The following is a 134,925-nucleotide window of genomic DNA, read 5'->3' as shown; positions in this document are numbered from 1 at the left end:
TCAATGGACTCTTCAGACTTCAGAGGTTTTCCATGCGTAAACGACGAACCAATGTGTTGATACAAATTAAAAACATGCATTTTTAGCAGCCAAAAACAAATAGTCTGTCCCCATCTGTTGTTTGATCTATAAAATATAAAAAAGATAACAGTGAAATAATTTTAGCGCACATTTTTTTGAAAGACCTATAAAAACATTGATCTTTTGGGCCAAAGTTTTTGGCCCAAAAGGCCAAAAACAGAGGGAATCCAAAGAGTCACGAGGCTGTGGAACCGCAGGCTTAAGGCTGCAGGTTCCATAAAATACATTGAAAGATGTGGTTGTAAAATGAAACTGTGTAAACCCTGTGTGTCTGCAGGATTTAGGCACCACAGTAAACAATGAATATCTAGAATCCACAAATACTTTAGACCCCCTCTAAAAATTCTAATAACTGCCTATTTTAATAACTCAAACTCAGAGCTATACCTTAATAAATATGAGTAGGCACAATGGAAATCAACTTGGCATTAGCACAGAAACTAATACTCTTTTTTTTTTAAAGCTCTCTCCTATGAACAGCCAATAGCATGTCAAGTAACATTGGACCAAAGTATTTCAGCTCCCAAAGCTGCTTTCTTTTTATATATATATGTATATATATATATTTTGGACATACTCTGCAGAAAAAAAGTGCAAAGAGTCAATTTTCCACATTTAATTTGGAGTTACGTTCTACAGAAAAATCCACCAATAATTGAATCCGTGAATACAGTTTGCAGAAAGGACCATCAAGTCTGATCTTACACAGGTTTAGGAACAGGGTGATTTAAATCTTTGCAGACTCCACACGTCCTGGACACAAACTGTTTAGTTTAGTTTTACCTTCAGGTCGGCACTACAGAGCCCTATGTGCAGAACAAATAGAATCCCATAAATATTTGCTAAATTCTATCTGGTCTTTCTCAAAACAGATACAATTGTTTGCTTTTTATTTTCCCGTTTTTATATGTATTTAAACCTTTGAACTAAAATCTAATTCCTTGCTTGTATGCACAAACTTGTCAAGCAATGCTTCAAACACAGTTGAAGACTTGCTTCATTTTAAACATCTCACATCTGAATAGAAAGGTTTCTATTCTTCAAAGATCTACAACATAATTGTATTTTTTTTGTGGGGAGAACAACCATCAGTGTCTGTCCGATTTCTCCTATTTCTATCCTCATCAGACCAGTCAGTGATCCCTGGTTCCTAATGGCTGCGGACCAAACGCTTCGATAATCCCTCAATCACTCTGAAAAGGTCAAAGGTTCACAGCTTCCTCCTTTTAATTTGCCACCCATCTGTACATATAGCTGGACATACACACGAGCGGTATTGATCCTGTCATGCTCAGAGTAATCCCACTGAAAATCCTTGTCCGTGGAGCAGCTGTTGTTTTGGCAACTTTTGGAGGATTACAGGACAAATACCGGTCAGCGTGCGAGTCGGAGTGCGAGGTTCCTGACTGATCGTTAAATGGTCAGGGTGCAGGTCAGTGGGCATGTCTCCTGTGGCAGGAAATGCCACTTGGATTACGGGGTATGGCCGATTGACAGCAGATGTGCCTAACAAGTAGCAGGCCGTGAAGGGTCCTGGAAACGATGAGGGAGTAATGATGGGAAGAAAGATGGATGGCATTGGGTTTGCACAAAGGCAGAAAATAAAAACTGGACGTAGAGGAATTCCTGGGAGGGGAATTTAGTGTTGATAAAACCTTTTCTGAGTATCTCATCTTGCCCTGCAGCTTTGTGTTACAGTGTGACCCCAATAAAGTCTACCTCCTGCTCTAATAAAAGAGGTAAATAACTACCCCTCCCTCGCTGTTTATTACCCCCTGAGGCAGTAAAAGACAGCTGTCTGGCCCACTTCAAAACGCCCAGCCTCAACTAGGCCCCTGTGAAAGAAAACTCACACATTCACATGAACGACTTTAAAAAAATTACACTGTACATGCAGCTCATAAAACATCATTGCGTCTCACCCAAAAGGCATGCAGCCAAACTGCCTCAAGAACAAAAAAAAAGCTGCAAAAACACCTCAAAGACACAAGGATTTATTCCAAAAAAGTAATGAGAAGCAGAAAACATCTTTGAAAGATTCATATTAGATTACCCTAAAGTCAAAATTGAATGGCGCACTTCATTCCTCAATGTTAAGTGGAAATTCAACACCGTTTCAGCATGTCTAACAAGGTAACTTTAGGATATCTAAGAAACCCAACACTAATGCATGGGATGTTTGTGGTAGAGCAGGTTCATTTAGGTGCCCAGGGGCCACAGGCTGACTCACGCCGCTCTGTGCCCAATGACTTATGAGCAGAGAGGAGGCTGGGATGTGTGTGCCTTTCTGCATACTTGGCTTTTCTTGAGTGTGTGTCACAAAAGTCAAGGCAGGTGATTTGCGATCTGTTTGAAGCGACTATCGGGTTAAGGGTCAAGTGAATTCTGGCTTGGACTGTGAAGAAATGAGAGGCCTCCTGAGAGGAGAAAGATTGATGGATGGAGAGGCGGCACATTCCCACCACATATTCACAGCCAAGCCTTTTGTGCAAACCTTCAAACAGCATACCGTCTCTCGTGGAGGGGATTCATTCATAAATACACACACAACCGTTCAAACGGAAACGCAACACCGGCAGACGGAAAGTACTCCAGTCTCCAATGGCGAAGACAATCAGACCACCCAGGAAACCCTTTGGCTTCTTGTAAAACATCTGTTTGTACAAGATGATGGCAACATCATACAGCGCCTTGATAAAGGCATGCGCAGATTATACATGTCATGCAATAGTATAATTACAATCTTAGTAAACCTTGTACTGAGTACAGTGAGATTTACCTCAAGAATTTGGAACCACTGGCATCATAATTTATTTATGACTCAATATTTTTTTATCTTATCTTGCTATTTTGTTTGTTTTTTATCTTTCTACTACAGACCTTCTTATGTGTCTGAAACAAAGACATGATTGATTGATTGAATATATTTAAACTCCCTTTTAATATCCTTCTCACGTTACAGACATGATACACAAACACAAATTAAAGCTATTTCCACAAAGGGACATAAAAAAATGTGAAGTGCATATGTATTCACCCCCCTGATTTAAGAGTGTAAAGAATCATGTTTCACTGTAGTTACAAGCTTTTTTGGGTATGAATCTGTACAGTTTCTGTTCATTTTTTATTTGCAAAATAACAGTTTCGAGTTTTATTACATATTTGTGATTAGATTAAGGTCTGAGTTTGGACTAATACAAAATATTCTTCAATATAAACCCAAAAATGACTCTCAAACTTTTCAAATACAAGCAACACCCACGTAATTCAAGTAATACCATCTTTATTTGACTTTATTTGGAGTACAACAGCACTTTGGACTTGTATTATTGTGGTTATACATTAAATTATTCCTAAAGTATGTCCAGTTTAGGTAATAGGTATTCTATTGGTTGTTAGAAACCAACCCTAACTTCTAAACCAACATGGATGCCTTCCATTCAAACCAATGGGGAAAAAACTAAATAAACTCAACATTTTTTGCCATTCTGGTGTTTTTTATTGGAGTGAATCCGTTGCATAGGTCTGTTGATTCAGAGTTTTTAAAAAGTCTCTTAAAATCCCAGTAAAATGCATTACTGCTGTGGTTGTAATGTGACAGAATGGGAAGAAGTTCAACGAGTCCAACACATTTAAATAATTTGTGCTGCTACTCATGCTTCAAAGACAGGAAAATGGGGGAAGAAAAGCCATTACCAAATGTTGTTCTGGTCCATCTGAAACTTGCAAGCTTGCATTTAGATGCAACAATTAATATTTTATTTGAGCCACAGTATTCTCAGAGTTTCCATTTGTACTGTTTCTCTGCTAATGGGCCACAGGAAAGACATGAGAGAGTGTGGAAGGCATGCAGAAAAGGTCTTGAAAAGATATCTGGAAATCACGAGGTTGGGCACCTTGTTTCCCTGTGTCCGTTTCATCGCTTTAACATCTGTGCAAAGAAACGTTTGACAAGTGGAAAATAAAAATAAAAGTGGAACAGAGATGAGAGCAAAAGAGAGATTAATTTGTAGCCCAAAAGAGGAGTGAGTTATTGACCCTATTAGACTCTACTGTCTGTAATGAAAGATAAATCTCTCAATCAGGCACAAAGGAGGCTAAGTTTCATTCAAACATGTTGCCTTTGTGAGCTCCTCTGTGGGGAATCTCCAAACTGATATCAGCAGTTTAGCAGAAGCACACACATCCCTCTTCTCCTGCACAGACAGCCAACCCTCAGTTTACAGGCCGAGCCGATTGAATGAGCTCTTTGTAAAAGTTAAGAGGTAATAACAAATCTGATTACAGACTCTGAACATTAAACTCTGGGCAAGCTGAGGACAGCAGCAGAGTTGGAGGACAGTGTTTGAAGTCAGAAGGGTTGAGGGAAAGACACACAGAAAGCGTGGGCGAAACTGAAAAGGGAGCGTGAACGGGCAATTCATCAAGCTTAGATAGTCAAACTACTATTAACTTCTTTATGTTTTGCTTTCAAGGAACATCTGGCACATTATTATTTCTTGGGCATTTGATTAGATTCAACACTTTCCCTCCAAAGTAAGAGCTGATTACTTTAGCTCCCTCCACAGATGCTCCATCAGACTCGGGTCAGGATTTTGGCTGAGCTGCAGCCAAACTTTAATGTTACTTCCAGTCAGAAGAAACACAAGAACGACACTGTGTGCACAGCTATTAAACAAGGATTATTTTTTATTACTCAAGAAATATTGTGCTCTCAATTTATACAAAATTGTAATTAACCTCAAATAAGATTTATTAAGAAAGCAAAAGTGAGGTTTTTGCTTTCTAAACTGAATATATGTGGACAATTATTGGGCACCCATCATTGTGCAGAATTATTATGCAACTAAATGAAAAACATTTCCTGATCTAACTTTTTTTTATATTCATTTGTTCAAATAAGAATTGTAAACAACTCCAAAGTTTCCAATAAAGGTTTCTGACATAAAAAGAAAAAATAAAATCTGTGAATAACTCAGCCTGCCTTCTTTTCAATAACAGTGATCACCAGTCCATTCGTGGGCAGTTTCTTGATCCGTTGTTGATCAACGTTTTGTCCAGCAGGACAAAACTTGGATGCATGTGATGAAGGAATGTCCCAGATGAAAATCATTATCCTTTTGAATGATGCAGACTTCTTCCTGTACCGCTGCTTGAGGAAAGTGTCTCCTAAAAACTGGTTTGTTAGTTGATTTCAAGCCCACCTTCAGCCTGACCTTGAGATCAACAGGTCAAACTTGTTCATTATTTACTCGCTATAATCTTTGATGTTGACAGAAATCTGACATTTTTTCATCAAATCAAGTTAACCAACACTTTTTTCACAGTATAAAAATGGTGTGTAATATGTTTACACAGTATATAAATTGGGTGCCATCGATTGGATGTGGAGTGTTGGGAAGTTTTGTTTTGAGAAGTGTTACATGTGAAACTGTCTCATTTTCTTGGTTTTGGAAACAACTTCTTGCAAAATCTCTGTCAGGAACCACAAAACCACACTTTGGATAAAGGAAGTCAATAAATAATTGAAAAGATTGAAAGTCTATAGAGGGCAAGAACTGACAAGCAACCAAAAAAGACGCAGTTTTATTTGTGAATTTTATGGTGCTGAATAAGATGAAAAGGATGTCAGGGAAAAAATGTGTTCTGTGAATAAATTAATTTATTTTTAAAGATTATTAGGTAATAAGACTTGCTTTAATTTCCATCATTCGGCATTTGAAGCAAGACATGCAACAGCTTGTGAACACTTTGTTAGCTCCCCTGTGGCAAGAATCACAAATTATAAAAGCTTTTCATTGCAGCCAAGAGTCTTTTTGCCCATTTGTCTGCCAGCTAGGTGAAATTCGTGGAATGTTGTTTCAAAAAGGGCGAATAATTAGGCTCTTCATGTGCATTGAAATGAAAGCCCAGCATTTGATGAATCCACTACGGTGCTTAACAGCAGGAATTTAACTTGGAAATCTTTTTCCTTAAGCACTCCCTGTTAATTTGGGGACATGAAGGACCATTCAGGTGAGTAAAGAGTCTTCCTGAAGGTTTTCTACATTTGAACAGAGGCTTTGTTTTAACTCATTATCAAGTCAAAGAGCATGAGTCTTAGCATGTCCTAAATCTCGACTCCTTACCAGCTATTGCTGATAAATGCCTTTTTGGAAATTACACAATGTGCTTTGAGCAACCTAAACACAAAACCCGAGCTCTGCCAAAAGTTTTCCACATTTCTCTTTTACTTTAAGAGTATTATTGTTTTTTTTTATCTGTAAAGACTAGTTAGCTGCTAACAAAGGAACTGATTGTTAGGATTGAAAGGATTCAGTTTTCATCATGCAGCCTTTATACGAAAAATAACTAGAGCCATAACAAACAAACTAAGCCTCAGTATCATTCAGCTTAGATATCTTGATGAAGACCCACATTTTATGTGCTTGTTTCTTGCATTGCATCCTTTCCCCGCAATAAATAAGTCCTGTACCACCACAGCTGTGGAAATAAATTTTAATGAATTAATTATGACATTCCTAATATTTTCATTCAGCTCAATGTATTTTGAATTAGTACATCAAGTAAATTTTTGGATGTGATCAGTATCTTAAATGCAAGTCAGTTTGAGTGATTTAGAAAAATAAAATGAAGAAATGCCAATTATTACAAAGAGGCTGCATTTAAGAGCTAATTTCCATGTGTAAGACAATTCAAACCTAAAGTATTTTTATTGCCGTTTAAGCATGCACAGAGGTTTTGGTCTGCACCATCGTCGCATAAAAGTAAGATTCAGCTTTTAAAACACTGACGAACAAAAGCCGCCATAGGAAAATACTGAAAAACTAAAAAGTCTTAAAAGACGTGGCTGCACAAAGTTTATGAACGAAAAAAATCCCATCAAGCTGCCATCACTTTTAAATTTAGCTAAGCATTCCTGTTCTGTATGTTAATATAATTTTTTTTTTTTAAAAAGAACAGTACAATTTTAACAGTTTTGTCTGTTCAGATTAAGTTTTAAGCTATCCAGACTGGGAATACTTCATAAACGTCAGTGGAGCTTGTTCCATCATAAACTCTCTTCTGTGTGCTAAACTATCTGAAGCAAATGTGGCTTGGGTTAGATAAATACACTTTGAGCCATGTCCAAGTCCTATCTTGTTTTATGGAATATAAGATCAAATTAATCAGATTTATACATATTCAACCAAATCAACAAAAAAAGATTAAGTTACTTGCACATTTACTCCCAACAACAATGCAATTACATTTAAATAACCATATAATCGCAACGAGTAAAGAGGTTTTCTATCCATGGTAGCACAGCTGATTGCTTTGAGCTGTTCCCTGTACAGAAATCCCTCATCTTCACTAAGCATGTGACAGTGGAGAGGAAATATTCCCTTTTAACTGGAAGAAACCTCCAGCAGAATCAGAATCAGTATGATTTACTGTGACAGAACTCATACGCAGAAAAACCCCTGAACCACAGGTCCGGGAACACTTTGTTCAGGAAGGAAAAACTGATTATATAGAGTTGATGGCAGCATTGTCACCGTTAGAAGCTTTAGGGAATTCAAATCCAAAAATACTTTGTGGATCCCAAAGAGAAATTAAATCAACTTCATAAATCAGATACACAATAAAGTCTTTATTTATTAAATGTATTTAAATAAGAGATGCACGATCTGTTTGACTTCTCCAAGAAACTTTATCCCCGATTCTGTAAAGATTCTGTCTGATGCAGGTAAGATGATTACAACTCATACCTAGTCTGAAAAACCTCACTTTGCACAATCTGAACTTTGCGTTTAATAGACTAAGTCATGCTGTGTTCTGGTGTCACTTGACTGGTTGCAGAGGTCTGAGATTTGGGAATGAGAGGAGGAAGAATCCCACAGAGCTAACACCTAAATGCTTGCACACATGACTAACTATAAAGCATGTGAGTACATGCAAATTTCCAAAGCTGCTGCACAGAGACTGGCAAAAACAAGAGCTTGTATTTTCTCAAGAAAGTTCATAAACCTTCATAGGAAAAGAAAAACAGGTTAAACGCACTGTTGAGAAAACAAATATTCATTATAACACTAAGAGGTGTAAGATGCTGGCATAGTTCCTGTAAAAACTCTCCTGTGTGACTGACAGCTCAGAATCACTTCATGGAAAAAAAAAAAGGAAAACAGGCTTTTCTTCTTACACCTTACATACCTGCACATCACAGCTGCTCTACTGAACAGATACAACAAGACACACTCCTCTACTACATCCCCTCCACACATTTACAGATATAATTTATGCCTTATGTTGATTTATTGATTATTTCACCAGTAAAATACACTACAGATATGCAAACCAATACAAGTGCATTCAGCAGACATTTCAGACTAGAATCATAATACCTAATTTCATCTTATTAACCTCGTTATGGTTTGTAAAAGCTGTTAAGGTTATCAAGTCTGAACTGATGCAAGCTGTTGTATTACATCGGTGCAACTCTGCAAAAGCTTATTTCATACATGACCTAAAAGGGGCCCTTGTTGTGCCACTAAATGCTGTGTTACACAGAGTGTGTGTGTGGTTGTGCCTCAGTGCAGAGACCTATGAGTGTGTATTTACAGTGAGTGTTTTTGGTTGCGTGTGAGCATGCCAACATGCAGAGCAGCAGTTGTGCCAAAAATGCTAAGGTGTGTCCCTGAAAAAATAAAACCCTTTTTGTGCCACTTGAAGATTTAAGTCTTTATGTTGGGAATACACTAAACACCATGAAGAGGAGCAGGAGCAGAGCAAGGATGTAGACACAAGAAGACGAGAAAGGCAAAACTGACAAGGATGCTGATGAAGAGCAATGTCGATTAAAACACTTAACGTTGGAGGGATGATGGTGAGACGGAGGTCAGTTTCCCAATAATAATCATCTTTTCTCCTGCTGGACTCATAAATTCAATGTCCCTGTCACTTCACAAATCTGCTCTGCTGACCCCGTCTCACTCTCCGTCCGGCTGCTGGCGGACATCCATCCACACGAGTCTAAGAGAGGTTCAACGGCAAGATAGGGAGAGAAGAAAAGAACCCATTTATTAATAATTGTCTGAATGTGAAAGAAATTCAGCAGTTCGTGAATCCAAGACCAGCTGACCATCATGAGTCGCTGCACCGACATGCAGAAGATTAATTAGCTTTGGATGATCTGTGAAATCTTCAATAAGGGAACATCCCAGCAGGTTAATAAAGAAGTCATGCTTCTTACTCCTGCATTAGGAAATACATTAGTTACAACACAGCGCCATCAAGTGGTTATGAGCTGAAATGTTTTGCAGAGATTTGCTTTTTATTCCTTTGCTTTAAGAAAGTCCTTTAAAAAAAACAAAACTTTAACACTGAATGAACTTTTCTAAAAATGTCTCACCCAACAAAATTTTTGTTCAGATGTTGAACCTATCAAACACCTTTAAGTGAACAATTATATACAATATATATTATATACAAAATATTGTGAGAAATTGCAAGGTAAAAACTGAATGTATTTAATTAAAATGAACAGATCAATAACTATTTCATCAATATTCAAAAGAACTGTGTGTTGCAGCAAAAAACAATAATTAGTAAGCAGATTCAGCTGATGGCAACATGTAAAACAAATTGATTACCAAAAAACATCTGAAGAAATATGAATAAAACCCAACTGCATTATCTGGTTCTTAAAACCAGTCACTCTGTCTCACCATCTTCAAAGTTGCCTGCAAGTTAAGCTGGAACAAATTCTGAAATGACCAGAGATAATCTATTCTCAAAAGATAAATTATAATCCTAGAGTCTCATCTCAATTCTTTATTTCATATAACTTTTGTTCAACCACATAACATTGTTTCCACACCGGGGCACCTGTTTGCACATCATACTTTTGTATTAACTGTGATTGAGAGACTGGAGATCATAAGTGGAAAAATGTCAGGAAAAAAAGTTGTGCTTTGGGGTTTCTATTAAGCAGAGAAGCTTGTTGAGTTTATTGTAGGATCTACAGTAAACCCATAAGCGTAACACAGAAAAAGATTGCAGATGTTTGCTCAGCATAACACAATGACAACAATCCTAAAGGGTTTCAACACTAATGACAGCTTTCATTTTTTGGAAGAAACCACACACATTTACCACATTACTTGATCAATTAAGAAATTATAAATAACCTACTTAAAACTACATATATTCTATAACCAGTCCTGGTTAGATGTCTTTTGAGAAAACATAATTTTTGTATAAAAATAAAATAAAATCCTTGCAATAACTGTTTTAGTTCTACTTCTGAAATGCATGCAGCATGGTCTTTATCATACTTATACTGAGACAGAGGGTCACAGGTTAAAAAAAAAATAAAAATCCTTGTTCAGTTTATACTTCTAAGGTTTGGATACAATTTACAATCTGAGAGGAGAAAATTAATTCGACCATTTGTAATCAGAGTCAGAGAGCATTTAGGAGATTTTGTTTTGGAGCTACATTAGACTATTTAAAGTCAATATGTGTTTCCATCACAGCGACACATCATAAAGACAACCCATGAGGTGAGTCAGTGGTTTGTACAAACTTAAACTTAAAGAATTTATATACATTCCAAAAAGGCTTAAAATTAAAAGTGATGCACAATACGCAATTCAAAGGAAACCAATATTATTGTAATAAAGAGCAGAAACTGCTTCATACCCTTTCAACAGCAGTTTGTAAACGGCGCAACACTGACCTCTGCTGTTTAAACGTTTCATGCACGCTGACAAACTTTCACGTTGCATTGGAAAAGACTTTTAAGACTCTTACAGTTCCTTCATTCATGACTTCCTAAGGAAAATTGTTTTTGCAGACTCAACCATGTTAGTCAGGATGGTTAGCTGATTAAAAATATCTGATGCAGACGCTTCATAAAATCCGTAATTTTATTTAAAGGAAGCTTTATTTCTGAAAAGAGAAAACTGAAGGAGTTACATTAGTATATGAATCCATAACAGTCAAATTTCATGAAAGGTTTATAATGCATTTAATTTTATCAACATAAAACTTCAAGTTTAATAGTCAATACTGTAAAAAAAATTTACATTCAGGGGAAGATACATTTATAGTTCTCCCAATTCCATTAAGTGTTAAAGTTAGTTAAAGTTGTGCGCACATCTTAACTTTTCACGGTGTTTACTTTTTATTAAACTATTCAATGCAGTTTCTTACCCTGTAGATGGCGCTGTAACACAGAACTACAGGAAAACATACGCTCTACAGGAGCAGCAAAACAACAGTATACAATACTCACGGGAGCCGTCAGAAATGTCAGGACACTTTGTCACATGAATGGCCTATAATAAATGTTTATCAGTTCCTTGAGAATTAAATATCCATCCTGTGTTAGAAGCTTTTAAACACATTTGGATTTAAATGGAGCCTCAAGTTAAGCTGTGGCTCTGAGGGGAAATGTTTGCCAGAAAAAGGAGGAATGAGCTCAAAGTGAGCCACCTTTGGTCTGTCGTCCTGGAAAATCCCACAGTAACATAAAATGACTTATGTGGCCTGAAATTGTCTGTTGTCTCATCACTTTCTCAGAAACATTCACCCATTCTCTCACTCAGCTCGGCTGATGAGGAAGATCTTAACCAAGCTGTCACTTTAACCCAAAGGTCAACTTTGACCAGCTGTCTTTTCTGGCACTGGGTTTTGAAAGCTGTGGCTACAGTGTTTCCCAACCCTGGTCCCCAGTTTTAGGCGTTTCCCTTCTTCAGCACACCTGATTTTAATTCATGGCTAATTAACAGGCTTCTGCTGAAGTGCAATCATGTGAATCAGGTGTGTTAAAGAAGAAAAACGTCTGAACATGCAGGGCAGAGTGCCATGAGGACCAAGGAAACACTGTCAGATTCATCCTTTGGATCAATCTGGAACCAAAATGTCAATGCAATAAAAACGGATCCAGCTGTTAAATCTGCCACCAAGAGAGTGATGAAAGCAAACGAAGATGGCCAAGCTTATGCAAGCAGAAAAACATGAGTTTTAGAAAGCAAATGGCCAGATGCTATGGTGACTATATGGTTGTCACAGTTCAGACCTGAAGGGCCAGCGTAATCTCCTGACTTTTAAACTATAAGATGAGACCATGTATTAAAGGCAGATGGAAATCAAAGTACGTCATTTCATTATGACTGCATATAAAACCATTAAAAACACTAAAATCTTCCAGGAAATCATTTATTTGACTCTGTAGTCAAACCAAAGACACTAATAAACTATACTACATAAGCATATCAGACTTTCAGAGTGGGAGCCCTAAATGTGTATGCTCATGCTCCTGTGCCTTTACTGTATATATGCTATAAAGCCACATATTCAGTTTGTATTTATTGTTTTTTAATAAAAGCGACAAGAACCTCATTTAACTTCCATGAATCTAGTTTGTTGTCATTCTTCTGCAGGAAACGGACTGCTAGAGGTAACAACATTCATATAGTTCTGCTGATCATAAAAAATGTTGCTTTCAAGTGAGAATAAAAAAAGTTCCTGCATTCATTCCCACTCTGTCGCTTTTTATTTCTTTAAGACAACAAGAAACGGAATAAAACTTTCTTTGAGTTGGTAAAATATCATGTGTTTTTCACTATCAAGCCTCTATAAACTTTATATGGGCAGGAACTTGATTTTTGCGCAAATGTCGTGCCTTTAACAAAAAAATCAAAGCAAACAGAACCAATTAATCAGAGGAATAAGTTGAGCTCTCGAAAACAGCGAGTGGAAAAGAGGGAGAGAGAGAGAGAGAGAGAGAGAGAGAGAGAGAGAGAGAGAGAGAGAGAGAGAGAGAGAGAGAGAGAGATGTGCAGGCTGAAAGTTTGTCAGTAGGAACCAGAACCAGGCGCTCAGAGAGGAGTGGATGTATGAGGACGGATGGAGCGACGGGAGGTGTGAGAATAAATGCGCTCTTTCTTCTCCAGCACAGAAACCCAAAGGCACACATTCATGCGGACTCCGGCCCCGCGGGACTGAACAGCGAGAGTGGATCATGGATAGGAAGTCATCGGGAGAAGCAGAAGCATCGGTTCTGCTCCAAGTTTGAGCTGGAACAGTTCGGTCTTCAAAGACGCGCTGCGGGGTCCGGAGGGATGACACTCATCGCCGCTGATTGATCGATGAAGGTGTTGCTCATTTGTTAAGGCTCACTGACTCTGAACCGTGAACTTTAGTCGGACGGGACAGGTGCACTCGCTCAATCTTTCTTCCCCCCCCCCCCCCCCCCCCCCCCCCCCCCCCCACTTACATGAAGACTTGAAATATTACAACTAAGACAAACTCACAAACAAGAAAATCCTCATAGTATTTATATCTTTAACAACCCGATAATTAGTCTGCAAATGAACCTGCGTCGACATTTGGCGCTAACATGCAGAACATTGTGAGTGGATTTAACGCATCTCCAGTGGAAAGAGAAAGCTGAGTATGTGGTGGATACAGAAGCGCTCGGGGGAGACCGCTTTGTAAACAGAAGAGGAAAAAGAGGAGGGAAAAGTAGAAAAAAAACGGACTAAAGGGACTGCTTTCATTCGGGCTTATAAATGGAGCTGCGTAAAAACCTGTTGTGCCTGGAGTTTATTCTCCTTCTGAAAGGTAAGATTTTCTCTCTGGGGTTTTGTGACAATAACAATTTTTATATTTTTAAAGAATTTACTTGAGGATGTACAACTAAAGGATTATTTATTTAAGCTGCCAGCGCGTTTTAGTAAATTAGAGTATCATTTAAATATATATTTCAGTAATTTATTCAAAGAATCATGGCACATAGTGAAATATTTCTTAACCTCCAGGTGGGTAAACCACAAAATGTAAATGATGAAGGTGCTGACTATTAGAGAATTATATAAATTGAAGGTTGAGTGGAAGGAAAAAGTCGTTTTGAAAATCTTAGGGTAGATGTTACGTATGGACTTGCAGCGGAAGTCAAACTCTATAAGCCACCACACATCTTTTGGGGTCCAACTTATATTTCACTCCTGAATCAGAGCTGATGTAAGAAGTGTTTTACAGAGGAGGAAAAGGAGCGGTCGTTTGCTCAGTGGTCCAAAACTCCTCTTTTCGGCTGTAAATACATTTGGATTCCATCTGGATATAAAGGTCACAGATTCTAGAGGAAGAGTGGCGAGGCACAAAATCAGAGCTGCTGGACGTCCAGCAGGAAGTTTCCACTCAAGTCCAAAGTCAGAGCAGCTGTTTGCTGGGGCTTTTTATGTCACTTTATGAATCCCTCTGCTGTAAAGCTGAGATTGTGACTGCATTTTCCAGCAAGATTTTGTTCTTGTCACACTCTCAAAAGTACTACTGTCTGCATTAAAGCCTATGACATTATTGTGCTTGGCCCACCTGACCAGAACCCCCAAGAGGATCTATGGAATATTTGTCAAGAGTAAGACGGGAGACACCAGATTGGTTTATAACCAGCAATAACCATGACTTTCATAACCAGATTGCTTCGTAACCTTTAGCTCAGTCTTTCTCAAACTGTGGTACCCGGACCACTGGTGGTCCGGAGGTTTCTGCATGTAAACAAACGTTTACTTGCTGTGATGTGAGCTCAATGTGCGACGCTACATCTAGCTTACCAAAGGATTGTGTTAAAAATAATGATGGAAAACTGACTTAAAACCAAGTCACTGAAGACAAAAAAGCTGCAAGGTAAAAACTGTCTTTGGAAAGAAGAAAACTCCAGAACTTCTTATATGATCAGAGGAAGCCCAGTTACAGCTGCTACTGAGTGTTGATGTGTCAGACACTCAGTGTCACTCAGTATCTGACACATCAACACTCAGCAGCAGCTATAGTTGAGCTTCTTCTGATCAGCTTCCTCTGATCTCTAGTGGATTCCAATCGCTAGATATCCACCCGTCCTTTGAACGGCTCTATGCAGTGAGCGGTAGAACTCGACTCAGTTAGTGAGAACTGTTCTTTGTTTTTTTATTAATTTGCTTGCCTATGATGCTCTGCGTACACGTCTACAGCAATTGTTATTTTTATTTAATTAAAAATGATTAAATAAAATTAATTAAATACAAGCGATAGAAATGGGTGGATTATTTTTATATTTAATGATGCTGAAAATGATTTTTTGTTTCTGTTAAAGCAACACAAGTCTATTTGTTCTTTAATTGTGCTTTGAAATCACAAATAGCCCTAAATGTTATTAATGCTCGGTAGTAAAGAACAATTTCTTTTATTTTTATGTGTTTGACATCATTGGAAAGCTTAGACACTTTCAGTATCTGAGAGTAACTCAAAATACCCAAGTTGACCTGTTCATGGCTTTGTTGTGGCCAGTCAAGTCACATTTCCCAAACAGCACCACTCTTCTCATTAGGATGAACAAAGAAAACAACAATATGTGAGTTAAGAGACTATTATTTTCATTTCTGGTTGCATTATATATAAAGATATATTACGATAATACATCTCAAATGTAGTTAAGTGGTCCTCAGCCTGAAAATGTTTGAGAAACACTGCTTTAGCTCAATGCAGATGAGCTAAAGGTTATGAAGCAACCTGAATACAATTCAGTTTTCTTCAGTAATGCATGAATTATTGCAAAAAGGAGTACTGTCTTATGCAAAATCATAATTTCCTGAAAAGTTAAATCCCTACTTTTTAAAATCCTGCATAATCATAATTTTATAATAATTGTTAAATTACCAAATCTCTATTGTTGTTTGCAGTCACAAACAATAAAATTTGGAGCCTCTTCAGTGACTCTGCTGTGTCTGTGTTGAAAGCCTAAACATTAGCCTCCACCACCACATGAACAAGTCAGATAAATGACAGTTACTTTATAAGACACTTTATTGCTGTTTGAAGAACAGCTAGTTAACAAAAGTCACAAATTACTTGATGGCGACAAAATTCTTCATGTTTAATGAAAAGTGCAAGAGTCGTGAATCATTTAAAGAGTTGTTGGTGGCGCTACAATGGCTGAATTGGGTCATCAAATCAATTTCTGCTGAGTGCTTCATAAAATCTGGAACTCAAGTTTGTAAAGAGAAGATAAGAGGCTGACCGTACTGATGGCCATTAACCTGATTAACAGACAACCCCTGCCAATATCAGTGTCACACATGCCTCCCAGAGATCCTCTGATCTTTCTTTTCTGTACCAGTGAACCACCAAGCAGACATTCCTCACATGGTTGTGCATGGAAGAGAGCAGGCATGTACAGAAAAACACCTGGACACACTCCATGTGTCCGATAGATCAAACATGCAAGAAAGTGAACACCAGCCATCAAATAGTTTCTGGTTCAGAGTTTAATCTTTGGGACATAATTTATTTCGCCCTGCAACTTTGAGATGTGTCCTTGGTCCAACACTGAATCAAATGGCCGAATCACCTCCTCAGGATTCAGTCAGGTTCTCCACAGTCCTGCTAATTTCCTGATTATTTGATTCAGGTGTGTTGAAACAGAGACACATCTAAAAGTTGCAGGACACTGGCCCTTTGAGACATTATAGCTGCAAGGATTTATGTTTGTCCAAAATGTTGCAGTTTCATCTCCTCTTACAACTGACTGACCCGAGCCGCTGCGAGACACAACCTCTCCGGTCATATCAGAAGCTCCCATCTCTGAGACCTGAAGTCTGAAGTAATGAGGGTCTTGTGGCGTGTTCGTTTTCACAGTGAAGCATAAACATCAGTCACCCTCCGCTGCTCATGATTGCTGCAGCAGGGCAGTCTAACACACCTCATTGAAGTGTTCCTGCTCAGCAGAAAGAACGTGAAGAAAAAGCCCATTGTTGTCTGCCTAGAGAAGTGTGTGATTGTGATTCTGATAAGTGGTGGGTGAGCTGCTGTGTTACAGCACGCTTCCATGAAGCAGAATAAGATCAACAGGCTGATTTTCCTTTGTTTTTGTTAACTTTGCAAAGAGCTAATCCTCTCAATACAGCAAGTGCTGAGCGTTTTGTGATGTTAACCTGTAAGATTAAAACGTTGGCATTTGCAGGAAGCTGTTGAGTAATTATAGCTGCATGCTGTGGGCATGGAAATACCCAAAAAAGATTACCGAAACAATTGCATATTTTAAGAAAAACACCAGTAGTCAAATTTAACTGATCTCATTTAGCTACGTTAGCTGTTTAAATCCAGCATGAACAAGCCAAAACGTTTTCATGGCTTTGAACATTTGCTTCGACCTCTACAGTAGCTCGTGTAGCTGCAGTGATGGTGTTCCTGCCTCTGTGTGTCATTCTGGAGCATGTAGGTGACTGAGTATGTGTGTAACGTTAATGGTTTTAGCAGAGCAGCTCCTGATGTGGACAGCAGGACTCCCATGTCTGTTATGCTTTACTGAGATGTCAAACACAGGTGTGTGTGCGTGCACGTAGGGGTGGTGTGTGTGTGTGTGTGTGTGTGTGTGTGTGCTTCTCCTGCTATCTTCTTGTTATTTTGCTGACTTTCATTCCCGCTCCCCACTCATCATCCACCCCCGGCTCCCCAGGAGAATATGACAGAGATGGGAACAAAACACGATCAACATAATGGAGAGAAAATCTGGTGAAGAGAAGTGGACAGGAAAATATAATGAGTCAGGTGAAGAGAACTGAGACATTCACAAAGACACGTCACTGCAGGGTGTTTTCTAAACTAGGTTTGCAGGATAATTAAGTGGAAAATGGGGACTGGGAGTCTTGTACAAAATTATGCAAATCTTTTAACCAGCTATACCTCCTGCAATGAGCCAGGCCAGATTTTCTTGTAACCTTATGAAGTGGTTTGGTCATTTTATTCTCTAGGATTTATGAAGGTTTTTCACAGTTCTTGTTTGGACTTTGACCGCTTTTGTCTAATTTTGGCCCATGTCTTGTTCTTGATAATGACAGTATGTTTCACAAGGTGAAAAGCAGATACAAGAAGATGTTAAATGTGTGAGACCTACATCACAAGAACAAGTTCTGGTACGGTTGTCCTGATCTGAATGTCTCTGTCCCTGACAGCAATTCAGTCCACCCAAAGACTTTCACAATGCTGCAACCTCAGTCTTTCCCAGCAGTGACAAATATTTTGTCCCAAGAAGACTTTGGGAGAAGACTTTGTAAGATGGTATGTAAACCGTCTTACACACATAAGACGGTTTACATAATTTCCCGTCTTATATAAGCTAATTTTTTCCTCTAATTAGAGATTTTGTTTATTTGGAGCAGTTTGCTGCATAGTTAGGCTTGCATTAGCATGTTTATTCTCTGATTTTATGTCACGCGTTGCTAACTGGGTGCATGGTATATTTCAGTTACTTGTAAGCAGCCAAAACATTGTTGTACATTGTTGTCCTGTTTCATAAATTTCCTCTCTGCTTTGAGCATTGTAAAATTTAATGACTGATGTTTTAGCTGCTCTCTGCGTAACTATCTTTCTAAGTGCAGATGAGGCTCTATGACAGACTCAGGACTGCTACATGCAGTGCAGTCTGTCTTTCTGTGCGAATGTCCCAATAAAAAGGCTAAAAACACTTGAATTGTTAGAAAAACACAGATCTTTTTGACTGGTAGAATTCTGCACCCAGAATAATGCAGATTTGCAAGCTTATACACATAAACATTAGTTTTTGTTTAAAAAAAAAACACCTTCCATGCAGCTCACTAGGGGTTTACAACTGACATTAAGATGCAGACAGTAAACAAACAACAAGTATGAGAAGTCAAGTTTAGTCAGGAGCTCCAGTCCTTTAAAAACACCTTGATCTGGATCCAGGTATTCATCCAAGAATCTGGAAATCATTTCTTTATGAAATAGGATCAAATCTAGCAAAGGGCCAGAGAGATTCGTCGCCCTTCAGTTGGTCATCCACTTTGCTTTCTTTGAAAATCCCCATGTTGGTGCTAAATACAGCTCTACATCTGCTTTACCTACATTATCTATGATATCTCCCAAATATTTAACTGAATAAAAGAAACCTGTAACAAACTGCCTAAAGACACATTAATGGTTGTGTTTTATGTGCACACCCCAAAAAATAATATCAATTCTGGACTGAAAATGAGTTTAAATAATCCTTTAGGCTAAAGAAAAACTTTGAAAGCCCTTCAGGATGTCTGAAAATGTTTAACTTTTGGGAAGCAACATTTGGCATGGTTTAAATTGCATCTTTGTGTTGGTACCGTAGAATAAAGAAGACTACCGCATCAGATTCAGTTCTTTCCCATTCTTTCCAGTGACAACTGTTCACATCCAGCAGCAGTAGCACCCACAGCTGAGTTTGTGGTTCAGGAAATCTGGACTTGGTTTTGGTTGACGTATGTTTGCCACCAGTTGTCATGACAATTAGTGGCCAAAAAGCTGCTGGCATGGTGTCATGTATAAAGCCAATGTAAATGGCTTATACACAGAAGAAAGGACAGAGCAAGACAAACAACAGAGCTGCTCTGTAAATGCTCCAGGCTGTGAGAACAAGGGTAGAACGTCATAGGACGCTTGTATATCCTTATGTGCCTGTTGTAAAAGTGTGTGGAAAACTAAGAGCAACTTTTTATAGCTTATATGGGCGAATTAATGAATCGAAAGATAAAAGACAAAATTGTCAAAAACGGCTAGTGGAGACCAAATTTAAAACAACGGTTTGTGTGATGTAATGAAACCCAGAAGAGTTTCACAGCGATCTTAGTGATATGGTTAAGTACAGATGGTGGGTGAGCAAATAATTTCTAAGAAGCTTGGATTTTCAGCCTGTCTGCATAGGAGAAAGAACACATAGAGTGAAGGACATACAGTATATAAGACAATCAGACAATTCATAAATCTTATCTGATGCTGAATGTCTTGTAGTTGACACATCACTGCAAGGGAAAGACTAAATGTCTTTCTAAGTGAACTGGTCACAGATGCTGCCAAATGTTAAACACACATGTTCAGAAGTGACTTAACGCAACCTCTAGCTAGAGAGAACACACTGTCACAAAGAACACGTTTCTGGTTTCACAGTTTGCTGGAGATTGACAGCGGCTCTGCAAGGACATAATACTTTTGGTATCAGTGTGAAAACCAACAGAGCTCCACCCACTTCAGGTATCACGTAGTGTGTGTGTTAAACAACTGGCCACAAGGTGTTTACAGAAATCTGCAATAATCTGTTGGAGTTAGCTTAATAGGCAGTACAATTGAAGAGGAATGGGTAAGTTTTTCCAATTGCGTGTTGCTGCAAAGTCAAAGGAGTTCAGGCTAGAACGATGAAGAGTAAGATACGTGTAGTGATATAACCTTATACAATAGTCATCATAGCCTAAAAATATAGGATTTCCTTATAGAGAAGGTAAAAACAGTGATGGAGTCTCTGGGTTTGAAGGGACCACCAGCCTATTAATGTGGGGTGATTTTAAAGTGAAGAGCATTTAACTAAATATGGTTTGAAGACAATTATTATAGCTTTATTAATGAATATTTCAGATTGCTTTTGCTGCAGTAAGAATAATGCAGTTACTTTACCAATTACATCATCCTATCTTTATTTGTTTTAAATTATTGTTTAGTTATTGAGGAAGTGTTGTGACTACAGGAATCTCCTACTGACTTAATCTTAATTTTACATCAGCAATGCAACAAGAAGACACAAGAAGCAACCCCAGAACAACAAAAAAAAAACTAATTAAAAAGTTATTAAAAAACATAAGTATTTCCAACATTCTTACCCTAAATTTAAGCTTACCTGTGCTTTTTTTTTTTTTATCACATTTTGCACTCAAATTACCCAAAAAACTCAAAACATAAGTCTCAATTACCTTCATTTAAAGCAACAAAAGTAAAATCCCCACAGATTTTGTTTTTCTCAAAGTTTAAAGCTGAACAACAGACATACTTGGTCACATCTTGAACTGTGTTTTTTGTTTAGCTGAACATACATATGTTTCTAGCTATGAGTCCCTGGTGAGCAAATCTGAACACGAGACAGAGAAGAAAATTTCACACTCAATGAGGATACCAGAAAGTACATCTGCAAGTACGAAGTAGGTGGAAGAAACTGGATTCTGTGAGAAAAGCAGGAGCAGAGATGGATGAGAAACACTGAACGTATCCAGTTTCCCCCTCTAAACCAAGTGGAATCCCCCTCTGATTGGCCTGGACGAGGTAAATGTGTGTTTTAGTGGGAAAGTGCAGGAGGACCTGGAGCACAATCACTGCTCCAGTGATCCAGTCATGTCCAAATCACAGGGTGAGACTGAGGAAGTCTCTGCAGATGAACCAGGAGCTTGCAAAATTGCACACAAGGTCAAATGTATCTTTATTTTCTTACACATTTAACATCTTACCATTCAGGGCTACAATTAACACAGCTTTAGCTGGCTAATTATCAACTGTCAAGACTGGAGGAGAGTTTTATTGTCAGGTTGAGCTAAAGATAATGTTCTCCAAAACACTTAAATTTATGAGAAAATGTGTAGGAAGAAATGTGGCAATGTGCATAAAGTGCAAGTAAGATGAGCAAGTGTGTTTTCTGGAACAGGATGTTTCAAACACACTCCCTGTGAAGCTTCCTTCTAATTATATTTGACGCTACTTTTGACTGAAAATGATGTTGTTCATCATAAAACCACATGGAAATGTTTTAATATGTAGATGATTTAGTGATGTTGAGAAAACACAAAGTTAAGCAGGTTGATCAATGTTAGAGGTTTTACTCAGCTTTGTGTTAAAAATGGCTAAAATATTAATAGCACTGCTAAAAATATTCACACCTCTTGAAACATTCTTTATTTTATCACATTACACATTACTGCTAGAAATATTTATACTCTGTATGTTGGGGTTTTGAAGAGGTGGGTGGTAATGATTTACATTTACTCTGATACATTTATTTGAGTAACCCTTTGAATAAAATGTACTTGTTTTGCATTAACTTATTGTGCAATTATGTTATTTGTTCAAATTAATTTCTAAGTGATGCATAAGTGGAAAGAAAATTTAAAATGCTTTTTTAATCTTTTACAAAAAGAAATCTGTAAAGTGTCTTGTATTTTTTGTATTCAGACACTCATTCTTCTTCCCTTCGTCCGCACATTCTGGAAAACTGTTCAAACTAAAGAAGTTAATTTGCAGAGCAGCTGTGAACATTAACTATGAGATACTTACTACAAATTCTCAGATGCATTTAGATCTGGACTTTGACTGGGCCAATCATTCCTTGATTGTATTCAATTGTGATCAGGGTTAGACAGATGGAGCCAAATATAATCATTACTTAATGTATTCCAGTGCAAACTGCAAAAAAAACCCCTCTCTGTCATGGAATGGTGCGGTGTAGGTGGTGAGGCAGACGCAGATGACCCAGGTGAGATGAATAATGGTTGTTTTAATAATAAATAAACGTCAAAAACAGTCCAAAAACACAGGCAGCACGACTGAGCGGAAGCCAGGGCTCAACGCCGGTAGCAACTGGTTTTTCCAATGGACACACGAAGGACTCGGAACACATTAGACGAGGACCCGACAGAGACACAGGTGACACTAAATACACACGGGGTAATTAGGGAACGAGAAACACCTGGGAGTAATCGAGGGGAGAACAGGACAACACAGAGACACAGAAAACTCGAAATAAACACACAGAAAAACACGGAACATGACACTCTGGCTGGTTTGCTGGCTAATATTAGAATGACTGATATTAATCAGTTTGTTATAAATGTCTACAGAGGCATTTCTGCTAACAACTTAAAGTTAGGACCACTGCTGTGATCATACAGTTGCAGTTACTTTAAAAGGCAAATACATAATTGACTAGTAGAAACACATGGCAGGGAGAGTCATTGAATAAAAAAAAAAATTCTCAAGCTTTTGGAATCAGACCTTCATTTACTATTCATGTGATTAACTTGTGAACATGTGAAAACCAGGAACTTGTGTAATTTAAATGAGTGTGCTTTGATTTCATCTCAGCAGCTTGGTGATCTGCCTCCCATTTTGCTGCTTTCTGTCCTCCGTGTGTCTTTCTCCGCTCTCCTACCAACTATGAAGGGCAGGCTTGTATGTCAAAACAGGGAGCTTACTATGCTTCAAGGTTTTTCTAACCCACACCCTTCTCTGCTTTGCTTCACCCCTCCTCTCTCCTATCCCCCTTTCCTCTGTCACTTTTCATCACAAAATCTCCTTTTCCCTTTATCTTTTCCTCTTTTCAGAGGAACCACTGTAAAATAATTTTAAAAAAACCCTCCATGCTACACAATATTTCCAGCCAGGTTTTGCACATTTTGCACTGATTTGTATGGTTTATTTTAAAGCAAAGAACATGTTGGCAAACACACTCAGAAGTGTGGCGATCCACAGACCATTATCTTGTCAACGTCTTCTTGGTCCCGATTAGTTCTTCTGTATTTGGAAATAGAGAGAAAAACACAACACTGCATAGATTTATAGAGCATGCAAAGTTAGTGCATAATCTCTACTGAAATAGATGGTTGAATGGATGCTGCCTCTTCTCCACTGTGACAGTATTTTATGTTTCCTTCTCTTTATTTCTGTAACTTTTAATTCTTGAACATCTTTGTTGTTTCTTCCAGGGTTGTGTCAATGTTTCAACATAGATGTGAAACATCCTCGCGTCTTCACCGGCCCAGAGGACGCCCAATTTGGCTTCTCTGTCCTACAGCATGAAGCAGATGGAGAGAAATCGTAAGTATTTGTGTTGGCGGAGGTGAATATGAAATAAGAAATATTTACATGATGCTGTGTTAACATTTGGGTGGCTCTGCTGAAGGATGCTGGTTGGAGCCCCGTGGGATGGGCCGCCCAACAACAGGAAAGGAGACGTGTATAAATGTGTTGTTGGGGAGGAGAAAAACTCAAACTGTAGTAAAGTAAACCTTGGTGAGAGACAAAAAATAAAAATAAAAGTAAAATGTCAGTACTAAAGCTATATATCCAGATGTTAAGTAGATCTTTTTTATTTGTGTACTTCAGGTGAAACTGCTCTACGTAATGTTTCTAAAAATCTGAGGAACTCTCACCTGGGAATGACCCTCACACCGGACTCACCTGATGGATTTTTGGTATGTTGGTTCTCTAATTTCTTTTTTAAGTTCATATGCCCAAGGAAAACATCAATTAATGACGGCACTTTAGATCAAACGAGTGGGTCAAAATTAGAGATCCAATGGCTGAGGTAAATAATACCTGAGGTTATATGAACATATTTATATGGATAGATGGATTTTCTGACATTATTAGGTGGATTTTCTGTATGAAACGGCAGAGTAACACTTTATTTGAAGGGGTGTGCATAAGGCTGACACAAGACTGTCATAAACATGACGTAGCACATGTCATGAACATGAATGATTTTTTATAAATGTGTACGGCGAAGTCTCTTTTGGTAAATAATGACATTTTAAATGCAAAGGTGCCCTAAAAGTTGCACTAAAAGTTCATTAAAAGCATCAACTTTGTATTATTCAGTAAGTAATGACACATTTAATGCAAAGTGCCATTACAGCTGGCATTAAAGTCGACTTTGCATTAAAAGTGTCTTTATTTACCGAATGGCACTTCATGACAACAGTCATAAGCATTCATAAAGACTCCTTCATACTCATTACAGGTGTTATGTTTATGACACTGTCATGAAGTGTTACCAACAGCAGCTACAAAAATCAGTTCTCAATGATTCATTTTGCATTACAGAAAATTTGACAATAATAAGTAATGAAAATTGTTGCTGATTTTTTATTATTGTTATTATTATTAGATAGAAGTTGTAGCAAATCTTGAAATTTGTCCAATTCTTAGTTTGTCTAATTTATTAGTTTAATTTAAGTTAAACTGTTCTAACTTGAACTACTACGTAGGAAAAGCAACTAGACTGGTCACATAACTTGTTTTCTTATGGATATTTATATAGTAAACCAACACAAAGTAGTGCATTATTATGAAATGGAAGAAATGCAATCAGATATTTTTTTGCCAAGAGGTCTGTGGTAAGACTAGAGCTCAAATAACAAAATCATTCAACATTTGCTCACTACACAGATCTGACCTTGCTAAAAAAAAAAAAAAATCCGCATCGGAAACAGGAGGCAGCATTATGCTGTGGGGATGGTTTTCTTCAGCAGGGAGAGAGAAGCTGGTCAGATTTAGGGAAAAGATACATGGAGCTACATATGGGACAGTCCTGCACAAAAAACCTGAGGAATTGTAAAAGATTTGAGACTTGGCCAAAGGTTCATCTTCCAGCAGGAGAATGATTTTTCCAGAAATTTCAGCAAATTAATGTAAACAATCATGAAACGTCAGACTTTTACTTCCAAGTATGTACCACTTTGATCTGATCTAACACATAAAATCCCAGTAAAATACATCGAAGAAGTGATTTTAATGGGATAAAATATGAAAATGTTCAAGAAAGTATAGCTTAAATAGTAGATAGTTTGAGTTTTAGTTAATAAACACTCAGATTGAAGAGCAGATTATCACTAACTGTTTAGTTTCCATTGCATTCACTGATGGTCAGGGTTTCTTCTAAAAAAACAAGTCTCTCTCCAGTTTGGGCCTGGCTCTGCAGCTCTGATAATAAAATTTTATTGTTGCTCTCTTGGCCTAATTTCTCCAGTCAAACACACTTCGCCCTTAGCCAGGAGGCAGTCGTGTGTGCTTGTGTTTTCTGCCAGGATTCTTGCTCTACTCCGGGTGTGGAGTCGTGTACAGTTCACAAATGGCTGCCAGCTCAGGCAGCTTTAATGTGAGCATATGTTTAACTGTGAGTGTGTGTGTGAGTGTGTGTCTGGGAGTTTTTATGTTAACCCCAGTGGTCAGGTCTATAACAGGACTGGAATGCGTCTCCGGCCCTTCTGTAATGACAGACCTACCAAAAGCCATAGCACCTCTTTCGCTTCGCTCCATCCTCTCCCTCCGTGGTTTCCTCCCATGATTCTCTCCATCTCGTCCCTGCTGCTTGTCTGTGTGCCTGAGGAGAAACCCATCCTTAATGACAGGGGAAGAAAAACCAGGATGTTTCTCTTTCTCTCGTTCTACCCCCTTTTTATCCCATTTTCACCCCTCCCTCCTTTTGTCTCTTTGTAGCTGATTTTCCCTTTTAAGTCCTCGTTCTTCCTTCGTTCCCCCCGCCCCCCCCCCCCCCCCCCCCCAAGTATGAAAACCAACAAAACGGCGTTTGAAGACAGAAATATTTTTATAGGATGTCCCCTGCCCCACTCAGCCGCCCCACATTAAGCACAATCAGTTTTAAATTGCTGTGTTTCTCTCGGTTTCCAGCTCTGTTAAACCGCTCATGACAACAGTGACTGCCAGCATGTCAACAATGGTCTCCCTCCCTCTGTCTCCGCCACATTTTCTGTCCACAAAACCACACCATTGTACTTTTTTTTCCATGACTTATTCCCCTTTATGACTTGTTTTCTTTTATTCCTACTGTTTTCTTCTTGAATATTTTTAAATGTGTGGCACAGACTTATTTGTCTAAATTCTTTGAAGGCAACAAAATTACCACATCTTCTTCAGGGCAGAACGCAGATAAAGATATGAGGTCCTCAAACTGTCTGCCAGTGGCTCTGAATTCCCCTCAACTGTGTCACGCATGTAGATTCATGTGTTTGTTTAAGACCCCGAGTGAGTGTGTGCCTCTGTTCGGCAGGCGTGTGCCCCTCTGTGGTCGCAGGAGTGTGGGACGTCGATGTTCAGCACTGGCATCTGCGCCTCTGTTGGCGATGACCTGGAACCGAGAGGCACCATCGCGCCAACAGAGCAAAGTAATCACACATCTGTAGAAACACAGAGATAATAAAGACTCATGCTGAGTAGGGTTGGGAAGTTTTTAAGCTTGGTAAATGTAAATGTTTCGTATGTTAATAAATCTTTTTGCATTCTGTGTTTATATGAAGGTATCATGCTTTTCTAATATTACGTTTTGATGTTATGAAAGCTGGCATTCTTATACTTTTGTGTAATATTTTAATCAAACTTAATTTTTATGTAACAGTACAAACAAATCTACCGAGCAGAACTATAATAGTAATTTATTATTTCATTACATTTTATGTTTCTCTAATTTGCAGCCAGATGCAGCTTCGTTTAGGGAGGTCAGTGATATTTTTGGGGTTTTTGTTACACGCTCTCCTGATTTTAAATAATGCTATTTTGCCATATCTTCACACATGATTGGCCACAAGGCTGCCGTGCTACCAATCAAGAGCCACTGAGAGTGAGAGCTGAGCAGCGATTCTTTGATTCACTAAAAAGAATATTCTCTTAGGGCCGAGGCTTTTGGTTATGGCCCATCACTAATATTAAGATCTAAAATAGTACCTTGCAATGATATCTTCAACTTTGTAACTTAATCTAATTTTGTCACGTTTCAACAACAAACTTCAACGTATTTTTCTATGATGATATGTGAACGATTAACAGAAAGCAGTAGATAGTTTCAAAGTGAAAGAGAAAGCAAGTACAGCCAACAGTTTTCAGGAATGAGAAAGAATAAACTCGGGATTAACAAGACCATTAAGAAGGCGAGATGTGAAGCATTTGTTCAGCCAACAACAGGTTTTCTACATTGAGTTCATCAACATTTTCTTTGTTTAGGGTTTTATGGAGAGGCTTTAAACAAATTTTATGCATAGTTAAAAAGTCGTAACAACTCTTGTTGTCCCACGCTTTACGCCTAATTTCTCCAGTCAAACTTAGTTCTGCCTTAGTCAGGAGGCAGTCATGATTTCTGCCAGGAAAACACAAGAACACACAAATTTGTACGTCAACAGCTGTGTGGGACATCGCTATCTCCAGTTGCGATCCACAAATGACGAGAGGGAGCTTAGAGGCAAGTTTATGTTAGAAACCTTTATGAAATAGACTCAAGAAGAGCTTGGACTGGACAACGATCTGAATTATCTACCATATAGACAAAAACTCAATAAATCAGAAACATAGGGTGAGGCCAAACCGCTAAGAGCTTTAAAAACCAAGCAATAAGAGTCAGTTTAAGAGGGGACGTTACTCTATTCTAAAACAGATTGGCACCCAGTGGAGGATGGACAATTTTGCAATGTGACAGAACAGGGAAAATTTTCAAAGTGAATCAGGAAACTCTCTTGTGTGGCAGAGTGTCAGACCTTCATGGACATCGTGATCGTTGTGGACGGCTCGAACAGCATCTATCCCTGGTATGAAGTCCAGAACTTCCTCAGCAACATTCTCAGCAAGTTCCACATCAGCTCGGACCAGATGCAGGTACAAACTGCTCTCCACAACGTACCAATAGCAACCGCCTGAAATTATTACACACATTTGTAATGGAAACTTGTGGGTTTGAGTTTAAGTCAAATAACACATCTCATAGACCCCTCTGCTGTTGCCAGGAGAAGGAACATTCTCGTCTCTTGAGTGAAAACATTCACCAAGTGAAATTACAGGCAAGTTTGGCAAATATGACCAGAATGAACTCCTGCAATAACGTCACAAGACAAGAACCTTGGAGGTTTCTTTAGAAGAACAGAAATCAGAGGGGAGGGTGTGGGGACGTTACTCTGACACGCATAACAAGAAGAGTGAGAGGGGGTTTGAGTTATGAAAAGGGAGGGTGGGGGGTATTGGGTAGCAGGCAGCATGAGGTGAAGAGGAAATACCTCTGGTTTTTGAATGAATTCAAAAATTCCCCAAGTGTGCTGTTTGCTTTAAGAACAGGGTTCGTACTTAAAGAGATAGTTCACTCTGGAAAACATGAGCTTTAGACGATGTTTTGACCAACTGTGTGCCAGCTCAGCTATGAATATGTGGCATTGCTGAAATGCTTGTGTGTTTGCATGTTTTATTCAGGTTGGTATACTGCAGTATGCAGAGGTAGCAGTCCATGAGTGGTCTCTGAAAGACTACCAGACCACACAGGAGGTGGTGGAGGCCGCCAAGAACATCAGCCGACAGGAGGGACGAGAGACACGCACTGCATATGCCATCCAAATGGCCTGGTAGGCTTATTAGTTATTTTCCCTAGATGATTCTTCTACAACATGGGAAAGATTTAGCAGGAAACTATCTGCTTTTTTGGATTTTGATGCAACATTCTCTGAGGTTTCTCTATAAAAATAACACACTGTGTAGTTTGTTCTTGTAATAATATTTAAGTTGCTAGAACTGTTTGCCTACTCTCTTGGTTCTCCAAGGTACTATTGATTAGATGATAAGCAAACCATAAAATGGTTCGTCCTGCTTTACTGCATCCTATTAGAATCTGTAAAGTGAATGTAGACAGTGACTGCTATCAGACATAAGCATAAAGTGTGACCCTTTTTAAGGGAAAATTAGTCTGTCTAGGGTCAAATTCTGTTGAAATTCCAGTAGACACTTTGAATGATTTGTTTAAAAAAGAAAAATATAATATTGTAATAGCAGAAAGTTGAGGGTGAGGAAGGAAAACTCAGCTTTTTTGATGGGGGGTTTTGTCTTTAGTTTGAGTTGGAGCACAAAAAACAGAATGGAAAAATAACTGGGCAAGCAGGCATGACTCAAGGATCCAAGTTCATGAATACATTTTATAGAGCTGTTATCAGTTAACATGGCACAGATGTGATTTTGTCTCTTAAAAATGCCAGTCATTTGGTTTCTTACAAAACACGCTAAAAAACATTTACATTAATTCAGAGAATTACAATGATGGTTTTCACACCACAAGAGATGTAAAATCTCCTATAAGACTTCAAGCCAGTCACTTTTACCATAACAAAGTTGTAAGACATGAGACATTTCATTCAAATCTTTCTTTATTTCTGACCATCTTTCTTTATATATCATATGAGCTAAATGGAATGCATCCAAGTTAATAGTCCTCAATGCAGCAGGATTGAGGACTGCAAGTTACATTTAACTTTAATTAAAGTTAAATTTAACTTTAATTACATTTAATTACAGTAAATGTAATTAAAGTGGAAAAATAGTACAAATTTTTGTGGTGATAAAATATTGTTAACTGGAAATAGCTTTATTTGGCATTTTTATGTTTTTAAAGATACAGCTCTGGAAACAAAAATTAAGAGCCCACTGCAGTGAACCCCATTGAAAACCTCCTGGTTATTCCACCAAATATTGATTTCTGAACTCTTCCTAAGTTAAAACATTAGTGTTGTTGTTACTAAATGAATATGAACTTGTTTTCTTGAAATTATTTGAGGTCTGAAAGCACTGCATCTTTTTTGTTATTTTGACCATTTCTTATTTTCTGCAAATAAAAACAACATTTTTGCTTGTAATTTCAGAGACATGTTGTCAGTAGTTCATAGGATAAAAAACAATGTTCGTTTTACTCAAACATATAACTATAAAAAGTAAAATCAGAGAAACTGAAGTGGTCTCTTAATTTTTTCCAGAGTTGTAATTAAACATGATTCTAAATTTAAACATAATCCAATCTACAGAGAGCAGATTGGATTACAAAAAATATCCAATGAGCAGCAGTTGTGGACCAAAATGTGTTGTTGATGTCAAAGGTCAGAGGAGAATGGGTGGAATGACTCAATATGATAGAAAGGATAAGGCGGCTCAAATAACCTCTAGCTATGTCCAAGGTCTGCATAATACCGTCTCCTAATGTACATGTACAACAGCAACAGATAACCACATGAAGTGCCACAATTATAAGATAATGATAAAAGAAAGAAGAACAGGATCAAGAAGGAAAACAACAGATTGAAAAAATATTGATGAGTCTTGATGTCAGGTGTGATATTCAAACAATAGGACCAGAATTTGATGTAAACAATTTGAAAGCATAGGTGTGTCTTCCTTGTGTTAGCTTAGACTGGTTGTTGTGATAGTCATAGCACACTGATAGTACAAACTAACCTTTATTTAAAGACAACAGCCTTCCTGAGTATTGTTGCTGACCATATCAATCCTTCATGACCACAGCGAACCCATCTTCCAGCAGGATAATGCACCATGTCTCCAAGCTCAAATAATCTCAAGCAGATTTTCTGAATCAGACAATGAGTTCACTGTATTGCAGTGGCCTCCACAGTCACCAGACTGTTTCTTTATGTGTTAGAAGTCCAGAGACTGGTGAATAGCCTTAAAGTATCTAATTCCTTTCAAAAATAAAATTCCTGCTTCTTTCAACTAGCTTAACCCACATGGTGCACCACACCCAGACGTGATCTGTGGCCATAGCTACCATTTTGGGATGTGAGTCTTGGAACGGCGTTCACTTTCTGTACACACAGACACACATACACAGCCACCAAATACGCAACCACACAACCACTCAGGTAATTGGAGGGTTCCTGTTTTCTGCTACATTTAAAAGGGGAAAAGTTTTGGAAACTAAACCATTAAAACAATGAACAGTAAAAAGATAATATATGAGCTTAATGTTGCTGCTAGGTAAGAGAACTCACACTTTGGTTGAATTTACATAAAAACATCCTCACCTAATCACACATACTTTCTCACAGATGGACAGATAGAATAGTTGGCACAGAGAAACATGACGGGGTCGAAGAGCAGCTGAGCTGGGCAAACCGGCAGCTGGGTCAGCACCACTAAGGGCGTGGCATGGCCTGGTCAGCCAAGTAGCACTCCTGCAGCTGTGAAAATACACTCAGGAACATTTACAGAGACATAGTTACATTTTCACTTTGGGGTTACAAAACTAATTTAATCAAATTTAGAGTATTACCAATTAAACCTTCTCTTAACAGGAAGCATTCATAGGATTCGTACACTGACCTCAGCTTTAACCTCTTAAACTCCATGCTTGGCTTTTAACCTCTTTCTCTGACTTTGTGCTTGTTGTAACCTTAACCATGAACCCAAACAACAAAAATAGATTCTGACAGGCAGGAAAAGTGTTTGGCTTTTGATAATCAGATTGTTGTTAGACTTACAGAAATTAGTTGTTACAAGGGGAAAGCATACGTAGAAAGTCAATATTTATGTAAAATTGCTGCATCCTAACAAACAGTGAAAGTTTATCATCTATTAAAATGCATAATTCTGCATTAAATAGATTCTTTTCATGCTTAAAGCATTTAAGACATTTATCTGAAGGGAAAATTACATTACTTTCTTATAATCAAACTATGTAATGTTCTGGGATATCACATAATAAATAAATCTATTATTTAATGTATTATTTCAGACTCTTGTTGAATGTTAAACAAAGCTAAAGTTGTGTCAATGGGCCACAACTCATTTGAACAGATACAGACTCAGAGATGTTTTGTCATAATGAACACCGATTTGCTTAGCAAAGCCAAAAGCAGTATAGCAGCATCCATCGCCAGCTAGAGAACACGGTGTTGGACGGGTGATGATCTGGGCTTGTTTTGCTTCTACAGAGGATATTACGGTAAAGAAGTCAAACCCAACCAAAGTACTGCACAGTTGAATCAAATCTGAAGTCAAATTGTGCTGTGCTGCATCAAAACTTCACAGGAAAAAACTAAAATTTCAGTATTTCAGTCAAAATCCAGATTTCTTTTGAACTTGAATATTCTGGTGGAACATTAAAAGAACTGTTCAGAGGAGAATGCACACAGACAACAATGAACTGAAGGGACATTGCAAAAAGGAGTGGGTCAAAACTCCCCCAGAATGATGTGAGAGAGAGATAAGTTTATACAGAGGACAACTGAAGGATCTCAGCATAACAAACACTATTAACATAAAGCCCTGAAACAAAAGTGTGTGTGTGTGCGTGTGTGTGTGTGTGGGGGGGAGGGGGGGGGGGGGGGGGAATGTTACTTCAGATGAACACAACATGATATCAAAGTAACTAAATTATTGAACCTTAACCTTATTTTGACCACCATTGGTAGAAAACTTTAACAGAGTCAACATTTTGTCTTCCTACAGACTTTTAGAGAGGCAACACTATATACTGTCAAATTAATTTTAAATTTTATCTTCCGACAGATGTCTGCCGCATTTCCTGTCAGAATTGAACTTGCATGGTTGGCTGAAAAATACCTAAAAACCAAGAAAGATGAAAAAAATTAAAAGGCTACTCTTAAAGAAGAAAGCTGTCCTTGTCTGTTGTCTCTTCTGAGAGCTCCCGATTATGGTTAATAACTCTATCTGGGTGATTTTATTCAGATAAAGTAATAATTGATTTGCTCTTACATTTGCTAGTTTACATGTGTCACTTCCAAATGAAGCTGTTGTGTGTAACACCAACATCCCTTCATTCCTGGTTTGCTATAAATGCCATTTCTTAAATCCCAGAACTGAAATATTTTTAAAAATAACAGAGCAAAGTACGTATTGATAACAGCAAAAAATATTTCCAAATCTCTAATAGCTGCCTTCAGATTCTGCTTCACTCAATGTTGAGCTTGTTTTTTTTCTCTATTACATGTTTATTATGCACATTCTGTAAAGTGCAGAGCATAAAATAAATGCTGATCGCTTCATAAAGAAGAAATAACATCTTACAAGTGGATAAACCGCTGACGTCTCTGTAGCTCCACCCGTCTCTCAGTCACCCACAAACAAAAGCGTGCCGCTGTGCTGTGTCATTACCACTCTGCTGAGACTCAATAAACTGACTTGTAAATCCAGCCTGGGCTCCCAATTAGCTCTACTTACTTTCTCCACTCTTTTATCAGCCTTTTAAGTTCTGTCTTTATTCTCTGACTTATTTGCTTAGTAAGCATGTTTGATATATAATCCTTTTTTTCAGTCTTCGAGTTTTTCTTCTCATAAATCAGATTGCTTTCTGGTCACTTTGTGCACCTTTTGTGTAGGTATTTGTCACCCCTGCTTCACTTCTCGTTTCTGTTTTTCCTCTTTCTTTTCATCCTCTGTTATTTGCAGGCTGCTGAGGGGAAATGGTTGTTTTCAACTCTAAATTTCTTGTGGCTGACCACAATGTTATATTTAGGCAAGGGCTACAGTTAGACTTGGAAATGACTGAGATCACCAGGGGTGACTAGGCACTGCGTGTGCATATGTTTGTGTGTGCTGGTCTGAGGCTTACCAACCCTATTCAACCGTTGAACCAGGTCCCAGAGAGAACAGGTTTCCTGCAGACAAACAGGGTGCGGCATGAGACCGTCAGTGCATTTGTCATTTGGGTTTCTCCTTCTGGGTTACAGCTACAAGGGAATTCACAAATGTGGTCGCTGTGTGTAGTGACACATGCGAGCTGCATGCAGTGATCAATGTGTGTAAACTGGCAGCTGGGGTATGCGTTTCAAGTGTTGTTAATGAACATCTGAAAGGCTCCAGATGAATCCTGTGCAGGGAGTGAACTCAAATCCAGAGTTTCAATGTTTTATTAGCTGGTTATTCTCCTCAGAGAAACCCTTGATACTGTATATTATCACACAGAGGAAGTTTATTTTGACGTTGCAAGAACCCAAGTGACTGGATACCTTTTGGGTTTCCTCCCTTTCACACGTTTCACAACCGCATTTTTTCTCTCTCCCTCCTTGAGTCTGTTTCAAATTCAGCTCAGTTTGCCATAATCACCAGCTTTACCAGTACTGTTTTCTATCTTTTTTTTTTTTTTTTTTTTTTTTTTTAGCACAGAGGCGTTCAGCGCTGAGCGTGGAGCCAGGGAAGGCGCCACCAAGGTGATGATTGTGGTCACAGACGGGGAGTCGCACGACGGGGACGAGCTGCCAGACGCTCTGGAGGAATGCGAAAGCAGAAACATCACCAGATACGCCATCGCTGTGAGTGATATCTGGCTCTCAATGGTGCAGCGCATTCATTATTACACTGATTTCCACCGCTTTCAGATATCTTTTTACCTTTTATAGTACTGAAATTGTGAAAAGCACAGCAAACAACTAATATGCACTCTCCTCGGAGGGTGCAGAGCAGCTCTGACATTCCTCCCATATTGTGCAAATGTGGCATGGCCTCTGTAAACACCCAGAAGCAACCGCACAACATCACCACAACTCTCCCAAAATAACTGCCTAATTACCAAATGAACCCTTTGGGCCCACTGAAATATCCAGCTGGGAACAAAAAAACTCTTCCTTGTCCGGCTCCACCCGACCCCTCCATTCTGCACACAACGGTCCAATGAAAGTATCCGCAGGTCAGGCAGAGACCAGTGGTTGAACCCCTCCTCATAAAGCAGGAGAAGCACAAGAATAAATGAGCTTGCATGACAAGGAAAAGCAAATTAAACAAACAATTTTAGGTTAAAGGGCTTATTTATAGCACAGCCATTTCAGTGTTTTGCCATTTCTTTTTTATCTTTTTCCAAGATCCCGGAAAGAATCTGGGTCATCGTAAAGAGTCAAGTAGGGATTAGAGTCGATGCTGTTTTGTGTTCATCAGTCTGCCAGACCAACATGTGTGCTGGTTGGAAGACACAGACGAAAACTGAGTCATCCAGGAAAAAAATTAAGCCTGTTTCATTGCTATGTGATGAGCCTGATGAGGGTCCGGTACACCAGGTACCTTCCCAGACATCCAGGAGCTGCTGTGGCGAGGCACAGGCGATGGGGAGCAGAGGAGATTGAAACAAAACTAAACACTGCATTCAAAATGCAACAATAAAAATAGAAGTACAATTTTTCAATAAATTGTCCAATTTACTGCAAAATGGTGTTTGACCTCAAACAGGTAACCTGCGCAGCGTGTTGAGTAACCTCAGCTCTTCTGTTGATCACTTGAAAAAGTTGCTCAGACGCCCATGACATCAGTGTTTCCAGTGAGGTTGTGTGAAATCTGCTTTACAAAAATGTAGACGTGGCTTTATGCAGGGCATCGTCTGCAACTGGATCACAAAACACAGAGCAGTTGGATGCCCTGTAGAACCTGAAGATTCATTTTTTGATTGAAGAAAAAAGCTCAGCAATCCTGACAAAATAATCAGGTTAACAAAATATGTTCACTGTCAAAAAGCACAAAATGCAAATGTAAATTTTTTGACAATCTTATGATTTTATTTAAGATTGTACCACAATTGCTGTGGGCATACCTCCAAACTCTGACTAGGCTGCTTGACGAAAGCTGCCTAGTCCTAATTTTTCCTAATTAAAAAATGACTGGACCTAATTTTTCGGGTTCCACTTAAGGGGAGAAATGATTGCTTCACAGTCTACTCCCTACTGGATATGCCAAGTCTACTTAGTCCTTTTCAAAATGGATTTCAGTTTAACTCTTACAGAGTTATTTCATCAAACGTTTGAGTAGCTATAACAATTTCAAATGTTAAAATTACTCAATCTCTTGTTGAAATAACTCTGAAAGAATAAAATTCTGATTAGGACCAAATACACTCGGCACAGGGTTGATTTAACTCTGCAGAGTTTGCTGCGTTGGCAATGAGGTCAGGGAGGAAATTGAGCAAGTAACTAATAGTTTTTAGAATAAAGATTTGCAATCACTACAAAACATTTAATACAACTTCAGTCTTGCTGTTATTTTCTCACAGTAATCAGTAAAAAAAAACTGATTTTGTATTTTGTGTGACTGATTCCCTCTCAATATACCTCCACAGAGTATAGCTTAGTAATCAGGATTGCACAGTCTGGAGTTTTAAGAAAATCCTTAACTTTTGTCCTGACTAAAATACTACTGGTGCTTGCCTCTCCAAAGTCAAAACTGGTTTTGGACATGCAGAAACTTTATGTATGTAGGGAAATTCCACAAAATATAAGAAAGTATTTTAGCTCATATGGTTCAGTGCTGGAAAACCAATGAAAACCTGGTTGGGGAGTAGGAGCAGACTGCAAGATCAGGCTTGCCTCTATGTAGAGTTTCATTTTCCACATTTGTTGCTACTTAACCACATTCAGATGGTCAGGGAGGTCGTGTAGATTGCGAGGTGGTCTTAATGCTAAAGCATCAAAAAAATAAACACCAAGCATAGTGTGGCCATCTTATGCAGATATAAAAGGGGGCTTTGGACTCAGATGGTAAAAAGTCAGGTGATGACAGTTAACTGTTTCCTATAACAGCAGGTATGTTATGATTTAGTATTTTCTGCACTGCATGCACATTTTGACAGTGCACAGGAAAGTATCTCATGGTAGAGGTCAGACCTCTTCAAAGTACAACGCAGGAACAGCAGATTGTTTTATACATCAGTGTCATGCAGATATTAAAAAAACATCTGTTGCTTGAGTAGTTTATGGAGCACATTGCATGGATGCTTTTCTATTTAAATACTTGCCAAATGATGCATATTTGGGAAATACCGTTCCCTCTTTTCTATTTTTCTCTTTAATATCACTTATAAACTTTCAAAATCCACCATGACATGGAAGCTTGAGGATTTTTCTTTCTTTCTTCTATAGGATCGTAATGTACATATTTATTAGTATTATATGACACAGTACACCCTATTACACCCTCCTCTACCCTTTAAAAACAGAGGATTTCCTTTGCTTGGCAGCCGAGTTTCAGGGAAATATTCATGGATTGGTTTCTCTTATGGATTTTTTATATGTTCTTGAAATGGATTTTATTTTCAGTTTCCTCCAGCTTTGTGTTTTACATTTAATGTGTTTCCATGTAACAAAACTTGAGGATTGATGAAACTCCTAATTACATCCACAAAATGTGTTTTTCTATTTTACTTCAACATGGAGAATCATTGAAATGCAAGGAATCATTTGCCTTGAGAAGTCAATTTTGTCTGTTTTTGTATGAACCCATTGTTGGTTTTGTATCATCTACCATTTTGTTTTTCATAGAATCTCATGTTTATGTGTCTTCTTTTCTGCCATTCAGGTTCTGGGGTATTATATCCGCAAACAGCAGGATCCAGAGACCTTCATTAATGAGATCAAATACATCGCCAGCGACCCAGATGACGAGTACTTTTTCAACGTGACCGATGAAGCTGCGCTGAATGACATTGTGGACGCTCTCGGAGATCGGATTTTCACTCTTGAAGGTGAGGGTGTTATCAAAGTTAGTGTAAATGATCCCTGGGGTGAGGTGCAGGAAATCATGGGATATGTAGCCCAGTCTTCTTATTCTACGCTCCCCTTCTGACTGCAATTGTTTATAAGAGCAATAAAAAAAATTGTTCAGAGCACAACTGACAGATAAGTTAAGAAAATTTATCTTGCCTTTCTAGTGCCACCCTGAGCAACTGCCTATGTCACTTGTATTACAGGAGACATGCCGGACAGAAGCGGCCGTGACAGGATTTTGTATGATTAAGTCAGAAAATAACGCTAAGCTTGAACAATTTGTTTTACTCTCATCATCAGCAAATAAACGTGGCTTTAATTTTCATAGTTCAGCACATCATAACACTAGCAACACCTCCTTAATTGCCAGAGGGATTTTTATCCTGGTTGAAAATATCAATTAACAGCAGTGATGTCCAAAGCCAGTCCTTATGGGCCAGTTTCCTGCATGTTTCCCTGAATCATATTTATTGAATTAAATTCAGGTGAGTACGTAATTCATTAGTTGGCTCCTCCAGAACTTGACTTAGTTGTTTCAGTCATGCTATGTTGGAGAAGGGACACATCTAAAACATGGAGGACAACGGCCTCTGGACACTCCTGATTAATTGAAAGCAATGCCATTAGTAATGTTCAAACTGATTTATAAAGTAGTGCTTAAAATCTCAACACAATGACAGTCCAATAACTGCATGAAATGGTTATATTGTATTGTTGTAACCTTTGAAAACACTTTTCTAATTTCCTGCAGCTATCTGGTATGTAGAGAGAAACAGTGGCTCTAAAAAAAAAGACAAAATAACTCCAGATTCAGTGTCATCTGTCTTAGTTTTATTTTATAGATAACATATGTAAAGTTTTTACCATAGGAATTTATCCATTGGTTTATATGTATAAGTTATAATATTTGCCATGTGACTGAGAAATAAAAATGTAATCCTGCACCAAAACAAAAGAAAAAACTAGAAACAAAAACAAAGAAAGTACAGCTGGTGCCAGATACTGCAGTAGTTGCAGAAACGTGGGAGGAAGGCTTTTGAAACTGATGCCACCTTTAAATGTTCAGGAAAATCAAAGAGGAAGGGACAGGAGGAAAGGAAATGTCTGTCACCATCAGCGTTTGAGGGCGCTAAAGATCAGATCCTATGAGACATAACAAGGAAAGGGAAGGGAGGAGAATACGAACAAAGAAAGGAGAGAAATGAGAGATGCTGACATGCTGTCCTCCTTTAGGTACCTTGGGCTACAATCAAAGCACGTTCCACATGGAGATGTCTCAGATCGGTTTCTCAACGCACACACTGGATGTAAGTCTTACTTGTGTTAATTTTTAACTATGTGGTAAATATAAACTGACTTGTCCATTATTTAATCCAAACTAATTTCTTCAGGATGGCATTCTGTTTGGGATTGTGGGCGCCTACGACTGGGATGGAGGGGTCCTGAAGGAAGGGACCAACGGAGTAATTATCCCCCCCAGAGAAGCCTTTGAAAGTGAATTTCCATTGGAGCTCAAAAATCATGCTGCTTATTTAGGTACAAAGATTTCACAAGCAACCTTTTTGTGTTTATTAGCTTTCATGTAAAAGGAGATTAAAATGTTATGGAGTGTAGTATTATTCTTCATTGTTTTTTAAAGTAGAACCCTCATCGTGTGAAAAACGTTATTTGTTTTAATAATCAGATCTTTGCTTTCGGGTCTTCTCTCTGTATAACTGCCTCTGATCCTGCTGAATGCTTTAAATGCCCTGTGATTGTTGTGCAATCTGAGACAGCAGCCCTTTCCTCCATAACAAAAATTACAATTACAAGCAATTACAGCCCCATAACTGTCACCTGGACAACAAAGAAGCAAACATTCCTGGTTGTGGTGTAACTCAGGATTTCATTTGAGGTCCCATCGTTTTCATTTAGCTGAATTTTCATTGTTCAGAAAATACACCATCTCTCTGCTTTGCTAATGAAATGCACATTTTCTGGAGTTAAGCCAATAATTCAACTTCAGTTCAATACAGACATGTCTTAAAAACATACAATCTTGAATGGAAATAACATTTTTTTCAGGTTAAACAAAAATAAGAAAAAAAAGAAGTTGTTGCAATCTCAGTCCCACTCTGGGATGACTTTGAGAGTATTATTAGTTCTCTATTTTTTTTTCTTTTTTGCCAGAAACTTGGGTTTTATTTTTATTAATCACTTTAAAATTCAGATTTGCTGCTGTTTGGACTGTTTATTTCAGCAAGGGTTGTTAAAAGAATCAACAGTCCAAAAGTATTTCACTACTTTTTAAAATGGATTATTGTAAGTTTTTGTACAGGAATCTTCTTTGTATGCAAATCTCCATATTGGAGCTAACTGGTATGACTGACTATATTATCCAGGTTTAGCTTCCTGGTACTAGTTTCCATTTTTATAAAATTACTTGTATAATTCTATATTGCTTTTTTTAAGAGTCTTCATGGGCTAATAGTTTCCTCTATATCTTAGAGATATTTTGAGCATTTGCACATTTTTCCAGAGTTTTAAGATTGTCAAAACCAAATCCTTTTCCAAGATCAGGCTGAATGCAGGAAGTCAGACTCTTTTCAATCACAACCACAACGCTCTTATTTCAAGTTTGATCTGCCCAGGGCTATTAATGCGTCTCAAACATTTGTCTTTTGACAAACTTTATTCTCTGGTTTATTAGAGACACTGGGTTGGTTTAGCTCTGCTTTATAAATTAGTAAAATAAAAATGTCCTTTGTTCTAGACAGTAAACTTAGCTGAAAGCAGTGGCATTAATAAATGAAATGATGAAAGAGAACTTGACAAAGAGATGCAATGAGAATGAAAAACATTTAATCCACCGCTAACTTTTTATGAATCAACAGCTGGTGTTTATTTTAGAGTCTAAATTTGGCTCCTTATAAACACAAAAATATTCCAACCCTTCTAAATGAATTATCTAATTTTTGCTCCTCTTTTCGATCTTGTTGTTGGGGTATCGCCAATGCTCTTTACTCTGCCTTTAAAAATCTGTGGTTGTGTCATCTTTGTTTATTTAGTCAGCCGTGCTTCATGAGAATCAGAATAAGTATGTCTGAGGTTTACTAAGAGGGGAAAGGTGAAGCTGAACATTTATCGAAAGCTTTTATCACACTTAAAGTGGCTAAAACCCTCTGTACAAATGGTAGTAACATGTACCCTGGCTAAAGGAGTTATGATAAGTCAGTTCTAAGTACTGTCGCAGAAGCAATTCACTTTACAACACTTATAAGATTTTTTTTTGTGTAAAACCTCATTTTTTATTGCATCAAAATAAAGCAAAACTGAACAGGAGCACAAAATTAACACACAATTGGTTTAACTCAGCAATGTTGTCAGTGTTCAGTCAAAAACATGCAGCTTGGCCAGTTTTATGTCCCCTTGAGGGTCATTTGTAGGCAGCCGCTGCCAGGTCTGATTTGTATTTGTGTGTGTTTGCAGGGTACACTGTGTCATCTGTGGTTGTTGGTGACTGGAGGAGGCTGTATGTGGCTGGGGCTCCTCGATTTAAACACAAAGGCAAAGTCATTCTATTTGAACTCCATGAAAACGGCTATGTTGACATCGTGCAGGCTTTGAATGGAGAACAGGTGAACTTCTGTTGCTGAATGTTCCTCCAACATCATCAATTATTGCAAATAGCATAGCAAGGGCTCCACCTACTGGGATTAAGATGAATTTACATCCTTCTGTGTTTAGATTGGATCTTACTATGGCAGTGAACTGTGCGGGCTGGATATCGATAAAGATGGCATCACTGACGTCCTTTTGGTCGCTGCTCCCATGTATCTTGGCTCAGGAAACAAGGAAGCTGGAAAAGTCTACATCTACACTCTCAATGGGGTAACAAAGCAGTGGCATCTTAAACATGCAGTAACAACTATTTTTAATAACTTGGTGATCATTCTTCTTTCCCTTGTCTCTTTGTTTTTACAGGAGGGAAAATTTATATCTAATGGGACTCTGAAATCCGACAATAAGTCTCAGGATGCCAGGTTTGGTTATGCACTGGCGGCTGCTCCTGATCTGAACCATGATGGCTTCACTGACCTGGTGGTGGGAGCGCCGCTGGAGGATGAGCACAGAGGGGCCATCTATGTTTACCATGGATATGATATTTACATCATCCATGACTGCAAACAGGTAGTTATGTTAGGTATACTGCAGTGCAAAAGTAAACCACTTTTTAAAAATACTGAATCAGATCAGTAGTTTCCCAGGACTTAGAAAAGTCTTTAGCTGTAATTTCACTTCATGTTCAGTCCAAGCATCTGAAAATATTGTATGAGTGGATGAACGAGGAAGAAATGTGTACATCTGCAGCTGGTATAAGCGGAATTAAGTTAATAGCTCTTTGGTAATTAACTTGCAGATACTAAGAAACTATTTATGTGTTAAACCGTGTTATTGTTTTCATAGATTCCTCCACAGATACAGGCACAAATAATATTCTTTTGACTACCTGCTATTAATAAAATAACAAGGATTTTTCCTTAGTTTTGTGGCATATGTAGACACAAACATCACCTGAAATAAAGAATATTTTCTCATGTCTGATTGTTTAACAGTACAGATTTAAGTTGCTTAACAATCATTAAAATGGTGTATAAAAAAATGGTCCGATTTTCTGTTTTATGAAAACATGCTTTTTTGCAACTTCATTCTGCGTCTCAGAATTAAGTCACTAATATCTGCTTCTCTCCTCCTCCCAGCATATATTAGGGTCGTCCCTCTCCCCCTCTCTGCAGTATTTTGGCCGCAGTGTAAGTGCACGGTTGGACTTGGACGGTGATGAGCTGATAGATTTGGCAGTGGGAGCTCAGGGCAGAGCCGTGCTGCTCAGGTAAGCAGGGATAATCGCAACCACAGCAGATTATATTGCATAGGGTGCCTGTAATGTGACACAGAAAGACACTTTACAAGCAGCTAGGACCTTTTGTAAGATAATTGCTTCTCATTCCTGCTCTTATAGCTCCAGAAGCATCGTCCAGATCAATGTGAGTTTGTCCTTCCAGCCGCACTCCATTAACGTCATTCAGAAGACGTGTCAGAGGGGCGGCAGAGAGTCGGCATGCCTCAACGCCACAGCCTGCTTCACGGCCGTTTCACGCTCACCTGGACCACACAGCAATGCTTTTGGTATTTTTTTTTATTTTCATTTATTTATTTGTTTATTTTACTTAAAGACCTTAAAAAATATGCTGAACAAATCTATTTTTTTAGTCAGATGAAGCAACACAACAACATAAATAAATAGTTATTTTTGCTCACATGTTGTGGAAAAAACTATTTTACCAAGCTCTGTCAGATGAAATCACTCAATCAGGTTTACTCATATATTGTGCACAATACAGAGAGCCTGTAGAACAATCAATAATGTAGCAGGTCTGGGTGAAAAGCTCTGCCAAGCAGAGACAACACACGAGTTTTATACCAACAATAAGGAATTCAAAACAAGGGGCGAGGCAGTCTGGTTCTGATGCAGCTGTAGAAAGCAACTTCCAACCTTGTATATGTAACCCAAATAGTTGTTTTGGTGAGAGTTCACAAAACATTTAATATAACATGATCAGCAGATGTTAACTTGTAGTAATTTTTCACCACAGAGAAAATGAGGTTATTCTGAAAAGAGTTAAAGAACCAGTTCCTGAAAGTTAAATTGCTCTGTTAGGGAAAACGTGACTCATGTGAAAAAGCTTTTAAAAAGCAATTCAAGTTCGAATATAAAAACAATCATTTCAAAGCTGAACATTTTTCTGCTGTCCTTACGCTTTCTGGGAATAGTTTTGCCCATAAACAAACCAAATGTGACCAGTTTCAAATCAAACCAGATTAATCCAAAAAAAATAAATTGTTTATTTTCCAGCTCACATCTTTTTGATTCATGCTTCTTCCTTAGATCTTTGGGTGTCAGCCATGTTGGATGACAGGAAGTTTTCAGCGCGAGCTCTGTTCGATGAAAGCTCCCACAGACAGATGCAGCTTCCAGTGCGAGTGCAAACAAGAAAAACTCTCTGCTACAAGCTGCCTTTCCATGTATACGTGAGTATCTGAGCAACCACGTAATCAACACCAGTGATGAAAGAATCTAGACTGGACCACTAAGTGGTCTCCGACGTTTGCATTGTTCTCAATGTTTCCTTTCTGCTTAGGGCCAATTGAATTTTTTTCCGATGAAATAGTGTTCTTAAAATTGATGAGTCTGGTTTGAGGTCTCTGAATATTATAGGATTTGTGGTGTTGAGGTTCAACATTGCACTGGCTAAACATTCATGGGCTCATGCAGTCCTTGTTCTCTCAGATTTAACAACTCTCTTAAGCACAGTTGATCATAAATTTTAATCTGCAGCATTGTGGGGACATGTGTGGTACAGATGAGCCCCGGCTGGTCGAAGTTTGCCAGTGGTGGAAAACAGAAAATAATTCCTGTTTTTTTTAATGTACTTCATTTATAAATGGCGTCCCACAGGGTGGGATGCTTGAGTTTCTGGTATTTTCTTGACATCTGCTGTTCCTCAGCTTTCTTCTTAGATACCAGACAATTGCCTTTCTCTCAAACAAAAAGCCAACAATCAAACTTCTTTTTTTAAGATGAGCTTTTTTTTGTTTAAACAATTAGCAAAATTTAAACAAATTTGACACTACACCACTTAGAAACAGAAATTCATTCCTACATTACAACTGGTATATTGGTTGGATGTTGGTGGTTGTTGGTTTTCAGCTTGTGCAAAATGCTGCATATTACTCTCTTTTTATCCTCACTGCACTTAATTTTGGACATATTCCTTATATACATTTGACACAAATTAGGTGTTTGTTTTATTTAAACTTTATTCTTTATGTAGTCTTTATGTTGCTTATTTTAGGTAATTTTTTACTTCTATTGTATTTGGTTTCAAATATTCTGTCCAGTCTAATTGGCTGTTTTTAAAGTACTTAGTAAACAAATGTGGCTGAAGCCTCTCTATCTGCCACACAGGATACAGCAGATTATATTCGCCCAATCAGCTTCTCACTGCGGTTTAAGATCAACGACACAGAGACGGGTCCGGTGTTGGATGAAGGCTGGCCAACAAGCGTCAAGAAATTTGTAAGCAGCACAAAGCTAACTCCACTCCATTTTTATTTTCATGAATAACCTTTCTCGTCCTTCTGTCCAGATACCATTTTTCAAAGACTGTGGCGAAGATGACGTTTGCACAACAGATCTGGTCTTGCAGGCACACCTGGACATCTCTGGTACAAGGTACAGATCTGCTTTAGCTTTCTCTCCTGAAGCCAGTTAAAGTAAAACGTCTTCTGGTTGCTAGATCTGAGTGAGTCATGTTTTCTCGCACAGGCAGAAACCTTATGTGATTCGCAGCCCTCGTAGGCGTCTGTCGGTGGAAGTGCAGCTCCAGAACAGGCTGGAAAATGCCTACAACACTAGCCTGAAGCTGCACTACTCACGCAACCTCCACTTCTCCAGCATCAGCATCAAAGTAAACTCTGCTTTAATTATCCTACACATGCAGCGTGGTTTGAGTGCAATATTTATTGCTATTATTTTCCCTTTAATTTTAACAAAGGAGAATGCCAACTTCAAGATAGAGTGTACCGCTCTAGGCTCAAACAGCCACTCGTGTAACGTCAGCTACCCAGTGTTTCGCTCTCATTCAAAGGTAACCTGCTGCTGAGGAGGCTGATCTCTTCACACCTCTCTGCCCTTCAAGTAGTGGGAGGCATCACTTCAGCAGTCTCTGTTGCTCTTTGTTTCCAGGTGAATTTTATGTTGGAGTTTGAATTCAGCTGCACCTCTTTGCACAATCGGTTACAAATGAAGCTCAATGCTACCAGGTAAGATTGTCCAAACATTGCAAATCCCAAAGAACAAACAGAAAAGGACAATATTTTTAGTGATATCCATCTTTTTCTGTCTTACAGTGACAGCAGTGAGAGAGAGGGAACTCTGGGGGACAACAGTGTTCAGCTGCAGACTTTCGTACAATATGAGCCAGATCTCTTTGTTAGCAGGTTTGAGCATAGAATTAATTTAATTTACAAACTTTATTTACTTTTTTGTCATCATTATTGATATGGGGCTCTTTTGTTTGGGTGTTCTTTGTTTAGTGAGTCTAACCTGAACCGCTACGAGGTCCATCCCACACGGACAGCATCAGAAGCCATGGGTCCAGAGTTCTACACGTACATCAGGGTAAGTTTCTCATTTTTTCTCCTTCAACCATCTGTCTGAAAGGTTAGTAAAAAAACTGTCATGTTCAGCAGAGGAACTGAAAGTGACAAATCTTCAGTGTTAAAGCCAGCTGTAGCAACATTTTTAACCTCATTTAATAATAGAAATCTTGAGCTGAGAACATTGCTTCCACCTGCAGAGGTGGAAAGCACACATTTTTTTAGATTTCTGCAAAGGTTTTTTGAAAACCATGTGTAATTTTTCTTCCATTTTGTAATTATCCACAGTTTTGTGTTGGTCTGTCACATAAATCCTAATAACATACAAGTGTTTTGGCTGTAAGGTGACAAAAAGTGGAAAACATTGTGGGCTTGAATACTTTTCCGAGAGCAGAGCAAACCAATCCTTTCGAATAATACCACCGAAAACAAAATAATTCCGTACCTGCGTGACTTCACTGCTCAGATTAGCAGATTTGACAAATTAAAGAGACATTTATTTCAAAATGATCAGGTACTGAAATGAAAATGAACTAAAATTCACCCTTAAAAAGACTGGAGACCCATAGATCTTAACTACAGTCATTCTGGGTGAATTTGCACCGAGCTGTTTAGATGTCAATACTGTACAGGTTGAAGTAAAATGTGTTTGTTTTTTGTTTTTTTGTCTGTTTTTGTAGCTACTGAATATCGGCTGTTACTCTGTGAGTAATCTGGAGCTGCGTGTGCTTTTGCCCTCTGTGGCAGCAGAAGACGCCGTCTTCATGACTGTAACGGATGTCTTCACATACAACGTGAGTGGGCCTCCGTGATTTGCTTTTATGTGCATTGAATTTGAACAATGTGACATTTTTAAGCTTCCCCTCAGGCCACAGGAATGAAGTGCGGAGTGCTGAGTGATGTAACCCAGTTGAAGTCCAGACAGAAAGACGTTCGTCCCCTTCATCCTGAGGACATGATGCATGATGAAATACTGGTGAGGCTTTTTGATTCAGGAATAAACACCAAGAAGTCATTTTACAGGCTGTAACGTGCCATATTTTATGTCCAGAACTGCAGCCGGTCGTGGTGCACAGAGGTTGTCTGTGAGGTGCGACAGCTCGGTCAGCAGGCGGTTATTCGAATCAGCCGCAGAGTTCATGATGACTTTTTCAGAAAAGTGAGTTAACAGAGCGTCACGTGGAAGATAAGAGTCTTTCCAAATGATGTAAAGATGGCTCATCCTTTGTGTGTGACTTTGTAGGTCAAATATAAGTCAGTGAGGATAATTAGCGCCTACAGTCTCTCAGCTCAGGAGAATAACCTCATCACTCTGGGAGCAGGAACAGTCCAGGGGGAGGTAAGACTGCAGAATACTTCCACTCAGCAAAGGGAGGAGATATTTGAGTGTTTAAAACGTTTTCAGACTATTTGAAGCTTTCAGCATTTCACCATGCTCCGGCTACAAACCTCAAAGTATTTCATTGTATTTTTTATGGGATAGAACAGCACAAAGTAGTGGTGATGTAGAGAGAAAATTATACCATTTTTTTTTCTCCCCTCTAGGGGGTCTTTTGTGGGCTCTAGTGTCCCTTATATGAAAGTAGGCTGACAGGAAAGGGGGAAGGAGAGGGGAGAAGACATGCGGTAAATGTCGCCGGGTCCGGGAATCGAACCCGCAACAGCTGTGTCGAGGACTCAAGGCCTCCAAACATTGGTCACGCTATCCACAGCACGCCCGAAAATTATACAATTTTTAAGAATCACTCTTTGCCATAATTACAGCTGCAAGTTTTTTGTAGTATTTTCCTACCAGCTTTTCACACCCGAAGACTGTTGGTCTTTGCAAAAATAGCTCAGTTATTTTTAGGTATTTAAATAGATAACCAGTTATCTTTAATTCTGAGTTTTGACTTGTCCGTTCTTGCATGAACATGCTTTTATCTAAACTGTTCCATTATTGGTCAGGTTGTAGCTTTAGAGTCATTGTCTTTCAGGAAGGTGAATTTTTTTTCTGGTCTTAAGTCTTTTGTCAGCTTTAACAGGTTTTCTTTCAAATTGCCTAGTCAAAGTCTAACATTTAATTTGTGAGATGTGAACATTAAACAAGCCATTTATGCTTGAAAACCTTGTAAAAAAAAAAAAAAAAATCGGTCAAAAACTCAACTGTTTGCCAGTGACTGCAAAAACAAATTGAACCAACTTTATTCATGTTATCGGTCAGAAATTAAAGTTTGTTTTATGTTATGAAATATATAAATGCGTCAAAAAAGCAGCAACAGCTGGTTGACACGTAAAGGAAACTTGTTGCACTATAATTTATTTAGGAGTATCATGGTAAAGGGGAATGAACTCACATCATCACCCTCCTAAGATAACTGCCTATGGCAAGTGATTTTGGCAAAACAAAATTTTTGACAAAAGGAAATGAGCTAGGTCATTATTTTAGGAAGGTGACAATATACAAACCACATTTTTCTGATTTTACTGGGGGAAAAAAGTGACAATAATGTACCATTTCCTGTCTGTGTATAGAACAAAACACTAATGAGGCTTGTAGTTGTAAGAAGATAAAAGCTAGTTGTGAACACTTCTGCAAAACGCTGCAATTTCCTGAGTGTTTTCTCTTTCCAGACTGTCCTAGAAGTGCTGAAGGGCCGAGCTATTCCTATCTCCCTCTGGATTTTGATCGGCAGCATCATAGGCGGTTTGCTGCTATTAGCACTGATTATATTCATACTGTGGAAGGTAACCGAATAAATCTCTTATTGGAAGTTCAGAAAACATAAGTTTGTAACAGGCCAGATATTGATCTCAGCTGTCCTGTTGTTCTCAAAGCTTGGATTCTTCGCACGGAAACATAGAGAGGATGAAAACCACGAGGACTGAGACAGAGTTTACAAAGCAGACGACCAGACCAGTTGCCTTCGAACAGGCAACATGATGAAGTTCAACTTGAAGTGTTCAACATGAATCTCCAGGACCAAAGTCAGTGTCACCAGGGTCCGACAGAAATGCACTGCCCAAGATTTTCAGGGTCAGTAGGGGCAATTATGTAAATTTTCTTTTTTTTTTTTAAGCAAAATGTATCAAACTACAGTTATTTTATTTAACTTGCAGACTTTTTCCACAATTTCATATTTTAAACGGTCAGAACAGGTTTTGTTTGGGGTTTTTTTGTGTGTGTGTTGTTTGTTTTCTAATGGAATAAAAACAGGTCAGGGGAAGAAAAAAAAAAGGTGTTTTGATATTTATTCAGTCGCGATCCACACAATAAAAACAAGAAAAATAAACATATTCAGTCAAAGTTAACAGAAACACTAAAGAAATCATTTTTAAAAATGATGACATTTTGGAATCAATTTTAACCATTACGACTCAAGAAGTAGACGTGGAGCTGACGTAGGATTCTAAGATAAAGATGGTTTCATCTACTTGGTTCTCTGCTGAATCTAACCTGGAAAAGGACAAGAAACAAAAACATAAAGAGACTATTGAGGAAACTGAAAAAGACAGTTTCAGTTTGGTCTTCTTACTTGTTAACATGAAGCTTCAAGACGTCCAGCTGCTGCTTCTCGGGAGCAGAGATCATCTCCTCGACTTCGCTCAGCTGTTCGGGCTCTGCCCCGCTGGCCTGCAGAGACGCCAGAATGGCTTCGATTCGCTGAGATTTCTCCAAGAGGCGCCTGAAAACCGACATGAAAGCAATCAGCCACAATGAGACGGGAACTTAAACCATCAAACCAAATCTTTAGAGTAGGACCCACTTGTTTTCTTTGGTCTCAAACAGGCGTCGCTCTATGAGGTTGGCCACGGTCTGCAGGAAAAATATGTTAGAAAAGGCAGAAGCAGCAAAAAAAGGAAAATATGCACCCGGATCCTACACATTTCCATGTGACATCTGCATACTTTCCCAAATTTAGTTATGGAGGATATATCGACAGTGGCTTCAAATATGGAAAAACTAAAACAAACAGACAGAAAGAAGCAAGAAAGGAAGAAAGAAAACGTCCAGTCAGATCTTAAGGTCCAACCTTGTAGCAGTTCTGCAGCAGCATCCTGGCGGTTGGGAGCTGGTTGACGGTGTAAAGATAAAAAGTGCGAGACGGAGCAAAATCTGGGGTTTTGGGGATTTCCTAAAGCAGAGAAAGTTTGTCAGACTGGAAAACATTTTTGTCAAACAAGATAAAATTGTGGCCTTTTAATTTACCAGAATGAAAAGTGATAAAATTGGACCATTAAATCTGCTTAATTCAAGGTTTATGTAAAAGTGACACAAAAGGTTCCTATAAGTTTTTTATACAGTTTTCCTGAATTTTCTAAATTTCTTGGCATTTTTTTAAACAAAACCTTCACCCTATTGGATTTCAGCTTTTAGGCACATTGATATTAAATAGTGATTTATTTTTTAATGTTATTTTCAGTAATAAACAATGTGACAATAACCTCACTCTACTGTGAATTTGGCATTTTTAAGTGTTGAACCAAAAAACATGATTTAATTTAGTTTTAACTAGTGTGAAATGAACTTATTATTCCTGTTGGAATAACACAGCACAGGTACAAAAAGTAAAGTTTCTGTAAAGCAAAGATATGACATCTTTTGCACAATACATCAAATTACAATTGTTAACTTTTATAACTCTGACTGTATTCAAAAGACAATTCCGAAATAAAACAACCCAAAAGGGACATTTTAAAAGCATCTTATCAATTAAACTATTGTGGTTCACCTGGAGCTGCACCAGGTTGTGGGACAGCAGCGTGTACAGCATGTCTTTAGCCTCCTTTGCTGGAATCATGGCAAAGTCCTCCACCTGCTTCTGCTCCAGGTGTCTCTTCCGTAGCAACAGACGGAAGATACGAGCCGACCGGGAGCCAAATCTGATCAGCAGATGAAAATGAGAACTGATTGATAAGTCAGTTCACATGAAAGTTACACGTATGTCCCGTAAAAACCCTAACGGACTCACCTCTCCTGCACGATGGACTCAACCGTGGCTCGAGCCAGGTTTGCAAGAGCTCTGTGCAGATCTAAGAGATGAGTTCAGGAATACAGCCGATTTATAAACCAGACTGGATAATTCAGTATTTCAGCTTTGGATCTAACTGCACAAAAAGATACTGACAACAAACATTCCTCCTCCACTTTCTCCAGTCTTCCCAACGAACTCCATCTGGGAAATAAAGAAGCAGTCGATGGTAAAAGAGATTCATGTGGATAGGAAGTGAAATTGCCCAGCAGGCGGCGTCCGTACCGGGTCGTCCACCAGCAGAGTCAGATACTGATCCAAAATGTGTCTGGGGATGTTGTAGCTGGCAGGGAGGGACCTGAAGACCTCATTGGCTGAGAGTGGCTTAGTGCAGGCAGCGGTGGCCGAAGTGGTCACCTCACTCATCCTCAGGATGGTCCTCACTATTTCACTGCTGGTCTGAGACGTTAGAACATGAACAATCCTAAAATAACTTAATGGATGATGCTTTTTCCCTTTGTAATCTAATTTTATAATATAATTATGTATTCTTTAATAAAATAATTTGGGGTGTTTAAATACACAAAAATCCAAAGTAGACATTTTAACTGTCAGAAAACTTAATATGCAAAGCTATGCTGTTAAATACACAGCAAGTCAGTTTTAATTTAAAAACACTGTACTATTCTCACTAACATTTTTTCACTTTTTGTTCAGGTAGAGCCACAATTTTTTATGTATTTGTGGATTTACGTGGAAGAAAAAAAATTACACATGGTGTTAAAGCCTGAAAATCTTTCCTCCCATCTTCACACATCTACAGATTGAAAAATCTGGATTTTGACTGGTACACTAACACAATAACATGACTTCATCCAAATCATGCCTTCTTAGCTCTGGGTGTTTGTTTAAAGATAAACCTCAGCACCAGCCTCAAGGATTCTGCATCTTTTCCCAGCATGCAGCTCCATCTATCTTCCCATCAACTCTGACCGTGTTGAAGAAAAGCATCTCCACTCCATGATGCTGCCACCACGCTGTATCACAGTGGGAATATTACGCTCAGGATGATGCGTTTAGTGATTAAGGGTCGTGCAGCATTTTTAATCAAAAGTTCAAAACTATTGTTTTCTGTTAGGTTCACAAATACGCACAATGCTTTGTTGGTCTATCACATAAAATCCCACTGAACTCTTTTTAATATGACTAAGTGTGAAAAACTTCATGGGTATCAATACGTTTGCAAGGAAAAGTGAATTAAATTACTGAAATAATTTATTTTAAGCTCATCCTTTAATAGTTTGGTTGTATTTTCAGCAATTCGGTGGAAACCTGACCTGATCCAACTTATTGGCCACAGCACTGATGATCGCCTGGTCTCTGAAGTGTTGATGGAAACGCTCAAAATTCACCTGCCAGTAAATTCCTTCATCACCATGTGTCTGATCAAACAAAATAAAACATCCACAGCATTAAAAAAACACAGGTAGGCCAGTGACTTTGGAGCTTATTGATAGAACCAAATATTCACTGACCTCTGTGTCCATCTTAGCCCTTTTTGCATTCCTCTGGTCCTCTCCGTTCTCGGGGACAAGCTGCCGTTTGCCTCGTCCAATGAGCGAAACATGTGGTACGCTGTAGCACTCAGGAAAGCTCTCTGGAGTCGGCGGGGCAACGCTTACAGCGGCTGCAGGAGTTGCAGCAGCTGCAGGAGCCGCAGCAGGAGCGGTAGTGCCTGAAGTTCCTGCTCCTCCCACTGGAGGGCAGCGCTGGAGGAAATGGGTCTCCACCAGTTTGGAGAAAGCGGAAGACACTTCTCTGTAATCCATGCTGTGGCCTTCTATAATGGAAAAAACACACAATTTCAACTAGGAGTCAGAATTTATCCTATTGTTTATTATTTATTGTAATAAATTCTTATCATATAAGAATTTGAAATGTCTTTTTCACAATAAATTCCAGATTGCAATGCCTAAACCCCCCGCCAAAATTGTTGCCATATTATTGCTATTTTCACTATTTTCTCCACTGTTTGTTTAAAGAGAATATCAACAAATACCAAAACATTTGAACATATGATTAAATGCAGTTAATGTGTGGAGTTTGGTGAGACAAATCACATTTCTATAAGTGACTCATGGCCTAAGGAAAAGTATTACAAATGGGTATGTTTCTGAAGAGCAGTATGTTTCTGAAGAACACAAACACTGAAGAGCAGTGTTTGTGTTTGGGTGGCCATGCAGTCACAGCTGCACATTTACTTAAAAACAAGTAATAAACTGTTCTAATTGATATTTTTATTGCTATCACAATAGTACTGAAAAGAGGAGCATGCCAGAGAATTACTAGTTGAATTAGTCAAGCGGAGTATTCTTGTTAATTTACACTGACAGTTTTGCCTGTTTTTTATTTTGTTTGAGACCAATGATTCATACTTTTTAAGGGCTATTTTGTTTACAGACAATCCACAATTCAATACATATTGTTTCAGTTATGTGCAGGTTTTTATTTCAATTTCACTCATTGTTTTAGGTTATTTTGGATTTTTAAAATCTCTACCAGCCCTAGCAGTATTGTTGTTTAGAAATTACAGTTTTATTAATATTTGAGAATATTATTAAATGGTCTAAAAATCTACATTTATCACAATAATTTCAGGGACAATTAGTCGTCAAGTAAAATTTGTCATTGTGATAACCCTAACATTAAATTCAAAAGGCTTTTGAAACAAGAAAACTGCAGTTAAAGAGTTCTGGTGGACATAAAAACCGACCCTCCATGTTCTGCGTGAGTCGGTCTGCGACCGTCTTCACCGTGCCGCTCATCGTCATGTGGCCACGCTGCAGCAGCTCCTCTATGATGAGCTCGCCCGTGTCGCCGTACAGCGTTTTGGCCGTGTAGATGTAACGCGGGTAGCGCAGAACTCTCAGGATCCGATCGGAGCAGGCCCGGTACTCTGTGGGGCTGCCCGGTCCTTTACGGCCAGAGGTGAAACAACAAGCCCCATGTTGCACAAGCACGCACAGACACTTCTTTACCTTTAATGAAAAAGAAATATTAAAATACACCCATCATTCCTGAGTTTCTTCTACATTTTGAGAGAGAACATTGATATGAATGGTGATGAATGATGTAATAATGCAGTAACATCAAAGTCTTTTGAATTTATTTTATGCAAGTTGAATATTATCCACCATCCTTTACAAACTAAAAAAATAATAATAGTAGCTAATAAGTTGAGAAAAAAATAACCGGCTTGAATACATCACCACAAGCCGTTGGTGGCAAAATTTAAATGATAATTATAATTATAGGCAGAAAATGTTGGATAGCCGCACCAAATTCACCGAGAGGTTGGTTTCTTGGACGATGGTCCTCAAGTTCTGTGCTCCCCTTTGGAGAAGGTGAGTTCCCACTTTCTCCACCACCTCTCCGAAATGCTCCTGCAGCAGGAGGCCACACAGACGGATCTCCTGGGCCGTCATCTGCATAAAGGCAAGAATAAATACACACAACAAACATGTGGAAGAAGGTGCTTTAGTGAGATGAGATAAAAATTTAACTTTCAGTCCTATATTCAAAGTGCCGTGTGTGGTGGCTAATACACATATTACCCTTAAAGGGCTGCAAATGTCTTCACCTTGCAGGAGGACAAAGACTGTAAACATACAGTCTGAGCTACAAGCACAGGGTTTTAATCAAAGCCAAATTATGATCCAGTCAAAGCCCAGACCTAATATCAATTGAGAATTTGTGCCATATTTGGGGGACCCTAATTTAAAGCAGCGAGGAAAAAAAAAGTTTAGCAACATAACTCGACAGATTTGTAGCTGCAATTGTGGCAAAAGAAGATGTTGCACAATACACGGCTTGTGAAAGAATTTTAAAAAAATATCACAATTTTTGCAAGGAACTGCAATGTAAACAATTTCTTAAGTTAATTCGTTGGGTTTGTATGCGGCAAAACGAGGTAGAATGAGTATACGACTGCAGCTGTTTCAATAAGATGAACTGGCAACAGATTATTGTTATTTAAGGCATAAAAGAAATACATAAATACATCCAAGAAAACCCAAACTCTCTAGACTGCAAAGTTACACTGACGTCTCTTGTAACGTAAGTCTGTTTGTCAACTACGGCTAAAGACTACAACCTTAAAACCTGCTCCTTATGATGCCCGGTGGGTCAGTGAATGTACAACTTCAGCGTGTTATTAGCACTAACCTTGCACACGGTTAACTGTCAGGACAGGAGAAACTTTCGCCTCTATGCATCCCAAAGACCGCAGACTTCGCACACATGCGACTCGTCGATGACAACACAGGAGCACTTCCGCTATCCAGGTTTGCTCATCCGTGTCTCGCTGTGATGGCGCGCCGCTTGTCGGCCTGGAGGAGTATGGTAGACCAAGTTATCACATAATACAATGATTATGCAGCCAAGTTCATCTGTGTTAACGTTAGTTGCAGGCTTTAGACTTTAGAGCAGTGGTCCCCAAACTACGGCCCGCGGGCCAGATGCGGCCCGCCTCCACATTTGGTCCGGCCCCCTGAACAATACCAGAGTATTTTCATATATGTGCATTTTTATTTGATAAGTTGGACTTTTGCAATAAAATAAATGTTAGTAATGAACTTTATTATTAACTACTAGTTAGTAACTATTTTATACATGCATATAATTGACCCTAACCCTTTTTTTTATGTGGAGAACCCAGTGTTATTTGGTTATTATTTATTTCATAAATAGTGTTATTTCCTAACTTTTGTTCTCTGAAGAATCCAGAAAAGGTTTTTTGATTGTGCTTTCTGAAAAACAATACATTTTTATGTTTAGCACTCTTACAATCGTCACACTTTTTCTGTTACAAACTGACCCCGGCCCCCCATCAGAGAAGGGACAAGTTATGTGGCCCTCACAGGAGAAAGTTTGGGGACCCCTGCTTTAGAGCAATGTTTCTCAAACGGCATTGGGATTTTTTTTATAATCCAATGTCCCAGTTCTTTTCCATGTCTTTACCAATTTGCTGGGATTCATTTAGTGTACTTGATGTTCTTACTTTAAATGTTGTTTTCACAAGTAATGTTGTTTCCATTAGAGCAAAAATGTTTCAATGTTGGTAGATGTATTAAATTATCTGAGAATTACAGTTGTAAACTGTGTGATTGTGAGCGTGAGTGGGAATAAAAATAGCAATAGGTATTTTGTTCCATATAACACAGCAGGAGTGTAACAGGTAAATCTTTTATGGATGCAAACTCCACTAAAAACCCACCTGTTTAGGATTGTATTTGAAACGTAATCAATTGCAAATTTATTGATGGAACCTGACTGAATGTCGTGTTTTGATTGTTGATTCTACGTTGCATTGTGTTTCTGTGTTTGATATGATGTAAAGCACTTTGAAATGCCTTGCTGCTGAAATGTGCTATACAAATAAAATTTGATTGATTGATTGATTGTAGGTGTGTCACACTTCCTAAAACGCGTGACCTACATTGTTGGATCGCAATTTCCTAAAAATAACACAACATGTAGATTTCTGAACATTTGCTATTTGAGTAGTCCTAATATAAAGTCCTAATAGTTTCTGCACAACTCAGATTTTAGGGAAGTTTGTTCCAAAGCTAAGGGTATTATTCCACCCTTTTCGTTGGTTGAGCTCTGTTCTGTAAAGCAGCGACGTGATTTCACCAGGAGACGTTCTGTTTTGTTTTTCTGACCAGTAACTCAAAACTCCTGACTTTTAAGTGCAAAAAAAAAACCCACTCCACATGAATGAAATTTTAAAAAGTAATAACAATAAAATGTATTTATGTGTGGATAGTCCGTGACAATTTTCTTACTAATATGAATAATATTGTAGATATTTTTAATTTCAAATCTTACATGCACCTCTATTGTGGTCTACAGAGTGAAGTAGTAAGAGAATGTGATTTGATTATATGCTACAACTACCTGCCATACACGGCCGACAGCTGTCTTCGGTTGGCGGAGGACCGACGTCAGTGTTTGTGCTTCTTTGGGGAAGATGGCGGAGGCTGCGGCTGTTCCCCCGCATCGGTTTTTCTGTCACTGTTGTAAGGGAGAGGTAAACCCCAAACTCCCGGTAGGTCAGATGACTTTAGTTTGTGTGCCGTGTTATTTTGTGGAGTACCGGGGCTGACAGCGCTGCCTGCCGGAGAATGTCTGATTCTTTCGCCTGCTTGCTAAAGCTAAACCCTGCTAGCCTGGTAGCGCTTGTTAGCCCCGTTTGTTGTTGTTGTAAACTCACGAAATAAACTCCTGTGAAGATTTTATTTTTTGCAAAGAAACAGACTTTAAAAGCAAACACTGTCTACTTTCGACAGGTTTAAACGTCTAACAGGTTTATGCCTAAACTCTCTGCTTACAGATTTGCTTGAGATACTTCAGATAATGTTGTTCGCGATATTTCTACTAGTCAACAGCAACAACCGAGGGAGAGCTCTTAACTAACTGATCATCGACAACGTATTTAAAATTAGCTGACAGAAAGTCGACAGTTACCGTTTCTGATTTTAAAAAACAAAAACAAAAAACGTATTATTGACAGGACGAGTTGGGGAATTTTCCAGAGTGTACACTTAAAAGTGTTTAGTTTCAGTTTTGCTATCAAAAGTAGGAGTGAACTGACCACAAGTGAACTATTTACAGTTAGCATTACGATACTTCTTAGAATATATATTTTATGTCCGCTCATGTAGGGGTCACTACTCAGCGGAGTAGTGACCCCTTGTATTTTTCTCCATACTTATCAGGTCAAACCACATAGTGCAATACGGTATCACTGGTCAATCTATCTGCCAAATTCTTATATTTTTTTTGTGTTGTATTTATATTTACTTATATTCTTATTCCTTGTTTCTTGCATAATTTAAGGTTTTTCTTGCATAATTTAAGGTTTTGGTTACTCACATTTGGTGTGTACCTTAGTATTTAATTTGTATTTTGTATTCTTTTGCACTTTTGCTTACTGTGTGTTATCTTTGTTTTTTGCCTGGGAGCTGCTGGTAACTTCAATTTCCTGAGGGAGTCTTCCCAAAGGATCAATAAAGTACAAGTCTTAAGTATTTTTGAAAGATTTGTAGTAAATCCAAGCTTTAACAAGTACTGAAGGAACTTCTATTATATCATATCTGTAAGATCTTTGATTAGTCTTGTATGACCATTAATGGGCTTTTGGAGACAACTTTGTGTTACATTAAATACATTTATGAATTTAAAAGCTAATCTAAGAAATGTGGTCACACTTGTCTCTTTGTTCCACATTTCAATCAAGTAGCTGATTTTATATGTGTATATTAAACTTGCTGATTCAAATTGTCTTTGAGAACTATAAAATAACATGGTAGAAGACCATTCAATATTTTTCTCTATTCTCGCTGCCCTGGGTTGTCATTAGTTATATTATCAAGAGCTGATGGCATGCCATTTGTCAGAGTGTTCTAATAGTTTTCATATGCTGTATGACAAGCAGCACCTCTGTAAATACCAAGTTTACCCCAGTACCTTCTTGACATTTTTAAACTCTTGCCTTATCTCAGAGAATTTGAAAATGCTGCCAACATTTCCAGATCTCACATTTTCCATGACAGCCAGAGGTTTAAAGTTGAAGCAGCCTGGATGAGTAGCTGACACACTTGTGTACAAAGTAGTTTTCTTTTTAAACAGCTACTTGCACTTTTAATTTTCATCAGACTTGATTAAAATAGCCAACTTTGAGTCTTCCTGCATCAGTAATCACTCCCATTATAAAATGACCAGATGTTGCACCAGTGGGTCTCTTGACTTCTCAGTCATATTTGTAAGTCTCTGTTTTTTGGTGCATCTCTAAATAATTTTGAGTTGTCAACATCAAATCAGATGTATTTAATTATTTTAATGTATATATCGCCCTTTCACATGTTGATACACATCATTTTATCTCAGGGCAACACTCACCTAATGTCTGACCAACTGTAGTTGAAATTGTTTTCCTTATTGTTTTATTTTGACTGACTTTTTCAATAAGTTATAACAAAGTGAAGCTTCTAAAAAATTGTTGGATTTGTTGCATAAGCGTTATAGCCAAGGATAAGCTAATACTTGGCTATAGTCAGTCAGGTAAGCTAGTCATTGTTTCATAAAATCACATTTGTATTGTGTGTACTTACAACACTTCTAATTAGAGGTTTATATCCCGAGCTTCATTTGAATCTTTATTTTTATCTATTGCATATTATTTATTTTTCTACGCCGTCACTCACTCAAAATAGGTTTGCTACTTTAAAGGTTACTAACATGTCAGTCAGCCAGATGACTACAACACCCATGTATCACAGCACACTACCTCGGAACTTCCCAAGTATCATTTTTCATTCATCTAGGATCATGTGCGCATGTATAAAACAGAAAGGATCAACTGGGCAAGTGTCACACGACTGGCACAATCTGGTTTTGCCAATTGTGCACTTTCAGATCCTAATGTTTGTCAGATCAGACTAATGAAATGTAACTCCTGGAATAATGTCATGCATGTATGGAGAAATTTATATCATTTTTCCAAAAGCACTTTCCAAATAAAGTCCATCATTAGCTAAACACCTTTAAATACAGTTTCTTATGCAGGCGACGTAAATCTGATCATCTCCTCGTTGTCTGTATGTTCTGAATCTTTGCTCGGCCCTGTTTTCATGGCTGGAAGGCCCTGGCTTTCATTAGGAAAAGAACATCTGAGCGACGGTGGTGTTTTCCTCATTCTGTCTCACTGTTTTCTAACACTCAAGGCGTGGTCGGCCAGACCAGCTCTACCTCCTGGGTTACATTCAGAAAACACTGGCTGTCATTCAAAAAAAGGGTCTGATATCATCTGCCAATGTCCTGTTGTTAATTTAGTCATCAAGTAAAAATACGTTGAAATGTTTTTACACTGGAATCTGGAAAGTGCTTTCAGATAACATGTCAAAAAATGGAACTGGTGTCTTTTACTTTTTATTTTTTTTGCTGTACTTATAGAGGTATGTGATACAAAGATATTAGATTACGACATAAAACATTGAGAATAACATACATTTAAAGCAAAGTTTATTTGCATGCTTCTTCATGTTTTGTCAGCAAACTTAAGTGGAGCCAGAAAGAAAACATTCACAAGCTAAATTGTCTAATTATCTAAGACTTTGTAGTCTTAGATACATCTGAAGTTTTTAATTTGCTACATATGAAATACAAGTGTTTTACCGTTTATTTTCTTCTAAAAACAATTGGCAGATTGGGATTTACACATTAATAAATTAGTCTCGTTAAATGTCAGTACATTTTTTGTTATTTTTAAGTTTTGAACGGCTCCACATTGACCATCCAGTTGAAAGAATGTGTTTATTGTATAAAATATGCAATTTAATATATAAAAGAGGAAAATCTGAATTTGGAAACAGCAGATTTTAAAGGCTTTTTTATGAGGATCATTTTGTTCAGTCCTGATCTGTGTTTTCACACGTCTTTAATTTTTCTGCTTTGCCTTTGGCTTTATTAAATCAATTTTATATAAATAGCATGCATGTTATCTGAGTGGTGTCGATTTGCTTTCAAATTAAAGTACAATTTTGGAGACCAGCTAAGTAGTCTGGTACTGAGTGCTCTGGAAGTATTTAGGTATTAAATGTCAGCTGTCCAAGGCACAACTTTGCAAAATAAAAGCGACCAGTGTATAATTGTTTTCCTGTTTCCCATAGTAATTTTTCCCTCTCAATGTTAGTTGAAATCTTTTTCAAATAAATATGAATTCACTTTGAAATATGCAGCCGCATACTTTTTTCTAAACCTAATGAATGTCAGTGTAAGAATAACAAATATTTATTGGTTCAGTCTTCTTCCACCAAAAACAATGCCTCTTTATTTGTTCCTCTTTTTTTTGTCCTATTTTCTAACATCTAATTCACTCGTTTAGCCAAATCATAACACCTAAACCTGGATTACTCAAACCTAGTTCTTGAGATTTACCATCCTGCAACTTTTAGATGCATCTTCTCTCCAACACACCTAAGTTAAATGACTGAATTCCCGCATCAGCTCCGCAGAGCCGTAGTAACGACTCATTAATGTGTTTAAGCTGTGTTGGAGAAGAAATGCACCTAAAAGTTGCTGGACTGGACTTGGCCATCTGTGACCTACACAAACATCTTCAGTTTCTGGTTATCTGCATGAAAATGTTTGACTCAGACTTTGTTTTGCCTCCTTCCAGGAATACATTTGTCCAAGATGTGATTCAGGTTTCATAGAGGAAGTAACAGAGGACTCCAGGTACGAGGCTTTTCTCCCTCTGCTTTAATTGTCCGTATAAGTAATCGTGTCAATGTTGAAGTGATCGGACTGTAGACTGAAGTTCTGTTTAAGCTGCTCGTCATGCAGTCTCGTTCCAAGATGGCACTACAATTGTTCAGAAATGAGGGGTTGAGTGTATGTTCATAATAATGTGTCTTTTGTCCCCTTGTGCGCTGCTTCCCTCAGTCTCCTAGAGGGCGGCGCTAATGGGCTAGATGACACAGCCACACAATTTGCAGAGGTACAAGTTTTTGGGGGGTCGTTGAAGGAATACAAACAAACTAACATCAATGATGTTTCAGTTTGTCGTCTTCTCTTCTTTTGACCCTTATTTCTTATTGTTTTCTACGTATAATTTCTCATACTAACCCCTCTCTGTTGTCGACATCTTTGTAGCTATGGCATCTTTTGTTACTGGAGCGGCCATTTACAACAGACAGAGACAGTCCTGATTCCGAGCACCGGCTCCCTGGAGGACGCCTGATGGGCTTCGGTGATCTGGGAGGGCTGGGAGGCGGATCGATCGGGGGATCTGTCCCCACAGGTTTGGGAGGATCCATGGGGGGTCTGCTAGGATCCGGGGACTCCTGGGGGCAAGGGCGTCCGCCTCGTTTAGGCAGCCAGAGGAGATACAGGTCCAGAGGCAGCAGCAGGCCAGATCGCTCACCAGCGGTTGAGGGGTAAGTTGTTTCTACCGCCCGGCTCGGTTGTCTCCCTCCATGCTTCCCGTTAGTTTTGCTCACGAGCCTCGTTTCCAACAAACGGCGGCGGTTGAGACATGTTGCAGCTCCAGTGCGGTCACTGGAGTCGCTCACAGCTGACGTACAAAATGATTTGCTGCAACTTGTTGGATGTTTCAGGGGCAGCCCTGCAGTTCTCTTTGCTGTGTGTGCAGTGACTAAATACAAGATGACTTTCACAGCAAAAAGTCACATGCAGATTCCCAGATCACACATAACTTGCTGCATAAGGCTAGAAATCAACTGATCAAATAAAATGAACTAGAAAAAACGAATGTTTTTTGTTTGTTTGTCTCCAAAGACACTGATCTTGATCCTCAGACAATCAGTTAAATTTTTTTAATTGATTTTGGCTGCTTATTTTACTCAACTAACGAAACAAAAATCTGAATTTAGCAATATAACTGGAGCCAATTGTGTCTTTGTCTTCTCATACCAAAGTTCTTGAATATACAATTTAAAATGGATTCTTTGCTAGGTTGTGTAGACAGGTTCATCGTTTTAGGAGACAGTCATGGAAATGATGCTTCTTATTAGACTTGCAGAAAATTGAACTCACCGAAAAGAGACGTCTCTTTCTGCTTCTAAATGTCCTTTTACCCAATATCTGTCGGCAGTACTCAAAATATATGCTTCATTAATCATGGAGGGTGATTTCTTTACACATGTAGTAAAATAACAAGGCACAAAATATAATGAAAAGATGGGAGTAAATGAAGACAACTTACATAGAAAATATATTTGTGAAAGCAAACAAAAAAGCTTTCTGGAGTGTCTGCTTTGCTCAGCAGTTTCAGTGAGAAGGTTTAAATGTTTCTTGAACCGCAGATCCCTCCTGTTATTTAAAAACTTTTTTTTTTTTTTTTTACATGATTCAGACATTTACCAAAAAATTATCCCCATAAGGAACCTATTTATTTTACATTGGAGTTAACGTTTGTTGACTCCAAAAATGTTAACAAATGTTGCAATAACAATATGACTTGCAATAAATAAGCATCTAAACATTGTTTATGATTTTGTTGCAAAAGCTACTTCTAGACAACATCTGCTGTTTTTGTTACTGAAACAAGTTAGTTGTAGTTTCATAATGATTTTATCTTCTTTAACATGCTCATTGAACTGCTTAGACTGATTTTTACAGTTTAAGCAGTTCTTCACAATATGCATATTGCATACAGTGATATTGCAATGATGATAAATTTGCAATATATTGCACATTCCATGTCTGAGTCATTCATAGGTCAGAGAATTTCTCTAAGACTGCTTGAGCATTAAAGTATGAATGAGTGGAAAAAGCAGCCAAAGTCCAAAGAAAATCTTTGATTGGTTACCAGAAATATTAATGCAATTTCTGACATGTACTTTAATTTAAAATGAAAATCAAATAATTGTCCCCCAGCTATAATGGGTCTTGCATTTGGTTCTAACTTTAGTTGCTGCTGTGTGTTTTTTCTTACAGGATCGTACAGCAGTTTCTAGCTGGACTCTTTGCCAACTCTGGAGTTCCCGGCTCACCTCCTCTGTCATGGTAAACCTAAGCAGCGTCGCTGGAGTGTCAGCGTTGCTTTTCTGAAACTGTTCATCTCCAGCTTGGCTGCTCCTCTGTCTTTTATAGGACAGGGATGCTGCACTCTAACCCGGGCGATTACGCATGGGGACAGGGAGGGTTAGACGCTGTCATAACGCAGGTGAACTAATTTTCTTACCACACTTTCACCTGTTTTTACCCTCGAGTTTACCTGTGTGTGTGTGTGGTTAGTTACTAGGTCAACTGGAGAACACAGGCCCTCCTCCAGCGGAGAAAGAGAAGATTTCTTCCCTCCCGACTGTCAGTATAACTCAGGAACAAGCAGGTCTGTCATATTTTCTGCCTCTTAGTTTCTGACCAGGTTACATTTGTCCTTAAAGTTAACTATAGCTGCGCTTGAGTTGTCAGTTTTACCCCTTTCCATGAACAGCGGTTACTTTATTAGGGCTGTTTGGTCATGGCTGCTAAGTTTTTAAACTAGTTATAAAATCTAAAGGCTCTACTCTATATGTTTTAGTGCTGTTCACATACAGAGTCACTTTAATGCATTACTATGGGGTTATATCCTTTTATTGAGAAAATATATATTTCATTAATATTTGCTTATATGTATATTTTAGATTCAGAATGAAATGACTCTGGTCAGCTTTCTATAGTTTTAAATTTTGGGAAAATATGTAATTTATTCTTTGGAGTGTTTTAGGTTTTGACAGGTAGTTCAAATGAAAATGAAGTAAAAATGTTTCCTATTTCTATATTTATTTATTCCCTCTTTTTTTCAATTGACATCAACATCCAAAAATGATGAATTCAGCTAATTTTTGTATTTAGATAAACAGACATTTAACATGGGCAAATATATTTAATATTTATTGTCTTTACAGTCTCATAAAAGTACAACTTTATTCCTTGAATAAAAATGTGTGTATATTATTGTATTTAAATGTCAAAATGGGCCAACAATTGATTGAGAAATCCAGTTAATTGTATGATTTTTAAATGAAAAGACTATGGCTAATAAAAAACTGTTTAGGGTAAAATATCCATTAACCTAGAAGAGATTAACAGTTTATCCCATTAACTAATTGCAGGGTACCCTTTGTAACTTTGTCTTTATAGAGTTTAACTCGCACTAACTCCTTATCTTTGTATTGTAAGAATAGGAAGCTCATAAGTGAATAACAAAAGAGAAGTGTTTTTTTATCAGTGAAAACTGAAGCATGTTTTCCACTTCTCTCCTGCAGACTGCTGTATGGAATGCCCAGTGTGCAAAGAGGACTTTGCAGTAGGAGAACCAGTCAGACAGCTACCCTGTAACCACTTCTTTCACTCAGAGTGTATAGTACCATGGCTGGAAATGGTGAGTCACGATACAGAACAGCAAGCATATGATTCATTTGCTGTTCTTTTGGGGGGGGGGGGAATCCAGATGTAAAACCACATTCAAACTAGCTTTCCAGGATAGAGCAAAAACCTTTATAATTATAACAAATTTCCATGTGCAAGATTAGTATCAGAAAGGAATGATTAGTTTGCAGTTTGCAATTGTACAGTACTTTTAAAGACTATTCTTAACCCTTAAAACTTTTCATATTTTGCCAATTTCATTAGGATTTGATATACTGGAAAGACACAGATAAGCATGTAATCATATATTAGTGCATTTCTAAGTTCTAAGTTTCCCACAAATCAGGTTGTGGGAAACCGATTTCCTGTGGAGGAAGGCGATCTGGTCAAATGAGAGAAAAAACTAAAGCTACGCGTCACCCTGAACACATCATCCCCATGCAGAAATATGGTTGTGGAATGGCACAGTCAAAGTCCCGATCTGAATACTGCTGAGAATCTGGGTTTCAGCAGATTCTCAGCAGATAAAATGCTGTTTAGAGAAGTTCTCTATCCAGTCTCAACTGAGCTAGAGCTAATTTGCAAAAAGATTAAAACATCCCTCTAGATATGCAAAGGTGAGTGAGACAGAAAGTGGTTCCTATAAAGTGTTCACTCCAGAGACAGAATGAATGAATTCATACCTATGGGATTTTTAGCATTGTCCTTCTGCTTTACATATATGTTTTAAAATCCATTAAAGTTGGAGGTTTAACATGACAAAATCAGAAAAAGTTAAAGAGGATGGCTAACTTGCTGAAAGTTGACATCCATTGAAATTAGTTTGATTTGATTAAAGCTCAGCTTGTAAGTCGAGTTAATGTGTAGGTGGGAACATGCTGCCCTGTTTTGTTTTTTAGTTTAGTTTGACAGTAGTAGCACCATATTTTGGAACAAAAAAAACTGCTGCAAGCTGATGTCTGCCTACTTTTCCCATGGTTTTGCAGCACGACACGTGTCCAGTGTGTCGGATGGGTTTGAACGGAGAAGACAGCAGCAGCCAGCCCTCAGAGTCCCCCTCGCTCTCCACGGACCCCCGCACACAGGAGAGATGGTCTTTTTGAGACACCCCAGCTGTCTCATCCTCAGCTTTCCATCACATACATCCAGGAAAAAAAAAAACAACAAACGCTTCTCTTTTTTCCCTATTTTCTCTCTGTTCCTGTCATCATATTTTCAGCCACTTTGTATATTTATTTTCTATTTTTAATGCCTTCTTCTTCAATCATGTATCCTCTTAAAAACGTCTTAATTTGTTGTGGTTTACTTATTCTATTTTATTTGTCGGGATAGAGCAGCCTAGATTGACCCTCATCTCGCCCCGTTCTTTTCCCGTTTCCGCTTCTCGAGCAAAACTTCGCCGCACTTTTCTCTCGGCGCGTTGCTGAAATTCTCAGACGGAGGGAAAAAATAAGAAATTTTTTTCCTCTTTACCGTTTCAAAGACACAGAACCCTGTAGCTGAGCCCTGTGAAGGCACGAGGAATATTCTTAATAGCAATTCTGCTCAGTTATCTTACAGTGATTGTCGTCAGGAAAATGTTGACATTTTAAATTGAATAGGAATCTGGTTAAAAGAGCCGCAAATAGAAGCTGTAACTTCAGATAAGAGGAAGCATTTTTTTTAAGTCGTCCCAACTCTGAAACCGTACATGAAATGAGGAAATTACATTTTTTAGCGTTTCACCCTCGTGTTTTATGCTTTAGATGTCATAAACTCCTCCTGGTGTATATATTAAATACAAATGACATCCCTCTCTCATTTTAGTCCTCTGTTTATGGCAGTCTTCTTTTGATTTGCATTTTCATCACTTATTTTGATGTAAATAATTTTAGTCCTACTTAAGGTTTGCAAAGGAAAAGAAGACATTGAGAATGGCAACACAAATGTGAAATACATGGTTTATGAAAACTGTATATTATAAATATAAAATGTTTATGATGTATCAATAAATTGACAAAAAATGTTGCTTGCTTACAGTGCGTTTAATATTGATTAAGAAACATTTTGAACAGTGCGCTTTATACACAATATAAAACTAAAAGAAGGCATTTATGAGCTTTGTTGATCAGGAAGATCATTAGTAGCACGCTGAGGCACCAGCAGTGCTTGTGAATAAATCACTTTCATTTATTGCTGTTGCTTAAAAAAAAATGATAAAAAAAAAAAATAGCTTCACAAACTCGATTAAAATGTGCTGAGGTTCTTTGGAGTTATTTAAATAACTAGCGACAGTAATTGTGCGAAACAGAAATGTGTTCATATTAAAACCGACATCGGATCTGCTCCTTTTCCAGCCGACTGGTGAAATGTAGGGAAAGCCAGTGGGGACATTATGCCAGAGTAAACCCGTCGATGCTGAATACCTTCACATTCGTAGTGCAAAACAAATGAGCACATTAGTGATAGCAATGAATTAGCTTGTAATTGATATGTTTCCAGGTCCATATTCAACTCAGAATTTGGGCTACGAACTGTTCAAGTGGACAATTACCTTAAGCAACGATTTATGACAAGAAAAGTCAAAATCATCCAAGTTGTTTGATGTTCATACTTTGCCATTTGATTTGTGAACCCATCTTGGAGTTTTTACAAACCTTAACCCATATGAAAGCTGTGTTTGCTGGACTGCAGTTATTTGTAGATTTATTATTAGGACTTATGAGTCCTAATAACTATTAGTAATAAATAGTTACTTAGTTACTTATAGTCCTAATTAATAGTTATTAGTTATAATAACTATTATAACTAATAAGTTATTATTAATAATAACTTAAGTTAAGCTATTATTAACTTAATAATTAGTCCTACTAGTCTAGTTATTAGGACTAGTAACTAATATTAGTTATTAGGACTAATAATAACTATTATTAGAGAGAGACATTTAATCTCTACATGTATTAGTCCTAATAACTATTAGGACTTATAATTGATGTCCAATTTAAAGATAAGCTTATAGCCTATTAGCTTGGGTTTAAAACTGACACCTTTTATGTGGATCGTCCCCAATCACCTCACTGCCTGGGTTGCTTCACCAAACAGCCAAGGTGAAGTAAACAGTCTTGCTGAATGAGATCCACTTGGCGAAACACAGCCTTTATCAGCAAAACTGACAAAGGGGTCAGATGTACGTATGTCTTAACTGGAAAAAGAAATCCAGTTCAACAGATGCAACACATCTAAAACTCAAACTGCTCCCATTTTAAACCCTGAGTGGCCCCGTATCAAATCTTCAAAAGCAATTAATCTCTGCATGTAAACATTGGCTGGGCGGGTGAGTAGTGGCCTCTACTCATAGCGTTGCAACATCTCAAGTTAGCAGGATTGTGAGAATAAACAAATGAAAATATGACGACATGAAGCCGTGACGAAATTAGATCTTTTCCAGTGCCGTTTTCCTATTTCTTTAGGAAATACTCAAAATGAAAACTAGACCAAATCATTTGCATACATACTGTCTGGAGATTTTGTCACAAACAGATTCGGCATATTCTTAAATTATATTATCCAACATGAAAAGCGGAACCCTTTTCTTAAGCTAAGTGTGCCGGCATGTAAGTGGTGCAGACCCTAATGAAGACATAACAGTTTGATGAGATTTATAAATGGTTGGTTTTGTGTCTGCAGTGCTCAGAGAAACTTTAAAGTGCGTCATTGTTAAATCTCAGTGTGTGTTCCAAGCCACCGTGAGCAGAGAATGGGCCTGCGCAGTGCAGGGAATATAACCCACAGCCGGATCCCACACCTCAAACTGAATGGCTGATGGTGACCTGAACACAAACACACACAGCAGGTTAGTATTTACCACTAAACTGCACTAATTAGGATCTATTTCTTTATTAGTACCTGTTGAGAACGATGAGAACCACAGAGCCGTCTGGTCTGACGAAGGCGGAGAACTCAAGCTGTGTCTTTCCACTAGCAGACACTCCCACTCTCTGGGACCCCTCCCACAGGAAAGCACTGTATACAAAGACTAAAAATAAGGATCTCATTGTAAAAGTCAAAAGGAAACATGCGAAAAAAAACGTCACCTAAAGTGGGCCATGCTGTAGAAAGTTGGCTGTTTGTAAAAGACGTCCCGCTTGGCGTCCACTATGACGGGGCTGTCCACAAAGTTCTTCACCCAGTTTGGCCCACCAGTCTGGTCCAGTGCCAGGTTCCAGTCAGTCCAGCCCACAACGTAGTGATTTAAGTCCTGAAGCAGAGAAAACACCCTCGTATGTCTTCTGAAACTGTAGTGGTGAGAAGTGTATCTTCATGAAGTGAATCTGTTAACTGGGCATTCAGTGTCTTGTCACACTACAAACACACACCGGAGTTTGGAATATAATATGATGGACCAACGCAAAGTAGAGGATGCGCCTTAATTGAAATTAAGAATGGAACATGTTTTTTAAAAGTTTTACAAGTAATAGTGTGATGTGCATTTTGCATGTCCCCTTCTTCACTCTGACATTTCTAAATAAAATCTAATGTAACAGAATCCAGGACACGAAAGGACATAACAGATCAGTTAGAGCCAAAGATTGGTGACTGGTTCAGTCACAGTCCAGACCAAAATTCAACTGAGAATATTTGGCAAGTCTTGAAAACTGATGTTTACATATTTACTTCTTCTAGTCTGACTGAATAGAAGGACTTTTGCAAGGAAGAGCAGGCAAATATTTCCATTTCTAGCTGTGTACAAAAATGCCCAAAGGACTTCGGACTGTTCCTCCAGTAAAAACTGATTCTGCAGATATTGAGTCCATAGACGTGCAATGCTTTTCAGATTTGTTTTTCTAAAATGTTTTGAAAACCATGCATCATTTGCCTTCCACTACACTTTACATTTTATCCATCCATCCCATACAATCCCAGTAAAGCGCATTAAAGTTTTAGCTTGTAACATGACAAAACGTGACACCGGCAGAGAGGCATGAACAGGATCGAGTTCTTCTTGACTCAGGGTACGTCTAATACCTGAATGAGCACAAAATGAATAGAATGGAAGGACTCCAGTTTCCCCCTGCTAAAGTGAAGTAAGAGGACACAGAACACCAGTTCCAGCTTGCTCTGCAGCCCTGCAGGCAGTTTCTGTAGTGTGTGTGTGTGTGGGGGGGGGGGGTGCAGCAGAGTGTAACATTTAACCTGCACTGCTCCGTGGAGGGGAGGGAGACGCGCCTCTCTGGGACGACTCGCAGCTTGTCAAATCTGACGTCTGCAACAGTGGATGTGACTGAACAAGCACCAACCCTGAGATGAGCTCACCTCTAGGATGTCATGTGCGTACTGCTCTGCCCGGTCCCAGCTGCCCAGCTTCACCCCGCGGTCCGCTGAGCTCCAGCCCGCACAGGCCTCCGTGCCAAACAGATAGTACTCTGGGAACAGCTGATGGGTGGCTCCCAGGCTCGCCTCTGCAGGGACGAAACTGTCCAGGTACCAGTGCACCGCCACGCCGTGAATGTATCGTGCTGCATGAACATCACTGAGAACCTGAAGGGACAAAGAGGCAAAAAAAGATAATTACTGCAACTAGAGGTTTATTTGTCTGATCATATAATCTGTACCGAGTCTCTCTAATTTATGTGACAATTGAGATGACAGTTGTGGCATAAATTCGAGAGATTCAGGGAAATCTGTTCATTCGACAGTCTCCAGATGTTGAACTGACTTTTGATTACTGTTAGTTCTACTGAAATGAGTGACTTAATGTTCTCACACACATTTCTTTCCCTAAAGCACTGCTATCCAACTACATTGCTCACATTTAGTGAAAGCCAACAGATCTGGTGCTGGGCATCCAGTGAATTATGAAACAGAATTAAAATGATCTGTTTTCATTTATCACTTATTTTATTGCTTCAAACATAAATGCAGTAAACAGAACACAAATGTGAAATTCAAACTAAATACGGTACATTTAAAAAATTGCGATTTACTAATATGAAAAATAAAACAAAACCAAAATGACTCGTAATTCCTACAAATTCAACAAAGTATTCTTCTGGCATCTGACTTTCCAAACCGTTCTAGTGTTTTTCTCATTAATCTTGTTTTACAACAAGAGAAAGATCCTCTATGACAGGTTGGGCTCTGAAGGAAAGTTTTATTTCTGTTTGTATTTTGCTTGTTGATTTCTAATTTAAAACAAAATAAAACTTAAAGTTACACAATTCATATTTTTTGGTCACTTGAAATCTTGAAGATCTCTTTTTTCACGATTTTTTTTTTCCAGATTTTCCTTTTGTTAATGAACTCATTGGTGGGTTGGACTGACACCACCAGCGAGCCCCCAGTTGAATGCTCCTACCCTAAAGTTTCAGTTTATAGAATCAGGAATTTATAGAAAAAAAAGACCAGCATAAAGTAGTGGACCACATTCAGAGTTTCTGAGAAAGTATGGAATTTGATTTAAAGTCTGGAAAAGTATTAGAAAAGCAAATAAGAGTGTGAAAAAATTTATATTTCCAGACTTTGTTCTCTGTCTTTCTCTACTCCTTTAATAATTTTTTTTTGGTGGGGGCTTAATTGTACTGAATATGTCAAATTATCTGTGGAAAAATTATTTAGCAAAACCTGGGACACACCAGGAATATGTAGACTTTTGAGATGAACTCAATTTTAGAGTAAACGTCACACATTTCTATCAGCACTCATGATGACTTGCATGTGACTTATATGGAAACATAATTTAATTACCACTGCCATTTTACTGCAGATTGAACAGCAGCAGACTTTGCTCATTTCGAATTCACCTTACATGCCACTACTTTCTGCTTTTACTTTCCTTTTTGAATGTTTGGTCTACTGCTGGTTTCCTAAAATATAACTGTAGTTTCTGATCTCATCTGCCACCATGTGGGTTGAACAAAGTCAGAGACGACCTTCCCTACTGCTCTATCTTTCTGTCCTTGGACTCACCACTCGGGCCCAGTGGGGCAGCAGCAGGCGGTTGTCATCCAGTATGAGGATGTGTGTGTGTGGGTGTGCTGAGGACTGCAGGGCCGGGCCCAAGTCCATAGCCACCCAGTCTCTCTGCTCCTCAGGAGTGAAGCCCAGAGCCTGGAAACTGCAACCACGCAAAGATATTAATGTGACTTTTAGCATTTTTAAGCGGCAAGGATGCTGCGTATTGTTCCAAATTAAATCAGGGACCTGTAGCTTGTCATTTGTCCTGCAGAGGGCTCATTTCCTGTAGTCAGCGCCCAGAAGGTTAGGTTATATTTAGCATATTCCTCAAGGAACCTGCCAGGGAAAGTTAAAACACATCAGAATTTATCTCTCTAGTATCAGGCCTGTCTGATGTGTGATAATAATTCAAGGTAAAAGACCCAAAAGTCACCTGATATAGTACTGAGCCCATGTTTTATGCTCCTTGCCCCCTGGCTGGCCCTTCAGGGAGCCCTTTCCTATGAGTGCACCATTAGTTTTCATCCAGGCAGGGGCGCTCCAGGCACTGCCCAGCAGGGACAGTGGGACAGGGGACAAGGCCTGGGCACGCAGCAGCAGAGGGATCTGAAACAAAGAGGAAGAGGATATTGATGAGGACACATCAGGAGATGGACGCGTTTCTGCCAAAGACAGAGACCTTCATCTTCACATCCTCAGGGGCCAAAGCGAAGCTTTTCAGGTTGTAGTCCCCGGGTGTGTCAGCGTAAGTGTACAGCCGAGTGGAGAAGTCACAGCTGGCCATGGGGACGCGCACAACGCTATAGCCAATACCTGGTACAACACAGAGAAACGAAAACGGTCTTCAGTTATCAGAGCCGGCCCAAGAAATAAGTTAACCAAGCCAGGGACTCCAGACCAGCAGGGGGCCCTCAAGAGTCACGTAATACTTAGTAACTTTCTTTGCCATTTGTTGTTCACACTATATTTTGACAACAATATGCTACGTTTAATTTTAAATTTGCTCAACTGTTTAATTTGTTGTAAAAGAAAAAATAAATATTATTTAAACGAATATAACATTTAAACTAAAGTACATATTTTTTTGATATATTATACAGTTATCGAGCACTATATGATTTCAGTTTTTTGTGACTGAACTTTAGTACAATTCTTTTGCACAATAAATTTAGTACAATTTATTTTTATTTTTTGCTTTATTCTCAGCGCTTTTTATTTAATAAACCACATAAACTGATGTCTCTAAAATAGTCAATTTAGAGTATGTTTTGTTGCCACAATTACAAAACATACTCTGGTTCATGGTCTTATCTGAAAAGTGGGCTCAAATTCTGCTCAGGTGGCCCTCGAGCGTTGGACCGGGCCCCGCAGCTGGTGCAGATGTCACAAAGCTTTAAACATCTGCAGGTGTGAAGAATCTGATGATGCTCTCCTCCAAACCGTGACGGCACCGCTGCTCCCTGAATAAATTAAGGTTCCATCGACATGCCTGACTCACTTTACTAGAAATCTTTCATCTCTGCACTGTGAATAAAAACTTCAATAGGATTATGAGCATTATACTTCGCAGTCCTTTAATCTCTTTTCTGGTACTGTGCCGGTGACACGATAAGATATGATTCTCAAAGATGAAACGATAAAGATCTGCCTGCTGCTGCTGCTGCGATAAGCTACATCTGTAAAAGCTGATGATCTTATGGTGTTTTGCAAACAAAAACCTCACTGACATTTACAAAGAATGGCTTGTAAAAAAAAAAAAGGAAAAAAAAAAAGAGGAAAATCATTGATGCACATTAAGTTGTGGGGTTCTCAGCAGAGCCTTGTAGTACTAACAAATTGAATGGAGCGGTTTTCCTTTCAGCTGAAAACAAAACAGCATCTTTAAAATAGTAGAAAACAGTTAATGTCTGCAGCAATCTTAAGACTTTTCTAAAGACATAATTAAGAGAACACTTTCACTGCTTCTGTTTTTCTTTCTGTCATTGGAACACCAGAGAACAATCTAACCGAGGAGGGATGCTGAGAATGAGGCCGCATTTAAACTGAATAAAAAAAAAGAAAGAAATAGCATTTTCCTATTATTCATTTATTTTCCTAGACTCAGCAGTCTGAACCACCATCTCAAATCTCTAAATCATTTTAGACCAGCTTGCTGCGGTAAAAGAATTAAAGTGACCCGGATGGTCATTAGATCTGAATCTGCTAAAACCCCAACAGGATTTGCAGCATGATGAAACCAAATCTCCAGATTGAGGTTTCTGCCAAAATTGCTTAATCTACATTATAAAGATTTTATGTTTTTTGGGGGGGAGAAAAGATGTAATCCTGGATGGGGGAAAGTTTATGTCATGCAGTGGTGTGGTACAGTTTTATGCTTTTATGTCCACATTCAGTACCACTCCATATACTTAGCTTCAAAGTGGCCAGATGTTTCTGGGCGGCCACATGACAACCATTATTATTTTACCTCCCATTTAAAATTCCGAACCCAGTTTTGAAGCGAGGTTTTTATCACTTTTACTGCTGTACCACCCGACTGTGTTTCATTGATCTGCTCCAGTATTGACACCTAAAATCTTGAATGAAGTTTGAATATTGTCAGATCAAATGTCTTCTGGGAAGATGTTTAATAGTCAAACAGGACAAAGATGGAGCTATTTGACCACATTGGTAGCAGAAATGTTTGGAAGAGTTGCAGCTATTGTTTCAAATCTAAAAAAACACATGGATGTCCAACATGTGGCGGGGGGGACCATTTTCTGGCTCTTGGGATGATTTTCTGCAGCCCCTGAGTGCAATTAAAATTCTGCAGCAAATAAATTATTGCAGATAAAAGAAAAAAAAGAAAATATACCTTTTCAGCCCACTAATACTTCCAACTTGACTACTCTGGTAATTACTGACCAAGTGTTTGGCTTTCACTGTAATTTCATAATAAGTATAAAATTACAAACTTGGAGAATTTATTAGAATTATTGCTATTTATTTTCTTTAAAAAAAATAAAAAAATCCAAATAACGGTGCAGAATACTTTTAGGTGAACAATTCTGGCCTGTGTTGCAAAACGTTTTACAAACTTTGGCGTCGCAGCAGGACAATGATCATAAATACACTGATTTATGTTAAAAATCCCCCCCAAAAAACAAAAAAGCAGTTACAAACTGGAATGAAAACACGAAAACACTAAAAATCACAAGGTAAATACTGGAAGACTGTTTAAAACCAAGATTAGAAAGTCTGGCTCCTGTTGCTGTCAAATATAACAAGACAATAAGGCTTTCATTTTACACTACAGGATGAAGTGCATTGCTTTGGCATTTATGTTTAATATTTTACAGGTGGCACTTCATCTAAAACAATCACTTGCTGTGTTGGATTTGGTTGCTGTTACATTAAAACAACAATGCAGTTCATTTTGGTTTATTTTTATACTCTAGTTCCCAACTAATGTCTTCTTAAGACGCTTCAGGCGATCCAATTTATATTCATAAATCTGTACATAACACAATCCGTCCACCATCTAAACAAATTATAAGCAAATTGCATTCTCTAATAATACCATGCAAGTCACTGACCAATCCCTCCTCCAAAACAAGAAAGTGGCAACAGTGGAAAGGAACAACTCCTTTTCACAGGGCAATCTGTACTTTTATTTTTACACCCATTTTAAAAACAAAATATACATTTTTTGCATGATAAACAACAAAAGCGAAATCCAACAATGGCAAGGCATTATATTTTTCCTCAAGCTTAGTTTGTATCTATATTATACGTTGTTTTGAAACATCTAACCAGAATAACCATTCTAATGTCATTTTCTGACTTAAAGTTGCACTGTTCCACATAAACTCAGCCACTTTATAATCTTTATAAAGTTTATAATCTTTACCTTCTTTGGAGAAGTACTGTCGCAGCAGCTGCTCCTGTGCGCCAGCAGAGAGAGAAAGTATGTTAATAGCCGCTGCGTCCGTCATGGCTCCTCCGAACCCCTTGATCCTCTGGTACTTCTGGTAGGGAACAATCGTCAGCCTGAGACCTGGAAGAAGGAAACTCATTAAGGAAAAGCATTGATGTCCCAATATCCCAGAGCTCATCCTCTTACCTGCTCCAGTGCTGTTGACCTGGACTTGACCGTGGCCTGGCTCCATCCTGCTGCCTGCCATGCTGCTCAGGTAGGTGGAGTACTGACCCAGAGGTGGCAGGCTAACCGGACCAACACCGTCACAGTAGGTGGAATTACACTCACACACCACAGAGTCATGGCCGAGGTTTCTGGCAACACATCTGTTGATTCCTATGAGAGGAAAAAACATCATTACTGCAAATAAAAACAATGGGAGGAAATATTTGGGCTTTTGCTTTTGGGTTACCTGCGCAAAGAGTCACGTCTGCTGCACTGACAACAAGAGCTACGACAAGAGCTGATGGCAACAGCAGCACCATTTTACCTGAAGGCGAATAAAAATAATAAGGATCTGAAACTTTAGCAACATAACTTGAGCTCACTCAGTTCAAAAATCAAACACCTCACAGTCCTGTCGTTCAGATCTGTTTATAAACGATCAAATCACCTGAAGAAGAAGCTAGAAGAAACTCTGACCAGGTAACAACACTCCTCCGTCAATCTGTTGTTGTCCCATCAGGGAACTTCCTGATCAGTTTCTGATCACCTTTATGCAGTGGTCACGTGAATTGAAAAGCGATCACGTGAACAGCGTCGCAGTAAAATTACCTGCGGCTAGAGGGCGCTCTACCGTCAAAACGGGATTTAGGGAGTGAAACAGAGAACGTGTTTTCAGTGCTGATGAATAGCGTGAAATGTATCTGCCATTATTCCTTAAATTGGACGCAATCCATTTCAGAAAAGTGTAATCAGTGGAGAAAATACTTTAAAAGTGGGGAAAAACACAATAAACCAAATAAAGGAGGTTGGGCTGAGTTAAAAGCAATCACAATTGAACAACACAATTCATAAAAACGGGCAATACTGGCAAAAGAGCATATTTGTTTATAGATGAGAATCAAATAAATAGAATATCCACATTTCATCCATCCACTGAAGAATATTTATCGAAGATTGTTGCAGTGCAAATGTGCGGGAGGGAAATCCAGACATTCCTCTTGCCTGAGACACCGTCCTGCTCATTCTGGGGGATTTCACGGGGTTCCCAGAGCAGAAGGTCTGTCTGGGAAACTCGTCTGTCCGAGACTGCTTTCCTGCTTCAGGACCTGGTCGACTTCATTTCATTGATGGAATCATGAACTCGGCTCTCTAGCAGAACATCTTGTAAAACAATATCTGGCCATCAGTTTGCAGCTTAAGTTAGGTTATGCAGCAGTTCCATCATCTGCAGCACAACAGCACATTGTTCATCTCACGCAAAAAAAAAAAAAAAATACCTTTCAGAGTGGCTTCGGTGAAAGGCTGGACCCAAACCTGCTCAAATGTTTCAGGATGGCACATTTTATCACACAACGTGAATAAAATAATCCTAAAATAAGGGTGGGTCAAAGTTCATCCACAATTGTTGCTGCCAAGTGGGGGAACAACAAGCTATTAGGCTTAGGGGGCAATTACCCTTCACATAAAGCCAAGTTTCTCTGGATGACTGATCTTGAAAACTTTTTATTATACATTTACTGATGTCATCTTTGTATGATTTTAAAATGTCTTTGATCTGTAACACACAAGTGTAATAAGAGTGTAAAAACAAGAAATTGGTAAGGAGACAAATGCTTTTTGATGACTGTGTTTTTTGGTTGTAGCAATGAAATCTAACAAAAAAAAACAAAGCTTAACTAGGAAAATAATTTAATATTCAAATATTTAATTTCCAGTAGTGTTAAACATGGATGATGTAACTTTGTGGCAAACAAGACCTTGATCCAAGTTCTTCCACACATGCTCTATTTTCAAATTGTAAAATAGTTAGTGATATTCTTAAAGATAAAAAACAAACAGTTCTTTTTTTGGTAATGTTTTATTATGAAAGCAACAAAGTAGTATAATTTACAGCATGATACACACCACAGAGATATATGTTTGTATGTTTCTGATGCAGTGGCATTGTTGTGATGAAATGTTTCTGTGACTTCACAAGTAGCCACAAAGTCTTTCGAACATGGATGGATTCATGTTGCACAAAAAGACGAGTTCTTTCTTCCCTTCTTCTGTTCGGCCTGATGGGAAAGCAAACATGGTCAGAATTACGTTTCATTTTTAATCACACAACTGCAGAGTGACAGGACCATAACTCACTCTGTGGGTGCTGCAGCCAGTTCCGATCCATGTAGTAAAGGTAACAGCTCTCAAACTCCTTCTCGCTGTAGCTGGGCACCGATACGGGGATGAATGGATCCATGCTGTCAAAGCCTCTCTATGAGGACGACACCGACAGGAAGTTAAAGAACCGAATGAGAAATCGGTTGTCTACAGGTGTGTGACACGTTTAAAGCCATAGTTTTAATTATTATCCCAAAGTACGCACTTAGATCACAAATTCAGTCCAATTTTTTCAATAGATTTACATATAAAAAGTAAAATCAGAAACCATGACGACTGCTTCGGGCACTTCAGGAGGGAAGAGGAACGAAGTGAATGATAAATGTTTTCAAATATGCATTAATGTGATGAAAAAAAAGCTAAAGTCAAGCCCACACAGTCAAGGGTGAAGTAAATAATAAATATTATATTCATTTGATGCAAATGTTTTCCATTAGGTGGGTTACGTGATCGCACTTTAAATCTCGTAATTTATGCCTCTCGGCACAAGAAGAGGGATTTATCAGGCAATAGGATGAACTGATTTCCTGGTGTGCAGTCGCACAACAAATATACTAGTAATTAGTTCAAAACGACTTAATGAAGTCACATGGTAAAGTGCTGCAGTGTCGAAAAGACTAATGCGAGTCATTATTTGCTTTACTCTCTTTTATCAATGGAAAAACAACACCTCTATGCTGTACTACTAGAAAGTAAAAAGTTATTTTATTTACAAAAACAGCAAGTTGAACAGTTCAATAGGCAGTTTCCTGCCAAACAGAATATGATACTCTAAGGATAAATGTAATATTAAGAGAAGTACATTATAATGGACATACATCTGCATAGGGGTTGTTTAAAACAATCTTTAATAGGCATAAATCTTTACATCTCAAAAACTTTAATGTACTCCTGGGAGGTTTTATATGATAAATGCACACAATGCAATTATAGTTATAGGCTCCAGAAGAGTGCAAACTGAGGCAGATGTTCCCATTTCAGGAGGGCAACAACCATAAACATACAGCCTGAGCTACACTGGCAGACCTTGATTCAAAGCATATTCATATTTTAAAAAGTTCAGAGTTAAATCGAATCTAGAAACTTTGTCAAGACTTGAAAATTGAAGCTCCAAGATGTTCTCCATCCAGACTAACAGAACTTAAAATTATTTTTGCAAAGAATTGACAAAAAATGTCAGTGCTTAGATGTGGAAAGCTGAGATAAACATAATACACTCGACTTGTGGTTGTAACAGTAGCAAAAGATGTTTGTGTGTAAGGTATTGACTGAAAGGGAATGGATGTATGGCACACTTTTCGAATTTCTGCATGTAAAAACTTTTAGAAACAATTTCTCAGTTTTCTTACACTTCAGTAAGGCACTACATTGTCTAGCACATGAAAACTCAAAGCATATTTAAAAAGGTGGAACAATGGCAAAATATGCAAAGAGTCATGGGTTATGGCTACTGCAAAGCAGTAAATTTAACTGAACACTGAACAACTCTGGATGTCTTTAAAACTGCTCAAGATGTAAAACTGAGACTATTCTAAGAATTTTTTTGATCTTTTAAAGACCCCATATAGATGAGGTTTGTCACTAAATGAAGTGGTTTCCTTGATGCTACGATTGCTGCGTCTTTACCCACTTAAGACGTCTTTTTTTGATGTACATTAGCCTAAACTGAGCAGCAGAGCTGAATCATCTGCTGTACTCTGAGGAGTAGCTGATCAAACATCAAGATGAAACAGAATATTCTCTTACCTCTCCGAGAAGATCTTGAGGCAAGTAGGCGGATTTTGGAAGGTAGAGAGAGCCCGTCTGAGACAGAGTGGTAATGATGGCGCCGCCGCTCTGAGACAAGACGGTAAATGTCAACAACAGGTTTCTGAAACGGCATTGTGAGGCTTTAACTGCTGCATCCCTCTCACCCAGTCGTTCTTCATCAGCTTTCTCAGGTTATAAACCAAAGTGAGCTCCTCTGGATCCACCTGAGGAAAATTAGAAGGACACATAAGACTTCCTGTTTGTGGAAAAAATACAAAACAACAGATGACGCAGCATGATGGATGAGTTTTGTCTTACGGCGGTCTTATCCTCCTTCTTGATGGTGGATCTTCCCCACAGGGCGTTCACGCCGTCCACAGCCACGGCCAGGCGGAAGTCGGCTCCCGGTTGGCCGCTTTGCAGCCTGAGCTCCTTCATCACCGCTCCCACCACGTCGCTGCTACTCTTTACTCGCGATATTCCCTGCAGCAAAGCAAATAGGCTCAGATGAAAAATGCAATGCTGTGAAAAGACGGAAAAATATTAAAAACACCACATTATGATAAAGAGCAGATGGACTTAGGGGGAATTTTATACACAGTGCAATAAATTTTAAGGGTCAAGTTTTTATCAGATAAAAGGAAAAAAAAAACAGGAAGTATTTGACAGATTAATAGAAAATCAAATAATGCAGCAGAGGGATGCTTATCAGTACTTCCTCTAATCATGTTAGCATCCTGCACAACAGCCTCCAGAAACACCAACACTGACAAGTCAGACCCTGATGGATGCAATGAATCTCCCTAAGCTGAAATGTGACAGACAAAAGGTGAGGATTTTGCAGCTGCACATAAATCCTCGCTTCCTTTCTGTCCTCATCAATGCGTGTGGTACAACAACATTGTGCTGATCCATCACCCTGCTCGGCTCATTGGCTATTGATCACCGGTGGAGGTGGAGAGATAAAACTTTAAAGACTCCTGAAGGAGAGTTAACTTGAGTGGAAATAAAGCAGAGTTCATGAGAGAGGGAGAGAGAGAGGACGCGTTGTTAATGAAAAACACTGGAGGAAGATAAGGACTGACCTGATCCACCAGCTCTCCAAGTGAACTTCCCGCCTCGGTGGACTCCCTCTTCGTCCACACATACCGCTCTTTTAGTTTTATCTGAGAACAAAAAAAGTTGCAAACATCCGATTTTTTTTTACATAAACTTTGAGATGTAAATGTGTCTCTTTATATTTTTGCTTCATATCAAGACTAAAGACCCTCTGCGGAAATCTCTGCAGCACATTCTGAAAGCCCTGTCCAGAACTAATGATATCTCCTAGGATTAATCATATTTTCATTTCACAAACGTGAATCTTAGCCCATTTTTGGGGGGATTTTACTGATAGACCAACACATAGCAGCAAATAATTGAAACTATATAACCGCTTGCTTTGTTCCATGATGCTGATTGGTCACCAATGTCCCCTAACAAACCTCTGAGGCCTTCACAGAACATCTGCATTTACTGAAGTTAAATTATACACTCACAGAGGACTTGATGGTAATGGGCTTTATTTAGGAACACTGAATTAAAGAGGGAGCTGAATACAGTTCACCACCACAACTTTCAGTACAAGATCTCAATAAAACACATTTGTTCTACCAAGTTTGTGTTTGTGACGGGACAAACATGGGGAAAAAACAACTTCGGGTTACATGAACAACTGTGAAAAGTTAGCTGGTTTGTTGTGAATATGTCAGTTCTGAGTGAGATCAGCAAGTTGTATTGGAAAGCAACCAGAGCTTGTATGTTAGACTCCAGTGAATACTCTGGCTTACAAACTGTTAATTTCGCAACTTAACATAAATAAGAGTAGGAGAACGGCTTTTTTAAAACTAAAATATTATTCAGCGGGTCTCTTTAGCATGTGTTTACAGCTGCAAGTACAAAAAAAAAAATCTAATAATGGGAAAAAATAGGCTCTAATTCCAGCCTTTGTCTCTTGATTTCTTAACTCTACCATCAAGGTTAATGAGTAATTTTTAATGTTACCTTTGGAAGAAAATGTTCGTTGGTGATTTTGAAGTTGCGTAGCCAAGTGGTGGCTTCTAGCGGTTGATCAAAGCGAGACAACTTATAGGACGATGGCAGCAGCTCCTTACAGTTCTTCACCCACAGGTGGGCTGTATGAGGAAGAGGAGAAGAAGAAGGGTTTTAATCTCTTTGGTTTTCAGATAAACACTTGTGGGATTTGTGTTCGTCTCACCATCAGGGACGTGAAGCACCAGCCATCCCTGTGTGTAGCAGAAGTGGACTGTGTGACAAAGAGACATTGTTTTCCCAGTCCCCTTCAGCCCGTCTGAGTCCCCAGATAAGGACGACAACAGACGTTTTATTCAGGCTCAAGAGGCAAAAGAACTTTTGTTTATCTCTGCAGTCGATGCGGCTTAGAGCTTTGAAGGATACAGAATACGTATCTCAGGGCAGGCTGGCTGTAGTCGGCTTTTTTAAGGTAAGAGATTACCTCCAAGGCTGGCTGCCGCACCATGATGCAGGTCTCATTGAACGTCTTCATCTAGAAATGATACAGCGTGGTTTATAGCCAGGTTGACTTTGATGACTTGTACAGGTCATCGATTAAAGCTTCAGAAACGAACTTGCCTGTTGCTGATAGCGCCAAGGCAAGCTGTCCGGAAACAGAGGCCGGACATGCGCAGAAGACAGGGTGTAGAACTGTCCCACATGTTTGTCTGAGTGGCAAGCCTGGAGGGTCAGCGAGGGACAGAGATGAGTCACTCAGAATAATCACATCTGTACATGTTTCATAACAAAGTGCAAAACTTCAAAAGCCCACATTAAAAATACAAATCTCAAACATATCAGATAAAAAAATTACTCTGTTACACCGGTACGACAAACTGTTATTCGTTTATTACAAATATTTCAACATAAGTAAGTAGAATCTGTCAATAAAAGGAACAAGAACAAGTTGAAAAAAGGAAATTAATTCAAGGCCACTCATGTAAAGGTACGAGGTTTTGGATGGACAAAATAATAAACTGGGAAAGGAACAGAGTCTTTTAATCAAAATTAATCTGACCACAAAACAGCTTTATTTTAAATTTGATTTCTAAATTTACTTATTTCAAGCCACAATTCTTATAAAAGAAGACACTAAAATAAATAAGGGTAGAAAAAATAACATGCATTTATCTTTTCAAAGAGACAAGTGTAACAGAAGGCAATTAAAAAGTGAAAACTGCTTCCCACAGGTTTTATGTTAACTTAAACACTAATTGTCACCAATTTAGTTATTACCACAAAAATGTTCTCTCTAAAATGATTTTATTACAGATGCAATGGGAAACGTTCAAAGCAACTTCAGGGTTTGTAATAACCTCAGACCATCTCGTTTTAACAATGTGTACGTTTTATATGCATTTATTTATACACCAATTGTAAAAAAAAATTTAAAAAAAGTACTTGGCTTATCACCAAGCATAAAAACAATCAGAGGAAACATGCAAAAAGCTGCTCAGCAATGAGAAAATCTTTTTGATTGCTGTAACGTCTAATGACAATTTTTTTCCAATCACCGTTGAGATGGGTAGCAAAACCTTCTGTCATGCCAAATGTAAATAAAACATTTTGAAAAAAATTACTTTTTTTCCAAATTGACACTTATTTTACATTGCTTTATCTTTTGAGAGATGCTTGCCTCCTTATCAGTCAGAATTAAACTTCTTGGTTGAATGTAAATAAAGTTACGCATAAATCTGACTGTACATACATATTTACCAATATGCACAAAGTATTACATAACAACGGTCCTTCATGTTTAAAGGAACAGTGATTGTGCGAAATCTTAAAAACAGACTATAAACAGATCAAATGCTTTGGTGAATATGAGTGACTATCTGAAATAAAAACATCATCTCCAATTCTAGCGTTTCAATTATTTTATATATCGGCTTCTTTTAGTGGCACACTCAGTGGTGGCTTCATCCTATTACTTAAGAAGTACAGACAATTAAACATGTAGCGTGCTTTTGCACACTTAAAAACTTTAAAAAAAATTTAATTTGTGCTTTCAATTTGCAGCAGTTTACAAACACTGAAGAACATAAAAACATATACAGTCTATTAACCTTAAATATATAAATAAAGGAGCAAGTGGATCTGTTTAGAAGAAACATGAACATATGCCCTTATGCTTTTTAAAAAAAGTAATTGGAAATAAATGGAAATCAATGGATTACCAAATAATTGGTAATAAATGGAAATTTGGATTCTTAACCAAACCACCCGATTCCCATAGAAAATTATTAAAAACATCTTACTGGGTCTTTTTCCTGTGTCCTGAAGACTGATACAGACTCTGGTTCTGGCTCCACAGCCACGGCTTCCTGCTGCTGGACATATCCACTGCTATGAAGACTCCTGACATGTGTCACCTGCAGCACAGCAGCAAAATAAAGTAAAATATCTTTACCTCTTAGTTTAACACCTCAAATGTGGTTTTAAAAACATGGAGAATGAGTTGGATCTCAGTTGGTAACCCACAAATATTACTCTCACCGTTGGCCGCAGCCTGAAGGCCAGTCTGTGAAGGGACATGATCTGAAACACGCCAAGGAAAAGTGACTACTTTTATATTTGAAAGCTTTAAAGCATTTAAAGGCTTCAGTCGAGTCATGTAACCTTTGCATAAACACATAGCTAACAGCTAGCAGCAGCAGCGCCGTGAAGGCAACACTTACCGAGCTGTGAGGCCTGTGAAGCTACTCACCAGCGGTTCACTTCCACAGATATTTATGCTGGGAGTTTATCTGCTGACTTCATCTACCGACAAAACGAGACGAGGACGAGGGGAAGAAAAGCTCCACACAGCTCGGTAGAAGTCAATGTGCCAGGTCTGTCATGGACAACGCCATCGTGAACGCAAGGACGTGACGTAGCACAGTCATTAGCCAATCAGATCACACAAGCTTCTCCTCAAAGATGGGAAATTGAGTTCTTTGGACTTTAGCACATTTTGTTTCTAAACGTTGTTACGCATATCTTAGAGACTTAGACTTAGAGACTTAGACTGACTTTATTGTCATTTTGCATGCACAGGGTGTATACAGAACGAAATTTCGTTGCATACGGCTCAGGACAGTGTTTTGATCTTCCAATGTTGTGAGGTTACTCCAGAATAAAATAAAATACAGCATAAAATATGAATATAAATTTAAATATAAAATATAAAGTGCAGGACTGACAGTAAAATAGAAGTTATTTAGCTCTGTACATGTGCAAGGTATAAAGTGGAGACCAGATTTTGAGTGCAGTCCAGTTAAGAGTTCAGCAGTCTGATGGCAAGTGGAAAAAAGCTGTTTCGGAACCTGGTGGACCTGCACCGGATGCTGCGGAACCTCTTTCCAGAGGGCAGCAGGGAGAACAGTCCATGGTGGGGGTGTGAGGGGTCACTGATGATGTTTCGGCCTCGGGACACGCAGCGCTGGGATGAAATGTCCTGAATGGAGGGAAGGGGGGCCCCGATGATGATATCTTGTACAGAGTTTAAAGAGTAACCTTGTTGAGCTATCATGTTTTTCATATACTTCAAGTTACTTTATTTTGCTTCTTTGCACCAGCGTGGTGTGCATCTTATTTATCTTCTTTGGTTATATTAAATGTTTTGGCAGTAGTTTTGTTCAAAACTGATACCATTGTTGGTATAATTATTTCAAGACTCAGAAATTTACTCAGATCTATAGTCTAAAAGTTTAAAGCTACTGGGACTGAGACAAACAAGGCCTGATGAGGGAGCTAGATTTGATCTCAACATGTATTTGCACCCTTAAATATTTGGTGCAAAGAAGCAAAATATAAGTCTTGAGCTTATTTCAAGACTTAAGTTAACTGATGAACTTAAGTCTTGAAATGAAGTCTTTCTGATAACTGACTATCAAACCTCTCTGTCCATTCTGGGGGGGATTTTGGCCCAACTTAAAGTGTTGCTTTAAGTTGGACCAGATTTTAATACAGACTTTGACTAGGCCATTCATTCCAACACTTTTACTTGAGTGTTCTGTAGATCTTCTGAATACCACAAGTGTGCTGGACCTAAGATCACAAGCTGATTTATGGTTTATGTTCAGGATTTTCATCTGCAGAGCAGAAAATGTTGAACAATCCATTTATTGACTAAAGGATAAATTTGTTAATCAATTGCAGTAGGTCTTTAACAGGCCCATACACTGCTACAGCCATATTTAACTGTATATGATGTTCATTATTGTAAAATAATGCATTCGTTTTACATTAGATATAATTACTAAAAGTTTAACTTTTGGGGATCATCAAGATGTCTACTGGGAATTGTGAGACCAGTTTCCTTTTCGCTCAGCAGTGGTTCCCACATTGGAAGTGTCCTATGGATGCCATTATTGCCCATGTTGCTTTATTTAATATTAAATTATGAACACTGACCTTAGCTGAGGCAGTGAAGTCTGAAGTACTTTAAATGTTGTTTAAAGTACTTTAGACTTTAAACAACATTTAAAGTTTGAAGTACTTCAAATGTCCAAGAATCATGCACTCTTCGACTAATTTTGATCGAATGGCCACTTAAAGAAGAGTGGGACAAAGTTGCTCCATAGAGACGTAAAAACACATTGCCACGCATCAAAGTTGAATGTTGCCACCAACTGTGGCACAAACAGTTACTTTTTTCTTTTTTATAGACTCATGTTGTTTTTGATAGTTTCGCCCCCTAAATCATTAAAATCAGAGTTTGAAAACTCTTTGTATTTTTTAAAGTTATGTTTAGCCAACATTCAAATTTTATTCAATCTAATTAAATGACAAAAACGCATAAACAAAAGAAATATTTAAGGGTGCAAATACATGTTGAGATCAAATCTAGCTCCCTCATCAGGCCTTGTTTGTCTCAGTCCCAGTAGCTTTAAACTTTTAGACTATAGATCTGAGTAAATTCAGGGCAGAATTTAACTATTTTCTGTCTTGCAAAGTTCAAAATGCACAGCCTCAAGGTTATGTTCTCTTGTCTTTCCCATTTTAAATATAGTGGCTGAGAGAAATTTGCTGCTGTGTGCGTTATGTTTTTATTCTCATTAAATGTTCTCAAATTAAAGCCAGAAATTTAATTAAAATTGCAGTCTTGATATTCCACTACTGCAATAAAAATGTATTATTTTGAGAATGTTTACCCATTTATTTGACAAGGTATATCAATGAACTTGACACACACTCACTCTGTCGACCTAAACCGCTCTGACTTGGAACCTCTGAATGGCAACAAAACAAAGATAACGATATAATGTATATTATAACTTCTATTATTGTCAAATACGTTACGTTTGAAATAAAAATATGATGTTATCCGTGGATGGGTGATAGAGGGAGACTCTTTGCTTTTTGTTTAACTAATGCATAATAAATAGTCTTCACTTTAACTTTTTAATAAATGCTCATATCCTGTTTGCCTCTCCCAGCAATGTATGAGCTGAACCCCCAATCTCACATGACGCACTCTGCAACTTCTGAGCTGCTCCCCACCAGAAGAGGAGAAAAACACCCTGACAGCAGCTCACTTCAGCCAAGTCGTCGCCATTTTATTAAGAGACTAAATAGCCTTCCTCTGATCGCCTGTTATGAACTGCAATGAGAACCTGGGCTCACTTCGCCGTTTTATCTCCTCCTCTGGCCACATGAAAATGGCCACGCAGTTGCATTCCCGCACATCCAACCGCACACGCACATATGCACTAGAGAGCTGCAGCCTTCAGCCCGTCCCCCTCCTGCTCCTCCTCCTCTTCCTCCTCCTCCTCCTCCTCCTCCTCCTCATTGCTTGCCTGCTTGTGTGCGCACACACGTACATCAGAGCGCCGTGAGCCATGAGAACTGGCGGGAGCGATCCAACTTTCCCTGAGAGAGAAGTGGCAAAATAAGACCCAGTGGGTGTAACCAGTACGCCACCTAGCTGCGGAGACGCTTCGGCGGAGATCCGTCGACTGTACCGATTATGAAAAACACCCGCGCCGATGTTGTTGCACGGAGGGCTCCGCGCTCTGCTGGGAAACAAACTCGCCTTTCGGGGGTGTTTTTAACCTCCGCCGGCCTTAGTTATGTAATCGGAGCCACAATCTAATGCACCAGAAGCGGCGGATCGCTCGCAGTTAGAACCGATAGGAGCGGAGAGCAGGACAGCAACACCTTCAGCTCCTTTTGCCTCGAACGCAGTTGGCTCTGGGACGCGCTCTCTGGGTAAGTAGCCTACGTAGCCTTATTACAGATTGTCATGGCAGTCCGTATTAATGTGCGCAGGCCTTTTCATCATGACCGAGCTCAAATTCGGTGCATCCGCTTTGCGCTAATTTTATCCCTTGTTGCTGAGCGTGTTTCCCCCCCCTTCCTCTGTTCTCCTTGCGCGGTGATATTTTTCTTATTTCAATGTTGCTGACACCAGCAGGGGGACTGGCAGAGGACAGAGGGGGTGGGGAAGGGGGGGCTCTCTCGGGACTGATCCACATCAGCAGGCGCGTTTTGATGCCATGCACCCTCTTTTACTTCCATGTTGAGTTTTTAGCTCGCTTGCTGTGCATGTTTGCTGTGTTTTTTATTAGGACGCTCAAACACGCGTCATATGTAATAACGGAGGAGAGGAGCAACAACAACACGTGTGTTTCATTTGCAAGTGCGCCAGCATCAAGAGGATGGTGCGCAAAGTCATTTTAGAGGAGAGAAAGCTTCAATATATCTACAGTGGCAACATCAGTCAGCCGACACAACTGCGACCTGAGTACACAATGTTCAATCAACACACTCCTAACTGAGGGAGAAGTATGTGTACGTGTGAGGAGGTGGGATATGGAATAATCGCCAAAGTATTCACACCCCTCAAACTGTTTCAACGCTCTGTCACGCTAGAGCCACGAACTTTAATGTGTTTTAGGAGAGTTTTATGTGACAAACAAGCAAAAACAGAAGAGTAAAAATGTGTAGTGGAAAGAAAGGATACATGGTTTTTAATGAATAATAAAATAAGAAAAGTGTGGCACGGTTACACTGGCAACTGTAAGCCAAAACCTGTGCAACCAATTGCCTTCAGAAATAATTAGCAAATAAGTATAATATAGTCTCAGTATAGCTGAAAGCATCTGAGGTTTGTTATTGGAAATTAGAGAACAAGCAACACAAAGACCAAGAAACATAACGGGTTAGAGCGAAAATGAATTACTCAAATCCAAAGCATGGTCATCCACCTAAGCTGTCAAGTTGTGCAAGGCGTTAACCAGATAAGCAGTGGCTTTGGAGGAGCTGCAGAAATCTGGAGCTCAAGTTGGAGAAAACCATTAACCATAGGCAATTATTTGTTCCAGCATTTGAAAACTGATTTTCACAGAATATCTCCATCAATCTGACTGAGCCTGAGCTATTTTGCAAGAAAGTATTTCAGTCTCTAGTTGTAAAGCTGGCAGAGACATAACCCCAAAAGATTTGTAGCTGTAGTTGCAGTAAAATTGGATTCTGCTACACACAACACACCTTAGAGATTTCTTTTTGCGAAACACAATTAAAATAACTTTCTTCTGCTTATAATTAACCACTACTTTGTGCTAGTCGATCATATGAAATTCCAATAAAATAAATTGAAGTGAACGCTTGAAATCTGACAAAAGGATAACTGTTTAAGGTGAATACTATTGCAAAGTACTTTACCTCCCTGTAGTGGCGCCTCTGAAAGCTCTAGAAAAGGGTGACCAGATGAGAGCCACTGATCATCTTTTCTAGCACCATAAAAGCTGGAGCCAGAATATAATATCAGGAGTATAAGGACAGGAATGAGAAGTACGCTCTGAAAGACACAAGCATGACAAACCAATAAACCAATAAAACAACCAAAAAAAAAATTTATTAAAAAAAGACATTCATCTGCGATTGCCCAGTAAATTCATACGGTGGGCCACTACCTCACAGTATCTCCTTATGGGCGCTACTCCTTCCCTGTGAAGGTGAGGTGTGAGAACTGAGTGACTAACTGCGAGGCTTCATGGTTCAATAACCTGGGATGCCAACACTGGAGCCCAGTTTCCAGCTGTGCTCCTGCTGTTGTCAGGCAGATGCTAGCGGCTGTTGTGGTCCTCGATGATAACACTGTCACAGGATGGTGATCATGATGCTGCTGGAAAGATGGAGGGCCATTATCATGATTTAATCGTCCCTCTCCAGAGGAACCACAGTGACTTACAGTGTCAAGTCCACCCATCATTCTGTCACTGGGAATAGCTTCTGCTCTAATCTTAGAATAATTCAGAGTTATGTATGAGAGGTATGGCTCTGGAGAGCATAAGGAGCTATTAGTATGCTCTTTGACTGATCTTGAATGGGCTTACCCTTTTAGGTTTGAAAACCTGCCACTCTCATTATCTGCCTGCCGTCACTTCACTACAGCTGTTTCAGAAAGTGCCTGCATTTAAAGCTGTTACCCAGACTTTTGAGTAAAATCTTTAGATCTACTTTGTTGTCTATTGAATAACATTTAATAATCAGAAAATATTTGTTTCGGTATATTATAACTTGTAATTTTCTCAAGATAAAATAAATTTTTCATACCAACATGCCTTTAGTGACATCACAAAAGGTAACTGATCAGAGTTCTTTTGAGTGCGTGCATTTGCAATCTCCTTGTTTTTATTGTACCATCTCCATCAGTCTGAGATTCCTATGACTATATGTGCATGATACATAAATTTAGGTACAAATATAGAAAAAATAAATTTTGTAACCGTTTTAGCAGAGAATTTAAGACCTTTCTGCAGTTATGTTATTTGCAGAATAACACCACAAGTATAACTAGCTGATATTTGGGGTTTAATAAGTTGGGCTATCTGCTCTGTCAGAATGTGTAATTAGCTACTTGACAGACATACTGCTCAGAGTTTACCTACATTAGTTTTTAAACAGCAGTCAGTTATTCAGAATGGTGATGGCGGGCTGGGGAAACCTTCGTTCCCCATCAAGGAATGGGCAATTATTGCATTGGATGTCCTTATCGGGGAAAAATGGTACTGTTATTTATTGTGATAATGATAAACTCTAGTTAATGATGTCTGCATAACTGAAAACATACAGAAAAAGGTTTGTTATGTTTACTGCTTAAAATAATTTCACTAGTTTTTCATAGTTGAAATAGTTTTCCCAATGTTGGATCCATGAGAGCATTAGTAATTTGAAATACTTTTGAAAATATGAAATTTAAATGCAGCTGTTTCACTCTTTCATGGTACAATAGAACTATGTTGGTATTGTACTGTAGTACTGCAATTAATAATCGATAAGTTTTGTTTTTAGAGCAGTATTCTTGTTTGGGGGGCTCTGACTATATTAACTGATAGTGTTGCCTAATCCCTATTTCATGTCATAACTGTGTGCTTTCTTAATAACTGATAAGATTTGAGTTTGTCCAGCCTGTAAGCAAGGGAAAAACTGGACAGCCATTTCTTTCAGCTAGTAGACTGGCAATTCAGAGCAATAGGTGAAGGAAGGGACAGTTACTCAGGTCTCCAGACCTGAGGTATAAATAATTAATACTCATGCATGACCTCAAGCACATTTCTTTAAAAAGATTTTAAAGAAATAATATTACTAGTATCAGTAATCCCTGATACTAGTAGCAAGCATTGCCTAACTTCAATGTGTCTATCTCTAGTCAGAACAGCATCATCAAAACATTTGAGAAATCTGGTAACAATAAAGGTCGAGATAAGTTCCAACGATGCTTCCTGCAGAACTGCTGCATCCCTCGCTACTTCTGACTCGTACAAAGCCCCGATCTATCAGTTAGCCCCACTATGCGTGGACAGGTAGTACAGCTGGCAACATCAACAGTCTAGTCAACTCCAGGGAAGTAAGAAAAACTCCCATTGTTCAGTAGACAGAAAGAGAGAAATTAAAGAGAGTTCAGACTGGCTCTAGTCTGGAAAATTAAGTAGATGTTGAAGACAGCACAAGTGAATGATATACATTCACTTGGGGCAATAGCCCAGGGCTCCCAGGTTTTGGGGACACAGAAAAAGAGTTATTTTGAACAAATAGATGTTTTTCAGGCAATATGTCTTATGCTTACAAATTAGTGGAAGCAATATCCATGAGGTTCTTTAATTAGTTGGATTAATATGTTATGTCTTGTTTCAAATGAGAGGTATGACATGGGTCGGTGCGGTTCAATGTGCTGTTTTGTCAGCTTCCATTGTGAAAGCGGTCCATATAAGCGACCCATACTGCACCATCCCAGATAGGTTCCAGGTGGTGTGCAGTTGTAATTGGTATGGCATAGTTAGGATGGAGCTACTGGCATCATACAGCACAGTCCGTTGACTGGGGGACAGAAAAATGTCTCTGCTTGTGACCAGCACAAGACATACTAGTGCAGCATGTTTGATGCCACAATAGGCTTTTGGGTTTAATCCTGGCTTCCCAGTGAAAGTCCAACTGGTGGTGGAAGCACTTTCCTGGTCATAATACAGCGTACAAAACCGTACCAACCCATGCCGTACCACTCAGTGGAAATGAGGTATAAATAATCAGTGCTCAAGCATGACCCCAAGCACATCAACAGCAGCAGTCTTTAAATACATGCTTCATACCTTCTTCTTTGTTCTGTAGTATATTTTAATGACTGTGTTACAGTACAGAATATAATGCCACAGTAAATGCAATATTTTGGGGCATTTTCTTCTATGGGTGAAGACATTTGGAGTGTTTACGAAGAATTTCTTTTGGCAAGGACAAAGATTTTTTTTCATATTGAGAAAACCAAAACTACTTCATGTATATGAAGCTATAAATTTATTATCATTTGTAAGTGCAAAAAAAAGTCGTGTGGGTAGGGCTCCCAACAGCGTCTGGCATGTAAATATGCCAAAAAACCAAACAGATGGAAAAATTGAATTATGAATATAAGCACATTCGTACAAGTTAAAGATCTGAATAACGGTTTGCCTCTACTCAGCGCCCTTCATGGCTTGGGGAACATCAGTCAAATTCTGGCTCAAACATGTATAGTTAACATTTTTCAACTCCACTGAGTGCTTTGGAGTCTATGTCTCAATTGTCAGGAGTTACTATTCCAGCATAATATGTTCCAATGCTGGCTGATCAAATTGATTCTTGCACTTCTTGTGATGTTATAAACCCAATCTCACACAAGAAACAGTAAGCAGAATTTTTTTCTGCAGTACATTGTTTAAACTTTGTCCTTTTTCACTCAGCTGTGTTTTACTGTCAGTATACGGTTGTCAAGTGGAATAAATTGGCATCCTTGGATTGCATCTTTAAGAAAGCTACTGTCCTCTGCTGTACTCGTTTGATTTTATTGTAAGCAGTACTGGCCTTAAACATGCTTTCCAATATTGTTACATAAGAGCAGTTTCTAAAACAGATGTCGATTCGTGTGATTCAAGGAAAGAGTTTCTGTGTGTGTTTGGACTCAGGGACCTAGAGGCAGGAAAGATGGTCCACTGAGCTCCTAAATGAAAACATTAAACTGAGACGCTCTTGTAGGTTTAAGGCAGCAATTCAATGTGTTGTTGAGAGACAGATGAGCTATTTCATAAGTGGCCCTCAAGAGAGACAAGAAGAAAGAGCCGCAAGAATGCTTGGCGGGGTGTGTTTTATTAGAAAATGGACGAGTGTGTCGCTTGATGAGAGATGGAGACTAATGAGAGGAGCTCGACGAAGGATGTCACTTTCCTTTTCAAAGCTTTTCAGTTTGAAAAAACTGTTGTGAACACAGGGTGAGTTAGAGTGAAAGTTTTTCTCTGGTGAGCGGATTGTTATTTTTAGGGCGTGTTTCTCTGGTGTAATGTCACATTAAAAGTCCATTTACAATGGGGTCAATGAAAAGCTTTACTTGACTTAGAGGAAGCAATGGGAGGAGGAGGAATTTGCACTCCTTTCCAAAAATAAGTTTTACCCTTTCCTACGGATTTGTGTTACCACTACCGAAAAGCGGGAGGGAGGAGGGGAATGGTTTGCACTGTGAATGGAAGGATTTAGGCTGGAGAGGAGGGAAAAACAGAAAGGACTGCTCAGAGGGAAGAAATATGGTTCTGATTAACAACGATACAGTTTTCGGGTTGACTGTTTTACTGTGTGGTCTGCAGCGAGGGAATGAGAGTGTATGGGACTAATAGAAAATGTATGAAAAAAAGGTTAAAGCCAAACACGAAAGGGGGTGGGGGATTTTGAAAGAAAAGAGACTACAGTGAAGGGTAGAGTGGGTGGAGAGGTGGCTGTGGGAGTAGCTGAGAACAGAAGGCAAAGACAGTGGGGAGACGAGGGGAGGAGACTGGATCAAGTGTTCGAATGTGTCAGGAGACGACTGATTGATTTGCTGATTTAGGGAGAGAAATAGTGAGGGTTGTAACTGAGCTACAGTGTGCAGGGGACAGTGGCTGTGGTTCAGATCTATAGGGGCAGTGCTCTGCACAACTTCTCCATTAGATCACAGCCAAATAAATTTGTGTATTTTATTTGAACTTTTGTGACAGATCAACAAAGCTGCACTTAGTTGTGAATTAGAAAAGTATGGTGTGCATTCATATTTATCCCTCCTACCTCCGAAACATTTAAAATCCAGTGCAACCAACTTCCTACAGCAAGCTGTGTAGTTTAATCTCAGTATAAATTCAGGTTTTGTTAAGACCTCAGAGGTTTGCTAGAAAACATTACCAAACATTCGTCACCCTAAACGCACAGTGAAACAAGGTGATGGCAGCATCATGTTTGAAATGCTTTAAAATATGATCTTGCTGAGAAGGAAGAGGAGTTTCTTAGAATCCCCTTTGGATGTATCCAGTCTTACAGATAACAGCTTCCACAGAGCCAAAAGAGTGTCAGACAACCATGTTTGGTCTGATAAGACGACTTGTGATAGAGAACTAATACTTTACATCACTGTAAAACAATTTCCATATGGTGAAATGTGGTAGCGGCAGCGGCACTGGAATTTTTTAGGGATACTACGAGGGTAAATTATAAAAATTCACTTCATGCTTTTAAGATTTTTATTTGCAAAAAAAAAAAAAGAACTTTTAAAAACCTTGTAACATTTTTCTTCAAGTTCAAAATTATGCACTTTGTTGTGCTGGTCAGTCACATAAAATCCCCCTAAAATGTTTTAGTGTCGAGCTAACATAATAGAAAATGTATGAGTTCTTACAAAAGCACTTTTGTTATGCACCGCAGCTGAAGACCGTTAGAAGAGTCCACTGTAAGAGTTGTTTGGTGGGATTGTGAGTAAGTCTTCCAGTTAGAGCTGACATTCTGGGAATCTGATTGGCCTCCTGGGCTTTCTGTATGATGAGATCATCTCTGTGGACACAGACTTTAGCACCTCGCTGCAGCTGCCTGCAGGAAGGGGACTTTCCCCCTCAATTCCTGTGCCGCTGCGATTCAGCATCTGAGCTCACTAAAATGACTAATCTCTGGCCTCTCTCTCTCTCCCTCTCTCTCTGTGTGTGTCTGTTTTTTCGTCTCCTCTTTCTTTTGGATTCATATTTACTCAGCTCAAGTCTGAAGGACAAGAGAGAGACCTTCCCTCGCTGGTTGACGGCAATAAACTGCACTTGGACCGTTAAGAGATTTGTTTTGCTAACCTTTCTGGTTTGCACCTGCAGTCTGCCCTTCGTCTTTGACCCCAACTGCCCCTCTGGGCTCATTTGAAGGTGTTATACTGGGAACTCCGCAGCACACTGCCTCTCCCCCCTGACTTCTCTGATGGACCAGAGAGTGAAGGGGGGGACCCCTACAGCCACCGCCTCCACTCTGGACTCTACTTCTGCTCCTGAAGACTCTAAGCAGGACCAAGTGGCAGAGAAAAAGAGGAGAGCAGAGGGGGAGAGTGGCAATGCTGTGAAAAAAGAGGAGGAGAAAAGAGGACCAGGAGGAAAAAGGGAAGGGGACAAGGGAGCAGTGCTGGAGCTGCTCATCGAGGGGCGCTGTGGAGGGCAGCAGGAGCTCCAGCTTTCTGGCAGGGAGTCAAACTGCCCCGAGGGGAACGTAAGGGTCCGGATTGGACTCCAGGCCAAGCGCACCAAAAAGCCGCCCAAGATTTTGGAGAGCTACGTGTGCAAGCCCACCATCAGGACGTATCAGAGACAAGGCAGGGGGGCTCTGCTGAGGGCAGATGGAGAGGGAAGAGCAGTCCAGCAGATCAAAAGCAGCCCAGCCACAGACGAGGCAAACAGGGAGCAGCGATCGGGCTTGGATGCCGTCCAGGCCACATCCAAAAAAACTACATCTGCTACTCCACCGCCGCTTGCAAAGTCATTATCATCCTCGTCATCGCAGCCTTTGTCGATATCCTCGACATTAACTTCAGAGTCTACTCCTGCTTCTGCCCCTAACATATCAAGCCAAGGAACCAAGACTGGCAAACAGGTAGGACACTCAGCCTCCCAGCTGCTGGCAGTAAATCTGCTGCTGACTTTAGCTTTAAATAGAAGGACAACAACCAAGGCTTTTAGTGAATGAGGGTTTTCATCCATTATTAAAAAGAACCACATGTTGTAGTTTCTCTGTTAGTTTTTAGAGTTAACCAGCAGATTCTCATACACACTGGAATGGTGAAAAGAGATAAGTGTGAAATAAGCTATTGTCTCAGAACTGAAACCTAAGCAGCAGATTACAATTAACAGACCTAAGATTAGACTGATAGGATGGTAGCCAGTTGGAGTTATTACAGACATCGGTCCATCAGTCCTTGTGATGATCGCCCAAGGGGAAGCTTATAGCCATAGCTGTTCAACGTCACTTGAGCAGCAGCAGCAGCAGCAGCAGCAGCATACCAAAATTACAGAACGAGTATAAAATGTCAAGCCTTCTCATCTGTATTAGTGGCAATTTATAGCTACCAATAGCAATGTTTTCTCTCTCTCTTTCAGTCTCTGCCTGGCCCTCTATTTCTGCAGCTCTCTTCTATTTTTACATCCCCTCTTTTCTCTACGCGCTCTCATTTATCTTTCACTCCCCCCACTTTCCCTGTCCCACTCGGTTCCTCTCTGTTTCTCCACCTTTGCATTTCTCCTCTCTTTGCCCCCATTCCAGTTTCCATCACCTGGCTCTCTCCTTTTCCTTGGTATGCCCTCATTTTCTCTACCTGTTTGACCCATTTTATTCTTATACTCTCTTTTGATGCATTACAAATGTTTTCTTTTATAGCATTAATCTGACATATCCTCAAAAGTTCAACGTAAAAATTAACAAATCTAGTAGGTGGAGAGATATGTATCAAAGAAGGTGCAGTAACCCAGATGCATTAGTGCACACAACCTTGAACTGATACTTCGCCACTGATAGTGATAGTACCTTCCAAATGTTCTCCAACTCTCTCACATTGTGAAAACATGTCTTGTCTACGTGTCTCTTCAAGCTGCTCCACAGTTTCTCTGTTTTCATTTTTGACTTTGTAGCGGAAATCTAAAGTTTTAAGGTCCAAACTGGTGAGAACTGATTCTCTTCATATTTCACTCAGTGACTGGAAAGAAAAAAATAACCATCTTACTGCCATCACCATGTCTCACTGTTGGTATGGTGGTCTTCTGGTATTATTTTTGGGACAAACATATATTTCAGAGTTTGGTTCAAGAGACTATGACTATTTCCACGCAAGGTTTTGGGAAATGTTAACTTTGATGTGCCTGTAGAAGGCTTTGAACATTGTCTGGTAGTTGGTACCAAAAAGGTAAGTCTTAGTGTTTCAGATATTGCTTATTTACTAGAACTTGTATGCACAACCCTTTTTTAGGTTTACAAGTAAAGATCTGTCTCACTGCCAACAATGAAGCATTGTGATGGCAGTATGATGCTTTGGGGTTATCTTTTTCTTTCGGGTTAAGCTTAGCCAGATTTACCTTAATTTATAAGAGTGAACTGAAGAAGACTAAATGCTGAAGTTTAATCAATTTGTGTTTCAGCAAGAGCAGAATTAAGGATAAAGGTTGTAAAGCTGGGTTGTTCCTCTTATTTTCCCTTATTACACTTTAGTTTGTGTATCAGCTGAATACACAAACTAAAGTGTATATTGAACCCACATTAAAGATGGACAGAGCTTAAAAATGATGAATCAGTGTCTCATTTTTAAAACAAGAGCATGTGCACTGTTACTGATAAATCTCAAGGTTATTACAGTCTGTGACAGAAATTATGTTTTTGCATTCCCCAGGTTCCTATCAAGCTGGCCGATAAGACGGACGATAATTCAAATGGTTCATCAGAGAAAGTGAAGAAAGACAAGCTTCCAAGTGTTAATGGACAGTCTGTCCCTGCAGGACTTAAACCCTGCTCTCCCACAACAGATCAGACAACTTCAGCCACTCCGTCCACACCGAGCAAGCAGACAGTCTCCACTTCAGAAACCAGGAATGAAGGGAACAGCTCCAAGAAACACAATGGTTTGGTTCAGACAGCAAAACAGAAGGAACTATCGAATGGGAGGAGTTCTTCAAATATCCTTGGCACTTCATCCTCATCAAAAAACAAAGCTGGAAAACTCAGCGGTTCGTCTTCTGCTTCTTCCACAGATTCCACAGTGAGGTCTCTGGTGTCTTCTGGCTCCCATAAAGAGCTTTCCAGTAAGACTAAGCCAGACTCTGCTGCCTGTCACCAAATCACCCCCAAATCACAGTCTTCCCCCTCCTTGGATCCTTCCTCTGCCCAGTCAGAGGGTTGTGATCCCTCTCCACTACCCCTGATAGACAATAAGAGAGAGAAAGAGAAGAAAGCCAAGAAGGAGAGACGTAGAGATAAAAAATCAAGGAGAGATGGACCAGAGGCAGACAGAGAAAAAAGTGAAAAAAGAAAGAATGAGGTTAAGAAAAAGAAGGACAAGGATGGAAGATCAAGACATGACAAAGAAAAGGATCAGAAACACAGAACTGGTGATTTATGGAGGGATAACCTAAAGAATGAGACTGGAAAAGCAGATAGGATAAGCCCTGAAAGATTGAGGACACAAGATAATAATGCAAAATGTGGTGAAACAGTTGGTACTACTAAATTAGATAAAAGCTCTAAAAAAGTGACTCCAGTCAGACTAGAGGAGAAAGAAAAGACAGTTGACAGTTGTAGGCTTGCTAAACAAAGTGAGCCTGCTTCAACAGGTGATTTCAGTAAATCAAAAGAACAAGACGTATCAAGGCACCCAGTAGTGCCTCCGCCTCTCTCTATGTCCTCAGCTCCTCCCCCTTTGGCCCCGTCTTCCTCTCACATTCCTGTTTCTCCCCCCTCTTCGCCCCGGGAGCAGGACAGCCGACCACTCAAGAAACGCAAAGCCAGAAGGCCCAGCTGGACCAAGCTGGTACATCGCGCCCACAGAGCGGAAAATCAGGAAGCTTCTTCGGATTCCCTGCATAATCCATCGCTAAGTTTCCCCCAGATCACTAAGACATCGTTTCCATCCAAAACCGCTGTTCAGCAGAGCGATGAGTTGCAGTCAGCGCCCCTGAGCTCCTTATCCAGCTGCTCCCCCCCAGTGTCTTTAGCAGCCCCAAAACAAACTCACCCCATTTCAGATTCAGCCCGGAAGAGGGGCCGCCCCAAATCCCACAGCTCCAGTTTGGATGAGCCTCCTCCTCGACTTTCACCAAATGATATTCCCTCTGAGGATCCCATTGTAGGCTGTGACAGATCTAAAAAAGCCCCGGTGTTGGTACCAATACTGCAGTCTAAGTCCAACCCTAAGAAACGAGGGCGTCCCCCCAAAAGACCCTTCCCAGAGGACCAGGGTGAAGATGCACTGAATCCCCCCAATCGCAAGGAAAGGAGTGAAGACTTTTATCCTCCTGAACGGGGGAACCGGCAGCTAAAGATCAGGAGACTGATTAATGAAATAAAGAAAAGAAAGAAGAGGAGACTTCACAAAGTAATTATGGCTGGTTACATGGGGAAGGAGGGCAGAGGAAGAGAGGTAGTGGATGGTAAAACCTCATTGAGAATGTGTAAATCGATTGAGGACACAACAGTTCACACCCTTTCAGCCCTGTCCTCTTCATTTGGGAGCACACTGGGCCCTCAGATCAATGTAAGCAAAAGAGGGACCATTTACATGGGCAAGAGGCGAGGACGCAAGCCTAAGTCCCAATCTGCGAACCTAAACTCTAGCTCCCAGAACTCCACTCAGTCTTCTTTGTTTACCAGTCCCCCTGAAGCATCTCTTTTCTCATCTAGCCAGCCACACCCACCCCCATCTCACCCATTTCCTTCCCCATCACTTACCCACTCTAGTGGAGCCCAGAGTCCTTACAGTGAAGGCAGCCTCACAGAACCAACATCCTCCCTCCTCTTTTCCCACCACTTCTCTCTCCCTTCCCCATCTTCCTCTTGTACATCCCCACGTCCTCCTTCCTCCTCTTCCCTCTCCCCCTTTGTAAAAAAGAGCTGTCCATGTCAAGGGAGACATCAGTTTCCCTTTCACCAGTCTTCATGTAAGCTCTCGGGTGCCACTGCTTCAATGCACCATGTACCGGGTTCCCCGAGTCACCTGAAGGAGGCCACCCCCTCACCAAGGAGCGAGTCACACAGTGACGAGACGCTGCCCAGCGACAGTGGGATAGGAACAGATAATAACAGCGTCTCTGAGCGAGGCGAGATGAGGGGAGCCCGAGGAATACTGAGGATGGGTCATGGGTCAGGGGTGATTCTGGGAGGTCAAAGGCTCCCTCCATCTCTTGTGGACCGACCCTCTCCGGTTTCGTCACCCCTCTCTCAGGTGGCCAGACACTCAAACACTATTAACATCTCAAACACGGCAGAGCGTCACAGAGACCGGCACCGACACAGGCGCAGGGATTATGACTGCCCCGCTTCCTGTGCCTGCCTGTGCACCTGCCTTGGACACAACAAGTGCACTCATTCCGACTATTACTCTTGCCTTGGACATAGTGCACTGAAGAGACAGAAGAACAAGCATAAGAAGAAGCACCAACAGATGCACATGCAAGACCCAGAGTTCCTAGCTGAACTGGATGATCTGATCGCTCAGTTCAACGAAGTTCACATTGGACGACGGAGCTGGGCGAGGACTGGATTTGGGCAGGGCTTTGACGGAGGAAGGCGACATCATTCTTCTTCTCATTCCCACCGGTCCAACATTTTCCGGATCAATCTGAATGGCTTCTACTCGCCACACCCTGTGTCCTTCCCAGCAGCTCCTTCCTTCACCCCTCAGCCCTTCTATCCTTGCCATTGTAACAGGAAACTGGACCGCCGGCAGTGCGGCTGCCCCTCAAAGTTCCAGGAAACAATTGAAAACATGGGCTATTATGGCAGCTACCCACCAGCACCACCGTCGCTATATCACCACCTCCCCAGCTCTTTCCCACTTCCACCTCCTCACCAGTACGCCCCCCATCAGTCCCACCACGCTCACTTCCTCCTCAACCCAGCCAGATTCCACAGGCGCAGAAGCAGGTTGCTCAGGGATGGAGCTTTAGGAGGAGAGGTAGAGGGGGATTTAGGGGCTAGCAGCAGAGGAGCAAGCTCTGGGTTCGTTTCTGGACTCTCTTGTGGCTGGGGGAGGAGCGAACATAAACATAAGCACCGTCACCGACTCTGTGAGCGAAACATGGAAACTGAAGAGGAGTTACAGGATGAGGAGGAGGAAGACGGCATGGATAGGGAGCTCTTGAGTGGTTCAAAGACACAATCAGGGTTCATTTTTGGGCAAGTAGAGGGAAGAAGAAAAGGGGGAAAAGGACCAGGAAGCATGCTGTCTAAAGACTCACCTTGGTTGCGTCAAAATGGAAGCATTCCCTTCTCCGCTGCCACTTCCTCTTCATCATGTTCTTTGGCAGAGAGGTACAAAAACACATCTCTCACCTCTTTGGGCCTTGGCTCCACTCACCTGTCTTCATTTGGAGGAGGCTGGGGTGGCTTGGGCCACAACTGGGCAACATTTGGGAGTCTAGGAAGCCCAGGATTTGGAACCCTGAACCCCAGTTGGAGAGGCTTTTCCGGGGACAAACACATGGGCAGACTGGCTACCTCGGAAGGAGAAGATGAGGACGGTGAAGATGATGTCGACGACTCACACCTGTATGCTCCAAAACACACCAACCTGTTCACTTCTGCTGCCATGTCAGCAGTGGGGAGAGGCCTGAGGAGCGGATTGAGCAGCAGGATCCCTGGAAATGGAGAAAAGTCATGGAGGAGGGATGAGCCAGCGTGGACAGAGAGGAGGGAGGCAGGTGAGAATGCTTTAATGATCTGAATGGGTAACTGTTGAATCCACAACTGTCTTCTGTTGTTGCCTCACTGGCACTAAAAGTGAATCTATTTTGAATGCTGACAGCAATCCAGATAAAACAGAGACTCCAACACCATTGAAATATAACAATAGCAGTAGTATAATGACAGTGAGCTGAGAAAATGGGTTTACGCAGAGAGCCTCTTTTCACTCGCACAGTGTGACAGATTTTGCTATTTGCACAGTGCGGAGATGAAACTCCACCAACCAGCAGCCGTGTGCCCAATATAGTGACAGAGCTGCTTTTTCTCAGGTGTTGTTGAGCCACACATCAAAGCCCGGAGGGTGCATGAGGAGAAATCAGACTCCATTCTTTTTATAGCCAGCTTCAGTCCCTTTTCTGTGCAAGGGCACCGATACAGCCGCTCTGCAGCCACTCCTCTTAGAATTTGTTTTGAAATTACAGTAGTAATCAGAAGCTTGTATACACTCACAAAAGGCATTAATTTCATTTTAACTTAGTTTATTTGAACTCTTCATTCTCCAGGGTGAGATGATTCTACACCAACCAACTCTGAAACATTTATTTCCAAAACAAGAATTTGGTGAAGAAGTTTGAATATATTGTGGGTCCTCTAAAATCTACATAGGGTCAAAATACCTACACACTCAAATATATGCATTCATTTATCACCAGTTAACAACCGTATATAATTAGCTGGTATCTTTGAAACAGTTTCTGGCATACCTCTGTCAGGAAATTTGAGCACTCTTCTTACAAAAATGTTATAGCTCCATGAAATTGCTTGGACTGTAGGGCATCTTTAACCACGGGTCCAGAGCTTTTGAATAGAACTGAGGTCAGGGTTACTCCCAAAGCTCAGTACTTAAGTGTTATCCATACCAAAACTAGTTTTGATATTCTTTTGGGATCATGCCCTGTTGGAGCAACTAGTTCTGTTTGGATTTTAACAGTCTGACCCAAAATGTCACATTCAGATGAAAGTTGGTTAGGATGTTCAGGAGTTACCCAGGAACCATCAGAGCTCAAGCACATTGTGAACTAAAGGCTGTTTGGAAGACCAGTGATACTGTCTATGGTGGCAATGTTTTTACATAACCTGAACAGAGAAGGTACTGTTGTCCTTATAGATATGAGCTTTGGTGATGTCTGACTTTGGATTAAAACTCAACTTCTCTATAACATATTTAGCATCTTGAATGGACTTTCAATGTCTTTGATGACCACAACCAAGATTATAAAGCTCAAAGAGAGGTATGTGGAGATTGTCATGGAGAAGAAGAAAGGGAATAGTGAGGAAAATGTGGGTTAATCATAATCAACAATGTGTACATTCAACAGTAAAAAAAAAGCAATGCCATGAATCCTAATATCCCACAGACCAGTTAAGTCCTACTGAGCTGCCTAGATATTTTTCTTCCAGGTGACAGTTTAGGGTAAAGCAAGGATGCAACTAGGTGCTTCAACAGGACAGTGATGGCAAACAGACATGGATCATTTAGGCTGACAGTTAGCTTCCAGAACAGACTCAAACTCAACTCTTAGTCCAGAACCATTAAAGATAAGGGGAATATGCTTGAAATCAGGTCAGTGCCAGTAATATGATGAATTTCATGTTTATAGTTGAGCCTGTGTTAAAATTGTGAAAATCTTGAATAAATTCAAACTGTTGCACCAAATTCTCATTTTTAAAATTAAAGATGTATGTGTTATGCTCCTTCCACCCTGAAACCAAAAAGTTCAAGTGCTTTGCTAAATAAAAATGACATTCATGGCTAAGATGAGCCGCTTGTCAACTTTTGGGTTCCATATCTTCTTGGGAATCTGCAGGAACATCTTTAAAATCTTCCTGAACCGCACGCTGTACCAGCTCAGGGCTGTCCAGCGAAGCACAGTCATTAGTTAACCACCAGATCAGCTATTTAAAGCTCGTCCTATTCCTCCCCGCTGGGCCGGCCGAGCCTGTTTGATTTGGAAAAATCCAATAAGGAAAGAGTGGTCAGTCTTGTCAGTGGCTGAGGAAAATGGAACAAAAAGATGGATGACCTCAGGAGAGATTGATGAAGGGATCAGAGGGAGGTCAGGAGGGGGGCACACAGAGTGTGTATGTGAGGAAAAACAGCTCTTTTTGTTTCTGATGAAACAAAGCAAAACAGAATTAGAAGGTAAGGTCATACTTTGCTGTTTCCTTTTCCAGTACTATTTTTCACTTTAACTGAGTGTGCAAAAACAAATGATGTGCATAAAAGGTATGCATGCCTCAATGTGTTTGTGTGCATCATTTATTTCTGAGTGTGTGCAGCTCATAAATCACTTTTAATGCATTTCCCAGAAGTGATCCGGTCAGAGGAAATGTTGTGACTCACCTAATCTGCGGCTCGTCCGCATGACTCAGCCCAGACTGGCCTCACCTCACACCTTCTGCTGGCTCAATCTCTCATCCACATCTGTCTTATTTCCTCTCCGCCACTCATGCGCCCCCCCCCCCCGCCCCGCCCCCCTCGCCTCCTCTGCCCCTCCTGCAGGTTTACAAGGTGACTCGAGGAGCCGTGGCCAGCGACGAAGCGTGCCAACTCCAGACTGCGCTGCGGTGAAAAACAAAAGAGGGCCAGGACGTCCCAGGAAGCACCCGCTGCCCTCCGCCGTGTCCTCCCCTACGTGCTCATCTCATGCGACGCCGTCCATGTCGCCTGCTGACTTCGTGCCAGAAGCAGGAGGAGGGGCAGAAGAAGCGGTGCCAGAGAAAAGAGGAGGAGGAGGCAACACGGTGCAGCAGGTCATGGATTTGGAGTCGCAGGCCCGGAGGAAGAGGGGGCGGAAGAGAAAACACGGTGACTCTCCGTGCCATCAGAGGTGAACACCGGAGCTGGTTGACTTGACTGTTCAATACAACCACTCGCTGCTGTTATATTAACCCACCGTTTTCAGCACTGTGTGCTAAACCAGTGCCCTCTATCTCTCTCTTTCTCCTTTACCCTCCCTATCACTCTACCTCTCTGTTTGCACTTTCCTTTTAGTTTTGCCAAGGACATCCCTGAATGTGACATGCATTCTGAGTTTCTCAGCCAATCAGATGTCGACGAGGCTCCGACCCAAGCAGTAGCCGCCCATAGGGAAGAGAACAGTGATGGCTCCCCAAGGAAAAATTACCTGACAGCAGGCCTTTACTCTGATGATTATAAAACTACAGAGTGAGCCAAGTGAACTCATAAACTCCCTCATATATAGGATATTTTTCCTCTTCATGAATTTTTCCTTTCTCTTTATCTCAGTCCTCCCTTCCAAGCCCAGAAGAACTGCAGTGAGAGTTTAGAGTACACACCAGGGGAGCATGAGTACAGCCTTTTACCTGCTCCCATACATGTTGGTGAGTACAGATCAACATCTCGACTCTGTTCTGGCTCGTAATTGGCTATCGCCGCTCATTTCGAACTATCTTAATCTTCTTTAGGAAAGTACTTGAGGCTGAAACGAATTCACTTCCAGCTGCCATATGATGTGATGTGGCAGTGGCAGCAAAACCAGGTATTTAGGTAGAAACAAGAATTCAAGCAAACAGATTTTTTTTAATAACTCAGATGTAACTCTCATGTAATTTGGGTGCAGCTTCAGCGTCAACCTGCTGTTCCCCTGAAAAGGAAACGCCGTTACTGTGAGTTTATTTCTTATTTGATATTACTTCTGTTGTGACTTCAAGTAAATATGTGTACAAACCCCATGCTCATCCCTGATGTAATCGTAGGATACATACTTACATATCAGTGGACAAGTGGTGCTTTTTCATATCTTAAAATTTTCTTTTAAAGTGCCAAAGAGACCAATCTGTCCTAATCAAAGTCCACGCTTCCAAATTCCATGTTAATGTTTGTGATGGTAGGACAGAAAATGATATTTTTCTGGCTTCACTGCCAAACAGCCAATTAGCATATAGATATAATCAAATATAATAATACTCTAATGCCCAAGATTACAATTATTTCTGCAGTTCTAAATGAGTTTTTGAGTTTTTTTTCTATTTCATAATTTCTGTGGCTGGTGGCAAAATAAACATAGGTCCTCATCCACCCTTGATTGTCACAATTTGACCTTTTAAATTGAGAAAAGTAACTATTTAGATTTGGAGTAAATATTGGAACTATAACCACAGATTTGTCTTACTTAAATGCCATGTTTTATTGTCTTTCCCATTTTATGACTGGCAAATAAAAAAATTTGAAAAAACCCCTGGCCTTCTGCATCACATCATAATGATGCCTCATCCTCCTCCCGGAGCAGAGTGACAATATAAACCTGGTCACATAGGCCTTTGGACAAAAACAGGCCCATAGCATCACTACTCCTAGTGGGAATTCAATGCTTTTCCATCATACTCATTCTGACCCATCTTTGCTGTTTAATATAATTATGCCTAACAAAAAGCGGAAATTTTAGGTTATTTATTTTCAGTTCCTAACTTTGACAATAAATAATTATTAATTCTTTAGATGCATTTATTTTAAATGGTTGTCTGTTTCCCCCCCCCCCTAAAAATAAGACACAAGTTTTCTTGAATTACAGGTTGAATTTGTGGAAGATCTTCTGGTCTTAGATTATACTGCTTCATACAAAACGAAATTATTTCACGACTTTTTACACATCTGTACCGGGGGAGCAAATAAGTCTGATGTGTCAGATTCTTACTGTGCGTCTGATTTACGCAGGTCGCCTGAAGCAGAGGACTCCGTCTTCCCAGCAAATAGTGGTGGGTTTTGTAGCTTTAGTTTGTTTTATTCCAGCACAGACTCATTGCTTTCCCTCCATTCATCTCCTCCCGTCTGCATTTTACCGAACAGGAGGAGAGCTCCGGAGACATCACCAGCCTGTTCCCTCACCTCGACATGGAGCCTCTGACCTGCAGCGAGAAGTATGGATTTCAAAATAAACTGCTGTTAAACTCATTTCAGCGTCAGTAGGATAACCGTCTGTGACCGTATGTGCCGGGTCCAGGAGCTTTGTGGTGAAACACCACGTGTTCCTCGTCAGGAACTGGGAGCTGGTGAGAGACCGACAGATCCGAATGAGGATAGCGAGGGGGAGAGACGGAGACGAGGAGGGAGAGGACTCGCAGATTGCGTCCTGCGACGGCGCCAGTGGGGACGACAGCCACATCAAGTCAGGTCCATGAAGCAAGTGTGTGTGTTAGTTTTTGTTTCTGTAGGTGTTTGTGGTTGAACCTTGCGCATTTTCATTTTTTTGTTTTGCCGTACATTTGTGTGGACTGTGTTGTATGTGTGCATGTATGTGTGCGCTCATCCGACTTCATGTTTGGCTTGTCTTTCCGTATCATACTCAGCAGCCCAAACTAAGTGGTTTTCCAACCACAGAATGCAGCCTGCAGAAATGTTTCCCTATTTCTGTCATCCAATGCTGGTGTCCAAGAACTCAGCAGGCATCGACTTTCTCCATTAGCAGTGAAACCACACACTTTCATCCAGCAGACAGAAAACAAGAACACATATAATTAAAATGTAGCCGTAAAAGATGATGTTCCAGCCTTCACTAACGTGCCGAATGCTGTTTGACCTGCAGATCACTCAGTGGGGGTGGAGGTGACGGTTATCAGCAGCAATGACCCCCCCCACCAAAGTCAGGACACCTTCAGCTCGCTCACTGCCAGCCCCAGCGTGAGTTAACCAACCGCACACCACCCCCATGGAGGAAAAAGTCTTCTAATAGAGTGAAGATTTTTTTTTTTTTTTTAAATCTGCTTTTGCAGTCAGTTGTATGTTTTTGTTCTCTCCAGCCCACCAATAGCCAGAGCAGACAAGAGGAGGAGGAAGAGGAGGGAGAGGAGGAAACAAAACGAGGGGAAAGAAAGGTCTGCAGCAAAGAACAGAGGAGGAAACGGTTGAATGATTTACTTTTGACTCTGCAGCATTCATAAATGATCAGAAAGAGGGAGGTAAGTGGAACATCAGCCGGTGTACAGTGCTGGCAAAAGTACTCACACCAGTTAACTTTTTACTAATTCGACCACATAGCGACGACAGATTCCATTAAAATCGATTTGGATTCAATGAAATAGATTTACGCAGAGTATATCCCTTTATAGTGGAGGGAAAATTATGTTGGTTTTTTCAGGTCTTATTCAAATAAAAATCTGAAGTGGAAGTGTGCAGCAAGCAATGGGTTTCTGCCCCTTTAGTCTGGTGTCCCTAAATAAAATCATATTCAAGCAGCTGTCTTCACAAGTCAGCCAATTACATGTCATTTTAACCTCACTTCAAAAACCAGCTGTTCTAAATTCCCCAAAGCTGAAACACAGTGGTGGCAGCATCATGATGTGGGGATGCTTTTCTTAGCAGAGAGTCGAGGAAGTTTGTTAGGACTGACGGTAAAATGAAGGGAGCTGGAGAAAGGAGTCCACAGTTTGATCCATAAAGAACATTCTGCCAGGAGAGGCTTGTGAACGGTGCAGTCACATACCTACTCCCAGGTAGTTGCCAACCAGACGGATGTAAATAACTTTGCTGTCGGGCCTCTTTGATGGCACCACTTCATGTAACGCAACTTCCCCATCACCCCGCATTAAAACTCTGGATTTACTGCACGGGTCTCCACTCTGCTGCTCCACACGCAGGCGGAGTGGAGCCATTCCTGGGATGTTAACAGACTTCCAAGCCAAGGTTGACAATTTTTCTGTGTTTGTTAACTGAACACAGCTTTTCACCAGAACATATCATTAGCATGAACTAGGTCATGCTAACAATGTTTATTTTGACAACTTCAAAATAAATGCGACTTACAGTCTAGAAAATATGGTGCTTATCCCAAAAGACCTCCAGCTGTATCTGCAGTGAAATGTGATTCTACAAAGTATTAGTAAGAAAACACTTTGGATGCCACACTTTTCAGATTTTTATTCGTAATACTGTTTCAAAACCTTGTCATAAAATCCAGATAAAATATCGGCATATGCCAACGAACAGTTTGGTTTGATCCAGGACCGTCTGCAGGACATTGGTCATTTTTATTTTATCTTCATGTAGGGTGGAATTACTCCAAAAAGGGACCAGCCCCAGCAGTGAACAGGTGGACTGAAACTGATGTCACTGCACCAACTAAAAGGACAGAAAGACAAAGACGGGGAGCGTTTGACCGTGAGATGAACGAGACAAACTGACGTGGATGAAGGGAAAAAAAATGAAAAGAAAAGACCAGCTGACATGAATTTGCACTAGTGCTGGATGAACAAGCACACTAAAGACTGTATGTATTCTGAGTGGAGACACTTTAAAAAATACATATATACACTTTGAATGCTCTCACTGCGGCACCTTAAGCAAAAACAAAACTAAAAGGACGCGTGTTACTCGGGAGGTTGAACGCGGACACGTACAACGCGGTACTCGGCATTTTCGGCTCACTAGTTTCCAAGAGACAAGGAGCTCATAAGCCGCCCGGGGAGGAGAAAACGCAAATGTAGCCCGGGCCCCCCTTAAGTAGGTCAAAATTGAACCCTCATTTACTTGTTAAGCTTTCAAAGTCACATTGCACCTTTGGGAAATGGCACAAGGAGAAGCGAGCCAGTTAAATGCTAAAAAAAAAAAGACAGTGTTAGTTTTTTGGTTTTTTTTGCTTCGCTTTAACAAGACTGTGTCTGCCATGTTCCAGTGAATAGGGAAAAGGGAGGGTGGGAAGAGCTTAGCAATAGGAATTTTGGCATTGCTGCAGGAGAATTTCTAAAGAGGTTTTGAGAAAGAGCTTATTTTTTAGAAAAAAATAATAAAAAAAAGTGTTGTCTGCTATAGAAATGGACAGAATATATCCATGACAGGAATGTTTATTGTCGAACTATTTTCAGTATTGCTTCCAAGGAAAAGGGGGAGATAGTTTTGTTTACTCCCGACTGCCTTTGAGAGGGTTTCCCTCTTTTCTTCGGAGCACTGACAATCAGAATGTCCTCGGCGATGGAGGCGATGGTGGGTGTCAGAGGGGAAAGGGATACAAGAAGTAATTTACCCCAAAATGCTCTGTAGAAGTGCCATGTCGTCTTATGTGTAAAAGCGAGCTCATGTGGTCTTTAAAAAGCAATATCTCCTCTAATAAGGACTATATAAGTACTCCAGTTATGTTTTTTAATTAATTTGTGAATATTTGAGGACTTTGTTTTTCTGTACAAAAAGCATATTAAATTGTTCTCATCCTAGGATCATTGGATTAACAAGCCTTCAGTTTTATGTGAATGTACAGTCCGTAGATCTATTTTCCTTCCATCCGCAGTAGAGTGTAAATTTAGCATAACACATAAAAGCTACCAGTCAAATCTTTCATTTTGCTGAGACATTTTTAACAGTATAAGCAGCTGACCAGTATATCCTTAGAACTGACATGGTTGTATATTATTTTTACTCTCTCTTCTTTTGTAGAGTTACATATTTTGCCTCCTTTTTTAGCTGAGCGTACTTTGGTCAGACAATCTGTGACAGTAAACTAGTTTTTTTGTTTTCCAGTGCTCTCTTTCAGTAGTGTGGCTTCTTATAGCGAGCCAAAAAAGTGCAATTTCTTTGACTGTTTACATACTGTATGTATATTTTTCTCCCTCTTTACTTTTTTTACCTGAAGGCACTACATTATTGCCAGTGGATGATTAACTTTATAGCAAAGGTACACATAAAGAGTTATTTATCTAGTTTGCATGACATGTAACCTTTGCCTGTTGCCTCTGACGGTGTGCATCTGTTTAGCAAAACAAAACAGCAAAAAAAAAAAAAAAACAGTGATAACTCAATGCCATAGAATGTCAGCTCAAACATTTTGCCTCTATATCCATAATAATAAAAGCATTTTATGTCTCCTGGTACTAAACCCTGTGAACTCTTCATGCTTCATCGTCAAGGCCCTCCTTCCTGCTGTATTTGTGTTTTAAGTGGAAGTACCGCAGTGATGCTAATCAGTGTGAGTTTACAGTGCTATCTAGTGGTGTAAGATTGTACGTCTCACATTCTGTTGTCCTCTGTAATGACCCACAGTGGACAACAGGGCTGTCAAAGCAGCACAATAACAAGATGGTGGGAGGGTGTAGCGCATTGAGATGCTCTTATGCTCTCCTCTTTCCAGCCTAACTGGGGCAGAGTTAGGTAATTTAAATCTGAAGAACTCTCCAGAAACCAAAAAAAGGGATTACAATAGTGGATAGGATTTTGAAGTTTTACTGACTAGAATGTGCATGTTTGCAGAATACCTGGTACAATCCCGTTTTAAACAAACCTGTTTATTACATGTTGAAACTAGGAAATTTTAGTGTTTTTTTTATTTTTTTATAAAAAGGGGATTAATTTTAAGTGAATTTCAATAGACTGGCTGCACAGTAAAGCCATTGGTGGCATTGTTGCCTAGCAGCTAGAAGGTCGAAACCTGGGCTGAGGTTTTTCTTGTATGCATGCATGGGTTCTCTCCAGATACTCTGGCTTCCTCCTACAACCAAAAAAAACATGAGTGATAAGTTCACTGAATACTCTAAAAAACTGCCTTGGGGTCTGAGTGTGTGTGTGACTCAGACCCCAAGGCAGGTGACCTGATGGACTGGTGACCTGATCAGGGTGTATCTCGGCCCTCGCCTTATAACCACTCTCCAGGCCCATCAGTCATTTAGTACCACAAATGACTAAAATATGCTTAAAGACACCCTATACAGCCAAAAGGGTTTGCTTAAAGGCCCAAATCATTTAATTTAGATGTTCAAATAATGTTATTGGGTACAGGTGTATGAAATTAAGGACCTAGGGATGCAGACTGCTTTCAATGCCATTTGTGAAAGAATAATTTTCTGGAGCTTAGTGAGTTCCAGCGTGAATTTGATTGGATGCCACCTGTGCAGGATGTATTTATTATGAGGCCATAGACTTCTGAGTCAATAAGCATCCAATGCAAACATCATGGCAGTTTAAAAACTTATTAAAACGAATGTTTGGCATTAAGAGCTTTTGAGTCAGGACTGTCAATACCGTCAGAGTTATCAACTTCAGGTAAGATATTGACAGCTCATGAATGCAACAGAACCACACTGCAAATAAATCTGAGCTGTCCCTCATTCATGGTTGAGACAATTTCAGTAATCTTTGCAGTTTTGCATCGACACAACGTTCTGATATTTTTGAACCATTTGTTGCACAGGTTGTCTCTCAGACTGAGGAGTGGTACATTCCTTCATATTTTTATTTCAGAAAGACTCAGAAATAAGTCTGAGGAAAAAAATTATAAAATGTGGCAGAATAAAATTTAAAATAAGCATTTAAAAAAAAAAGTTAGAAAATTCTGAGCTACAGCCTCATGATTTTTAGGCTGGTTATTTTAAGGCAGAATTCCCCATAATGGGATTATGTTTTGTGTCCTGCTCCATGGCTGCCACTTCTGGGACCCCAGCTGAGTCAACTCCACTCAGATCCACCCAGAGGGAGATTGTTGCCTTTACATCTCTGCTGGCCAGACGACAATTTATCCTGGAGTAAAATCTCCCAAATCCTCCATCTGTTTCAAGCTGATTCAAGAAAACTGTATTTCTTTGTCTGGAGTTGGAAGAAATTAAGTTACACATTGAGGGTTGCATTATAACTGAGACAGAGGTCATCTGTTTTATCTGCTTGATATTAAAAAAAGATATGTGGTAAAAAAAAAAGAAGTTTGTTTAAATACAGTTAGCTTTGATCTTAACTATTTCAACTATCCTTCCAGGACAAGAACCTTTAGTTTCAAAGAGGGATTTCCACATGAGGTATTGTGTATGACATGCAAATCAAACAGCTGAACGGTTTGGTTTGAACAGATGATTTTTATTGGGTGTATTTACAAACAAGCACATGCAGGAGGTGGACAATTGACCGACACCAGAGGGGCACGCAACTATATGCAACAGTGGGACTCGGAAATGTCTACAAGCTACGTTACACCAGAGAGAGAGAAAAAGAGAAGGAGGCTTTCTGTTACACACACACAGCGAAACAGCAGGATATGCTGACACATGAAAGTGCTCACATCATCTCTACTTTCACTTCCATATGCACACCCACACACACACACACACCACCATCATGTTCACACCCTCGCGCTTTCAGAACCCAGACAGATAGAGAGCTGTTCCTTTTTATACACCTTGGAATCAATAAATAGTACATCCAATAAATTATCAGCTTTCACATAAAAAAATCTAAATGAACTTTATTTGTCCAATAATATTCAATCTGAAGATTTCTTATAACTATCCATTTGATGGTGTTTTATTATGATAATTATTTACAGTATGAGCATGTAGTGGTTTCATTTACTGCTACTGGACTTTTGCTGTAGCGCCAGTAATGTCATGCTACATGGCACTGGCGTACATAGAAACTACAAGGATATTTTGAAGAATTGAGCTCTCCCTGATTTATCAGTGGTAAAGAAACCTTCCTACAGAACCAAATCCAGACGTCTGCAAGACTCTTTTCATCTTGTATCTTTAGGGTTTAAGATATCTTGCAATGCCTCAGTTGTACACAAAACTAAAATGATGACTTTGAAACAAAACAGCTCAACGTTTAAGCATATGCATAGTCGTCGATACATCTAGAATCCAGAGATAAACGAATAAATATATAAATATGATGCAAAGCAACGGGTTTCATATGAGTGGCATCAGTACAAACGAACCACTTCCACCATCACTACTATCATTAATATCAATGATTATGATCAGACCTGGCAGGAAGATAAATACAAAAGCTGAGGAAAAGCCACCAAACCTATAAGCTTCACTGCAGCATTTTACATCAGTTCAAGGATTTTTTCCCCCCCTCTCGCTGCATTCATATTTTATTTCAGATAGTATTACACAAGAGCTGAAAATGTTTTTGTGAGGGTATTTCTCAAACCACAGGATGAGCTACAGATTGCTTTGTCTCATATTTCACCACTGGGAGGGTTATATCAATGTGTCATTCATTCAAAGCATCCATGCTTATACTAAAATGCATTCAGTGTTAAACTTTATGAGCTACACGTAATCATTTTCAGAAAATTACAGTACTGCAAAAGCCTTGAGTCATCCCTTGTTTCCCTTATGCTTGCCTTCCAAGGAGCCAGACTTTCCTGTAATATTTTAAAAGTTGTCCTTACTAGTAGTTCTTCAGATTTTCAGAAATTTTCTTTGGACCTTGACTGATTTTTTTTCTTGCAAATTTTCCTGTTCCAGACCTTCTAGCTGACTACAGAATCTAACTGAAAAACATGTCGGTGTACAGCAAATATGAGGAAGAGACCAAATTTTACTTTTTAACTTGCATGCAAAACACAATTTGTGGTACTGCATATCATTCTGAATACACCATTCCAACACTGAAGCGCGGCGGTGGCAGCATCATGCTGTGGTAATGCTTTTCTGTGTTGACAGGAAAATAGCTACACAGGGCCACCCTGGAGGAAAACCTGTCCGGAGCGAAACACATTTATGCTATGATGGCCCAGTTAAAGACCAGACCTAGATTCAATTGAGAATCTGTGGCAAGACTTTAAAATGGATAATTACAGTCTAAATCCGTCCAACCACTTTGAGCTTGAGTGATTTTGCCAAAAAGAATTTGCAAACATCTCAACCGTGGAACTATACCCAGGATCAAGTTTATGTCTACAAAACATTGCTTTGGGGAGGAGTTTAATGGACACCACTTTTTTTTGCAAGGCACTACGTCAGAGGTAAATGCTTTGACAAAAAAGTGAATTATCAGTGAAAATGGTGGAGAGATATTGAGTGAAAAAGCATTCAAAATTCAAAGAACACCTAAAAAACAACCCTCAAAAGCCCAGAGAAATATTGATCCAGAAAACTCTAAGAGATTACAATAAAGTCTGGCTCAGCTGAAGCAAAGTTTAAAGATATAGTGCTTTGAAAAAATCTTTTGCACCTTAATGTATGGCAAAAAATTTGCAACACAAAAAGCACGCATAAAGGAAGATGCTGGGTTTTATAATTAAAACAGAATTTACTTTGCAGAACATCGACTTAATGTGTGAGGCGAGTTGCACGTGTAAAGATGGATCCACCCATTCCTATCGGTCAAACTCACAATAATGTCACAGTCTTTACTGTTTCACTTTTTTTTCCCTCTTGGTAATCTATCTGTCTTGGTAAAATCCCTCTCAGTTAATATAGCTGTACACATGGATTTATTATAATTTATATATATATATATATATATATAATTATACATTCTACTAGAATCGCAGAAACACACACAAACCGGGCCAGAGATGAGAGAGGTTGATAAGGGAACACAGACCTACACAGCTACAATTCACCACATCGACACGCAGTATGCAAACAGGAGCTGCGGCGTAGTACTCTAGCATCCTTTCTTCACTCAATGACCTGCTGGCTGCAGTGCTGAAGCAGACTGCTCCAAAGATGTCGACTATAACACGTTAAGTGGACAGGGTCTCCCCCGCCATCAGGTTCAGATCAGCAGCTGACGTGGAGCGCAGGAATGGAAGAAAAGCATTAAAAGGGACACTTCACTTAAATATTATAATGGTTTGAATTTGAGTTGAGTCATTACTTCACGCCATCTACTGCGTTCCTGCTACTTAAACTCATTAGCTACCAAACAGGATGAGTTTTAATGGGGAAAAAAGCCCCATATGTTCACAACAGGAGAGGACCGGAGAATACTCGAGATGAAAGCAAAGCAGAGCAGATGGCGTCATGCTCTCAGCTCAAACCCACGTAAAATATCCCTTTCAGAGTAGTGCGACCTTCCCATAAACCCTCCAGACTCACTTAAAATATCTTTAATATGGATATATTTTATATATATTTATTTAATATAATATGGATTTTAGTGCAGAAGTTACAGTGCCGACGTCACATGATGAGAGAGGTGTAGCCAATAGGTACCAACCCCTCCTTGTCTCCCTGACGACATCGAATCCAATCCTGATCGACGCCTCCCAGCACCACCAGCTCTTCGCCTTTGCAGAAGCTGAGCTCCGAACCGGTTCCGGTGTGGTCACACAGCATTCGAACGGATCTGAAGCACAAGAACGGTTACAGCCATGAGAACGATACTGTCAGCATATGAAGCAGGACTGGATGAGTCACGGCCAGGACCGGTCAGAGCGATGAGTCACCAGTCAGTGAACGTCCTTCAACGAGAGAATGGTAACAGCAGCTATTCTGATCTCTGCTGCACCCACTGGGGTTCCTGGAGGGTTAAAGAGAGCTGAGACATGCCTTGGTTTACCTCAGATTAAGCTGTCTTTATTTTTTTCCATGACTAGTCCATCCTCTTGTATAACTGATAGTCTAAATCTGATGCTTTTATTTCACGTATATAATGGCAAAACATGTTATTTAAATATCCACCAATCAAATTTCATTGTAGTACTGGTTTGAATAAAGCTCCAATATGTCAGTATAAGTTTTTGTCTATTTTGATTTTTCTTTGATATCATTTAAACAAAATTTAAACTGTCAGATATTATTTATTTTTTTGTGAACTTTCTTTAAAGTCAAAGTTCACAAACATTTCCATTTGGTATTTTGCAAAAAAAAAAGCATGTTTTTTGTTTGTTTCTGCACCACATGCTTCCCACCATAGTTTGCTGGAATTTTGGCCCATTCCTATTAGGTTTGTAGTCTCTAATCCTCTCCTTCAGCCAAGCTTCCTCACATCATGATGGTGATGAAGGCGTTCACAGCCTTACAATGTTCTCTATTTTTCCTCCAAGTGTAAAAACAGTCATTAAGAAAAAACTATAATCTGGCTTTATAAATTTCTTCTTCCTCTCTTAGTGGCTCTTTAGTCAATATCGCTACATGACTCATTTCACTGTGGATAATCACACTGGCGTTAATTAATATTTGGTAACATTTTGTAGAAATGTTTTTATATCCTCCTTTACCATAAAAGGCATTAGGATAATATCTCACACTCAGTTTCATTATGAAATAAGCTGGTGCGATTGAGGCATTTGAGATTGTGGTATCGCCATGAGTTTTTCAGTCTAGGGTTAAAAATCTATTTAACAACTAGATATTTCATCCAAATTGAGTCGTTTTTAAAGGTTCTAAAATATATCAAAACGTGTCTTTCAAGTTCAATGGAAAATTAATGAGTACATAACAACTGCATCTCTAGCAGCTCAAGCTTAAAAGGCGGCTCTAGCATGAATCTGCAGAGTTTCTGTGTTCTACCTGAATTGTCTGGGTTTTTCTTTCATTTCTGTGGCATCTGTCTTTTTCTCTGATTCTATGTCGCTTCCTTCCTGAAGTTCAGAGGTTCCGCGTAGCGTTGGGGTGGAACTGCTGCTCACCATTCGGGTCAGAGCTGTGACACCAGGAGCTAACCACTGAGAGGGACGCCTGTGGATGGGAGAAGTCAGACATATTGTGTCATGAGATACAGTACAATTTTGTGGGCAGAAAACTATAAAAGTTAAATTTCACTTGATTGCTACATGCAGATTATATAAAATTGTTGTCCTCAGTGAGATGGATATTGTGTGTTGCTGGAGTTCTTTCTTTAATACCCAAAAAGTGTTCAAAAATATTTAGCTTGTCTACATACTGGGCAAAAGCTTAGTTTATATTCTTCCATCCTAAGAAGTTCCTTTTCTGTGCTGATGTACTCAGTAAAAACAGAGGCTCACCTGGTTGGTGGTGTGTGACCCATAGGGCTTTTGGAGGCTCCAAAAAGTCGTCCCAAACTCCAGGGAACCTGAGAGCCGTTGACGGGGGAATAGTCACTTCCTGTCTGGTCCTGGAAATCAGGACTGTTGGTATTCGTCTCCTCCTTTTTCACGGCAGACAGGCTAAAGTCGGCCAGGTTCTGGCTCAGCCGACCTCCCCAGCGCATCACAACTCCCCAGCTCTGCTGGATCACCTATAATTACAGTAAAAAAGAAAAACTAAAGTCCATTTGGCAGAACTGTACAACCACAAGTGGTTGTAAGCATTGGATGATAAAATACTGACCTGTCCTGCTTGATGGGTAAAACTATCTTCATCTACATTAGACAGAGGTAAAGTTTCAATTTCTTTTTCCTGCACCCACAGCAGCTGTGGACTTGTTTGACCAAAACTAGGCAAAGCCTTCACAGGTTCAGAATCTGTACTTGTTGATGACTCTGATCCCCCATTGTTTAAAGTCGGTGAAGAATTTGTATTTGGTGAATGTTCTGGGCTTCCAAAGTCCACTTCCGAGAGGCTCTTCATGTATCTGCCAGCTGGGGATTTCAGTTGGCCCTGCGGGGAAGCCTGTAGCCCGGCTTCCCGATGGGGAGATCTGGGCATCTCAGGCCTGTGAGAATCCGCCTCCAGATGATGGTGCTGGAAGAGCAGGTCGAGGTTAAAGGTGAGCAGGCTCAGGGGCTGCAGCACGAGGAGCAGCTCCTCAAAAAGAGGCCAGCAGGTGGTCAGCGACAGACGCATAAAGGAAGTAGGGTGGTAATATGCCTCCAGCACATCTGAGGTTGAGAAATATCAGGGTTTTAGAAGTGGCTTGATTGCAAAAGGAGAATTTTGAAAGATATATTTTTCAGTGGTGAAATGTTCTGTAAAAGACATCTTGTGGCAAAGTAAATAGGACTGAATGCAAATTGCATTTAAAAAATTTATTTCCTACTTTTGCTGGTTTATTACACACAATTCCACTAAAATATGTTTTGTTAGTTGAAGCTCAAGATGTCATAAATCTCTGGGGATATGAATACTTTTGCAAGGCACTGTAGCAACAGATCTGTTTTAAGGGTTTAGAAACTTACCGCTGCATGACTGAAGATGAGACAGCCAGAAATCTAGAAGCTTGGTGCTTTAAGAGAAAAATCAGAGAAAGGAGAATGATATAAGCAGTTGTGATAAGAACATTTCCAGAGGACAAAATGACAAACTCTTGCACAGGGTTAGGTAAGAAAAGCTATTCCTTACTTTAGCAGACCAAGGAGGAATGCATTGAACCTCTGCTTGCTGTGTCTCAGCTGCGGCAGCTCACCAACCCGGATTTGTAGGTTAAATAAGGCTTGAGTTTTGGGACCTTGCAGAAATGGTTGAGTGAGAGAGCATGGGAGGGAAAAAAGGAAGACAGGTGATTGAAATACTGCTGTGAAGCTTGGCACTAATACAACGATCAATATCTGCATCCAGCTGGTTTCCTCTATTCAGCGTTTTCAACAGTAAAAATCAACAGAGATGAGGGGGAAATCTAAAATTGAAGTTTATTATCATCAACCAGGGGGGGAGAAAAAAATCTCCCCCCCTGGCAGGACAGCTGCCAGACACTGTCCAAGCATTTGAGGTTTTGGATGCTACCTGTCCTCGTTGTGGCCTGCACCAGACTCCAGGCTGAGTTTGGCCTCCGGCCTGCAATCAGATCACTCTGGTGAGGCTTCAAGCCGTCGGTCAGCAAATTGTGCAGGGCGGGACAGAGGCACTGCAGCACCAGACGGCCAAGAGATGGATTTATGGCGCTGTCTCCTGATAAAGCCTGGGGTGAACATGGAGGGGAGGGAAATGGAATTGGATGAGTTAAAAGGTTTGCAGCAATTGAAAAAGACGTTTGGAAAGAAATGCTCAAGAGAAAAAGGAGAGAAATAAGCAATTCATGGACAAGTGTTTGAAGAAAATATTTGTTGATGAAATTCAACAAATATTATTTAGTGAGCTTTCCATCTTATCCAAATAAGTCACCAGAATACTTTAGATTAGGAGACTTTAGCTTAGGAAATCATGCAGAGATAGTGAAAGTCTCACATTTTCCTACACAATCTGTGTGTTTTACTCTTTACCTGCTCTCGAGTAATGTAGTAGTCAAAAAAAATTTTCTGTCACCCCTATCAAACTCTATAAGTCCTTAGTTTTCTCACAAAATCAGGTTGCTTGGCTCTCCAAAGCCTCTTCCAGGTAATGTTGCACATGTTGTGGTTTGTAGAGAAGTCAAAGTAGTCCAACAGCAGCTTTAGTCAAACCCTTTCTCCTTCATTAGCTTTATTTAGGCCATACACAGAGGAAGAAAAATACTCCAGATATTATTGGCATAAGCATTTTCTTACATCCCAAACTGTATGCTCACAGACAATGCTCACAATCTCCATGTGGTCTGGATGTTTACTCCCTGTTCAAGTAGTCTGTTCTAGCCAAGGCATGAACTGTGTATGATTTTTGTAATGAAAGTGGCTTTAATACCCTTTTTGTGTGTGTATTAAGTGACCACAGATTCATTCAACAGTTTCTTTGAAAGAAGGTTGTTTTTGTTAAAACAATCGGTTATTTTTCTACAGCTGCACAGAGAGACGAGCTTCAAGACTGTAGTGCAGGGTCCTCATCCATGTATGATAATCCATTCTTGTTTTTGTGGACATGACTCAAAAAAACTCTTTTTTTTTTTTAACAATTTTAAAAATTACTTATTCATTTTGAGAACCCACATCTATACATTTACACACTTGCAAAAAGAACAAAGTAATTAAATCTGCTCTTTAGGGACTGACCTTCTGGACTATAGTCCGAGAAGAACTGAACTGAGCCAAGATGGCCTCCACTGCAGCACTGACTCCACTGACCAGAGCTGAAGAGAAGAAACAATAAGATAGGAACTGGGTGATAAGTTTATATGCAGTAGAAAAGAAAAAAACATAGTACAAATGCAAGAATGAACACCTTTCTTTTCCTGCATACACAGAGAGGTAAGGCCGAGACCCCTCACTGAATGCTCCACATCCTCGCCCATCCAGGGAACATCTATCTTCTGTACGGAGCCGGCAAACGAGACACTGCGGACGGCTTGCAGCGGCAGAGAAAATAATTACATACAGCTTCAATTTCTAAGTAAAACTAACATACGAGTGTTATTAAGTGAAATTAGGCAGATGTAAGCAGATGGTGCTTTGTGAGCACATCCTGTGAGTGTTGGAGCCACAGTAGTGAGGTTGTTTTACATCTGAATCCGTAATGATGGCTTCTTGTCAGCTTGAGTGTTAAACAGAAGCCCATGCATCAACCTCAGCTCACAAATTCATCAGGAAATTAATCAACCCATACTGACTCACTTAATGCTTCCAATTCATATCATAGATTTCATAAAACAAATTCCTGAAATCTTACAAACTCCTAAAGCTGTACTCAAAGCACTTCCAGTGTGAATGTCTGGCCCCCAATAATTATTGTGATTCTTTCAAAACTACAAATGTTATCTTTTGCAAGGGAGTTGGGTTTTAAATTAAAGAAAAAAGACAAAAGAGCTAATCCTGAAAGTCTCACAGTAATTAGAACAGTCAGTCTCAACAGTTTAGAGTTACATTTTTAAAACTGTGAAAACTGTGATTTTCTTTAAAGTAAACAGTTCATCACATGTAGAGCCACAAATCTCACCCTAGCAAGGAAGATTTTAGGAATTATTTGTATGTTCTTTTTTAAAATGTAAATGTGATGAAGTCTACTGAATATCAATCTATAGTTTTGCCAACTTCCACCTCCCATATAATTGTGGCTAATTTGTTACAAATTCGGAAAATCTGCTCTGTTCAACAATGTTTTCTCTGCTGCTATTAAAGTCCAAATATTATAACTTTATTTAATAATTTTATGTTTGGTTGATTGTATTGAGGTCAATGTTGCATTCAAATTGAAGAATGAAAAACTCCTAACTTACTTTGGTCTCCCAGCAACCAGCACAGCCAAGCATAACCTCAACTTGGAAAAGTAAGTGTTTCTCCTGAGGGAGAGCCAATTAATATGTGCAAGAGAGTTGAACACACCGCTACAATTTATTACAGTGAAGAGCAAGAATTACTGTTGACGTTTCATGGTGAGACACGAGCAGCCTGTAATATTTCCCTCATAATATTTTTCCTGGAGTACGCTAGAGACATTTTATTCTAGATCTGGTTACAAAGAAAATGTAGAATTATGGAGATGTAAACAATAACTTTAGAGACTGAACAGTCTTCACTGTGTTGAAAAGAAAACCTTGTTACAATCATATTTTTTAAGTTAATTTGATAGTTTAACTTAATCAAGAGCTGTCATTAGGTTTCAAACAATTTACCCTCAAGGTTCAAATTTCAATATGTCCCAGCATTATTAGTAAAGGAAGAATAAAATAAAGTTCTAGTTTTTGCAAGGCTCCAGTAACAGAGCAGAAATGTTAAATCTATGAATTTTTTCAAGAAATATATGCCATGAAGTCAGAGGTTTTTGTGAGTGTGCGCAAAACATTCTACAAACTTACAGAAAGAAAACCTGAACAAACAAGAAGCTAAAAAGAAACAGCTGTTGGTGTTACCACAAAAATAACAAGACATATAATAACAAATGTGCAAACACAGGTGCTGTGAACACACTAGTATTTATAGAACAAAGTCATACAGTGGATGAAGAAAGTCTATAAAATTACTATATTAAAATGCCAAGGCTTTGTGACATTAAAAATAAGACTACAATAAATCCTTTCAGACCTTTTTCCACCTTTAAATTGACCTGTAACTCTTATGACTCAAAAAATAAAATAAAAAACAGTAATCTTTTTAAAGGACAAATAAAACTAAGAAATTTGGTTGCATAAATGTTTACATCATTATCAGTATTACTATTATTGTTACTGTTATTATTAGTAGTAGTGGTAGGTATAAAAATATCCCAGTTAGAAGAAAGTGTGCAAACCTATGTAACTACATTTTTAAAGTTATTTTTCTTTTTTTATCCACTCCACCCAGTCCTAAAAAAATAAAAAATGAAAAAAAAAGAAAGTTTGAAAATCCTTTAAAACATAAAGATATTAAATGTAGAAAAGTTCTGAAATGATAAACCCCCCTGGCATTTTAAATAGAGTGGATAGACTTTTTTAAAATCCACTGTTTATGAAGATTTGACTGTTATCAAAGTGGGGGAAACAAGGAACAAAGTAAACACTTATTACATTTTCTCTGTAATTTAAAGATCTACTGTGATGTGGGTGTGCTTTGGCTGAGATGCATGTGTCAATTTTAACACATCATGCAGAAACAGAAGAAAAACAAGGAGAGAAACCAGAACAGACTAACACAGACAAACAGACAGGGGAGGACAAAGAGAGACAGATTGAGCAGAGTGACTGTAGACACGCTGTGACAGGACCAGCTGTTCCCCGTCTGAAGGACCTTTTTGCAGATTTGAAAGAAGAGTGGAGATAGGACATATCAGATGACGTGCAGGTAGCTGCCCTCTGATATCACAAATAGCTATAGTTATGGCTACTTTCAAATCTGGAAAACTCCCTCAAAGCTGAAATAGGAAACAGCCACTCCAGAGTGAAATACACACAAGTTAAATGTCTAGCAAAATAATAAATAAAAAAGACAGAGAAAATGTGGAATGCAGTGTAGGAAAGATTCTTACTCGCCACATGTGGCTGCGGAGGACCCTGGTAGAGTTTAGGGGGTATAGGGGGTGCCCTGGGTGGGATAGGAGGGTAGAGGTTTGGGTAGTAGAGGGGAGCAGCGAGGGCAGGAAGGGTGTGAGAACGGGGAAAGAGCGGGGAGTTGAGGCGAGAGAGCGGGAGAGCTCCAGAACGCTGGGGAGGGGAGAGGGCGCCGATAGGGGAGAGGCGTGGAGGGGCGCCCCGGTGGAGCGGGCAGTTTTTAGGGTGGTACAGGTAGCATGTGGGGAGGGGAGGAAGCTCTTTGGACATTCTGGCCTTAATGCTGCTATCGTCTGCACGGCAGCACCTCTCTGAATACAGCGAATCCACAGCACTGAAGCTGTCTGGGTAACTCATCATAACATCTATGTTCTTATATGGAGTGGTGCAGCCCTGCGGTCCGGAGGTGCCACTAAGCGAGACGTGGGTGTCGTCTCGCTTCTCTGAATCGCTGCAGTAGAGTGAGTCAAAATTACACTTCGACTCAAAGTCCCCCGTGTTGGTTTTGGAATCGTTGACGTACTTATAAGCTGAATGTGTGTTTTCACTGAAAATGTCTCTGTAGTAATGAGGAGAGTCTGCGCGGAAATCAGCCAGGGAATCATCAAATCCAGAGCCTACAAGAGAACTGGAGTCGTCTTTGTGGAAATAAGCTGAGCCTGCAGCAGCAGGACCCCGCTGTTCGTTGGCCTGTTTGTTGGAGGACCACCGATCTGCGAGGAGCTGTGAGTTATGGGGGTCTGGGTGGAGGGAAGGGAGGGCAGAGTGCAGGAAGTAGGGTTGGGGGGACCGGGTAAGGGACAGCGGGGGTGAGGAAACTGTTCAGTTCAGGGCATTAAGCGGAAAAATATTAGTCAGGATAGGGCGAACATAAAGCCAAGCAATGGACATACAATGGATACAACCGAGTGGGATAGATGGGTGAGAAAAAAAACAAAGTGATAATGTGGCAAAGAAATGGGAAGGAGAGAGAGATGTAGAGAATGTTAGTGTAAAACAGGAGAAAAATGCACAATTCTAACAGTATTTCAGCTTCCATCGTCTAATAACAGAGCGCTAGACTTAGACTTGGCTCACATTTTAAAACTGACCACAGGAACCAGAGAGGCTGATTTATTAAGATCAATTCCACTTCTTTTAAGGGTTAGTGTGCCTGTGGTCCCCCACATGTGATGTTCAGACTGCAGTTAAGCAAATGTTAAGAACAGCTGTGAGGGCAACGTTTGCGTGTGTTTTTGTTTGTCCAGACAAAAATGAAAGAAAATCTGGCAGCAACTGAATCCTGAATTCTATCTTATGACCAGCAGATGGCAGCTTTGAACAGAAGTCTTTAGATTTTGGATTTTAAATAAATAAATGCTATAAAACCTCAGTATTTGACTGGGGTTTTATGTGATAGACCAACACAAAGTAGTCAACAATTGTACAAATACAGGAAATTAATAATTAGCTTTCAAACAGTTAAAAAAAAATTGTGTGCATATGGATTTAATTAGCTAAATAAAATCTAGCACCCTCAATTGCTCTAAGGGATACATGTATGCAATTTCATTTCAGAATAAATCCAGCTGTACTCACAGTAATTTTGGAAAAATATCATTGTGACTAATGAGTGAAAAGTGGAACTTTTTAGAAGGCGTGCATCTTGTTAAATGAGGTATAGAAGTAATATCATTTCAGTAAAAGTCTAGACCTAAATGCAATTAAGAATCTGGGATAAAACTTGAAAAATGCCGGTCCCAGATGCTAGCAGTAATCTGACTGTGCCTGAACCATAATAATATGCAAAACAATGTCCCTAGAAGCTGATAGAGACAGAAGACTTGCAGCTGCAATCACAGCACAAGGACATTAGAAAAAGAGGTATTGAAAAAAAATTGCATGTCACAACTTTCAGATATTTATTTCTAGTAAAAAAAAAAAAATCCCGATGAATACATTAAAGTTGTTTATCTTGAGACAAACTAAAAAAGTTGATGGGGTGTAAACACAGTGTAGTTTCACTTTCTATCACTTCCTTGAGAAACATATATGAACATAGTAAATTTTTAGACTCCATAAACTACTCCAAGTATTTTAAACTTCACTGCAGTGCGGTGCAATCTCCGGATCGCCTTCCCTATGTCAGTTTTCTCCTTTGTTTCCTCCCCTGCTTTTACCTTCCTGTCCTCCCCAGCAGTAACAGCAGTCAGCGTATGAATGCTGAGTCAGTAGACAGAGATAACACACTTCAGTCTCTAACCTCGGCTCTGTAGAGCCTCAGAGTGGCACTACAGTTTTCTGCCAGGCTAAAAAAAGAGCTGAGAGAGAAGTCGTACCTTGTGTAGACTTGAGCTCCCTTTGAACTGAAGTCAACATATGCTACTTCCTATTATGAAAACAAAACTCTTAGCAATTGGCCTGTACACAGAGTTCCACCCCTTTGTCTCTTAAAGGTGTACACACCTTTTCATAAGTTGTTTCATTTTCCTCTAAATACATACATTTCAGGAAAAAACAACTTCTTCATGAGCGGTAGAAAAAATGATCAACCCTACTGCATCAATCGGACACCTATCAAAGAGATATTTCACTCCAAGATCTTTTTTTTTAAAAGGCTCTGGTGGCCTTTATTCAAAAGTTAATTGACAGAAAAGTGGGTAATGAGAGAAGGGGAAGACATGCGGCAAAGGTCGCCAGGCCAGGAATCGACCCTGCGGCACCTGCTTCGAGGACTAAGGCCTCCATATGTGGGTTGTGCTTAACCCCTGCGCCACCACACCACATCCCATCACCCCAAGATCTTAAAGAATTAAACTAAACTTTCATATTGGAGGACTGTGGATACAGGGAAGCAACCATCCTACACATTATAAACTGATGGGAATTAAATCCATCAGTTTATAATGTGTAAAAAAGTATTTGCTAATTTAATCTAAGAAAACAGAAAAAGCTGTTTTTAAATCATAACGTCATTAATAGGAATCATCAATGTTAATAGGAATAATCGGAGAGAGAAAGCTATCAAAAGCAACCTTGCCCTATATGAAAAAGTTATCCTTGATGTACCTAAATCAACAATTAATTTGGCTGAACTAAAGAAGAAAGGACAGCAAAGAAGGGGTACTTTTAGACAGTAATAGTGATAATAAAGCCAGGAAATACATGTATTTTTCCTTACTCTCATTTGCCTTTTTCCTACTTTTCCCAGACTTGGGAAATAATAAAATCAAATTCCAAACTTTTCCAGATTGAGTAGGAATCCAGTTAGAAAAATAAGAAAACTGAACATGTAGACTTTAGTGCTCTCCCATTATCCCCCAACCCTCAGAATGAAGAGATGATAAATAATTGAATAAGTTTGTGATGAAATCACACTTTGATAACCAGTGGAGGATGTGCTGGCTGGAAAGTTTCCAACCACCTCTTTTATCTCATATTACCTCATCTATCTTCACGGCTGTTCATCTTTCACTCCCCGTGCTTCCCTCACTCCTAAACTCTCGCTGCGTACCCCTCATTATCAGGCATCCATCACATCACCCTTACTTTCACTCTGTGAATCATGCTCAATGTACCATTACCATTAATGAGTCAACATTTTCATCAATCTTGGTTTTTCTATTACGAGACAACAAGGAGGAAAATGTCCAAGGAAATAATCTCTGCATGGCTGAGGATATGAGAATGCAGCCTATCCGCCTGTTTGTTATCCCCTCTTTACCCTTTTCATTATCTTATCATCTCGATTTTAATTTACAGTTTGTAATGGACACATAAATAAAGACATCTACAGGACTGTGCAAAACCTCCTATCGCTTTATGTTTTACTTCCAAATACTTAAAACAAATCATTAATTCATCAAACATTTTTGGACTGGACGCAAGGTTAAGCGTGGATGAAAACTAACATTGCACATCACCATGAAACATGGCGGTGGCAGCATCATCTGGATAATGTGTAATTTTACCTCCAAAATTACACATGTACTGCTTTATGGTGGTCTACCACATAAAATCTCAATGAAACACACTGAAGTTTTCTAGATGCAACATAAAATGTGAAAAACTGAATAATATAAGAATACTTCTGAAAAAATCTTTGTATGTTTTTAGCTAAAGGCTTGTTGCATCTAAAAAAAACTGCTTTGTTTTGTTATAGATTTAAGTAAAGAAATTGGAACAATGTGTGCCATTTTCACTGCCTGTTGGTCACAAAGTATCTACAGATCAAACTGGTTCTTTGCTAACTTCTTTGAGGCTCTGTGAGAAGTGAATTAAAAACTAAGACCACTTTTCTGTATCAGCATGAGAAATCACTTTAAGGTGTTCAACTGTATTAAATTGGAATGGCCTTGTTAGTTATTTGTTGACTCATGAAAGTTGTACTCACCAGAAGTTCTCGATTCAAAAGTTCTCCCTCCATCAGCCCGGCCTCTCACCACCACTTCCTCTTTTCCTTTCTCTGTCTTCCTTTCCTTCATCTCCTCCCTCATCTCCCTGTCTTGGCCTACATTCCACAGGCTGCTGTCACTGACTGAGCAGCCGATCTTCTGCGATGGGCACAACTCCAGCTGTCCACCCTCCTTGTCAGCTCTCTGCAGCATCTCCTTCAGGGCGGCCATGGAGGTGAGGGCTGGGGGCGGCTGCATGAACAGGGCTTGGGCCTGTGAAGTGTACTCCCACTGGCTGCCGTCACTACCAGCCTTCTCCCTCCTCCACCTCAAGTTGTAGAGTATATCTGGGTCGGGGGTGATAACAGTGGGGTCGGGCTCGGGATCTGTGATCACCTTTGTGGGAGGGGAGGTGCTCTTGTTGCGGAAACGAAGCTCTTTAAACGTAGTCACCTTTGGACCAGAGCCTGGAGACGAGCCTGATGACCTGAGCTTTTTTGGGACTTCAGTGGTGGATTTTCTCTTCTCCAGTACTGGGAGTGGTGGGGCTTCACATTCGGGTGTGAAAGCTATAAGCCAATCAAAGCGCTCAGGTTGCTCAGAGTTAGCAGGCAAAGTGCTGACTTTGAGGGGCGCTAAAGAAGGTGGGATGGGAGGCAAAGGACGAGGAGGTGGAGGAGGTGGAGGAGAATCTGGTAGCTCATTTGAATAAGAGAAAGTCTTTACTGTTGCTTCATGTGGATTATTAAAACTTGTGCTGTAGTAATGATCTGTCACTAAAACAGTGTTCTTCTTCCTTCTTCTTGCAATTTCAGTGAAAGAGGTGGTCTTTTGTCCGTCTTTACTTTCCCCCTCCTTATTGCCATCCTCAGATGCTTTTCCATCTAAACCCACTTTGCATGTGTCGTTTTCCTTCTCTGCCTCCCTGTCTTGTAATCTGAACTCTCTGGACTCCAGAGATCTGGATGTAAAGTGATTATCTGCTTCCTCCTCATCGTCCAGCTCCCCAACGCAGACACTGAGCTCAGGGCTAAGTTTAAGGAGCTCGGCTTGGGTCAGTCCGGCAAGCATGAGCAGCTTCCGGATCTCCACGTCCAATGTGTGAAAGGAGGGTGGAGGGGGCAGGGCAGGTGGTGGTGGTATGGCGGGGGGTGAGAAGGAGCAAGACACTGAGATGACAGGTGGAGGAGGCAATGGTGGAGGGCGTGTGGTGGGTGGTGGCAGAGAGAGGGGAGTTCTTTCCTGTTCAGCTTGAAGAGCAGCGAGGCGCTGGGCCTCCTTCCTGGCCAGGTGTCGCTTTCGAGGTGGAGGGATGGGTGGGGTTGGAGTGGGAATGGACGGAGGTGGGGAAGGAGTGGTATAAAGGGTGAGGTAGGGGACTGGTTTGGAGAGAGGAAGAGGAGGGATGGATGGCGGAGATGGAGGGAGGGGCTTCTCACATCGAAATGTTGAGAATGTGGGCGAAGGGGAGTTGGGGGCGAAAGTAGACAAAGTGGGGGAGGTTGCGACGGCCATGGAGGTGGTCTCTCTGCTGATGTTGATGTAGGTGTGGAGATCAGAGCTCACACTGGCATGACGGGCAGGAGGTTTGGGAGGTCTGGGTGGCGGCTCAATGGGGGAAGGGGTGAGGGAGTCTGGAGCAAGGGGATCTTCACAGTCTGATGGAGCGGTGAGATCAACTCCAGCATCTGAAAACTCCTGAGACTCCCTCATTGTTCCATCACGGGTTTTATACAACTTCCAGGGAATGTCGATGTTCCCCATTTCATCCATAATATCTGAGAGGTCCTGCTCCTCCAGATCCTCAAGATCAAACCCCTTCTCGTGAAGTCTGGCAATGTAGGCCAGCTTCACTTCCCTATTCACTTTTTCCAAACGATCCAGGTGATCTAGGCGATCCCTCAGTACATCCCAGTGTTGCTCCCCTTCCAGATCCCAGCGAGCAACTTGGATAACCTGGCTGAAGCGCTCCATTTTCCCAAACTCCCCTACAGACTCTAGGAAGTCAAGTAAATCTACTTTGTCAGCATCAGAGTCGCCTTTAGCCCCTAAGTAGTCAGGAGAAAAGGAGTCAAGCGCAGAGGGGTAACCCTCATCAGGGGAGCATGAGGCCACTGGGGAACAGGAGGTAAGGGAGAAAGGATTCTTGTTAAGTGGAAGAGATGAGGGATGTTTGAACTCAGGAAATTGGTCTTTGGGGTTGAAAGCAGCAGACAGATGGTCCTGGTCCTGTGAGAAGCACATGGAAGCGCACTGATCGGCACAGTCAGACTCCAGGTCAGAGCAGGAGCTGATGGAAGTGGAGGATGATGAAGTGGAAGAAGAGAGTGAGAATTCCAATAGGGATGGGGGGCAGTCACAGCATGACGGCACCAGGGTGTCATCATCATCATCATCATCATCATCACTATCTGTCTCATCGTCCTCATCATCATCGACAGCAGTATCTCTGCTGCTCATTTCCTCCTCGTCATCTTCATCTACAGTTTTCTTGTTGTCCACGTCTGCGTTTTCATCTGCGTTCTTTACATCATTTCCCAGATTGGCAGCAGATTGGGCAGAGGGTTCCGCATGCGAGGGAACTGGCTCTTTGGCCTTCATCCCATCACACTTGTCGGCCAACTGAACCACAGGAGGAGGAGGAGGTAGCTGCAGCTGCTGCCTGATGGAGACGGTGTTGTTGTTGTTGTGGTTATGGTTGAACATGCTGTTGTTGTCCTGAGGGGAGCGACCATCGCAGCACAGGCAAGGGAGGCTTGGCTCGTTGCAGTTTGGATCCAGAGGGAGGACAGAGGGAAGAGGCAGAGGAGGGGCAGCGACCTCTGGCGTATTCCGGGTTGCTGCAGATGGCCGAGTGCTCTTCAGTTTGGGTTTGGCCAATCTGGAAGCAGTGGGACCTTGTTTCTGAGAGCTCGGTCTGGACTGGATTATAGGAGCTCGTGGCTGTGCAGCTGTCCTGCTCCTGGAGGAAGCAGCAGGGGCTTTAACAGCCCGCCTTGGGGACGGGTTGGTGATTGTGTTCATGTTTTTATCCTCCTTCTGAAGACTACAGCCACGAAGCTTGGACCCAGCTGAGTTAGCAGTCCGCCTGCTGGCATCGAAACGCCGCGGCTTTGGAGTCTGGGAGGACGACTGCATCGTGGGAATGGGACTATTTAAAATTCTCAGATACTTCTGTTGCTATAGAAACCGGTGCTGGAAATTCTGGACGGATCCTGTCTATGATGCACCGTAAGTCACATCTTGGCTTGACTCCCAAGATCCTGCAACATCAAAGAAGACACATGATGAATCACTTCTACAAGCAGGCTCGGCTCACCAAACACCAGTTTTCTTGTCTACACGTGTCTTTGTTTCATACTAAATTGAAGCGAAGCTGATGTAGTCTATAACATATTCATTAAAATCCAGTTTTACAGATATCAGAGTAAATCTCCAGAGAACACTTTGTCTCATGCTGTGGATGTCAGAGAAAATAACATCTGATGATGTCTTTTTATTACACTCTGCTCTGCATGAGTAGGGATATTCTATTCTTTCTTTGTATATCTGCATATCTCCAATGCATTGCAAAAACATTTTTATTGTATTTCTGAAACTCTGACAGTAAAATGGGTTTACAAGTCTTCATGGCATACAAAGGCATTCACACCCTTTGAACTTTTTTACACTTTCTGCAGGATTTCCCTGTCTTAGGTTTCACCCATCGTCTTATCAGTTCCACCCAGGCTCCCCCTGTACTTCCCGAAGAGAAGCGTAACCAAGCACGAGTGAAACTGAATTCCACTTTTGGACTATACTCGATATTTTACGGATGCTGGATCATTTTTAAGACTCTTCTTTTTTCAAATTACTACCATGTTTCATTTTCTGTCCTTTTCAAAATCAACATGAATTATGAACTACTTTCTGAGTGGTTTTGTTATCCCCCGCATGGCTGCCACAGAACACCCCTTTTTTGTTTTTTTCACAACTACCTAAACACTTACAGCAAGAAGACTCCCTCATGAGGCTCAACATGAAATTTCATTTTATTTAAACAAGTTTTTCATTCCTTCTTAATAATTTTGCCCTGACATTGGAAAAGAACACAATCTAACAAGCTACCCTTAAAATATTACATAATTAATCGTTAATATTTAGGTAGAAAAGAATAAAATGGCACATTTAAATGTTTGTGCTCTGAAAATGTGGACATTACTTGGAAGATATGACTATGGTACTTTTATACAATTAAATTTCTTACACCATGTCATTTTTTCTGTTTCTGCAAAGATTGTGCCCACCTTACTTATTGTGTTATTTTTCATCTTTGATGTTATTGTAAAAAATATACAAACCAGACCCTTGTAATAAATTTCGTCGATTCTCCTAACACGGTGCTTTGTAAAAGTTTTTCACTTATCGTTACATTACAACCACAAACTTAGGTATATTTTAAAAGGGAAGCATGGCTTTCTAACTTTACTTGTCAAGTAAAAAGCTGAAAAGTGCTGTGTGAATTTGCATTCCAGACGCATAAGTTAATACTTGAAACCAAGCATTTTGGGGTATTGCCCATCTCAAGTCAGGTTGAATGGATAGCAAATGTGAACATCCATCACCAATTCTGATTTCTTCACATAGTATCCTCACAGGATGTTAGTGCCACCACCATATTTGGCAGCTAGGACTGGGTGTTCAGCATGAAATGAAAATACACAAATCAGAACACCTTTTACTAACTAGGTGACTTCTGGAGGCAATTGATTACACTATATTTTATTTAGGGGTGTCAGATGCCGGGTTGACTAAAAGTACACATGCCAGTTTTATGAGTTTATTTTATTTTATTTTATTTTATCTAAAACTATGAATAATTTTCTTTCTACTTCAACTCAATTCAGTTGAGTTCATTTATATAGCAGCAGTTCATAACACGTCTTTAAAAAAAAAAAGAAGTAAATTCAGTCCAATCATGCACACATTTCAATTGATCCTAGTTGTCAAAAGATGCAGTCAAGCTCAGTTTATTAATTAAACTGATTAAAAATATGTAAGGACATGCAGTGACTTCAGCACTTTGTGATGGTCTAACATGACATACCCATAAAACAGTTGCGGTTAAACTGCAACAACATCCGGACAATCTGACGGAACACGAATGCTTTTGAATGGCACTGTGTAGATAGAACTGTCATCTTATCGGAAAGCTTCCTCAGTAATCATGAGTCGATAGTGTTTCCATCTTTGCCACAAGCTGATAAAAGGAAGGAAGAGCAACATCAAATGAAAAAGATTGTGGGGAGGAAAAAAATCCCCAATACCTGGAGCATAACGCAGATGTAACTGGAGCATGAAATAATCAGCACATCACTGAGTGTGCCTTCTTCTTTTTAAAGCCCATCCACCGAGGGCTATTAGTCACATACAGAAAAAATTGACAAAAAAAAAAAGTATTTTATATATATATATATATATATATATATATATATATATATATATATATATATATATATATATATATATATATATATAGTCATTCACAGCAACGGGAACATAAATGACTCAATAATCTGTTTGTTCTCAGGAATGCAGGTTGAAGCCAACAAAGCTATAAAGTACACCAATGAACTAAAATATAAGCTACTGCCTATCTTTGCGTGTGTTTGGACGGTCCCGTGCAGAACCTTGTTTGCATTGATCCCACAGAGCTGATGGAGACAGGGCTGAGGATGGGTGGAGGAGGGGGGGGCTACATCCATCCGCATCGCTCTCAAACAGGCCCACACGCCCCATTTATTACGCTTTATAGCATCAACCTCTATTTTATCCCTGTTCTAACTCAAATAATGCGTATATATAAATAAAATGATATTAAATAATATATATTTAAACCTACATAATCTACATATCACGACCTCAAGCGGAATTCTATGCTTTTTAACCATGTTAAATCATGACATTTCTCTGACATGACTCGTTAAAGCAGGTACGCTTAAAAAGACAATACACGGACATGCATGCAAATAAATGTAGCATTAAAATGACTCACGTCGGATTCGTTTAAAGATGGGTGAAGGTCTCCATCTCCTATGTCTCTCTCACATCCAAGTCCGGGAGGATGTGGATTCTTCTCGTTGTTAACGGCCTTATCGTCTGTCTTCTCGCGAGAACACAGAAACGCCTCCTTTTTGCCCAGCCAACCCCTTGCTGGTATCAGCATAATCATCCTCAAAGTCATAACATTGCGTTTTTCCCGTATTTTCTTCAAATAACTGGGGCTAAAAATCTAAATAAAGAGTCTTATATAAATAATAAATTGTCCTGAAATTTGTTTAAACATGCCATAGATTTATTAGGTCAATTGTGAACAAAATAAGACAAAATATTTAATTTCTTTATCTAGTATACATCTCGATATTACCAACATTTTTTTTTATTTATTTAAGTAATTGAATTCAGAAATAGAGCATATTTTATATAAATGCATTAGAGTAATGTATTCAAATGTTTTTCTTCTTTTTTTGTGTTTCAAAACATTACAAAAAACTGGCTTAAAGCTAATGAAAACCAAAATTCAGTTCTGTGGAGGTTTCTGAAATTGTATCTGCTTCAAGAAAAAAATAATGGCCTGACATGAGGAATTGCAAACAATTGCAGGTGAGGACCAGAAGTTTGTAATCCTCCTGAGGCTGCAGTCATCCATGTAATTTCACCCAAATGTTTTCCTCCCACTTGAATTTTTACTAATATATCCAAACACAGCACTCTTTGAACTATGAGCTTCCTTAACAGTGACCCTCAATGGCTTATCCTTTTGTGAAGCATGTTGCTGACCACTACTGGTTACATTAGCAGTTTTTCCTATTATTGTGTATGCCATGAGATAAAACTTTTATATTTAAAAGTGTAGTAT

General features: G+C 39.7%; 7 protein-coding genes across 12 annotated transcripts; 3 read left to right on the top strand and 4 right to left on the bottom strand.

The window, feature by feature from the left end:
• Nucleotides 1-13,343: 13,343 nt before the first annotated feature.
• Nucleotides 13,344-49,204, top strand: itga10 (integrin subunit alpha 10). The gene is made up of 30 exons (XM_005810290.3): nucleotides 13,344-13,692; nucleotides 23,607-23,718; nucleotides 23,804-23,913; nucleotides 24,007-24,095; nucleotides 26,693-26,807; nucleotides 28,157-28,284; nucleotides 28,870-29,018; nucleotides 34,571-34,721; nucleotides 37,744-37,909; nucleotides 39,165-39,238; nucleotides 39,323-39,467; nucleotides 41,400-41,548; nucleotides 41,658-41,801; nucleotides 41,895-42,101; nucleotides 42,671-42,801; nucleotides 42,931-43,097; nucleotides 43,858-44,000; nucleotides 44,938-45,048; nucleotides 45,119-45,204; nucleotides 45,298-45,439; nucleotides 45,527-45,619; nucleotides 45,718-45,794; nucleotides 45,882-45,971; nucleotides 46,068-46,152; nucleotides 46,811-46,924; nucleotides 46,999-47,106; nucleotides 47,182-47,289; nucleotides 47,374-47,469; nucleotides 48,744-48,857; nucleotides 48,948-49,204. The coding sequence occupies exons 1-30, from the start codon at nucleotides 13,641-13,643 to the stop codon at nucleotides 48,996-48,998; spliced, it is 3,507 nt and encodes a 1,168-aa protein (XP_005810347.2). The 5' UTR covers nucleotides 13,344-13,640; the 3' UTR covers nucleotides 48,999-49,204.
• Nucleotides 49,205-49,344: 140 nt separating this feature from the next.
• Nucleotides 49,345-55,416, bottom strand: polr3c (RNA polymerase III subunit C). 2 transcript variants are annotated; one of them, XM_005810275.3, is made up of 13 exons: nucleotides 55,307-55,416; nucleotides 54,421-54,567; nucleotides 53,856-54,120; nucleotides 52,618-52,922; nucleotides 52,420-52,524; nucleotides 51,368-51,541; nucleotides 51,235-51,286; nucleotides 51,083-51,143; nucleotides 50,843-50,993; nucleotides 50,144-50,245; nucleotides 49,877-49,926; nucleotides 49,646-49,795; nucleotides 49,345-49,566 (listed from the first exon to the last, which is right to left on the bottom strand). In XM_005810275.3, exons 2-13 carry the CDS (start codon nucleotides 54,565-54,567, stop codon nucleotides 49,488-49,490), a joined length of 1,641 nt encoding a protein of 546 aa, XP_005810332.1. In that variant the 5' UTR covers nucleotides 55,307-55,416; the 3' UTR covers nucleotides 49,345-49,487. The 2 variants fall into 2 exon arrangements, with proteins under 2 accessions (XP_005810332.1, XP_023186805.1); XM_023331037.1 differs by having other exon boundaries at nucleotides 54,430-54,567.
• Nucleotides 55,417-57,083: 1,667 nt separating this feature from the next.
• Nucleotides 57,084-67,027, top strand: rnf115 (ring finger protein 115). The gene is made up of 9 exons (XM_005810274.3): nucleotides 57,084-57,191; nucleotides 61,323-61,381; nucleotides 61,589-61,643; nucleotides 61,799-62,082; nucleotides 63,605-63,673; nucleotides 63,761-63,833; nucleotides 63,905-63,998; nucleotides 64,918-65,033; nucleotides 66,007-67,027. Exons 1-9 carry the CDS (start codon nucleotides 57,114-57,116, stop codon nucleotides 66,121-66,123), a joined length of 945 nt encoding a protein of 314 aa, XP_005810331.1. The 5' UTR covers nucleotides 57,084-57,113; the 3' UTR covers nucleotides 66,124-67,027.
• Nucleotide 67,028: 1 nt separating this feature from the next.
• On the bottom strand, nucleotides 67,029-76,625 carry gba (glucosylceramidase beta). Its single transcript, XM_005810289.2, has 12 exons — nucleotides 76,525-76,625; nucleotides 76,324-76,401; nucleotides 76,056-76,247; nucleotides 75,843-75,989; nucleotides 72,633-72,766; nucleotides 72,387-72,559; nucleotides 72,200-72,289; nucleotides 71,966-72,113; nucleotides 70,313-70,537; nucleotides 69,094-69,257; nucleotides 68,906-69,022; nucleotides 67,029-68,829 (listed from the first exon to the last, which is right to left on the bottom strand). Exons 2-12 carry the CDS (start codon nucleotides 76,394-76,396, stop codon nucleotides 68,724-68,726), a joined length of 1,569 nt encoding a protein of 522 aa, XP_005810346.1. The 5' UTR covers nucleotides 76,397-76,401; nucleotides 76,525-76,625; the 3' UTR covers nucleotides 67,029-68,723.
• A 1,290-nt stretch (nucleotides 76,626-77,915) lies between these two features.
• On the bottom strand, nucleotides 77,916-84,941 carry dap3 (death associated protein 3). Of its 2 annotated transcripts, none has more exons than XM_005810273.3 (13): nucleotides 84,737-84,941; nucleotides 84,555-84,596; nucleotides 84,317-84,430; nucleotides 82,638-82,739; nucleotides 82,443-82,551; nucleotides 82,243-82,335; nucleotides 82,029-82,159; nucleotides 81,071-81,151; nucleotides 80,304-80,468; nucleotides 80,150-80,209; nucleotides 79,983-80,072; nucleotides 78,213-78,330; nucleotides 77,916-78,133 (listed from the first exon to the last, which is right to left on the bottom strand). In XM_005810273.3, the coding sequence occupies exons 2-13, from the start codon at nucleotides 84,591-84,593 to the stop codon at nucleotides 78,048-78,050; spliced, it is 1,188 nt and encodes a 395-aa protein (XP_005810330.1). In that variant the 5' UTR covers nucleotides 84,594-84,596; nucleotides 84,737-84,941; the 3' UTR covers nucleotides 77,916-78,047. The 2 variants fall into 2 exon arrangements, with proteins under 2 accessions (XP_005810330.1, XP_023185951.1); XM_023330183.1 differs by having other exon boundaries at nucleotides 84,766-84,941.
• Nucleotides 84,942-87,835: 2,894 nt separating this feature from the next.
• On the top strand, nucleotides 87,836-111,100 carry ash1l (ASH1 like histone lysine methyltransferase). Of its 4 annotated transcripts, XM_005810272.3 has the most exons (14): nucleotides 87,838-88,250; nucleotides 95,555-96,428; nucleotides 98,212-102,232; nucleotides 104,779-105,106; nucleotides 105,271-105,444; nucleotides 105,526-105,620; nucleotides 105,705-105,778; nucleotides 105,860-105,905; nucleotides 106,954-106,994; nucleotides 107,086-107,156; nucleotides 107,240-107,409; nucleotides 107,822-107,916; nucleotides 108,036-108,194; nucleotides 109,282-111,100. In XM_005810272.3, exons 2-13 carry the CDS (start codon nucleotides 95,766-95,768, stop codon nucleotides 108,174-108,176), a joined length of 5,919 nt encoding a protein of 1,972 aa, XP_005810329.2. In that variant the 5' UTR covers nucleotides 87,838-88,250; nucleotides 95,555-95,765; the 3' UTR covers nucleotides 108,177-108,194; nucleotides 109,282-111,100. The 4 variants fall into 4 exon arrangements, 3 of the variants coding, with proteins under 3 accessions (XP_023185972.1, XP_005810329.2, XP_014328505.2); XR_002752493.1 differs by lacking the exon at nucleotides 109,282-111,100 and having other exon boundaries at nucleotides 107,240-107,404; nucleotides 108,036-108,125; XM_014473019.2 differs by lacking the exons at nucleotides 108,036-108,194; nucleotides 109,282-111,100 and having other exon boundaries at nucleotides 107,240-107,422; nucleotides 107,822-107,907.
• Nucleotides 111,101-113,043: 1,943 nt separating this feature from the next.
• Nucleotides 113,044-134,158, bottom strand: rusc1 (RUN and SH3 domain containing 1). Its single transcript, XM_005810287.2, has 11 exons — nucleotides 134,062-134,158; nucleotides 128,027-131,290; nucleotides 120,918-121,040; nucleotides 120,749-120,825; nucleotides 119,571-119,745; nucleotides 119,190-119,295; nucleotides 119,027-119,073; nucleotides 118,239-118,729; nucleotides 117,914-118,146; nucleotides 117,459-117,626; nucleotides 113,044-116,292 (listed from the first exon to the last, which is right to left on the bottom strand). The coding sequence occupies exons 2-11, from the start codon at nucleotides 131,163-131,165 to the stop codon at nucleotides 116,127-116,129; spliced, it is 4,725 nt and encodes a 1,574-aa protein (XP_005810344.1). The 5' UTR covers nucleotides 131,166-131,290; nucleotides 134,062-134,158; the 3' UTR covers nucleotides 113,044-116,126.
• Between the last annotated feature and the right edge of the window lie 767 nt (nucleotides 134,159-134,925).

Source organism: Xiphophorus maculatus, chromosome 3, assembly GCF_002775205.1.
Source record: "Xiphophorus maculatus strain JP 163 A chromosome 3, X_maculatus-5.0-male, whole genome shotgun sequence".
NCBI lineage: Eukaryota > Metazoa > Chordata > Actinopteri > Cyprinodontiformes > Poeciliidae > Xiphophorus > Xiphophorus maculatus.
This window is presented reverse-complemented; position numbering and strand designations above follow the sequence as displayed.

What these genes read in the sequence shown, in the direction of transcription:
- dap3 (XM_005810273.3), bottom strand. Translation starts at nt 84,593, where the DNA reads ATGTCCCTTCACAGACTGGCCTTCAGGCTGCGGCCAACG. An exon ending in GGACACAGGAAAAAGACCCA is followed by an intron (nt 82,740 to 84,316) that starts GTAAGATGTTTT and finishes CTGACCCTCCAG; the next exon opens with GCTTGCCACTCAGACAAACA. An exon ending in TTGGAGAGCTGGTGGATCAG is followed by an intron (nt 80,469 to 81,070) that starts GTCAGTCCTTAT and finishes GCTTTGCTGCAG; the next exon opens with GGAATATCGCGAGTAAAGAG.
- rnf115 (XM_005810274.3), top strand. Translation starts at nt 57,114, where the DNA reads ATGGCGGAGGCTGCGGCTGTTCCCCCGCATCGGTTTTTCTGTCACTGT. An exon ending in AGGTAAACCCCAAACTCCCG is followed by an intron (nt 57,192 to 61,322) that starts GTAGGTCAGATG and finishes GCCTCCTTCCAG; the next exon opens with GAATACATTTGTCCAAGATG. An exon ending in GAAGTAACAGAGGACTCCAG is followed by an intron (nt 61,382 to 61,588) that starts GTACGAGGCTTT and finishes TGCTTCCCTCAG; the next exon opens with TCTCCTAGAGGGCGGCGCTA.
- polr3c (XM_005810275.3), bottom strand. Translation starts at nt 54,567, where the DNA reads ATGACGGCCCAGGAGATCCGTCTGTGTGGCCTCCTGCTGCAGGAGCAT. An exon ending in GGGCTAAGATGGACACAGAG is followed by an intron (nt 52,525 to 52,617) that starts GTCAGTGAATAT and finishes TTGTTTGATCAG; the next exon opens with ACACATGGTGATGAAGGAAT. An exon ending in TGGCCAATAAGTTGGATCAG is followed by an intron (nt 51,542 to 52,419) that starts GTCAGGTTTCCA and finishes CTAACGTCTCAG; the next exon opens with ACCAGCAGTGAAATAGTGAG.
- gba (XM_005810289.2), bottom strand. Translation starts at nt 76,396, where the DNA reads ATGGTGCTGCTGTTGCCATCAGCTCTTGTCGTAGCTCTTGTTGTCAGT. An exon ending in GGTCAACAGCACTGGAGCAG is followed by an intron (nt 75,990 to 76,055) that starts GTAAGAGGATGA and finishes TCCTTCTTCCAG; the next exon opens with GTCTCAGGCTGACGATTGTT. An exon ending in TACAGCATGGCCCACTTTAG is followed by an intron (nt 69,023 to 69,093) that starts GTGACGTTTTTT and finishes CTTTGTATACAG; the next exon opens with TGCTTTCCTGTGGGAGGGGT.
- ash1l (XM_005810272.3), top strand. Translation starts at nt 95,766, where the DNA reads ATGGACCAGAGAGTGAAGGGGGGGACCCCTACAGCCACCGCCTCCACT. An exon ending in ACCTGCTCCCATACATGTTG is followed by an intron (nt 105,621 to 105,704) that starts GTGAGTACAGAT and finishes AATCTTCTTTAG; the next exon opens with GAAAGTACTTGAGGCTGAAA. An exon ending in GGCAGTGGCAGCAAAACCAG is followed by an intron (nt 105,779 to 105,859) that starts GTATTTAGGTAG and finishes ATTTGGGTGCAG; the next exon opens with CTTCAGCGTCAACCTGCTGT.
- itga10 (XM_005810290.3), top strand. Translation starts at nt 13,641, where the DNA reads ATGGAGCTGCGTAAAAACCTGTTGTGCCTGGAGTTTATTCTCCTTCTG. An exon ending in ACTCACCTGATGGATTTTTG is followed by an intron (nt 24,096 to 26,692) that starts GTATGTTGGTTC and finishes TCTGTTCGGCAG; the next exon opens with GCGTGTGCCCCTCTGTGGTC. An exon ending in TCTCCAGCATCAGCATCAAA is followed by an intron (nt 45,440 to 45,526) that starts GTAAACTCTGCT and finishes ATTTTAACAAAG; the next exon opens with GAGAATGCCAACTTCAAGAT.
- rusc1 (XM_005810287.2), bottom strand. Translation starts at nt 131,165, where the DNA reads ATGCAGTCGTCCTCCCAGACTCCAAAGCCGCGGCGTTTCGATGCCAGC. An exon ending in CTCGGACTATAGTCCAGAAG is followed by an intron (nt 119,746 to 120,748) that starts GTCAGTCCCTAA and finishes TGTTCACCCCAG; the next exon opens with GCTTTATCAGGAGACAGCGC. An exon ending in TTCCTCCTTGGTCTGCTAAA is followed by an intron (nt 119,074 to 119,189) that starts GTAAGGAATAGC and finishes TTTCTCTTAAAG; the next exon opens with CACCAAGCTTCTAGATTTCT.